The sequence below is a fragment of the Nannobrachium achirus genome (genome assembly GCF_963921795.1).
Source record: "Nannobrachium achirus genome assembly, chromosome: 15".
In the NCBI taxonomy this organism is placed as follows: Eukaryota; Metazoa; Chordata; class Actinopteri; order Myctophiformes; family Myctophidae; genus Nannobrachium; species Nannobrachium achirus.
This window is the reverse complement of record NC_137822.1, coordinates 35,072,788-35,192,822: the sequence shown is the minus strand read 5'-3', so window position 1 is coordinate 35,192,822 and position 120,035 is coordinate 35,072,788. Positions and strand designations below refer to the sequence as shown.

The following is a 120,035-nucleotide window of genomic DNA, read 5'->3' as shown; positions in this document are numbered from 1 at the left end:
ATCTTGGCCGTCCTTGACATGAAAACAATTTTTCAAAAATAGCAGATCTACAAGCTCGCCGCGCTGTGAGCTTGTATATCTGCTATTTTTCAATAGTTAACATTCATGGGGGTGTGGCGGGGGGTGTGACGCTCCTGGTTATACGTAGGCCCTATATTCACTGTCAGCCAGCCTAGTGTCATGACATGAGCAACATACCATCTATCAGCAACAGTAAAATATGTACAGCAATTAACCTAAGCATGCAGACAACTGTCCTGCTGCTTTAAGTGTACATCCCAGAAGTCCATGTGAAAATGTTCCAGAGCACCGCAAGACTCATTAATCTTGAGCCATTAATCGCGTCATTAATCCAAGAACAGAGCAGCGTGTATGGGGACTTGGGTTATGTAGTCTGAAGGTCAGCGGTATAAAGGACTGTTGCAAGTCACTCCTTGTGCCAGGGGGTGAAGAGCAGGCACGTGCACACATAGACATCAAAGGGGGCTTGAGCCCAGGGCTGCCCTTTAATATGTCTGTAAGTAAGTAGGCCTAGTCTCTCAAGAACAGCCTAACTGAGCTCAAGTTACAACTGAGCTCCAGTGAAAAGGATCAACGATGGCTAACCAGATTGGTAAACAAGTGCCCTCTCCAGACCATGAATGCAGTTTTCACTATGGTGAGAAAAAAAAATGCAAATGCCCTCTTTCCATGCCATACCTGAAGGCAGCATTCAAGAAAATTGCCTCGTCCAAACTCTCCTGAACTTGAATGCAGCATCTCATGTTGAAAGAATTGCCCTCTCTGTGTAGAAATCCAATGCCACTACGCCACATCTCCAGTATTCACTTTTATGTTTTTATTATGCTTAGTTTAGTGTGGTATCAAGTACCGAAAATTGCCGACCTCCAAGCTCACAGTGAGCTTGGAGGTCTGCTATTTTCAATATTTTCACCAAAAGGCCCTTTTAGAAATGTCAGCCCCTGCCTCTCTAACATACTCTGCACGTCCCTGGTGAGAGTCTGTGGCCGAAGGTTACCCTCCTCATCTCTGCTAGCTCATCATAGAGGCGGTGGAAGGGGTTGATAAAGATAGCTCCCATCCTCCCTTCCGCATCCACCTCCAGACAGACAGTCCAGAATGACCCGTTCAGCTCCAACTACAGAGCTATAACCATCCTCTCTAGTTTGTTCAGCTCATTTGTTTTTGTTTTTAATTTTCAACCTGCTTATATACCCCCTCCTCTTTCTTCTTTCTTGAAAACTTGGCAAAAACTAATTTCACTCACTTCTTTACGCCTGTAAACCGGTGATGTGACAACTAGTAAGACGAAGAGAAGTGTTGTGCTGAAACAACAGAGACTGACACAATATGTCCATATATGGGCATTCCCAAGAAATGGGCTTAATATTGATGACATCAGGTATCTTCATATATGGGCACAAAAGGGACAGGGACAGAATTAATTTGCAAGTGTGGTTGCTGTGACGCGAGTCACAATTGCAAATGATGGCCATATGAGCATGACATGAGGCGTGACAGACTTGAAGTGGAAGTCAAGGGTGGATGAACAGGAAAGGTGACAGTGTGGTTGTAACACCAGTACATCGGACAGACTGCCCTGCAGTCTGACGTGTGCATGGATGAGGTCCATATCCAGGCCACCTGGCCACTTAGGATGGCCAGGTGCACTGGTGATGATGCAGGTCCACCTTCATCACTAAGAGCTTAGTCTGCAAGATATGTGATGAAATTAATGCACATCTTGAATCTCAACATTAAATCTATATTCTTTCCGTGATAACAGAAAATAATTACTTTAATCATTCGGAACATGGAACATTTAATCAACCTTGAAAGGATGCATCAACACAGGCAGTGTGTCTAATTTTTTAAATGTCTGAACATCAGAACACATTTCATATGTAGCGGTACATTAATGACCTGTGTGTGTGTGTGTGTGTGTGTGTGTGTGTGTGTGTGTGTGTGTGTGTGTGTGTGTGTGTGTGTGTGTGTGTGTGTGTGTGTGTGTGTGTGTGTGTGTGTGTGTGTGTGTGTGAAATAGTCACAACGGATCCCTCCAGGATATTAACAACCCTCAACTAGGGATGGGACGATAAGCGGTATTATCTTTTATTGTGATAAAAAAACACTCACGATAATCGTTTCGTGGAGATTAAATTTATCGTGATATTGTCCTCCGTCATGCACTGGGATCAAGTCACCTTTTATTTGCCGAGCTGCATATCCAGTACCACTTAAACCCTTTGGTAAAAGGTACTTAATTTCACTCTCTATCAAATGTCTTTGCCCAAAAAAGCAGATCTACAAGCTCACAACCAGTTGTGTTGCGACGCATTGTGAGCTTGTAGATCTGCTATTTTTTGGCAAATGTTCCGCCACAGGATAATGCATTTAGATTATTGCGATAATATCGTAAATCGCGATTTCTTTTGTCACAATAATCGTGATATGAATTTTTCAAATCGGCCCATCCCTACCTTCAACATACATTAGTACTAATCCCCGGTTGTTACCAATTGGGCCATGGCTGAGTGGTTAATGAGCCTGCCTGGGGAGCCAGAGCCCCTGGCTGAGTGCTTGTCTCAGGTAGGATTTCCAGGCCAGCAAAGTCGATGTGTGTCCCTGAGCAAGACTCTTAACCCCTAATTGCTCCGCGGCCCTTGAGGGCTGAGATCTGCTGGTTGAGCTGGTCACTGAATTCCCCCCGTGGGACTGGGAGTCATTATTAGAGGGTATTGCTTTTGCACCCTGTCTGTCTGTCTGTCTGTCTGTCTGTCTGTCTGTCCTTCCGTCCGTCCGTCCGTCCTTCCGTCTGTGAACATAATATCTGGCACAATGGCAGCAAACCTGTGCACACAGTCACATCACTCCCTGGGTGCCAGAGCAGAACCTCTGCCCCGAATCTTTCACATGGGCCTGTTGATTGAGGCTGATTTGCGCAAAACACATTTTTAGACAGTAGATCTACTCCTACAGATTGTGTACATAGTATCTCTATAGGCTAGTCATTAAACAAAACCTGTCTTTCTGATTTTTGGAGGATGCCTCCTGATTGGCTAAGATTAGCTTCCAAAGTATGCAGGCATGCTCTGTTTTCTTTTCTTTTAAGATTTGTTTTTGTGGCTTTTATGCCTTTATTGTTAGGACAGTAGACTGACAGGAAATGGGGGGAGAGACGGGGAGTGACATGTGGCAAAGGTCGTCCAGATCGCGAATCGAACCGGCGACGCCGCCAGGCATTGCCACGCATAAGTGGTATGCGCCCGGACCAGTAGGCCAGCAAGCGCCCAGGTGTACTCCATTTCGAACAAAATGCCTCAAATCATGAACACAGCGTGCGATTTCCATTACATTTTGCACGGCTGAAGAAGAAATGCCTCTTGAAAATGTACAAATCATCCTCATGGTGGCGCAATAACAGGCTGAGTCGGGTCTTGACCTATAATAACTGCACCAATCTGCATAAAACATATATGCACACACCCTATAGAGGCCAAGAGGTAAAACGTCATGGTCTGAATTTTTCTAATCTGCCTTTTATAGCGCCACCAGGATGTCGACTTATGTTAAACATTTGTTTTGGATGATCATACCACAAAATGTACACCCACAACCAACATTCCTCACCTGGCGGAGACCTGTGCTTGGAGGAGCACTGCTTCTAGTTAAGCATTGGATTCGTTCCAACACACACCTTCTGTGAACAATATATCGCAGAGTCCACTGTGTAGGCCTACTTCTTTGGTCTACACACCAGGGGTAGGCAACCTTAGGCACGGGTGCCAACATTGGCACAGGGGAGGGTGATCACTGGCAGAAGTGTGAGAGAGGATTTTTATTTAGAAAAATAAAATATATTCTTTAAACGTGCATGGTCAATTAAATGAAGTTAGTTACCTAATTTACAGCAAAGTATATCGCGCATGTACTTCTACATTCATTGAAACTCTGAACTCTGAGTCAGGGAGATGTCTAATGACAGTTATAACAATGTCCTGCCAATCAAAATATGTCAGAATTGTCAATAAAACTTACAGTGACTTGATGGCACACTGACTATAGAAAATAAGAACATGGCACTTCATTTCAAAAAGGTTGCTGACCCCTGGTCTAAACTCACCAGTAACCTTGTGCAACACTTAAATTAATACATTACCAGGTATAGGAGAACAAAGTAAACTAGATGCATTTGTAGACTACTGAAATCCTGGTTGACATCAACTGTAAATGTACTGTACTGAATGTTAACTGAGTAGGCCAGCCTAGTTCACCTCCAAAATGACCTTTTTTCCCCTATTGATTACTCACACCATGGAGACTTTAGTTATAGTAATAATAATTTAGTTTTTGTCGCATTCCTAAGACAATAATTTGATTAGAACAGATCACCCCCATTGATTCCGGATGGAGACCCAAATGCATTTTAGCCTCGTAAACCAACCTCCTCCGGAAAGCTACATTTAATTTTTTGCAAATGAAATAGTAGCTTTCCGGAGGAGGCTGGTTTATGAGGCTGAATGCAATTGGGTCTCCATCCGGAATCAATTGGGGGTACATTTATTATAAACAAATTATTGTCTTAGGGATGCAACACAAATTACAAAATATTACTGAACTCAAGTCTCCATGGGGTGAGTAATCAATAGGGGGAAAAGGTCACTTTGGGGGTGAACTTACTCCTTTAAGGGATTCCACTCACATCACATTAACACATTAACCACTTAAAGGGATAGTTCACCCCCAAGGTAGCCTCGGAAACCCAGGCTTTTATTTTGGTCGATAGGAAGAAAAATAAAAGCCTGGGGTAACCTGCTGCAATTCTGGCATAGGAAGTGGGAGGCGGGCCATGGCACAGATCGTGAACCAATAGGATCCAGCGGCTGTTTTCAGCCGGTGAATCCACCCCCTCTAGACCGAAATCAGCCTGTGTTAGGGAAGGCTACCCCCAAGGTAAATGTTTTTGTTTTTGTCACATTCTTATAAGCCAAGACTCTTTGTGTCTCCATAGGGAACAAAGCAGGCTCTTTGTGCCCCCATGAACATGCACTGCTGGTCATCAAATTATTGTCTTATAGTGGAATGCTAAAGACATAAAAATAACCATGAATTCAAGGCTCCATAGTGAGTGATCGATAGGAAAAAAAAGGTAATTTTTGGGGTGTGTGAACTATCCATTTTTAAGCATCATCTTATGCTTCATTGTATGAGTGTGCAAAAATCACATTCCTTTTTATTTCAAAATTAAACCAAAATTAATTGGAGAAAGAAAATCCATTTGGTGGAAATATTTGTTTTAACCTTAATTAATGATTTGGCGTCTGTCAAATTACATGACACTACTGTATAACAAACAATAAAGTAGTCTTTCATACCCTGAGGAAGGCTCAAAGAGCCGAAACGCGTGGGTGATCCCATTTTTTTCAATTATGATTTAGCCAATACTTATTAAAGGCTTTTTAATATTTAGAAGAGTGCCTTGGTTTTCCTTTTTCATTTAATAAAGAAGTCTATATTTGCTTTGTGTTAACTTTGACAACACCAGTAGACTGTGAATGTGACTGTGAGGGAAAATTGCTGTCCTTTTATGCCACTTTTCAGTTTTGAAGGGAGGAGAGCATTTTTGGAGTTGGACAAAACTATTTCATGAGACGTGTTGCAGGTGTAGACTAGGCTAGGAAAGGTTGCAGTGACCTTGCCTTTTGGCTGACTATCGAGCATCTTTAAGTCGCCGAGGCGAGGCGCGCGCCCCTGGCTCTGTGGCTGCATCATCAGCATCAGCACCACTCCTGTCACTTCGTTGCGAATTTCGGTCACGCGCGCGCCACAACCAATGCCTCTCGACTTGAAATGAAAGGATACTCATTCCTGTGGCAAATTAGCCCTCATCAGTCAAAAGGAAACCGCGCGCAGCCTGCCTAAGATTTAGATCATCTCTTGAAACCCTGACTTAATTAGGCTATAACCAATTTTAGGTTATGTGCGTTACGCTTATAAAAAACAGCATTCTGGATAGCATCTGCATTGCCTGCTTTCGATCGAGCCACTGCACCTATTCGTCGTCGAGACGAATAGCGCAGAATCTCCGATTGATGTCAAGACCTTCGTAGCCTGGACCTTTTAGGCTATATCGCATATAGGCCATCAAACTGCAAAATATATAAAAACGATTGATAGGCTATTAGCAGCTAAAGAAAGAAGGCCAAGCGGTGATCGAGACCACACTATCGGTTGATGATAAATGCAATGCACCCCATGCAGACCATAGCTCCATGTTGTGGCGCCAGAGCCTAAAACGCGCTGCATGAAAATGTCCTCTCTCTCTCGGATGATTCCATCGCATCTCTGTGATTGATCCTGGATGCGGCGGCGACGACAGATTCCTGACTCGGGGTTTCAGGGACCCGTGGCTGCTGATGCGCCGAAGGATGGGATACACCGACCCGTCGTCGGGTAAAGATTTACTCGGCAATCGGTCCCTTTGTTTCATATTTATTTGCGCATTCGGACTCGTCACCTTATTGCAACAGATTCTCTATGGCAAAAACTATGTCAAAAGGTAAGTGTGTTTTTTTGTTTAATTAGGTCTATTTGTTTTTTAAATTAACGAATTAATTAATGAATTGTTAATCAATTAATCAATTCGTTTATTTTTGCGCGTTTGGCTAGACCCTGTAGCCTATAATAGCAGCAATCGATTTCAGGCTTTTTCTCAATCACCTTCGTTTACAGTGATAGCCTATATAGGCCTATAGCCTATGCAATAGATGAATCAGAAACAAGTAGCTTATAAAAGCCATGTTAGTGGAATAATTATGACAGTAGGCTTATGTTTATTCACGTTAATATGGGGTGTAATATGGGGGCAGTCTGGATGATCTTATGGTTGGGTGATGATGAGAGGAGCTTTAAAACGGATACTAGCAAATTAGCCATCCATTTTCCAGTGTGGCATATACTATTTTCATAAGATTTATTTTGGCTATTTTCTGAAAGTGAAGCATCACATTCATGCCATACACTGTACACCCAAGCTGTGTATGGCATTGTTTCCCTTTGATTTTTTGTTTTTGTTTATGTTTTTATTTTGTGAGTGAGTGAGTGAGTGGCGAGAGATGAAATGGTGAAAAGAGGATAAATGGATGCGAGTCAGCAATGAAGAGTAGGTAGCCTACTACATGTGTGCATGTACACATATATGTGTGTGTGTGTGTGTGTGTGTGTGTGTGTGTGTGTGTGTGTGTGTGTGTGTGTGTGTGTGTGTGTGTGTGTGTGTGTGTGTGTGAGAGAGAGAGAGAGAGAGAGAGAGAGAGCTAGTTACCAATTATTATAAATTAAATGCTGTCATGTTATATTATGATGTGTCTCCATGCTCAAACCATCACACAAGAGAGACTATATATATACAGCCCCTCCCATGTCCACAACACACTCCTTCACAATCACACTATCAACACAACGGGATCTATCACTTCCTGTACGCACAACCAGCTCAGTCTGTGACAGGAAAACACTGTGTAAGAGATGCAGCTATGGACACGGGTTCTCAACGCTTGGCCTGGGGACCCCCAGGGGGTCCAAATGGACTCTCTCAGAGTTAAGCGAACGCTAAGAAGTTTACAGTGATCGGGGTCCCAAAGATGAAGATGAAGAAGGAAGAAAATGGTTCCATTTTGTTCACTCTCAGAGTTACAGAACCGTATAAGGGTCCATTTGGACCCTTGGTGGGCCCCCGGACCAGACGTTGAGAAACAGTGAGCTATAGGATACAATGTGATCATGCAAGCATTTATCTTCAGAGTTGGATATACAGATAAGATGTTTCTTAAATCCAACATAAATCCAACATAAAGGGATCCAAGAGATACATGCTTGTATAGTCAATTGTAGCAATGTCATACCTACGTGTCTTAGCCCCTGATTTTCCTATATGTATAGTGACATATAGCGTCTGCTCATGGCCTGCCTTGATATTAGCAAATAATCTACAGTTTTGGCGGTGGTGGCTGTCGTGGGACTGTGAAATGACAAGGCAGAAAGGAGTTCCACTTTCAACCTGCCATCACTATTTTGGGTTTGTCATTATGGCCTCAAATGTTCAAACAAGATAGCACAAACAGCAGATCTACAAGATTATGACGAGGGGCTATTTCTGCAATTCTCCTTAAAGGACCACTTCACCTCTGGGACAACAAGATCTTATTGTTGTTTGGGACACGATCAACACAATCCTGAGTTATGTTTTGTGTTCAATCTGTGTTTTTAGATATTTTAATATTTCAGCATGCTACAACTGCAGGTCATATGATGCAGAATACACAAAAAATAACTCAGGTTTGTGTTGATCATGTCCCAAACAACAATAAAATAAGATCTGGTTGTCCCAGAGGTGAAGTGGTCCTTTAAGACAAAGTATAGAGTGAAAATAGGAGATAACAACGTTATGAAGCTTGTAGATCTGCTGTTTTCTCTGCTTATATAAAATATAGGAAAGCTGTTTTGAACATCTTTGCCAATAATGACATGCTAAAAATAGGTACGCCAGGTTGAAAGTGGTTATTGAATAATACACAGTGGGTGACCCACTTGGTAGACCAAGGCATATTAACTTCCTTCATCCCTGCTTGACTTGAACAGGGTTACGGCTAAAAATAGTCCTCCTCCGCAGCAGCACCAAGGTCTTCTGGGAAGAGTAGAAAGTATAAAGCAACACTTCAGTTCCAACTCACGGTCACACAGCAAATCCTCTAGTGTTAGTTCAACCCTGTAGAGAGTGAGACTAGTGTACCATTTTTGTAAGAGTGATTCCCTGCTGATAAACATTAACAGAAGCCCTACTCATCCATTCAAAAGATGAACCTTAATAGTTACATGCCCGTTCTGCACTCAAAACCAGAAGACTACTTTCAAATAGTAAAGGAACAAAAACAAGCATTGCACATTAAATACTGTAGAGCAGCTTAATGTCTGCTGTTTGTCCGATCTGATAGATCACGCCTGAGTGATAGTTGTAGCCTAATGGAACCATGAATGGATTTTAAAGCTGCAATCCGTTATACTTGTGTTTTCTGGCATCGAACCCAGGTCTTCCATACGGGAAACACAATTTAGATCTCAAGGAAATAGGGAGACAGATAACCACTGTGCTATAGTTATATTGTAGTAACATTCTCTGAAAAGGCAGATTGTACGGAATAAAGTTCCATTCTCTAAAGCAGCTCCAGATTGCAGCTTTAAACATTATCATTTAAGATGCTGTTTTGATCTAAATAGCAGGGCCCATCTCATCAGCCTCCAAATAGATGAAAATGTCCATGTACATGTTGAAGCTATTATTAACTAAGCCTGGGTTTTGATCAGCTATTTCACTTATAGGTAGACATTTCCTCACAGAATAGATCCCATGTAATGCTGATCAGGATCATTGCAGTTTGTCTGAATTAAATTAGGCAAATCAGATAGATTCATATATTGACCTGCTCTTTCTAAATCAGTCAGGCGTCTGGAATCAGAATGCCGGAAATGCATTTTACATTCCTTAATGTATGTTTTATGTGTGCACACACACGTGAGTTTTATGAGGGTTTGGTTTTATATATTTGACGTTTGCTAAAAAAAAGAAAAAGGACAATAAATCCCCAATAAACTGACTCATTTTCTTATTAGTGCGCAACAGTTTAGCCGACTCAAAGGGGACGAGACAGGAAATTGGACGGGTCCTGTTAATTTCTCGGATGATGGATCTCTGAAGCCGGCCAGAACCGCCGGGAGGAAAAGGTACCTTTCTATGGTGATTTACGGCACAACACCTCTAAGAAAGAGAGAGAGAGAGAGAGAGAGAGAGAGGGGGAGAAAGAGAGAGAGAGAGTGTGAGAGAATGAGAGTGTGAGAGAGTGACAGTGACAGTGAGAGTGAAAGAGAGCGAGAGAGAGAGATTAAAATTCATCACAAGTGATGCTGACCCAGGCCTGCATGTGTGGACTGGTTGACTGATGCGTCCACCTGTGACCTTATAGACAACCTCATCTCTAACTCAACGTGTCTGCATGTTGACAGATGTTTCCGTCAGAATTTTCAGCCAGATTCACAGAGCTCCGTAATAGTCACACCCTGCATATCCGATATTAAGAAGAAAAAAAAACGCTCTCAAAGGTAGGCCGGTTTGAAGGCATTTACATACATTCACAGAAACCCAAAGAATGCCTCTTTGTTTTCCATTAGTCCGAAAGGAATAAACTCATACATATATATCTATATATATCTATACTTTTCCGTGGTGGTTGCACTTTCCGATCTTGCTCTTTGCATGTTGTCTGATCCCTCTCACCGTGAACCCTGAACCCCTCTAACCCTCCTGAGAAGCTGGTTGAACCTCGGTCTCCTCGTATCTCTGTGTCCCCCCCAACCCATCCAGCACCTCGTCCTCCTCAACCCGTGTGTCATGTGTCCTGCACAGCCCTGTGTCTATGTCATAACACATATAGTGTGGACACTTGTCTGCTGTCCCTATATACGTCCCCTGCTCACATCTGCATTGTCTTCTCCTTCCGACAACCATGGATCTCCTTATTTCCACGTTAAGCCTGATGATGACGATTTAAGTCCAGATTCAAGCCAGATTCATGCTTAGTTGCATGCCGGTGTTGCGCAACCCCGAAAACAGACAACGTATACGAGCTGACGAGGCTTTGCGAAGTGTCACAAAGCGACACGTTGTCAGCGACACCACCACCCAACTAAGTGTAAATCAGGCGTTACACTTTGTCGCACAATGGTTTTGAGCGATGAGAATAGCAGATCTACAAGCTTACAAACATTTCATGCACTACTATTTTCATTCTGTTACTCTGTCATACGACGTGAATTAATTAATGATGAAGCTGAGTTGCACCTTGACTTTGTCTGTTAAAAGACAACAGTAACTTACTGTAGGTCAAGCTTCAGTGCCGTGAAAATGAGATCTATAGTAGATTAGGCCCATTAAAAATACTGCATTTATTTCAGTGAATTACTGGGTTTCTCTAGTATAGTAAATAACCACAATCAAAAAGTGTCATCTTTCTGGATCTTGGTCAGAATATAAAATGTTACTCATTAATTAATTGAAGCTGCAATGCCTACATTTTATGTCTGATGGCGGTGCATCTATTGTCCATTCTGGTGTGCCGTCTGCTTCAAATAACTTTATTGACATTGTCAACCAGTAGGTTTCCAAGCGACACCAGGCTGGGGTCCAAATGTCTCAATAGAAGAGTAGAGAGGCCGCCTCCAACCAGTGCAGATGTGTTAGTTATACTGTATTAAAGGACAACGCTGCCCTAAATAACATCTAGGCTCATTTTCCAACGTATACTGTATTGATCTCAAAAGACTGTCCATGGGCTCTAATAGGCAGAAAGGCCCCTGTTGTCCAGTTTCCCCAGCAGAACCCAGCAGCTCTCATAGTATAGAGTGGAGCCCAGGGGCGTCACACCAAATTCTGGGCCCCCCATGAATGTTAACTATTGAAAAATAGCAGATATACAAGCTGCGAGCTTGTAGATCTGCTATTTTTGGAAAAACCGTGAAAATGTGTGCCAAGAAACCTATGTTTCCATGTCAGTGATGCTCAAACTTTTTCACGTGAAGGACCCCCCCCATCTCAAAATATTTAGTTCCAGAGAACCCCCAGAAGCAAAATTTGAGTTACAAATGTTCACTTAAAAAATACATATATTCAAAGATTTGCGCACATTTTCATGACTTTTCAAAAATAGCAGATCTACAAGCTCGCGCTGTGAGCTTGTATATCTGCTATTTTTCAATAGCTAAAGTTACTAGGGCCCCTCCACCTTGGGCCCTGGTAACTCAGTCCCACTTTCCTACCCCTTGTGACGCCCCTGGTGGATCCCATAAGCCTATATCGCTTTTACACTATTTGTTGCGGTCAAAAGTGATTATGTTTTCAATCACTTTTGACCGCAACAAATAGGCTCACTCTGCTACGAGGGCTGCTGGTGCTGGGTTCTGCTGAGGAAACTTTTGAGATCAATATAAGTAGGAAAATGATGATATTTGGGGGTGGAGTTGTCCTTTAACATACTCTACCATGCAGATTGGTCAACATCAGGTTTTATTCATTAAAACAAGTCCTGGATTGTAATCTTTAATACAGGACACATGCCACTTCAATATTTATAGCCAATTGTCCAACCTCACAGAAATACATGGATCATCTGGTGGATGTAGACAGTCAATGTCATTGTTCCTTTCAAGTTTCATTTCATTCCATTTAGCATTTTTCAGTTTTCTTATTTATTTATTTATGTCTTTCTTTCTTTGCTCATTTTTAACTCCACAGCCACAGGCAGGGGTTTTGTGTGCAAAATTATAACATTGTTACAAAATTAGAGTTGAAATGAAAAGAATATATCTAATGCTTTTTGAAAGTTGCTTTAGCTACCGTTAGAAACAGATTACGTATATATAGGAAACAATATAGGACAACTCTAATTATAATTCTATAATTATATCATTTCTATGCGTTAGAGATTCCATTCCATGGTTTAATTTTGTTCTATTCTTTTGAATAGCACCCAATAAATAGAAAACAAATGTTGGCGCCATCCCAAGCTCCTGTTGACTCGACATATCTAGGTCAACTCCCAATAATAAGTGACTGTATGGCTCGATATCCTCACGCACAAGCCTATTTAACCACACCTCTTTTATACTTTCAATTTGTTTAAAAAATAGGGACAGTAGCCAATCTATGCACTGCACCGTGACACGTTGCGAGCTTGTAGGATGGCTATTGTCGCTATTTTTGAAGATTTATTGTAAATCTTTGAAGGTTTTTGCCAACGACATGCCCAAATTAGGGATGTCGGATTGAAAGTGGTTAAATGTGCACAAATGGAGGGAGACTTTCACTGCTCACAAGTCTCTGAGAACACCATACGATAAATAAGGGTATTAGATTTAGTGTAACTTTCATTGGTAAAGCCTTTTTATTGGAAGGCACCATAACTTGCAATATTGTAATTATTAAGGATGTGAATACTTCTCATAGCTTGTTTGACTATGTCTTTAAAGTTTTCTCCACAGACGCCATTCAGAACAGTCACACCACCACCATGCCAAACATCTGATTATTTGTGTGCTTTTTTGTTAATGTCGTCATTCCGTCATGATGATTTATAAGGTGATTTTCTGTGTCACAAATGTCTTTAAGATTTTCCAAATCCTCTTTGCATGCAAATTGCTGAATGAAACCATTCAGACTCTTTATAGCTCTATATTCAAGATAAGTTCAATTAAATCAGGGTAAATGGGTTGATTTCAAGAGGGAGAATGACGATTGCTTGTACTTTATGATTACATGTGCATGAGCATGTGTCTGTGTGAGTGTGCATGTCCTGCAGGCTAGATGCCAACTAACAAAACAAAGTGTTTGTGTGTTCATGAATTACATTGAAAGATTTTCATGTCATCTTTGACAGTCAAGTGTTTTAGACCATTGAAAATCTGTTCCAAACACATCAATTTCATCACCATATAGAACCACACAGATGTACTGTACTAAGCTGTATCCACCAAACAGTAAGTTACCTGTAATATGCCACAATATATCGCATTTCAGATATCTTTCATACTGTTTCTGTTATGTAGATTGTTATATTCCCGCCACATCAACTGAGTACTCAGTGTATTCAGATTGTTTGGGGGGATTACATAATTAATATATTTGAGTTTTATTGTAGTCTAAAATATACTAACAGGCATACAGTAAATGTACAGCCTAAACTATAGACTGTGTCACGGTCATTTGTGACCTACACTTTCCTCACTTAAGTTGTACCATTGTCATCTCATGTCTTTGACCCAAATGCCAGATTTGATTTCATTATGTCTTTAACTGAGGCCAAATACTTGACTAATGCCTCATTCACACTACAGATATATAGTTGAACGTTTTGCTTGGTAATTCAATGTAATCTCAATGGAAACCAGCTTTAAAGGCTGGATTCCAAGGACAGCCGACACACCCAGCCTTTAAAGCTGGTTCCCATTGAGATTACATTGAATTACCAAGCAAAACGTTCAACTATATATCTGTAGTGTGAATGAGGCATTAGGATACATTTAGGATATTGGGCTGTATGTTGATAGTCTTAAGTACCCGCTCTTATAACTTAACTTAAAGGCCTGTCCATACTGTCTCCGACCACCAAACTTTTTGTCAGAGAGTTTCCGACTTTCCGACGTACAGCTTTCCGGACTCTAATTCGGGGTAATGCTTTTCAGAAGATGCGAGTGACGTCATTTTGAACGGGTACACATTATTCTGTATCACTATTTTATGCTTTAACTATTGAAAAATACCAGATATACAAGCTCACAGCGCGGCACCGAGTGCCGCGCTGCGAGCTTGTAGATCTGCTATTTTTGAAAAATCTTGAAAATTTGAATTTTGACACGATTGTGTCTTTTGAATCCTTCTAAGATTTTTTGAAAAAACCCTATGTTTCAATGTCAGCAATCTGGCTGGCCATCGTCAAAGATGGAGCTCAGTTAGTCTGTTCTTGAGAGACTACTATGTCAGTGGTGCTCAAACCTTTTCATGTCAAGGAACCCCAAAATGATATTTATTTGGCCACGGACCCCCATCTCAAAATATTTAGTTTCAGGGACCGCCCAGAAGCAAAATTTGAGTTACAAACGTTCGCTTTGAAAATACATATTAAAAGATTTGCACAAATTTTCGCGACTTTTTCAAAAATATGAGATCTACAAGCTCGCAGCGCGGCACTCGGTGCCATGCTGTGAGCTTGTATATCTGCTATTTTTCACTGGTTAAAGCATTCAATAATTCTAGGCCTGAATGGGTTAACTGGACCTTTCCAACAAAAAGTTTGGTGGTCGATGACAGTATGGACAGGCCTACAGTAAGACAGTACGGACAGGCAAAAGAGCTGGTACTACAATCAAAATAGAGCCCACTGTCTCGTATTGTCTGTCCCCATGGCACACAGTTCCATAATAACACACGTACAGTAATCGGGTCTTGCCCAGTGTGAGGTCTAGTGTGGTTGCAGGCTAACTGTCTCTATCCCTCTAGATATCTGGACACGTATGAAGGCACCTACGACTTCAACTCCACTGCTTGCAAGGAGCTCAGGCAGGAGATGATCGATGTCAAAGTGCTGACCATGTGAGTGCTTGCTTGTCAATGGACATGTTGTCATTTTATATTCTACTCTACGCCTTCTTGTCTGGTTTCCTCATGCTGTCCAACAGGGGCGTCACACCAAATTCTGGGCCCTGGGTACAAGGATTCACTGCGGGCCCCCCAAGAATGTTAACTATTGAAAAATAGCAGATATACAAGCTCACAGCGTGGCACCGAGTGCCGCGCTGTGAGCTTGTAGATCTGCTATTTTTGAAAAATCGTGAAAATGTGTGCAAGAAACCTATGTCAAGGACCCCCAAGATGATATGTATTTGGCCACGGACCCCCATCTCAAAATATTTAGTTCCAGGGACCCCCAGAAGCAAAATTTCAGTTAGAAATGTTTGCTTAAGAAATACACATATTCAAAGATTTTCACACATTTTCACAACTTTTCAAAAATAGCAGATCTACAAGCTCGCAGCGCGGCACTCGGTGCCGCGCTGTGAGCTAGTAACTCAGTCCCACTTTCCTACCCCTTGTGACGCCCCTGCTGTCCAAGAAGCCTCAGAGCAGGAGTAGTCACCATAAGTCACGCCCACACCACGTCCATGCGCCATGACACTTTCGGTGGCGGAACTTGCACCGGAAGCTCGATGAATAACATTGACGTCTATGAGCTTCGGCTGGGACAGCTCATGAACAAAAGATAATTCTGAACGATAGAGACCGTATAATCGCTCCAGGAATATAAAAGAAGACATATCACAGGTATTTTTACAATCACTTGCTTTTCGATGTGCACGGTACATAATGTAATTGAGGCAGCTAAACAGCGGCGGCGGCGGCTGTTCCTGTCTCGGAGATATCGCGAGATTTGGATTCCAGACAGGGAATGGTGGAGAGTCTCGCGATACTAGCTAGTTCAGAAACGTAAATTGTGCTCTTTAGATGCCTCTATAATGTTATACAGTGTACTCACCGAAAAGCAACACAGCAGAAAACAATGTGTGACATGTCTTCTTTTATATTCCTGAGCCGAGTATTTTATAAAGGTCTTTATCGTTCAGAATATTTTTTTTGTTCATGAGCTGCCCCAGCCGGCGCTCGTAGGCTTCAATGTTATTCACCGAACTTCTGACCGTGATGCGAGTGACGTCATTTTGAACGGGTACACATTATTCTGTATCACTATTTTATGCTTTAACTATTGAAAAATACCAGATATACAAGCTCACAGCGCGGCACCGAGTGCCGCGCTGCGAGCTTGTAGATCTGCTATTTTTGAAAAATCTTGAAAATTTGAATTTTGACCCGATTCTATAAGTGTCTTTTGAATCCTTCTAAGATTTTTTGAAAAACCTATGTTTCAATGTCAGCAATCTGGCTGGCCATCGTCAAAGATGGAGCTCAGTTAGTCTGTTCTTGAGAGACTACTATGTCAGTGGTGCTCAAACCTTTTCATGTCAAGGACCCCCAAAATGATATTTATTTGGCCACGGACCCCCATCTCAAAATATTTAGTTTCAGGGACCGCCCAGAAGCAAAATTTGAGTTACAAACGTTCGCTTTGAAAATACATATTCAAAGATTTGCACAAATCTTCGCGACTTTTTCAAAAATATGAGATCTACAAGCCACCGAGAGTGTCATGGTGTATGGACGTGGAGACAAAAAACACGTCGGTGTCCTTTCTTGATGAGACATTCTTTGATGCTGTCGGTGTGAATGTGTGTACTGTATGTATGGGTAGCCTCGGGTGGCCAGACTGTTGACTCCCACAATTTGCAAAGCTCGTCATACAGTCTGGAGCAACGGAAGTCTTATCATGAGTGCGAGATAAAGTGGATGTGACGCAGGCACCCGCTCCCTTGGTGCAGTAGAGATAACAAGTCCTACTGGAAGCGTTATGTCTTCTTTCAACATTTTTGGGGGTGTTCCTTTGTCTTTCTCTGGTGTTGTTGGTGTTACTTCCATGATGTTTTCAAATGTTTTCTTAAACTATACACGCATAACAACAATATGCCGCTCGAATGACTCTGTCTGTGCTAGGGTGCTTCTGTTATGTTTCCAATGGAACTACAGTTCATTATAATGACTCTGTCTGTGCTAGTGTGCTTCTGTTATGTGTCCAATGGGACTACAGTTCTGTGCAGCAGTACCTCCGTACTTGCCGTTCGGGAGCTGTAGTTCCAGACTCTATATAGCATTCGGAGATTGCGGAATAGTTGTCTGGCTACGCGAGACTAATGTATGGGGAAATTGTAAACCGCTCTGTAAAGAGCTTTTAAATATATTTGTAAATGATATCATATAATGCAGCCATTGAAATTCCAATCATGTCATCTCAAATCAATTGAATCCCCACATTACTGTATGTCACATCCTAAATACTGTATATTGGAAGCCCAATTTTGTTGTTAGAAATAGGTCCCACTCAAAAATGTGACGGAAGCCAAATTACTTTTTGCACGGTTGTGGTCCCGGGTTTCCAGAAGGTGGTATGTACGTAGTACCCGTTTCAAGTTAATTTTCCCATATGGCTTCATCTGAATGGCTGATTTGATTGTAATGTTTAATTGACATGCTCAGAGACTATTATGGGCATGGAATATCAAAACCCTGTCTGATGATCAATGACACACGACTCACAAGAACATTTTGTAACTAAATTTGAATTTGAAAATAAACAAATGTTTCTGCAACAAAGTGTGACATTTGTAGCAGTTGTGGCACCCTGGCTGGGTTCTAAGTGAAATTGCTTTTGGCTCTGTTGTTTAGAGCATTGGTTCTCAAAGTGGGACCACCCAGGGATCCTTGAGGGAGTTCCAGGGGGTCCCCAGCTAAATGATAGATAGGAATCAAATGGACCCTTATAGGTCTGTAACGCGTGTGTGTGTGTGTGTGTGTGTGTGTGTGTGTGTGTGTGTGTGTGTGTGTGTGTGTGTGTGTGCGTGTGTGTGTGCGCGTGCGTGCGTGCGTGCGCGCGTGCGTGCGCGCGTACATATGCTGCTTGGTTTTTTAAAGGAACTGCTCCAAATATATATATATATTCTGTGTTGCTTTTCGTCTCATATGCACTTAATTGAAACTCAGGTGACAGTTTGGTCTGCTGGATTTACTCATTCAAGGTGTCTCGATTCACCAGCAACTGGTGGTACTGTACCGGTATGTAACAAAAGGTGCTCACGTTGGCAAAAATCGTCAACTCGCTGAGTACTTCATTCAGGAATAGTCCAATTTCCATTGAATCACTTCAACCCTATACTTCATCATACAATAGCCATATAGCCGATCTACACGCTCACAACCAATCACATTGTAATGTGACCGTTTTATGAAAATCATTGAACTTTTTATTTATTTTTTGAACGTTTTCGCCCTATAATGACATCTGCAAAATAGGCACACCAGGTTGAAAGTGGTTAAGATTTACACGCAGCTTTGTCAGCAGCATGGCATTGGGGTAGATATAACTGGGCATGAATATTCTGATGTTTTTCAGAGTTTTCTTTTGTACAATTCTTGTCTTCATTTTCTTGTACTCTTTATTCCCGCCCAGAATTTGGAACCCTCTTGTAGTAACCTCGCCTCACCAGGCTTTCCTGAGAGAAAGCCTGGTATTCGTTTACTAAACAGGTCGTCTGATCCGGTCTAGACCGGATGATATCTTACATCATTTTGTATTCAAAACGGACTACACTTTGGCCGGAACTACCGACCGGAATCAGTTTTATCACAGTTGGCGCATGCGCAAAACCAGGTTGAAACTGATTCCGGTCGGTAGTTCCGGCCAAATTGTAGTCCGTTTTGACTACAAAATAACGTAGGACGTCATCCGCTCCCGACCGGATCAAAAGCCCGAAATTGGAAGCGATCCCAGGCTACTCTTGTAGTAGTAGTAGTAGTATCTGGACACTCCTGCAGGTAGATTAGCTAAAGTGATTACCCTCCACGGAGATGGCATTTTTCTCTGCCTCATTGAAGGTCCTGGCACAAAGCTTGATGTGCACCTGGCAGTTACTGAGAACAGCTGACTGAGAGCCGGCCAAAGCAATCATTCATTCCAGAGCAAATCACACCCCAGCTCGCTAATCTAAACCAAATTTCAGTACAAAAGAATCTATTTAAAGATTTTTTCAGGTTTTGAAAGACTTCTTCCTTCTTCTTTCTTCGCTCGATCTTCTCTAAGATTTTTCTCTTCTTCTCTATCTTCACAATAACTCTAGACTCGACGTTGTGTTAAGCAATTATTTAACTGTATGAGATGAGTAAGGATTGGAACTGCAATGCAATATTACCACTATAGAGACGTTGTTTAGCTCTCTGACAATATTCCTTTAAAGGGCAGCGTTGTTGATATTTAATGTACATTAAATCCTATTGTGAGGAGGACATGAATAGAAAACACTTCCCAGTCGTTCGCTGTCAGCACTGAGTATTTGGCAGCATTGGAATGAATCTAAAGCCCCTTTTCGACTGCAGCTTTAGCACCACACTACACCACACCTCACTGCACCACATAAATATCGTCATTTTCCATTACACAAAAGTACCCATAATATAAATTCCTAATTATAACTGTGATAATAATATACTATGAAGTATTAATGTATTATTACTATGATAACTACTAGTAAGACGCCTAATGGCGACACGCAACATTTAGGGCGAGGTCGCGCCATGTCTTGCCAATGATGTATGTCGGACCAGTTACCCATATATGGAGACCCCTGGTACCCATATATGGAGATATGCTGTGAGACCCCAAACATGCTTACTCAGTTATTCGTTATGTCAAAGTCCTATGACATCTGACATCATACATACAATCCCTATGCCCATATATGGAGATCCCTGACTGTAGAACTAGCCACACAGATATGGGCATTCCCATGAAGTCCTGTTAGATATGGGCTTAATATTGATGACATCAGGGATCTCCATATATGGGCATAAAAGGGATTCCGTTTGTGTGGTTCCCCTGACATCACAGTGATGTCAGAGCGTGATGTCAGAGCGGCAAACCCATAGACGTAAAAAAGTGTACACAGACAGACGTACGTCCGTCCGGACGGACAGAGACATGATAATAATTTGATGACCAGCAGTGGTTCCTTATCCATGGAGAACAAATTATTGGCTTAGGAATGCAGGGGAAAAGAAAAAGAAAAACATTGGCAGTACATTCTCATAGGATTCATTTTGTATCCTCTGTGTCTCCCTCTCTGTCTGCCAGGGTGAAAACCTCAGATCTGTTTGAGAGATGGAGGAACATGCAAGTGTGCAAATGGGAGCAGAACAAAATGGAGACCGACAACTTCAAGTAAGCAGCAAATTGCACACTTTAGCCACAAAAACAAAGTTGTTCACGTGGTCTTCCTCCTGCACGGTTATGACTCCTGCAGTTTATCCCCATTTAGGCCTGAACACATTATGACGCAATATTTTATGCTTTAAATATTACAAAAATAGCAGATATACAAGCTCACAGCGCGGCACCGAGTGCCGCGCTGCGAGCTTGTAGATCTGCTATTTCTGAAAAATCGTGAAAATTTGAATTTTGACCCGATTCTATAAGTGTCTTTTGAATCCTTCTAAGATTTTTGGAAAAAAACCTATGTTTCTATGTCAGCAATCTGGCCAGCCATCGTCAAAGAAAAGGTCCTTTTCACTTAACTGGAGCTCAGTTAGTCTGTTCTTGAGAGACTACTATGTCAGTGGTGCTCAAACCTTTTCATGTGAAGGACCCCCAAAATGATATTTATTTGGCCACGGACCCCCATTTCAAAACATCTAGTTCCAGGGACCACCCAGAAGCAAAATTTGAGTTACAAACGTTCGCTTTGAAAATACATATATTCAAAGATTTGCACACATTTTCACGACTTTTTCAAAAATAGCAGATCTACAAGCTCGCAGCGCGGCACTCGGTGCCGCACTGTGAGCTTGTATATATATTTGTATACATTTGTATATATATACTTGTATTATATATTTTTCACTGGTTAAAGCATTCAATAATTCTAGGCCTAAATGGGTTAAAGTAGGGGTGTGCGATATGACTAAGAAATCGAGAACAATATGGCATCCAGACCTCAGTCTCTTCCTCTGAAGTATATTGTGCATGGGTTTTGTCTTCATAAAGACTCAGGCATCGCATCTCAAAGATCAGGGGTCTTCAACGTTTTCAGTCCAAGGACCCCTTAGTTGAGAGTGAGATGAAGCAGGGACCCCACAACCTGCTAATAGATTCCATATAGTTTCATCTTTTGACAGCACAATCATCAGTGTATTTTGGAATTATGTCAATTTGTGTTTCAGATATTTAACCACTTGAACCGTCAATACTTTAAAAAAGGGACCTTCACTCTGTACATAAATCAGCTACCTTTTATATTACACCAAAGCTCTTTGCCGAAACTAGACAATCTGCTATTTTTGGCTAAAGTTCTCAGAATATGGACACTATAGGGTTCAAGTGGTTAATATAAAAAAGTTTCTATCACACAAAGATTTGGAGGACCCCCTGTAGTAACACTGAGTGAGGACCCCCTAGGGGTCCCGAAGCCCCTGTTGAAGACCCCTGGCATAGATGTATTTTCTATTCTTGCCATGCATTAGCCATACTATTAAAGGTTTTTTCATGGTCTTTCCCCCTTTTTTTTGCCATTTATAGGAATGATGTAAGCGGGTGAAGTGCTAACACAACTGTGTTGTATGACAAAAGCAATGTTTTATTTCAGAAATGCGTTATTTAGCTGCCATACGATTGGTGGTTATTTCCACTGTTGTTGCTTTCTTCACTGCAAAGGCCTTATTCTAACCTTGGTGTCTTTCTTTGGTGTCCACCAAAGGATGTCTCTGTCTCGGTGTTGTAACGCTCCTTCGTTCCTGTTCACCACCAAGAGGAACACGCCTGCAGGTACAAAGCTGCGGTATGAGGTGGACACCAGCGGGATCCTGCCCATCACCACTGAGGTCTTCAAGATGTTCCCTGATGTGGGTGCACACTGCAACAAAGACACGTGTTGAGTCTGTTGACGCGTATGGTTCGGTGTGCTTTTGTGTTAGCCTCATGTAGCCAGACTATATCGCTGCATGATATGAGTCTGGTACTTCTATATGGAAGGTTTTTTCCCCCAAGGGGCCGGTTAAAAAAAGGCTCTGGATACAATTGGTTATAGACCAGACCAATGCTTGGCCCTGATTGGTCACCCAATCATTCGGGGTGAGGCAATGGATTCACAATTGAGCGGGGCCAGAATCCAAATCCACCAAGGGCAAATAGTTTTTGTCTGATTCCAGGCTACCTGTGTGTGTGTGTGTGTGAGCCATGGTGTCGTACTATATCGTCGTTGTCGGGTGGAAACCATGTATGTCCAAAACTGTTCGTTTTGTATTCATCGTTTTAAAAATGATTTAATCGCGTGAAAACAGCCGATCTACAAGCACACAAGTGCTTGTAGATCAGCTGTTTTCACTACTTTTGTGCAAAACTTTTGTATGATGAAGTAGGTCTTTAATTGACCAAAAAAAACATACACGCTTGAAATTCGGAGATACAAGGTTTCTGCCGGACAGTGACGATAGGTTTCCTTCTTTTATTGGAGAACAACAACATCAGAGTTTCAGAAGCAGGACCACACCTCAATCAGTTCCCTTCCATTCTCCTACAAATGCTCTCCTAACCATCTTCCCTGCATTTCACTCTTGCATTCAGTGCCCCTCCCTCCCGCACGCTACTCTCCCAATTTATTCTACTCTACTCTTTACTATCTGCAGGGCCCCCGAGGGAGTTCATCGTGCCCGGGAGCTACAGGGGACTCCCTGCATAGCTTCCCCGCACCATAGATGACAATCGAAGACCTGCAAGCGATCAAGTCTCAGACATCATTAATTTTGTCATGTTTTGTTTTTCATTGTTTCGTTTTAATGAATCTGCTGATTGGCGGTGTGGTTCTCGCTTGTGAAATGTCACTAAATCCTGCAATGAACGTGGTTTGATTGCATATCATGTGTGTCTCATCCAGGACATGCCGTACACCAAATCACAATACAAGAAATGTGCCGTTATTGGAAACGGGGGCATCATCAAGAACAGCAAATGTGGAAAGGAGATTGATTCAGCCGATTTCGTTTTTAGGTATGCAACATGGAACATGAAAGTTTCATATTTTATTTTTGTAAATGTATTTCTCGAAATATTTTGAAAAGAGTAGCCAATGACATTCCCAAAACACCAGGGTTAATGAGGTCAAATAACTTCACATTTATTTAAAATTGAATGTTCTTCTTTTGTTCACAGGTGCAACATTCCACCCGTCAGTGAGAAGTACTCAGCTGACGTTGGCACCAAAACAGATCTGGTGACAATAAACCCAAGCATTATTACTGAAAGGTACCATAATCATCCCCCAGTGTGAAATGTCAGTAACGGGATTGACTTCTGTCTGTCTGTCCGTCCGTCTGTCCGTCGGTCCGTCGGTCCGTCGGTCCGTCTGTCCATCCATCCGTCTGTCTGTCCGTCTGTCCGTCTGTCTGTGGCGCTCATCTCTACCTCTTCATATTTAACTTCCTCTTCCTTCCTTGGCAGGTTCCAGAAGCTGGAGAAGTGGCGGCGGCCGTTCTACGACGTACTGGGCAACTACGACAACTCCTCCGTGGTGCTGCCGGCCTTCTACAACATCCGCAACACCGACGTCTCCTTCCGCGTCAAGTACATGCTGGACGACTTCGAGTCGCAGCGCGGCGTGTTCTTCTTCCACCCGCAGTACCTGCTCAACGTGCAGCGCTTCTGGGCGGTGCAGGGCGTCCGGGCCAAGCGCCTCAGCAGCGGGCTGATGCTGGTGACGGCCGCGCTGGAGATGTGCGAGGAGGTGCACCTCTACGGCTTCTGGGCCTTCCCCATGAACCCCACGGGCCTCTTCATCACCCACCACTACTACGACAACGTCAAGCCGCGCCCCGGCTTCCACGCCATGCCCCACGAGATCTTCAACTTCATGCACATGCACACGCGCGGGATCATCAACGTGCACACCGGCCTGTGCCGGTGACTTGACGCCCGGTCGTCGTCCACCGCTTGTGGAAGTTCACCAGTTTTTTCACCACTTGAAAACCCTAAGCGTCCCTAGAATTCTGGGATGGGGGGAGAGAACGGGGGGTCTACAAGCTCACAATGTGACACGTTGTGAGCTGGTAGACCGGGGGCGACAATATATGAAGACCCCAGTCAAGTATATAGGATTTTAAGAGGTTAACTTTTATTTATTCATTTTTTTGTACATTTTTAAGGTAGCTGTTACCTGTGATGGATATGGCTTAAGAAGATGGTTCAGTATTTATTTACAGCTGAAAAAGAAAGATAGCCTTTGGAAAATGCGTTTGTGTTCCACCGTAACTCTTTTACATAATGGAAGGCTGCCTGCTTCAATGTCGACTACATACAGTATGATTTCTGTACTTTTTCTTACATAACAAATCAATAACTGTGGTTAACTTTTGATTATCTTACGTTGCTTGTTTTTATTTTTATTTTTTATGTGGAAAAGTGGTCTTCCTTGTGATGTCGTATCCGTGAATTTTATTTTTATTTTTTAGCGGAGTTGTTGATTTGTATTCAACGTTGCACAAGTAGTTACGCTGAAACAGGACCATCATCATGTCCCACTCTCTCCCTTCTAGACTCGCATAGCAAAATCCTCAGTGTTAGTTTAACCACTTTAGGGTACGCTCACACCAAACTACCTATGAGAGTGGATTCCCAATTCCGCCAATGCATTTCAATGAGAATGGAGCGTTTTTTTTTGGAAAGAAATCCTTTACTGCAGGGGTCTTCAACAGGGGGTCCGGGACCCCTAGGGGGTCCTCAGAGTTACTCCAAGGGGGCCGCCAAATCTTTGTGTGATAGGATCATGTTTTTTACATTAACCATGTGAACTCTAGCAACCCTATTCTGAGTGGAACATTAGCCAAAAATAGCAGATCTACAAGCTTACAACGCCTCGCGCTGCGAGGTGTTGTAAGCTTGTAGATCGGCTATTTTTGGCAAAGAGGTTTGTAGAGGGAAAAGAAGAGCAGACTAAAGTATTTGACGGTTCAAGTGGTTAAATGTCTGAAAACACGCATTATAGGCTAATGCATGTTTTCTCCTTGAACAGGATGAACAAACTAGTCTATAAGCTGTCTAAGAAATCTATGAACATTTTTAATCTGCAACACAATTTTATACAATATGTTAGTGGGGGTCCCTGATTCATCTCTCTCTCAGCTAAAGGGGTCCTTGGCTTGAAAACGTTGAAGACCCCTGCTCTACTGGTAGGACACCGCTCCATTTCCATTGAAATGCATTGGCAGAATGGGGAATCCTCTCCCATAGGTGGTTTGGTGTGAGCATGCCCTAAGCCCTGTTTTATACTTCGTCGTAGGATGGTGTTGTGGCCAGTGGTGGAAAATGGACTCACGTTTTTTACTTATAAGTAAAAGTATCAGTACTGCAATGTAAAAATACTTTTGTACTTGAGTGAAAGTACATAAGTATTGAGGCGCTTAGCCCGGACGACTTGCACCGCCGCAACGCATTGTGAGCTTGTAGATCTGCTATATTTCAAATGGCCAAAAATAAATATAAGGCTGAAGTGGTTGTGTGTTTTGTAATAATAATAATAATAATAAGTGGAGTAAAAGTACAATATTTTCCTCTGAGATGTAGGCCTTGCGGAGTAGAGGTAAAAGTACTGAAAATTGGAAATACTCCAGTAAAGAAAAAGTACCTAAAAATTGTAAATGTGCTTGGTTACTTTACACCACTGGGTGTAGCTGATCTACAAGCTCACATGTTGCAATGCAACTTGTAGATCCGCCATGAAGGTAAATGAGCGGCTATAATGACACAGTATAAGGATAGGATGGAATAGAACAGAATAGGACAGGACCAGATAACACTTTATTAATCCCCCTGGGGGATTCAGGGTGTTACTGCAGCACAGAGTATAAGAAGAGTAAAAGTACAACGTGCACAATAATAGACCATAGTGTAAATACAGCAATAAATACAGCAGTAAACATCAACAGCAACAACACATAGACACATTAAAGGAGTAGTTCACCTCCAAAATGACTTGAGTTATATTCCATCCGGGAAATCAATGGGGGTACATTTATTGTAATCAAATTATTGTCTTAGGAATGCGACAAAAAACGATTGAGTAATCAATAGAAAAAAAATCCTTTTGGGGGTGAACTACTCCTTTAATAGACTATACTCACTCACAAGCACACCAAGAATAACCATGTGTGTACACACACACACACACACACACACACACGCACACGCACACGCACACGCACACGCACACGCACACGCACACACACACACACACACACACACACACACACACACACACACACACACACACACACACACACACACACACACACACACACGGGCTCTATGGGAGGGGTTGTCCCTCCACCACAGCTCATGGAGAGGACAGGAAGGGCTGTCCAGGATGGTTCTTCTCGGTCGGTGTTGTCCCTCGTTTGCTCCTCTTCTCTGCCACTGCCTGAAGAGACTGAACCAGCTGCTGTAGGGCCAAGGACAGCACTGGCCCCCTTCCTCACCAGCGTGTTGGAGCTCACGTGTGATGCTCCGCCGCAGCGTTGATGTTCGCCAGCAACGCCACAGCAAAGAACAAAGTGCTGGCTATATATGTACCACCACAGCCTGGTAGAACATCTTCAGTGCTCCACACACACACACACACACACACACACACACACACACACACACACACACACACACACACACACACACACACCCATAGGGACCTCACAGCCTGCTCCGTCCTTTCCTGGGCATAGACTAGTCTCGCGTGGCCAGACTGTTGACTACCATAAGGTCGTTGTCGGGTGGAAACTATCCAATAATACCAACAGTGCAGAGCAGAGTCGAGTAGAATATCGTGGTTGTCGTGTGGAAACCTTGTATGTCCAAGACCGTTCGTTTTGTATTTATCATTTAAAAAAATGAACTAAACTAGTGAAAATAGCAGATCTACTAGCACACAATGCTTGTGGATCGGCTGTTTTCACTACATTTGTGCAACAGCCTTGTATGATGAAGCAGGGCTTTGCTTGGTGAAAAAAGTACAAATTTGAAACTTGGAGATACAAGGTTTCTGCCCGACAGTGACGACAATTTGCAAATGCTCCCGTCATACAGTCTGGAGCAACGGAAGTCTTGTCATGAGTGCGAGATAAAGTGGATGTGACGCAGGCACCCGCTCCCTTGGTGCAGTAGCGATAACAAGTCCTACTGGAAGCGTTATGTCTTCTTTCAAAAAAATTTGGGGCCATTATTTCTCTGGGGTTGTTGGAGTTACTTCCATGATGTTTTCAAATACACACAAGAATATTCCGCTCAAATGACTCTGTCTGTGCTAGTGTGCTTCTGTTGTGTTTCCAATGGGACTACAGTTCCGTGCAGCAGTGACTTCCGTTACTCGCCATTCGGGAGCTGTCATTCCAGACTCTATATAGCATTCGGAGATTGTGGAATAGTTGTCTGGCAACGCAAGACTATCCTATCCCGGGCATAGACAGACTCACTGTTGTCCTTCCGGTCCAGTTGTTATATGTGCACACGTCCATTAGGCAGGCTTGTCAACTCTCCTGGATCTCCCAGGAGTCTCCTGGATTTTGACCCCATCTCCTGGCATGCTCCTGGATTGGCAAATCTCCTGGATTTCTCCTGGATTTGGTATCAAACTCCCAAAATTCACCAGAACACAGGAAATTACATCTACTATGTTATTTTTTTTCTGGGGGAGGACCCCCAGACCCCCCGCTTTAGAGGTGGGGCAATGAATGCAAGAAAGATCAGACACATATTCACTTAAGTAATGACTTAAAAATTTGAAGTCAACATTAAATCCTTTGGTTCAGTCATCAAATCTGTACACCTACATTTGGCATTTTAAGGCTGAAATTGTACCCATGCTAGTAAAGCAAGCCTGATAAACGTATAAAACATGCACAAAATTCACCAGAACACAGGAAATTACTTCTACTATGTTATATTCTTTCTGGGGGTGGACCCCCAGACCCCCCGCTTTAGGCTTGGGGCAATGCATGCAAGAAAGATCATATAAATGTAATGACTTAAAGAGGAGAAGTCATTATTATTCACCTACATTTGGCATTTAAGGCTGAAATTGTACCAGTGCTAGTAAAGCAAGCCTGATAAAAGTATCAAACATGCACAAAATTCAACAGAACACAGGAAAGTATATATCTGTTAAGAGGTTTTGGGGAGAGGACCCCCAGACCCCGGTAGGAGAGTTCCGCGCACCCCCCAAAAAATATATCTCCTGGATTCTGACCGTCCAATGTTGACAACCCTGCCATTAGGACTTGTGTAAAAATGGATCTGTTAAGGGTAAGTTCTTAGGGTCTCCTTTTGAGTGTCAAATTTAAATTAATGCTGAGGATTTCGCCGTGCCCCTCACCTCCCTTTCCCAAACAGTTCTCTCTTTCACTCAGACACTCTGTGGATGTGGCAGCTTTTATTGTTTGTGTAAAAAAAAAAGAAAGGAAAAACACAATAAAAAAATACATAAACATGGATATTGAATTAAAAAAGGAAAAAAAAGGAGAGAAAAAAAGATTTCAGACATCAAATCTGTAACTTTTAAGTTGTCTAGCATTGTTAATATATTTCCTATTCACCAAATGAACTCTAGATGAACACTAGATGAAAATTTTAAAACACTGGCCTTTTTTCTCAGTGGTCTATTTTATTCCATTAAATTAAAACTCTGTAAAGATTTCTTTTGGAAAACTGTGTGTTTTTAAGGCTTGTCATAGTGGTTAAAGACCAGAGATATTTTATAATGACACCACCATAGCAACTTTACAACCACTTAATAGGTCATCTTATATCACCCCTAATTTATACTTAGTTGCGCTGCGGCGTCTCACACAGACAGTGGCTATTTTGGCTGTGAGAAAACGATGCGCGACAAAGGATAAATCAGGCTCAGAGCACTGTTGAGCAACCCAGCCTCTTGTCATTGTTGTCTTAAACCATGCTGCCTTATGATATCAAACACCTCACTGATATGCACTTCACCCACATATGGACTGCTTATCTTGAGTATGTAAATGTCAAACTCTCTCATTCTTATATTGTTTTTAATCAACAGACTTCAAACAAACTCTCAGATAAAGGAACCGTGCAGTTCTCTTCTTCAATTCCATTTGAAACTGAAAATGTCCTCCCCCCTTGTAAGATAGAACTCCTTTCATGATCATGTAATGCCGACCCGTGCATGACTTTCTATACTTGGCTTTGTGTGTGCCTGCTTCGATGATCACTGAAATATGTTTACACTTTAAACCTCTGCTAAAACTCACCGTCCATTTGGAGATATACACACAAAAAAAAAATCTATGGATTTATGAAGATGTAATATTGGATGCATTTTTTTATTGATGTTAAACGAAAGACTGAAAATGGTTGTTATGCCTTTGTGAAGTGATTTGCTTTACCGCTGCTGCATTGTCATATTCCTTCTTTTAAATATGAATTTGTAGGTCCGTAGAAAAGCCAAGACCTACAAAACCTATATTATTTAGCTTGTTTAAAAAATAATCTCTGTCATGAGTGACACCGAACAGTCATCACATCTGCGATGCATTTGCCCTTTCCACTCGAATAAATAATCTACAGTGTGTGTGCATGGAAGATGTGACTTTCATATGCACGAGCACACCAAAAATACAATATTTATTGGTCTGAATTTTGGAATGGAGATAACATCTATACAATATTGTCCTCTCTACTTGATCTCATAAGCGACGTGCTGACTCGGCTCACACTCTCTCAATAAATATACAGCAGAGGCCCTCAACCTGAATATCGTCGTTCGTTTTGTATTTATCATTTTAAAAATGATTTAATCTAGTGAAAATATCCGATCTACAGCTGTGTTGTGTGCTTGTAGACCTGCTATTTTCACTAGTTTTGTGCGACAACAGCCTTGTACGACGAAGCAGGGCTTTACTTTACGAAAAGAAAAACGTACACGTTTGAAACCTGGAGATACAAGGTTTCTGCCCGACAGTGATGATATGCATCCTATATTCACTCCTCTTATGTTTCCTGAGTGTAGGCCTCTCTACTGTATTTTTATTCTTGTCTTTTAGAATCATTTTATATAGACTGCCCACCTGTATCAATAGAATAGGAAAGGGACTTTGTATGTATACGGAATGGAATGTCTGTATGTGGAATGGGCGGAAGCATGGAACAACTTCAACAGTGCTTCTTGATTGGATTCTGTGTCATTCTTTATACCAGTATTGTGTTTGTAAATAAAACCTGTTTGGATTTTAAGACATATTCATAGATCTTATGTTTGTGTGTGCGTGCATGTGTGTGCATGTGTGTGCATGTGTGTGTGTGTGTGTGTGTGTGTGTGGGTGCGTACATGTGTGCGTGCGTGGGGGTGACGAGCTTGGTCAGCAGAATAAAAATAAATCGTCAGTTTAAATCTGGCAATGTACACAGGACCCAGGCAGGGGTCGTAGCTAAGTGCAATCAGTGTAGAGCAGGGCAAACAAGACAGATTGTGTGTGTGTGTGTGTGTGTGTGTGTGTGTGTGTGTGTGTGTGTGTGTGTGTGTGTGTGTGTGTGTGTGTGTGTGTGTGTGTGTGTGTGTGTGTGTCTGCATATGGGTGTGCGCGTGCGTGGCGTTACAGGCAAGCATTACAGGCAGTGTGACATGCAAGAGTAACAGACAGTGTGACAGCGGGACACAATTTCTGCATGTTTTCACAATAACTGCTCCCTGCGGTCACAACAACTTCAAAGCTTGATGGCCCTATTTTGGGCATGTTATTATCATAAAGAATTGTAAATAATGTCCCAATTCTCAAGCATAAAAAGAAAGGGTGGTCTACTTTTTTGTGGTAGTTAAAACATGTTTTATTTTTCTTGATCATGGTGGCTTATGACCACAGCATGACACATACTACAGTCATGTCCTTTCAGGTCAAATGAGGTTTGTCTAAGTGGGCTGTCATTCATGGACTGTGCTATCAAATGCAGATAGATATGTTACCATTAATATGCCCTTCTCCTGCACCCCTTCCCCTAGACAGCTTTAGAAGCCATAGGTATCAGGTGACAGCAATAAAGCTAATGGAATGATTTGGCTCATACACAGGTGCAGATTTGTATTTCAAGGTTATTATGGGACTGCAGCAGATCTTCCCATATCAACATCTGGACCCGTTTTCAAATATTTCACGTAAATGTCACGCATAGCTTTTATTTTCCAGTGTTTCAGTTTAATTTGATAAAATTAGCAATGAAATGTCTCCTACACACCTGAATAAAATCTTTTTGACAGGTGTGTTGGATCATACATGTACAGATGAAAGAATACAAAACTGCCACTGCCACACACTTCACTTGCTCAATAAAGAAATACAAATAATTGCGTCTTTGACCGAAACATTGTGATTTCATTAAACATAATTTCTTCATTGAGCAATGCAGTATGTGAGTGTTTTTTTTTTTATTCTCGTGTACAATTGTCAAAAAAGATGTCAGCCCAGTCAATTGAACACTCAACACGTTTAATTTTGTTCCATCAAAAAACAATACATTTCATTTTGTTCCATCAAAAAGTGTCATTGTGCAGGAAAAAGTACACTTTGAAAGAGAACTTCATCAGCCAACAGACCACTTCATGCTTTACAGGAGCAGTGACAGAGAATATTTAAACTTTATGGATTGGACAGCTGATTGTTGCCACTCATCTCGGGTTCACGAGGCCTATTCTGTGGTCTAGTAAAGTTAAATCGTTTTACACTTAAGGACAACACTCTGGAGGTGGAGTTCAGCTCAGTGTATGTATGAACCTGTATGCACCTGAACCCTCACATGCACGCACCTAAAACACATACACGTGCATACCAGCGACGTGCGTGTGCATACCAGCGTGCATGCATGCATGCATGTGCGTGCGTGCGTGCGTGCGAGTAAAAGCGAGCCGCGGCCCCCGGCCCGTAAAGCGATCCTGACACCATGAATAATGGAGAGTGCCGTAGCAGAGAGGATAAGTTCTCTCTGCAAGGCTCCTTTTTCACAGGGCTTTCTCCCCTGGGTCACGTGAGTGCTGAGGTGGCAGTAATTTTTCATGAGCGTGAGTGAGCGCGTGCGGCCGTGTGCATGGGCCGCACTGCTCAGGCTGGGGCCCAGACTCCTCCACCCCACCACACACCACCTCCACCCACACACGGCCGTCTCTGAACCCCGGGGCAGGGCCCCGCTGTGCCACCCAGCAGCCACAGGTCAAATGAATTGTCTTACAGCGTTAGAAACTCAAGGCAGCTCTTACGAAACGAAAGGTCAGGGAAGTGGATGAATAAAAGATGTCCTCGAAGAAGAACAAATCCACGCGTTCAGAAGAAACCCAAGCGTTGGATGACGGAGCGGGGGAAGCGAAGCCAAAAGCGAAAGAGGGGAGCAAGACCGCAGAGCCGGAGAAGAGCGGGAGGAAACACAAGACCGCAGAGGGCTCCGGGGGCCAGGAGTCCCCAGGGAAGGAGAAGAAGGGGAAAAGCGGCGACAAAACCAAAGAGAAAAAAAAGAAAAACAAATCTGATGATGACACCAGAGGAGATGGTTTGATTGACGATGACAAGGAAGGGAATGAGCAGAACAACAATGACATCAAGTCCAAGAGGAAGACCTCAGAGAAGCTCACAGAGAAAGTGACCGACGGAGGTCAGGAGGACAAAAAGCAGAAAAACAAGAAGAAATCGCCTTCTGAGGAACCAAAGGCGGAGGCAGAGATGGGCGAGAAGAAGAAGAAGAAGAAGAAGAAGTCTCACGACGACGAGGAACCCATAATGGATGAGGAGGAGGAAGATGAGGACGAAGAGGAGGATTCCAAGAAGAAGAAGAAGAAAAAGAAAAAGCCAAAAGGAGACAGCGACGAAGACGAGGACGAAGAGGAGGATTCCAAGAAGAAGAAGAAGAAGAAAAAGCCAAAAAAGGGATCAGGAGACAGTGACGAAGACGACAACGAAGAGGATTCCAAGAAGAAAAAGAAGAAGAAGAAGGGATCAGGAGACAGTGACGACGACAAGAAGAAAAAGGGTAAAAAATCCAAGAGCAAGCAGGTGGACTATGCTGAGATCTACCAGAACCAGCTTCTGAACTACGCGTCTGACTCCGATGACGATTACGACGACGAGTACCACAAGAAGAAAGGTAGGAACGTGTGTCACACACAACAACACCAGAGTCAAACCTACCAGTAAGACGCCTAAGCGACAAGCAGGCAAGGTCGTGCCATCTGTCTTGGCCATCTGGCCAGTGATGTATATCGGAACAGTTATCCATATATGGAGACCCCTGGTAACCATATATGGAGATCCATGTACCGAATAAGGAGATATGCTGTGAGACCCCAAACATGCTTACTCAGTAATTCGTTATGTGGAAGTACTATGACCTCTATGACATCTGACATCATGCATACAATCCCTTTTATGCCCGTATATGGAGATCCTTGTCTGTAGAACCAGCCCCTCGGATAGGGGCTGTCTTGGCCATCTGTCTTGGCCATATATGGATTTTGTTAGTGTGGTATGTGGCCATTATGGTCTCCATATATGGGCATTCCCATATGAAGTCCTGTTAGATATTAGCCTCGCGTAGCCAGGCTTTACTCATCTGCGAAGAGAAAAGCCTGGTGACAATATGAGGCAGAAAGCATTCAACTTCCGCCTTGTAAGCTTCCCCGGAAGTGAGCTTCCCAGGTTTTCCCCTAATGTAACTTCTGTTAAACGCAACACTTCCGCTAGAAATCTTGGAACCAACCGGAAGGCATATTGTCCACAGGGTGGTTAGATATGGGCTTAATATGGATGACATCATGGATCTCCATATATGGGCATACAAATGGGCTTAATATTGATGACATCAGGGATCTCCATTATGGGCATAAAGGGGATCACTGTGATGTCAGAGCGTGACATCACAGCGATGTCAGAGCGTGATGTCAGAGCGGCAAACCCATATAGACCGTAAAAAGCGTACACGGACACATGATGTGACAGACACGGACACATGATGTGCTGTTTCTCATACTAAACTGTGACCTTCGGTCGCAAAAATGTTCAAATTGTCATCCGTGAGCATGGCATGATGGGGACACCCTGCCAATGCTGGGGGATCCTCTGTGATTGTTCTTGGGTGAAAGCTCAGGTATGTTCCACATGAATGAAGCTCAACAGAGACTGGGAGCACAGACAGGTGCTGGGTGCAGGGCCCATGGGCTGGGAACAAGGCCGAGGCCAGAGACATATGGCTGAGAGCCAGAAACACATCCCTTTAAACTTTAAGTAATAGTAACAGAACCCTGCACATCCCTATAGTCCGGCCATGCAATTATGGGAGGGAAACCTTCGAAATGTGTATACAGCTCATTGAAGTGAGCTGGATCGCTGTGATCCGTTCCTTTCAAAGAGCCGTTCAAACCTACATACTTTTCCACCATTTGAAAAATAGCCGATCTACAAGCTCACAATGCGTCGCGTTTGAGCTTGTAGATCTGCTATTTTCAAATGATTTTTCTACATTTTATTCATTGGAAAACTTGGGAAATGGGACATTCTGCTTAATAAGCAATTTCTACGATTGGTACATTTTGATACCAATACTTTTGTACTTTTACTCAAGTACATTTTAATTTCTGAACTTCGACTTGTGGAAGAGTATTCTACATTGCAGTATTGATATTTTTACTTAAGTAAAGAATTGACTCTCCCTCGTCAAAAAAAGGAACGGCTCCCTACTGCGAACCAGATCCCATCGTTTATTTCAAAGAGCCGTTCAAAAGACTCTATTCGTTCCCTAACGTCCCACCTCTAATATTCAAAGTATAAAATAGGCAGGGCTCAAGTCCTTCAGGGCGGTTAAAGTAATTATTTCTCCTCGAATTACTGAATTCGACCTTCTACCATTGCCCAAAATCTGTATTTACAGAGGTGAAGTGAATTGACAAGTTACTTGAAAACAAACAAACAAACAAAAATCATTTATAATGTATGTATTACGGTAGAAAATGTTATTCTATTTATAAGCCTACTGTATCATGACGTGTTGGCATGTCCTGCCTGTATTTCAGCCTTCCTTTTTGCCATTTGTTCATTCAACTTAATGAGTTCATTGAGTTCAGAGTACAGTACTCCAGCCAGTAATGGCCGTACAGATCGGTTAAGTGATTGTGGTTAAACAACATTTAGAGGGAGAGGATAGATGTCTCTGGTCACTTTTCCTAGGCCACCGTCCACCTGATTTCATCGGGTGTCTTTTTTCTCTTAATCAGCTTTAGGTCTCTCCCCATTTAATTGGATCTCTATGCCGTGTCTGATCAAGTATTCTCAAATTGCTAGATATCAGGTGTCAGTATGTGCTTTCCTACACCTCAGTAATTAGCTGGACTGTGGTCTGCCATGTCTTACGCTACTGACCTTTCTTTTGGCAGCCCAGGGCACACTTTTCATAGCCAAAAGATCCCAGGGAACATCTAGATATACGATGTATGTGGCCATTTTCAATTATTTGACAATTTGGCCAATGTTTTACAAGTTTTTATATAGTTTGTTGATTACTTTTGATGTCGTTCTTTTCTTCTTCTTTTCTATATATATATATATATATATATATATAGATATTAAAAAGGTTTTAAAAGTTCAACTTAAGTTTTTTACAACAAGGGTTCATATTTTAGATTGTAATTAAAGAATATAAAAGATGATTGTTAAAATGATTTAATTTACTTCAGTGGCTAAATATGTAATTTTACACAGAATTAAGCCAATTCCCAAGATACAACGCAACCTTTCATGGTTGGATGTGACTTATGGGGGCTAGAAGTGTTACTGTAAATAAATAGCAATAAAGAAACTGCTGGCTTATTGTGTCTAAAAAGACATATTTAGCCACTTGTACGCATGCCCCCATGCGTACGCATGCCCCACATTTTAGCACGGTAAACGCGATAAAACAATAGAACGAAGCAAAACATTTTAACACTCACTTTTTCTTTTCTCTAATTACAAATCTAAAATATGAACCCTTGTTGTAAAAAAACAAAGTTGTCCTTTAAATTGTGACTTCAATGTCAAATTTCAAAGGGCACACCAAAGCATCTCAAAGGGCCCACCAAAGGTCCGCGGCACAGTGGTTGGGAAACACTGCTGTACAGTATGCACGTGTGTACTCTGTTAACTAAACTTTCCCCATGTGTTCAGCCACAGCACGTATGCTCATACATTAACTACTATCTGAATGCCCTCTGAATCATGTATAACAATGAAACCATAGCCATTAGAAGTTGTCTACCAGTGGTTCTCAACCTTTTCAGGCCACGACCCCCAAAATAATCATATTTGAATTGGGGACCCCCCACCCTGACGAGCACTAAGAGTTGAGGAGTTACATTATGTATAACACGGTTCTATTGTGTTGCGAGGAGTTGTGAGCATGTGTAGATCGGCTATTTTCACAGTTTCTGCCTCTAATATTTGACAATTCGTAATTTTAGAGGTACCTTAAATTGTCACTTAAATTGTCACTTTAACTTGGTTTGTTTACTGGTGAGTGAGAAAGGTGGCCTTATTTACATCCATGGCGGCCATTTTGCTCTTATACTGTCCCACAAAAGGGTTAATTGGGAAACCCCATCCAGTCAGGGTGCCCCCCGCTGCCCCCCAGTCAGTTGTAGATGGCGAGGACTGCCCATAGTGTCTTGACACGAGTCAGATATACCATTGTTTCCCCTCCTGCACATGCAATATTGAACACTTTTCAGTGACATAACCCCACAGGTTAGGGATTTAACATATAGCTTACATTGTTGCTGTGTAACACAACCCCACTATACTGTTACCAATGTGTCCTTTCTTATAGACAATAGATAATAGCAGGGTAGCTACTGCTGATCGGTCTGCTGTAGCAGATCAGACCTCTGGACCTCTAGTTACACGCATGCACGCACTATTGAGTGTTGATATACAATACGGGGATATATAGCGCTGACAACTCATGTTGTAGGCAGTGGCTCAGGGGTAGTGGCTCAGGGGTAGAGTTGCCGTCTTAGAACTCAGAGGGTTCCCGAAAGGTTCCCAGTTCAATCCCGGGCTCCCCCAGAGTTAGTCTCTAAGAGTCCTTGAGCAAGACTCTGAACCCCTAGTTGCTCCCGGTGAGCAGTTTGGTGCCTTGCATGGTTTCCTTCGCCATGTGTGTGTGAATGGGTGAATGTGATCTCTGTAAAGGCGCTATATAAATCCACCATTTATCATTTTTGTATAGTCGATCCTGCTACTTTAAATAATAATACAGTTTAGATACAAAAGAGTGAATTAAATATTGTAATATTTGCTTGCTATGAACATTTATGGGACACCTCATCCATCCCTGTTTCCCCTAAAGGGGTATTAATATTCATAGAAAGAGGAGGAAGTCCACACACTGAATCGTTGCTCCCAGGAGTAGTGTTCACCAATTTCAATGAAAGTGTTAACAGAAATGACACCTTTTCAGAATACTGTATGGCGTCCCAGACAGAGGAGAGCCTTCTCAGCATGCTTAGGGGCACAACTATAGTTGTTATTGCTCTATTATTGGGTTATTGTATTGTTATTGGATAAGGGGAACGGGTTAGAGGAATTTATGGGTTAGTTTTAACTGCAATTAATGTAGTTGTTAGTTCATGTAATTTTGATCCATTTAGCCACATCTTGTATCTACGTAATTTGAGTTGCTTTGGTGTTTGCTTGCTTGACAGCCATAAACAAAAGTGTATTCCTATTGATAGAAGTGTCACTGTCAGTATAATATATGTCTTCTGTCAAAGAAATCACTGCTTCCCTCCAGTGTCTTCTTGGACAGCATCCTGTGGAAGAGGCTGCGAGAGAACAAGAGCGACTCTGCCTCTTGAAAGATTCGGCCCACTCCCAAGCTCTATATGGTAGCCACAGTCCAAGCCTCTCCACTGGGAGAACGCCAAAGGAGTATTCCTCAACCTCAGCCGTTATTACTGGCCATGCCTGGGCCTTATCGCCCAGTCTCACTGGCAATGTATCATTGCTGCTGGGTCCCTGACATCAACCACTCCCTGTTGCTCCGTCTCATCAGGAGCATGGCACCTAGATGAGGTTACCTTGGTACAACGGAGATGGGCCTATTGGCATCAACCTGGTGCAGGTTGACATAACTAATTCAAATTAAATTCAATGACTGGTTGGACTGCATAATAAAAGGCTGTGTGTAAAGTGTCTGTATGCCAGAGTGTTCCTATAGAAAGAAGTTGCTAGTGTGCTTGATTTCCAATACATTGAACTAAGTGCAGCGGCAACACATTGGATAACATTGAAAAAGATTGGAAGATGAGTGCAGAGTGCAGACCCATTACAAAGCTCTAAGCTATGTAAGTAGAGCAATCCTGACATAGGGTTTTTATTTTGGGATTGAGGTTATGGGAAAGTTGTGCAATGTCATGCTTAACTGCTTACTTAAATCTTTTCAAAAAGCTGTGAGCGTGAGCTTGCAGATCTGCTATTTTGTTAAATATTTGCCAATTATAATGGCATGTCCAAAAGAATAATGGGTTAATGGCAGGATGAAAGCGGTTAATTGTTCATTCTTAGTATGAAAACCTCCAGCTCATGTCTGTCTGTCTGTCTGTCTGTCTGTCTCTGTCCATCCGTCACTCTTCTGACATCACAATGACACCTCATCCCAGCTCAGCAGAAGGATATAGCTGACCTGTTCTGACAGCAATGTTGAGAAGACATGGGGAGAACATTGCAAATGATGTACAAGGAAACAGCAGAGAGTGTCATAGGCTTTAGAAAGAAAGGATACAAGCAATGGACAACACCTCAGACATGGACAAAAACTGAGGAGAGGATGAAAGCCAAAGACAAATGAGTGCAATAAAGTCGCCCAGGCTAACTGAACGTGCAAAGAAAGAGTACAAAGTGAAAGACTTAGAGGTCAAGAAGAAGGGTGCCCAAAGGGATAAGAGAGCCTTTGTGGAGAACCTGGCAAGCGAAGCGGAGATGGCTGCACCTAAAGGTCAACTCAGTATAGTGTATAGGATCACCAAACAGCTAAGCGGTCCAAGGAACACCTACACTAAACTGGGGCGTCAATTGGATATGGCAGGGGTATGCAGCTGCCATAGCTAGCTGGGTCCAGGGGGAAAATAAAAGTTCCTTTTAAATATAAATCTATGAATGTCTCTTTGTCTATCTGTGCTGGTTATTATGTTGTTAAATTACATTAAAATAACTACAAATGCAAAATTCTCCCAAACTTGACAAAATGGTATATTCCTAAGTTCCGCAGGTCAGCTGCACAGTTGCAATTCATTATTGTTAATTGTGGCACATTTACTAACATGACTGGTGTCTTGCACGTGTGCGAAGGCGCGCGTGCAAGACACCAGTCATGTTGCCATACCTTAGCTTTTTCTGAACTCACGCCACTGACACTAATTAAGGATAAACAAGGCAAATTGTGATCAGCTATTGCCAAATGGCCGGAATGTACAGTATTTCGGGCTGAAGTGGTTAATGCAAGTTTTGTAATAAATGTACTACTTTACAAGACTACCTGTCTGTCTGTCTGTCTGTCTGTCTGTCTGTCCGTCTGTCTGTCTGGTAGCTGTCAAATGAGCGTGTGTGGAACATGAGCAAGGTGTGGCTGCCACGTTACCATGACTACGAGGCAGACACTACAGGTAGCCACGTTGCATGGAAGGAGGTGTTACACTGCTCAAATACAGTGGCGTCAGTTCAGCACGCCTTCGTGTGTGCAAGTCACCAGTCATGTTGCCATATGGACCTTAGCAACAGGCACGATGAGTTTATTTTAAGTACATTTTATTTTGTTCTCCTGTAGCCAAGGTGGTAGCTGGATATACCTTGCCATACACAATTGTCACCTCTGCTCAAACGCAGCGCTGCAAAAACAGACAACAATGTCGTTATTTACATCATTTAATGTACCATGTCTGAGAATGTCTTTCTGTTAACTGATACTGTATTGTGTGGTCCCATGCAGTGGTGGGAAAAGTACAAAGTTTTACTTGAGTAAAAGTATTAGTACTGCGATGTAGAAGTAGTTAGAAGTAAAGGTCTGGAATTCAAAATGTACTTGAGCAAAAGTACAAAAGTGTTGGCATCACAATGTACTTAAAGTACCAAGTAAAAGTACTCATTATGCGGAATGTCCCATTTCAAGTTTTCAAATGTATGAAAATCTTTTGAAAATAGCCAAAATGTATGGGTTGAAGTGGTTAAAGTATGCTTTGTAATAATAATCAATATACAGTAATAAACAATATAGAAATTAACTAGTAATTATACAGTTTTCAAATAAATGTAGTGGAGTAAAAGTACAACATTTGGATCCGAGATGTAGTAGAGTAGAAGTAAAAGTATTGGAAATTGGAAAGACTCAAGTAAAGTACAACCTCCAAATTGTCGTTAAGTAAACATACTTAGTTACTTTCCACCACTGCTTGGTACCTTCACCCTTAATTTAGATGTTGTATAACACTCTCCTCTCTCTCTCTCTCGCTCTCTCCCTCTATCTCTCTGTCTCTCTCTCTCTGTCTGTCTCTCTCTCCATATCTCCATTTTTATCTTTCAGTATACGAGGTGGTAACTGTCACTGGTGATGTTAAAGGAGCAGGCACTGATGCCAATGTGTTTGTTAGTTTATTCGGAGAGTATGGCGTGACTCCAAAAACGCACCTGGCCAGCAAGTGAGTTCAAGGGAGCCTTTTTTATTTCTTCCCACACTTCAACTCCGATAAACACATTCTTTAAACCAGTGATTCTCAGCCTTTTTTTCATGTCAGGGTTCCCCAGTTTGATTAATTAGGCGATGGACCCCCATTTGAGACCCCAATCTACACTGGGTTAGGGTGTAGATTGGAATGGAACCAAACAGACCTGTCTATCTGGTTCTGGTAAGCTTTCGGAGTTACAACAAACCCACAAGGGTCCATTTGGTTACATTACAAACATTTAGCTGGAGCCCCCTCGACATCCCTTGGGGGTCCCTGGACCCCACTTTGAGAACCACTGCTTTAATCGACAAAGTCATGGCCTTTACTCACTGTAATACTGTCGGGAAAGGAGTTGGGATTCAATGAGTCACTTTCATGATAGCTTTTAATAACTGGTACTGCATAAATCAATCATATATTATTTTGTATGTGTTGTGTGGCGAGGTGGACATAGCAGATGGTTGGTAATAACAATTCATGTCAACGTTTAACTGTTTAACCTTTTGTGTTCCTCTAATCCCTCAGCACAGAAAAGAGGTATTTTCTTATGAGTCTACTAAAAGATGTTGTTTTACACCTATGCACTTGGCACTGTATAAGAGAGTATTCCTGTTATGTGGACAACATTATAAAGTGTTGTTTAACATGCTGTGACCTCCGATTTACGGCTATGAAACCAAAGAGAGAACAAACTGCCAGCCCTACTGCTAAACTGTTATTGCTTCGCTGTACTTATCACGATTGGTACCTGCCCTTGTAAGCAATTTACTCTGACCCTGATGTGTCACACCTCTGAAGCAAGGGGGCAGCAATATTACAGAGGTACAATTGAGGTGCAGGAATCTCTTCTCTATACAGTGAGTAGACTAAAGTATGGGACACTCAGAATATCTGGAGTAAGGATGAACTACGTGACATGGCAGGTCTTCTGTTCCATTTCGAACGTAAATGAAAGAAGACCACGATGTCATCACTGTTTATTGATTGATGAATTCATAGACAAGAATGCATATAGTCTCTGTCGGGCAGAAACCTTTGCATCTCCAAGTTTCAAATGTGTATGTTTTTTGGTAAATTAAAGCCCTACCCAGCAAGCACAGTCATTGACCTGGACCAATCAGTGACGTCTCGATTGGGGCCAGATCAAGTCAATCCTGCCCACGAAAACGGACGCCCTGGATTAGTCAGAGAGGGTCCGATCGAGGCCAGATAAATATCATAACTAGTCAGATATGTCCCAGAATATAACCTTATTATGCTCATATTTCAACTAACATTACAAACAATAACAATAATCCTATAGTCCATGTGACATCCTGGTAATGACGTCAAGATCATCACCATATGGGCTGTGATCTGGCCTAGTTCTGAACGTCACCGGAGTCACCGGAGGACCTTATAGCGTCATTTGGCTTGCAGGGCTACTTCAAAATGCAAAAGTGTCGCACAAAAGTATAGTGAAAATAGCCGATCTACAAGCACACAACGCCTCAGGGCTACTTCAACATGCAAAAGTGTCGCACAAAAGTAGTGAAAATAGCCGACAAGCACAAGCACAAATAGCCTACAAGCACACAATGCCTCGCATCGCGAGGCGTTGTGTGCTTGTAGATCGACTATTTTCACAAGTTTAAATCATTTTTTAAATGACAAAACAAAACAGTTTCGGACATACAAGGTTTCCACCCGACAACAACGATATACATGAAGGAACATCTACAGTAGATCAAAAGGATCTTGAGAGCTTATTTCCATTGTGATCCAGGAGATGTCACCAGGGGCAGCATAGCAAGGCTGCTCTTATCTGATCTCTGCATACATGGACAGGTAGATTAGGTTGCATGTAACAGTCGATAGGATATACCAACACAGGTGTTAGGCCTGCTACTGTACTCCTATCCTACTCGCTGTCATTCACACCGTGGCCCAGCATTGTTCTGCCCCATAGACAATGCCAGCTCAGTGGCCTTGTGGTTAGAGTGCTCGCCCTGAGACCGGGTCATACCAAAGCAGGGTTCCCCAATTAGTTTTCCCCAAGGGCCGAATCATGTCTAGGGTACCAAGCCGAGGGCCACAGCATTGCAGGGGACAACGGTGGCGTTCCCGCTACTCCAGCGACAGTTCAGATATCGTCGTTGTCGGGTGAAAATCTTCTATGTCCGAAACCGTTCGTTTTGCATTTATCATTTTAAAAATGATTTAAACTAGTGAAAACAGCCGATCTACAAGCACACAATGCCTCGTGACGCGAGGCGTTGTGTGCTGGGGTTGGTGGGGGCCTGACAGTAGCCCCCCGTGGGCCGCAAATGGCCCGCGGGCCGCCTATTGGGGAACCCTGTACTATAAGACTCAGAATAATGGGACCCGCAGTGCCTCCCTGCTTGGCACTCAGCATCAAGGGTTGGATTGGGGGCAACATACTAGCGTCATCACGTTGCCTCACCCTCACACTAGGAAACAAGAGATAGGCTGCTGCCCTATGTGTCGTTCATGACTCGGCAATGCTTACTTACAGATAAAACAGCAACATGCCATGTACAATGCTATGTCATGAACAGTGCACTTTTTGGAATAGAATGAATGTTTTCAGTTCTACATACTGCACACTGTCATACTGCAAATAGAGAAAACAGCTGATCTAAAAGTTCATAGCATGTCGTTACACGATGCATTGCGAGCTTGCAGATCTGTTTCTCTATTTCTGAACATTTTGAAATCCTTAGAAATGTCTAGATTTCTTTATACATTTTCTAGAAACTTTTAGGAATTTGTTTGCCTATAAATTACGACTTTCCCCAAATAGTGCCACCAGTTTCAAAGTTGTTCCATTGCATAGCAACGACATCAATGAAGAGGAGTTTCACCTTACTCCGATAGATATTAGGTCCTACCTGTATTATGTTTAATGAGAACTCTTTTCAGCATGATACTGGTAAGTGATGGATGCTCTATGGATCTCAGCACATCTGTCTGATTGACCAATCAAGACGGAGACAAAAAAAACACAAAATATTTGGAATTCCAATGTAATTGACACACGTTCATATTGCATGAATTCCAAAGTTTGTGTGAGGGTTTGCTTGTTCTCCGCGATGTCTTCTTAAAAACCCTCCCTTTACAGGACAGGCTGTGTTCATGTGTGCTGCTGTCTACAACTGCTTCCCGCCTGTGATTCTTCTTGTTTATCATGCTCTTTGAGCCATAATTAGTGCATGCTACCATGTCCTTGTCAGCAGATTCAATATTGGCCATTATCGCAGGCAGGGGAGCGTAGGAGGAGATCTGGGTCACAGACAATAGCAGGTACCCTCTATTGTTGAGAGGAAGGGTGTCTGATTCAGCAGAGTTGGCAGAGGAGCTCAGTCAAACACGCAGACACAGCTCATCACTCTGACGGCTGAAAGGGACATGAAACCCTAGGCCAATGATTACACTTTTTCATTTCAAGGATCTTTTTATCTTTGGGACCTCAATCTACTACATACTCTAATAATTTGGTGGTCCCTGGCACCGACTTTGAGGAGCAGTGCCCCAGCTAGGGCTGGTTTTGAAGTTCGTTTTCCAGTTCAGGGTAAAAACTACAGCGGGTTAAAAACATGGCAAGCCAAGAGTCAGTCTAGTAAGCATTAAGCAACACAACTGCGTCTACTCAAATTAACAAGGGGTGTGTGCCAGGATTCATGTTGCCTAGGCTACAAGTATAACAACAGCAATGGTTCTCAAACTTTTGACATTTGAAGGTCTCTGCTTAACTTTGACAGTGTAGCCTACAAATGGAACCAAATTGACCTGTTAGGGTTAATTCGGTTCCATTTGTACACTGTCAAAGTTACAAACTTGTAGGGTCAGTTTAGACCTCCATAAAGGAGTCCCTGAAATCCACTTTTGAGAACCACTGTACTACACCCATCATTCATTTAATTAGCCACAGCTGTGTTGCCTGGTGTACTATGAGGCCAGTATGCAGCCTGCATATGTTTTATTCTTCTGTAGTTTTTAAACTGTACTTGAAAACAAACTACAAAATGGTTCCATCACATTTTTAGGAGCAGAGGGACATCATCACTGTGAGGAGCTGGAGATGAAGGACTAGCCTACTGTAGGTTGACATATCAAAGTGACAAAACCCAGAAAGGATATGGTGTTAATTTCAAGCCCATGCTCTCTTATCTTTGTATGGTCTACTCTGTATCTATTTACCCAACATTCTTAATACCTCCCACCCTCTCAAATATGAATTCACGCGCGCGCACGCACGCACACACACACACACACACACACACACACACACACACACACACACACACACACACACACACACACACACACACACACACACACACACACACACACACACACACACACACACACACACACACACACACACACACACACACACACACACACACACACTTTCATGTCTCACATTGTGCCTTTCCAAAATTACAGAAGTCGAACAGCATTTGAGAAGAATAAGACGGATGTGTTCCGCATCAAAACACACAACGTGGGGCCAATCAAGAAGCTCAGGTAGGTCTACTGTATAGTGATATACAATTATTATAATAAACTTGAATGATAATGTCATAATAATGATATTGTAAAAACAGATCTAGAAGCTCACAACACACCACAACATTTTCTGAGCTTGTAGATCAGGCATTTTCCCAGATGTTCATCCCAGAATAGTGGGATTCAAGTGGCTAATGTTACATTCAAAATAAGCATCGAATAAACATTCACATGAATGGTTATGCTGGTTATGGTTATGGTTTAGCTGGATAGTAGCTACGACGGTGCCATGTCATAGTTCCGACCTCCCATTTTTCTGTCCTCCCATTATTCCGACCCGACCACCCTGCAGACCATAGGCATGGGGAGACTATGTTTTGCACCTTGTCCGTCCGTCCACGTGTCTGTTTGTCCTTCCGTCTATGGACAGCTAATCTCTGGCACTGTTGGCATGATGGCAGCGAAACTGTACTGTACTGTACACAACATCATCACACATTTTTGGAACAAAATGCCTCAAATCATGAATGCAGCAGTGAAAAGCCGAAGAAGACATGGTACCCTTTTCACATTGGACTATTATAGCATCACCAGGAGGCCACAATAACATACCTGACCTGGTGGAGACATGTGCTCGGAAGAGCACAGCTTCTAGTTTTTCCTGTGTCTACTATCTAAATGAAATAAACAAAACTGCTTAAAAGTCCATATCATTTTCTATATGTTGCAGCTATACAGGACAATAATAACATCAGCTTACAAATTGAGTCAGAACCCTTTTATTTTCCGGCAAGGCTGCTTTGGGGATTTCATTAAGTGATGTTATTGAGTTAAGCCCCGTCTGTTGTTGGTGGTTTATGTCTTACTGCTGGGGCTACTCAAGCTTAACGTACGTCACAGACAAAAGTGAAAGCGGGCAACCAGATTACAACAGAGATGGTAGAAACATGGATTGCTGTGACACTGTGGGCTTTAAAGCTTTAACGCAGGGGCTGTAGCAATGTTGCATAAATAATCATGGTCTCGTGGTTTGCAGTGATATTCTCCACAGCACACTGTAGAGCAGGGTTCCCCAAATAGTTTTCCCCAAGGTCCGAATTATGTCTAGGGTACCAAGCCGATCGAGGGCCACAACATTGCAGGGGGCGACGGTGGCGTTTCCACTACTCCAGCGACAGTTCAGATATTGTCACTGTCAGGCAGAAACCTCGTATCTCCAATTTTCAAATGTGTACGTTTTTTGGTAAAGCAAAGCCCTGCTTCATCATACAAGATCGTCGCACAAAACTAGTGAAAACAGCCGATCTACAAGCACACAACGAGGCGTTGTGTGCTTGTAGATCGGCTGTTTTCACTAGTTTAGTACATTTTTTAGATGATAATTACAAAATGAAAGGTTTTGGACATACAAGGTTTCCACCCGATAACGACGATATACTAGTGTTGTTGCTGCTCTTATACCACCATTATTACTGGGGTTGGTGGGGGCCAGACAGTAGCCCGCCGCGGGCCGCAAATGGCCCGCGGGCCGCCTATTGGGGAACCCTGCTGTAGAGAATGAATCACTACTTTTCTTTCTTAAAAAAACTAAACAAAAAAGCATTTACAGTAGCCCATGTACCCCCTTTTCGTTATGCCAACTAATTCCTCCTCACATATTTCTGTGTTGTCACTAGGGATGGAGCTTGTTCATTTTTATTGATAATGAGCAACTTATCAATCCTGTTAATTGAGCTGGGCTTTTATCGAGCCCACTATTGAGCATTTTCTAATATTTTGCGGAAAGATGTGAGATGACAAATTCTGAACAGAACTGTTATCTTTTATTATTGGCCAGTTGTCGTGACTGTGAGTTTGTGGCTGACCACCATCTATGAATACAATTAACAAAAGTATAACATACTGTATTTTGCCTATCATTAAAACAACCATTCATTAATCTGCAATAAGTGTTAAATGCCTTTATATTAGGAATAGTACTGTAATAATTTCTTGATCGCCTCTTGTCTTGATTGTTTAAACATGATGTCAAGGTACGCTAAATGCTCGATAACAGGCTTGATAAGCCCAAAGCTTATTGATACCGGGTACTCAATGAATGTGTTATTGAGTATGTAACAGGCTTGTGTTTCGAGCTCCATCCCTAGTTGTCACTGCTGTTGTATCCTACTAACTCACCTGCTAGTGAGGAGCCCCCACCAGGAGGACGTAGGGCCTTCGTCTTACTCCTCCCAACCAACACTCCCATCTGACAGGTGCTGCCCCAACCTGTAGGAGTAAATACAATGACCAAAATCACTCAAAAAATCTCAGAACCCATGAAATACGTTACACATCACAGTTCATTTAGTTCCTGTAGTCAAAAAGAGCCATTATAGGCCAGTGGCCAATTCTGATATCTTCACAAATTGGTACCACCCAAGGTGACTGTAAGTTTTTTACATTTTTGACCTTGTACATGTCTCTAGTAGTTTACATTTTGGTATGATAACCCCTTCTGAGACCCAGCTTAATTGTTGTTATCAGCCGCTAGAGTCGTGTCCCATTAACTTTACATTACAGGGGGAAAAAAGCAAAAATTAATCTGCTTTAAGTAGCATATGAGGGGTCAAACTAGGGGGTTTTCATGATTCTGAATCTATTGCAAGCATTTGTTTTGCACAAAAAACAGATATCAGAATTGGCCCCTGGCCTATTATAATAACAGACCTCTCAATACAAACTTATCAGGTTACTACTTAAACTCATCCCTGCTCATTATGCAAGGAAGGGTGGGATGACTCAGGGTAGAGGAGTACAGCAACTTGCAATGGGCCTGGTCTTCAAGATACTCAAGGTATCAGTGACTATGGGCTGTAGTCTACCTGTCAAACTACTGAAATAACGTGAGGCACACACAGGCACAACATCAGATGGAGCTCCACTGATCTCGTTCAACCCAGATTCGGCACAAACATGGGGTTAAATTCATTCTGCTGTTATGTTGTTATGCCACAAAAGTATGGAATGCCCTAACAACAAACCTCAAAAAGTGTGATTCCTTAGCCTCCTTCAAAACTGCCATAAAAGAGCACCTTCTTCATGCAATTTGCACCCACACCCTAACCATAGCCCTACCACCGACCCCCAAATTGTTTTCTGTACACTTTTGTTGCTACTATTGTTGATGATTTAGTCTTTAATGTCATGTCTTTGTCTTTGACATGTTATGTCTTAAATGTCTTGATGAATTGAATATAGGACCACGATCGACCACAGTTCCTTTTAGCATCATTGTACTGTATACTATTTTTGCAAACTGTAACTGTTAACACTCGCATGACTAACAGGTCATTTTGACCTGTTTTTGAGATTTAGAAATGGAATTAGATCGCTCAGGAAACACTCAAAACATTTCATTTCATATTTACAAAACGTCTCAAATGGTAGAAAAAAAACAAGACTTTGCTTGTATGATAAGGAAAAATCATGAAAGGGAAAATTTCTCAGAGTTTCCCGAGCAAACCCAAATCACCTCAAAATCTCAAAATCAGGTTCAGTCATGCGAGTGTTAAAGGAGAGTTTCGGCCCAGAAGGCAATCTTACCTCTAAAAGTACTTATTTGGTCCACCAAAAGATGGTCCAGGATGCAATAATATATTTACTTGTGCCAGCAGAGCACAAGTACTGCAAGCCCTGGTCGCTTAGGACCGGTAAATGCAAAATAGAATATAGCCTATTGCATCTTTTGAAAAAAGAACACTTGGACCATCTTTTGGGGGACCAAATAAGTACTTTTAGAGGTAAGATTGCCTTTTGGGCTTAAACTTTCCTTTAAAGTATTCAGTCAGTCAATAAATCAATCAAAACAGTTCATCATTACTAGCTGACCGCAGCGCTTTGGGTCCTCAGGATCGAGCATGACAACACAGGGCTGGGGACCAGCTGGTTCCTGGACCGGGTGGTGGTGACGGACATGCAGCGGCCGCACCTCCGCTTCTACTTCTCCTGCAACAACTGGCTGAGCAAGGAGGAGGGAGACGGCCTGTTTGTCAGGGACCTGCTAGGCAGCCAAAACCCCATGGATCTCCCTAAATGTACGTCCACCCTGCACACAGCCTTGTAAACCAGCCTCCTCCTGCATTCGAGGCTACCCTGCACACACCTTTTCATCACTTGTCCTGTGGTGGGAAGTTATAGTCGGGGGATATCTTAAAAGATCCTGGAATAAATTCCTTACCAAAAAATGTCTTCACCAATGTGTTTGTAAAGGTCTCTAGTAACACATCCCACAAAGACTGAAATTCAGTTTCCCTAGGAGAATCTGTGACAGCTGCTGAAAGTTGGGGTCCCATTAACTTGAAAAAAACACACCAAAATAAATATGCTTTAAGTAGCATGTGAGGGGTAAACTAGGGGTTTTTCATGATTCTGAATCCATTGCAAGCATTTGTTTTGCAAGAAAAAAACATTCCTTGGGGTAAAGGTGGCTCCCACAAAACTGTGAAAAGTGATGACTCATCACTAAACCATAGTTTTGTGGGGCAATGTTTTTTGCCCAAGGAATGTTATTTGTGCAAAACAAATGCTTCAATGGATTCAGAATCATGAAAAACCCCTAGTTTGACCCCTCACATGCTACTTAAAGCATATTTATTTTTGGTTTTATCCTGTATAGTTAATTTCCCAACTTTAAGCAGCTGTCATGGATTTTCCTAGGGAAACTGAATTTCAGTCTTTGTGAGATGTGTTACTAGACACCTTTACGAACACATTGGTGAAGAAGTTTTTCGGTAAGGATTTATTCCAGGATATGACACTATTTCTGAAGATATCCCCCGACTAGGTAGGGTAGGTGATAAAAAAAAAAAAAAAAAAAAAAAAAAAGTACAGTTTTCGTGTAGGTGACAGGCGGCGGGCCTTCCTCCAATCATGATCAAGTGGAGGCAGGCCTTGGTATGCGTAAGGCCCGCCCCAGCTCGACCATGATTGGAGGAAGGCCCCACTCTATCCTGATTTGGAGGAAAGAAAACCTGTCACCCAACAGTTTTGGTGAAGCAATTGAAACTGCTATTTTCTCCTCACAGGGGATATTTCTAATTGTTTCTAATTTTACATACTTTTACTCAAGTCAAAAAATGTAGTACTTTTTCCACCACTGAATTTGTCCTCTGCATTTACCCATCCTAACTATTAGGAGCAGTGGGGAAGTGTCATCAAAGCAAAATTACACAGTATAGGGTTTTGGGTTGTGTACTGTAGTTGCCTAACCTCGCCTCACCAGGCTTTAGTAGTTGCCTAGCCATGATGCATCTCCAAATATTAGCGATTAGAAATGGATCTTCCAAAATTGACTCCTCTTTTGGTTACATTGCACAGTGATATACAGCTCTCCAAGTAAGTATTTTAGCACACAAACGATAGAAAAGAAAATGCAGTGTCAGGTTTTGTAATGTTATGTTATATATTGGCACAGTCAGCTTTTAGCACACAAACCGGGGGGGATGTTTCTGGGTGCAAACCAGGACATGACAGTGAGGTGGTAGTCAAGGTAACACAGGAGAAGCAGATTGCATAAAGATACATGAGGCAACTTGGCAAGTCATACAAGTCATATGCCTAATGATACAAGCATGCATGCATGCACACACTCGCGCGCACACCTGCATGCACACCTGCACGCACACCCGCACACACACACACACACACACACACACACACACACACACACACACACACACACACACACACACACACACACACACACACACACACACACACACACACACACACACACACACACACACACACACACACACACACACACACACACACACACACACACACACATCTATACTTGGAAGGACTTCAACATTTCAGAACAATAATTTTATGCCATTTTTAAAATGTCTTGGCAATTGTAACCGCAAGCCTAAAACTGAAAAATAGCAGATACTCTAGCTCTCAAGCTTGTGAGCACACACACACTAACACGCGCGCACCCCGAGTGATGAATATTTAAACTGGAAACAGGCTTATTGTGATGACTCCAGAAAGCATCCTCCGCTAGCGAGGGTGGTTAGAGTGTCTTGTCCGCCCTGAGACAGGGAGTGGAGGTTCACTCCCCGGTCATACCAAAGACTGTAAACATGGAACCTGATGCCTCCCTGCTTGGCACTTAGGATCCAGGGTTGGGGTAAATGCTACTACGCTGCTGAAGGCAGCAATCTGGCTCTACTCAGGAGCTTTTTCACTCAACAAAATAAACAAAAGACAAAATAACAAATACTGGTCTAAACAGAAGTAACAGAACGAAAAATAGGCTATAAAGGTAAGGGAAGGTTTAACTATATAGGCTACTCAAGTAACAAAGTAAATGTAAATACCGTAGTAGTTACTTAGGCTACTTACGTATTTACGTAGGCCTATATAGGCCTACTGTATGTAGCCTATACTGTATTTACACAAAATGTGTCATCTTAGCCGGGGACCCAGTCACCAAAATGGGAGAGGACCTGTGATGTTCTGCCATACTTTTTATTTCTATTTTATCTATTAGTTTGGTCATTAAGGTCCACAGAATGAGAGGCCTGCTCTGCCGGAAACATTGCAAAAAAAAGTTATGGCCATTAATTTTGTATATTTCCTGTCCCATCGACAAGACTAAAAACAGAAAAAGAAATCTGCTTTAAGTAGCATGTGAGGGGTCAAATTAGGGGATCTTCATGATTCTGAATCCATTGCAAGCATTTTTTTTTGTATTTCTAGTGGGACAGTGAATATACAAATGGCCATAACTTTTTTTCGCGATGTTTCCAGCAGAGCAGCCCTCTCATTCTGTGGACCTTAATTACCAAACTAATAGATAAAACAGAAATAAAAAGTACCCTATTCCTTGAGCTTTTGGGCTTGTGGGTCCCCGACTATCTGCATTTACCCATCCTATAACAACTAGGAGCAGCCATTGGGTTCTACGGCGCTCAGGGAGCAATTAGGAGTCTTGCTCAGGGACACACCTTGACAAAATTTGACTTAAGTACAGTACTTCAGTAAAATGTACTTAGTTTACTATCCACAACTGCTTATTTGCATGCCAGTCTTGCATTACACCTCAGGGACAATCTGTGATCAAAAACAAAGAAATCTGTGCCCATGTCTTAACCTCCTGCCGTATGTTTGTGTTTGCTTTGTTTTGTCTTTTCGCAGCAAATAAATACATTGTGAGTGTGTTCACTTCCGACCAGAAGGGCAGCGGTACGGATGCCAACGTTTACCTGAACATCTTTGGAGAGAATGGAGACACAGGTGAATTAGAGTAGTGGTGTTGAAAGAATGAACGCGAGCAAAAACGCAATATAAAAGCCAGGTGCAGCACGGCTCCAAAAGTGAATAATGTGAAGAATGATAGCCAGCACTCACGTTCTGTCCATTCAGGCACTTTTCATTTATTTATTGAAGCAGGCAACATGACCAAGATCGATGCGTTTCGCAGGGCTGGATTAACCATTGGGTCGGTGGGGCCGTTGCCAACATGACCAAGATGGATGCGTTCCGCCGTTTCGGCTACAAGCCTTCTACACTGAGGAAGGCTTTGTAGTAAACTCATCCGTCTTGGTCCTGTTGCCTAAATAAATGAAAAGTGCCTGAATGGACAGATTATTGAGTCCTGGCTATCATTCTTCACATGAATTAGTGTTTAAAGATTTATTCTTCATCGTACGACGACATTGTGCTCCGAAAATAGCATATCTACAAGCTGATGGCCAGTTGTGAGCTTATAGTTTGCCTTCAGATAAGCTACATCGAAACAGCTTAATTTTCTTTTACTCAGGTAGGTCTTTAGTGTTTTGACTGAATTTACGAATACTGTTGGTGATTCATAACATAAAAATAGTGTAACTTCATTGCACACTCAAGGAGAGAGACGGCTGGCCAGTGACAAGGACAACTTTGAACGCGCAACGGAGGACAAGTTTACGATAGAAGCACCAAATCTTGGGGGGCTCCGGAAAATAACCGTTGGCCACGACAATAAAGGCTCATCAGCTGGCTGGTGTCTGGATAAGGTACTACTGCTGCATGTTACGACCAGGTCTATCGGTCACCAGGTGCAACACCAGTTTAAAATCCAAAAGAGACATTCATTAGTGAAGAGGAAAACATGGGTGAATTACCTCAGGATGGGCAATCCTATGCTTCCCATTAACACAAATACAAGTACATGGATCTAACCTACTCTTGACTAAAGAAAAAACACGAACGAACAAATAAGAAGGAAAGAATAGACCACCCACCCCTATCCATGTTAACACTGGCCCATCTGATTGCCCGAAGAAGGTCTATGTAACAGAAACACGTTACGTGTGTTGCTTAAATCATTGGTTCTCAAAGTGGGGTCCGGGGATCCCCAGGGGTCCTTGAGGGAGTTCCAGGGGGTCCCCAGCTAAATGTTAGATAGTCAGATACCAATGCACCCTACGGGTCTGTAACTAACTCAGAGAGTTCAAATGGAACCAAATGGACACTAACGGGTCCATTTGGTTCCATTTGTAGACTCTCAGAGTTAAATTAACATTGATTTTACAATATAAATTGGGGTACCAGAGATAGAATTGACGTTAATTGGGGGTACATATAAATAAATGTCAAACTGGGGGTCCTTGAAATTAAAATGGTTGATAATCACTGCTAGAGCCCCAAAGATCTTCTCTTATGGGGGTCCCTGGCGTATCTTTTAAAATGGGGGTCCGCAGGCTTATAAGGGTCAATTTGAGGGTCCTTGACGTGAAAAGGTTTGAGAACCACTGGCTTAAATAAAAGTGTTCAGTGTTCAGTGCAAGTGCAGACGGTGTGAGGGTAATTTTATTTCATTCTCTACGCCTGATCCCATGCCTACGCACCTGTCTCTGAGCCGATCAGGTGTGCATAAGACGTTGTTTCCTCCAACACTGGCCAATGTAAACCACTGAATAAGCACAGACTGGTGTGGTCGGCGGCTACTCTGGGGAAAGACATCTAAAGAATGGCGACAGCCAGCTTTATAGTCCACAGCCTGGTTACAGGAGCCAATCACTAGCAGAGGCCAGCTAGTAGCCAACCACTCACATTCAGACACCACTCAGTCACCACTCACACCAGCTGGTAGTCAATCACTCTCTCACTCACTCACCTTATGACTGTCTATGAGTATGTTAATTCTCTGAGCATTGTACAGTGTAGATTGGGGTCCCAAAAAGATAAAACAAACAAACAAAAGACCTATCAAATGGATGATCGTGACTGAATGCAATGCATATCAAATTGGGGGTCCTTGTAATTAAAATGGTTAAGGATGACTGGTCTCATCATGTGTCTGTGTGACGCCCCACAAGCCCTGAAAACTAAACTCCAAACAGCCCAAAATAAACTAATTAGGGTCCTGCTTAAACTTCCCTATCAGACTCACCTCACCGCTACTCACCAGTTAAGAGTGGGGTGGCTCAGAGTAGATGACAGAGTACAGCAACTTGCAATGGGCCTGGTGTACAAGATACACTACACCACTATGATACCCAAGTACCTGTCAAAATACTTTATAAACATTAAGGATGTCCATAATTACAACACCAGAGGCAGCGCCACAGATCACTTTCAACCCAGAGTCAAAACCAACAAAGGGTCAAACTCTTTTTTCTGCTATACCACCAAAATGTGGAAAGCCTTACCGAAGGCCATAAAGGAGTGTGGATCACTAGCATCCTTTAAAATTGCCCTGAAAAACCACTTACAGGCAGCAGCCGTTCGCAACTGGTAAAAAATGAACCTAGCCCAACCCTACCCTCCCCTGCCCCTTCTTTGTATATACTGTTTGTTTAGACTTACTGTCTTCTTTTTTGTTTTTCTTTACATATCTACTGCATAGTACTGTGTTCTATTTGTCTGTCATTCAATGTTATATGAGATACTTCAATGGTTTCCAGTGGAAATAACCTTAGTCTTTTCATGGATCTCCTTTTAGTAGACCTTGTACCAGTGAACTGTACCGTCATGAAACTGTACCTTTTCCTATGCAAACTTCTAATAAAGTCTTCAATCAAATGTCCAGGTGATAATTGATGACATGGGGAACAAGGAGATCTATGAGTTCCCCGTTAACCGCTGGTTTGCCCTGGATGAGGGTGATGGGAAAATACAGAGAGACGTATTGGTGGGGACAGGATCACCCATGGGTAAGAACAACTCACATCACTGAGTAATATGTTAAAGTATTGTAATTGCGACCGTGTGACGTGTGTGACGTGTGTGACACACGTCACACACGTCACACACGTCACACTTTTGCCCTGCTCATATCTCCACAACCGTTGCCCCCATCCATGCCAAATTTTGCACACACACACACACACTTTACCTGCCAAACTACAACCTCCAAGGACCCCCGGAGCTTCAGGGACCCCCAGGTCCCTGGGGGACCCCCAGGTGTAAAAGATTACCAAATGTGCAAAAATGACCAAATGACCACCCCAACGGGGCTGCTCACGGGGAATTCCCGGGGACCACCCACTCCTGGTGCTCCAGAACGGATGCAAAAGTGGTGGCGCCCCCAGTGGAGGACCCCCTCCACTGCAGCTCACATAAAATGCTGTAACTCGGGCTGGGAGAGCCGGGGCCAGTACCTATTCGTCCGCCAAGGCAACGCGGAGACCCCACCCCTCATTTCTCACATGGCCATCTTCTAGCGCCACCTACGGTTGCTTATCTCCCGATTAGGGAGTCTTACTGGTGTTTAGCAGACTACAGTAAGTGGGGAAGTTCGCCCCCAACGGGAGACAAACCTCTGCCCCCCAACTCAGCAGACAAGGCAAGCAACTCGCAATGCCAAGAGAGAGCTCTTGCAGGGTTGTTACAGTATAAGAGCTTGTGATATATTGGATCTATTAGAACACTGGCTTGTATTTCCATTACCTGAAAAGGAACAGTTTTGGACATGCAAGGTTTCCTTCTGACTCCGGTGATAGGCCTACCCACACACAGGTAAGATTATCAATAACTCACTGTTGCATTGATAATGATGATGAATGTCTGTTTGTTCCTATAGGGATAGTTTACTATATCTCGGTGATGACGGGTGACGTGCGAGGTGCAGGCACCAACTCCAAGATCCACATGGTGATGCACGGCACCAAGGGCCAGCAGAACAGCGGCAAGATCTTCCTGGAGGGAGGAATGTTTGGCTTTGAGCGCTCCCTGATCGACATCTTCAACGTGGAGATCTGCGAGCTCATCAGCCCTCTCAGCAGGGTGACCATCGGACACGACAACGCTGCCATTGGCGCCGGGTGGTACTGTGAAATGGTACTGCATGTCCCACACGCTTATTGAATGCTTTGACCAGTGAAAAATAGCACATATACAAGCTCACAGCGCGGCACCGAGTGCCGCGCTGCGAGCTTGTAGATCTGCTATTTTTGAAAAAGTCGTGAAAATGTGCGCAAATCTTTGAATGTATGTATTTTCAAAGCGAACGTTTGTAACTCAAATTTTGCTTCTGGGGGGTCCCTGGAACTAGATATTTTGAGATGGGGGTCCGTGGCCAAATAAATATCATTTTGGGGGTCCTTCACATGAAAAGGTTTGAGAACCACTGACATAGTAGTCTCTCAAGAGCAGACTAACTGAGCTCCAGTTAAGTGAAAATTTTAAGGACCTTTTCTTTGACGATGGCTAGCCAGATTGCTGACATAGAAACATAGGTTTTTTAAAAAAAACCTTAAAAGGATTCAAAAGACACTTATAGAATCAGGTCAAAATTCTAATTTTCATGATTTTTCAAAAATAGCAGATCTACAAGCTCGCAGCCGCGCTGTGAGCTTGTATATCTGCTATTTTTCAATAGTTAAAGCATAAAATAATGATACACAATAATGTGTACCCGTTCTAAATGGGTTTTAATTTCACAAACATGAGTTCATATAAATCGGAGATATTGTTGCGACCGGAGGTCGCATTTACTACCAAAACCTCCACCGGCTGTCTGTCTGTCACACGTCACACGTCACACTTTTTCCCTGCTCATATCTCCGCAACCGTTGCCCCGATCCATGCCAAATTTTGCACACACACTCCTTACCTGCCAAACTACAACCTCCGGAGCTCCAGGGACCCCCAGGTGTAAAAAATGACCAAATGTGCAAAAATGACCAAATGACCATCCCAACGGGGCTGCTCACTGGGAATTCCCGGGGACCACCCACTCCTGCTGCTCCAGAACGGATGCAAAAGTGGTGACGCCCCCAGTGGAGGACCCCCTCCACTGCAGCTCACATAAAATGCCGTAACTCGGGCTAGGAGCGTCCGGGACAGCCGGGGCCGGTACCTATTCGTCCGCCAAGGCAACGCGGAGACCCCACCCCTCATTTCTCACATGGCCCTCTTCTAGCACCACCATGAGGCCCATTCTTGCAAAACAATTTTTTGGACACTGCTCCTCCAATTTTTGCCCTAAAATCACGCAAATTGGTACACAGTATGTCTACACTCATTTCATCAACTTGGATCTGTCCCATATTGCGCCACCTTCAGGCCGATTTTTAAAACAAATTTTTTGGCCACTGTTCCTACAATTTTTGCCCTAAAATCACGCAAATCGCTACACAGTATGTCTACACTCATCCCATCAACATGAATCTGTCCCATATAAAACACATTTTTGCACACTGCTCCTACAGATTTTGCCCTAAAATCACGAAAATCACTACATAGTATGTCTACACTCATGTCATCAACATGGATCAGGAAGATTTTGGAAAAACAATTTTTTGCCCTATTTGTGGAGATAAGCGACCAACGGTCGCTTATCTCCCGATTAGGGAGTCTTACTGGTTATTAAGATTATCATATTAAATCAAGCATATCACTCACAGAAAATAGCAGATCTACAGCCTTTTTGCCAAGCGACACGATTGATGAAGTACTGTATGTATACCAGGGGTCAGCAACCTTTTTTGAAAACAAAGTGCCTTGTTTTTATTTTCTAGATCGTCCGTGTGCCATGTCAACATAAATTTGAATGACACGCCATCAAACATTCTGACATATTTTGATTGGCAGGACATTGTTATATAGACTTATATAGACTTAATTTAATTGACCAATTGTTTTTTTTTAAAGATTTGATTTTAAAATGTATAAAAATCCTCTCTCTCACACACTTCTGCCAGTGTGCCAGTGATCACCCTCCCCTGTGCCAATGTTGGCACCTGTGCCTACGGTTGCCCTGATGTATACAGTATAAATTAGGCTTTATAGGTTAGCCAATATAATGTGAATTTGTTACAGTATAGATCAGAAGCCCAGGGGTAAACATTATAATTTACTGTAACTATAGTCCATATTCTGGGATACGTGCCACACCATGCATCTACACGATGCTAAGAGCCACTATAAGTGTATAAAAGTCCCAGTCTGCCAATATTGGTTGTTATCACTGTAGCACGCTGAGCGCTATTGTGGGTGGTTGTTGCTGACACAATTCATGAGGCAGTTTTGTGGTCTTAATTGACCACACGCAGTCAAGCTGGGTGCTGCTTGCTGCTTTATTGCACCATTGAGCCATCTCTCTCTCTCTCTCTCTGAGTGACACTGCACACATGTTTTAATAAACAGCTTAAATTTGGGAAAAGCGTACATTTAGCTTCCTCGCTATTCATATGCCTATATGCACATGTGCAAGTTCAGAGCCATTGTTCAACCCACTGAGGACAACAATGGACCCAGTGGTGACCTCATGTCGTCACCCAGGTTGTAGGCCTACACTAGCTCTCCCAATCTGCTTCTGAGATGACAAATCAATAATCAACCTGAACTGGAAACAAATGCTTAAGACGATTGAATATCGTCAATGTCGGGTGGAAACCCTGTATGTCCAAAACCGTTCGTTTTGTGTTTATCATATTAAAAATGATTTAAAATAGTGAAAATACTGCAGCCGATGCAGGCGTTGTGTGCTTGTAGATCTGCTATTTTTGACAGTCTTTTACGATGAGGAAGGGCTTTACTTAACGTAACAAATTTGAAACTTACATGGTTTCTGCCCGACATTGACGATATGGTTACGACTCCGAGCCAGAACCTATACCGATTAGAACTGAACACTATTTGAACGTGTCATTGTTCCCATCACGCCAGGTGACCGTATACTGTCCGTTCACGGGCATCGAGCAGACGTTTCCCTGTGGAATGTGGCTGGACGAGGACGAAGGCGACGGACTCATTGAGAGGGAGCTCTACGAGATGGTTTCTCTCAGACAGAAGAAACTCAAGCGTGAGTGATCTACTCCTTCTCCTTTTGCACCAGCAGTTCAAGTGTTGGGAACCACTGCGGGCCTAAGGCAGTCTCAACATTGGGTCTGGGAATTTCAAGGAGTACAACTGGACCGCACTGAGGATTTGACAGTGTAGTTTGGGCTCCCAAAGTTAAAACATATAAAATGATGGGGCCGTGGTCTAATGCATAACAAACTGGGGCTTTTTGAAATTAAAATGTTTGACAATCACAGCCAGTGAGCAAGAGGTCTGCTTTGTTATCAACCGTGGGTCTTCTAAGCCTATACCTACACCAACACTCGGGTGTAGGTGCTATAGGCAGTGGCTTTACGGTAAAGATCATTTCTGAAAGCTCAGATGTACAGTGGCGGCATAGCTCAGGGGTAGAGAAACGGTTACTAGAGCACGAAGGGTTCCCGAAGCGTTCCCAGTTCGAATCTGGGCAAGACTCTGAACCCCTAGTTGCTCCCGATGAGCTGCATGGTTTCCTCCGCCACCGGTGTATGAATGTGTGCGTGAACGGGTGAATGGTAATGCACAATCTATGTAAAGCGCCTTGGATAAAAGCGCTATATAAATGCACCATTTACCATTTACAGTGCTGTGCCTCCTCCTTCCCCCCAGAGTTCCCCTGGTCTCTGTGGATCTGGACCACAGACGAGAAGGGGGCAGGAACCGACGCCATCGTGTTCGTTCAGATCTACGGGGAGCAGGGCAAGTCTGACGAGATCAAACTGGACAGCAAATCGGACAGCTTTGAACAGGGTCAGTTGGACAAGTTCATGGTAAGAAGGAAGTCACCTTCCACACGTAATAACCATGGTGCAGGTGTCGTTTTCAGTCCAAGGTCCCCTTAGTTGAGAGTGAGATGAAGCAAGGACCCCCACAACCTGTTAATAGATTCCATATAGTTTCATCCTTTGACAGCACAATCATCAGTGTATTTTGGAATCATGTCAATTTGTTTTTAACCACTTGAACCATCAATACTTAAAAAACGTCTTAGTCTGCTCTTTTCCCCGGTCTACAAGCTCACAACGTCTCGCTGCGAGGCGTTGAACGCTTGTAGATCTGCTATTTTTGGCTAAAGTTCTCCTCTAGGGGTCCCTAGTGCATATTACTTTAATATTTCCTAAAATAATATACAACTATATCATCATAAATCTGTTTCACAATATTTACTTTCATCCTGTTATTCTAAATAGATTGAAATGCCAGACGTAGGAAGGCTGACAAAACTAAGAATCTGGCATGAGAAGAGGAGTCCATTTGCTGGCTGGCATTTTGCAAGGGTGAGATCCAGTGCTTGGTTATATCTGTCAATATACAGTACAGCAAGGCTTTAAATGGGATGTTAAAGGGAAACTAGGTAAAAGCTTTTATTTTAGCAGTCATTTCCCTATATCAGCCACTATATTACTGTGCTGAGCTTGTAGATCTGCTATTTTTGAAAAAACGATAAAATGTGTGACCCTTTTCTATAAATGCCGTCTAAAACCTTCTTCTAAAATTCTTTGGTTCTCAAACTTTTGGACCCCCCAAAATCACATATATTTGGCCGCGGACCCCCATCTCAAAATGTGTTGTTCCAGGGACCCCCCAGAAGCGGAGATTTGAGTCACAAAAGTTTGCTTTGAAAAATATATATTAAAACTAAAGATTTGAAAGATTTTTCAAAAATAGCAGATCTACAAGCTCGCAGGGTGGCACTCGGTGCCGTCCTGCGAGCTTGTATTTCTGCTATTTTTCAATAGCTAAAGTGTGAGACGAAAGACTCTTGCACACCTAAAAAAAGCGACAGGTGCGTCGAGGAGAGACCAAACAATGGTCCGGTAAACTGAATAAGAAAAAAGTCCACGCACACCGTCTTCAAATGCAAAAAAGATTTGATTGGGAATCACAACATTTCGGTCTTATTTTGATAGACTGATGAAGGTCTAAAAACGACCGAAACCTTGTGATTCCCAATTAAATATTTTTTTCTTATTCAATAGCTAAAGTATAAAATAATTCCGGGTCTTATCTTACTCTGTGTTGCTCTTCCTCAGGCCACGCTGGTGAAGACGCTGACCAGGGAGAAGTACGACTTCCAGTGTGGACGCTGGCTGGACGTCAACGAGGACGACAACGAGATCATCAGAGAGCTGCCGGCCACCGGGGACCTCATCCCCGAGCCTCTGCCTTGTGAGACGCACGCACGCACGCACGCACGCACGCACGCACGCACGCACGCACGCACGCACGCACACACGCACACACACACACACACACACACACACACACACACACACACCCCAAAATGACTTTTTTTCTTTTGATTACTCACCCCATGGAGACTATGAGTTCAATAATATTTTTTTGTTTTAGTCGCATTCCTAAGACAACAATTTGATTACAATAAATGTACCCCCATTGATTCCGGATGGAAACCCAAATGCATTTGGGTCCCCATAATTCTTTTGTCTTAGGAATGCGACGTGATACATTTTGGCGTGGCAAATTACTTTTACAGACCCGTTATGGTCATTCAGGGCCAGCTCTTTATGTGTTTCTGGTCATTATTGTCTACTCATTTTGTATGTCCTGTGGCAAAAATGGATTCTTTACAAAAAGGTCCACCACAAGCCAACATGGCGATGACCACGCGATGGCGACCACACGATGACCCCTGATTCATACACGCGTGCACGCACACGTGCGCACACATATTGACACAGTCAACTTTGTTTGTGTGCCAAAAAAAAAGAGGGGGGATGTTTGTGGGTGCAAACAAGGATATGACAGTGAGGTGGTTGTCATAGTAACACAGGCATAGAAGCAGATTGCATAAAGATACGTGAGCCAAGTCATACAAGTCATGATACCCAAGCACACCCTCACACACACACTCACACACATACATGCACACACGCGGACACGCACGCACACACACACACACACACACACACACACACACACACACACACACACACACACACACACACACACACACACACACACACACACACACACACACACACACACACACACACACACACACACACACACACACACACACACACACACACACACACACACACACACACACACACAGAGTGATGAATATTTAAACTGGAAACAGGCTTATTGTGTCTAATGACTCCAGAAAGCATCCTCTGCTAATGATGATCCAGTTCAGTGGTCTTGTGGTTAGAGTGTCCGTCCTGAGACTAGGGAGGTTGAGGTTCACTCCCTGTTCAAGTCATACCCAAGGGTCCCCAAATTATTTTGGGGGGTCCCCAGATGACTAACTCAATGAGAAACATTGTTTTCTCACTCAACAGTAAACAAACCAATAATACAGTTTAAGTGTATGGAGGGTATCTGCACATTTCTAAAGTGACAATTTAAGGACTTTTTAATACCTATAAAATTACTAATTAAACATTGGCCAAATTGTCAGATATCAGAGGCAGCAATTGTGAAAATAGACGATCTGCGAGGCGTTGTGAGCATGTAGATCTGCTATTTTCACAATAGAACCGTGTTATACAAAATGTATATGCCTCGTCAGGGTGGTGGGGTGTGTGTGTGTGTGTGTGTGTGTGTGTGTGTGTGTGTGTGTGTGTGTGTGTGTGTGAGAGTGTGTGTGTGTGTGTGTGTGTGTGTGTGTGTGTGTGTGTGTGTTAATACATACAATTCCAAGTGCTTGTCCGGGTGGGGGTCCCCAGTTCAAATATGTTTATTTTGGGGGTCACGGCCTAAAAAGGTTTGAGAAGCCCTGGTATAGAGCATTAACAAATTAATTCACCAGGGGCATTGACAACTCATTCTTATGACTTCCTATCTAGCCAAGCTTTATAAACTATAGAGAATACAATAAAAAAAATCAAAATATGCGAATATTCGACTTCGGTGAAAAACATCGAATAGTGACTTTGATATTCGAATATTCGAATAGTTGATGAATGCCCTAGTCACTACTAGAAAATGTTAGATTTACGGTCCATAGATTTTGGCTCCAGTTGCAACCTTGGGACGGGAAATGGCGCTTCATGTGATACACAGTAGCATGTGTCATGACATTTTATGCCATACAGAATGTTCAGAAGAGTTCTTCTCTGCTTCCATCCGTCTCAGTGATAAAGTATCGCGTCACCATCTGCACCGGCACCATCAGTGGGAGTGGCACCGACGCCAGCGTCTTCCTCAATGTCATCGGTGACCTGGGTGACACGGGGGACCGACTCATGTTCATGAGCAAAAACAACGCCAACAAGTTTGAAAAGGGCAATGTGAGTACCTGACTTATGAGAGAAATACAGGGTTCCCACAGTCATGAAATTCCTGGAAATAGTTTGAAATTAGAAAAATATTATTCCAGTACTGGAAACGTTTTGGAATTCATCAAGGGTCCTGGAAGGTCTTTTGTTATTGATTTTGTTAATACCTCTGAAATTACAAATTAAACATGGGCCAAATTGTCAAATATTAGAGGCAGAAATTGTGAAAATAGCAGATCTATATGCTCACAACGCCACGGAACACAATAGAACAGTGTTATACAAAATTCCTCAACTCTTAGTGCTCGTCAGGGTGCCGGGTCCCCAGTTAAAACATGATTATTTCGGGGGTCACGTCCTGAAAAGGTTGAGAACCACTGGCATACACTAATGGATGGAGCCTTAAAGCCTGCTCAGTTGTCTCTTCCTCCTGCCTTGCTGATTGGCTGCTGGCTTGCTTGCCCCCACCGCCTCCCCAGCACCACCAGTAGGCTCTGCTGCTAATTCTGTTCCCCATGGGGGGTGTTTATATATATTTATATCTCCCTGCTCCTAATGGTTATTGATGTTCTTCTGTGCTGCGCTGAGCAGGGAGAGCAGAGCCTGACGCCAAAATAAATGTGACATATACACACTTGCATTACTCATTCATAATAATAATAAACATTGTATCAATCCTTATCGTGAGTTATCTGACTGAACCTGTCTTTGGGCATTGAGCATTGGAGTATGCAACCTGTTATTGAGCTGAATTATTGTTATATAGTCCTGGAAATTGGGTTAAATATTCTGGAAAAGTTTTGAAAAAGTTTTGGGAATTAATTGGTAAAAATGTGTGGGAACCCTGGAAATAAATACAATAATTTTCATTACTTTGATGATGAATATAATTTTATAATGTCTGAGAAGGTGGACCTGACTTTCCCAGAACAGGGATGCCAGGTTGAAATTGGAACCTGCATCTGAACTTAACCCATTCAGAACGGGTACACATTATTGTGTATCATTATTTTATGCTTTAACTATTGAAAAATAGCAGATATACAAGCTCACAGCGCGGCACCGAGTGCCGCGTTGCGAGCTTGTATAGATCTGCTATTTTTTTTAAATCGTGAAAATTTTAATTTTGACCCAATTCTATAAGTGTCTTTTGAATCCTTCTAAGATTTATTGAAAAACCTATGTTTCTATGTCAGCAATCTGGCCAGCCATCGTCAAAGAAAAGGTCCTTTTCACTTAACTGGAGCTCAGTTAGTCTGTTCATGAGAGACTATTATGTCAGTGGTTCTCAAACCTTTTCATGTGAAGGACCCCCAAAATGATATTTATTTGGCCACGTGAGCTTGTACGTATATCTGCTATTTTTCACTGGTTAAAGCGTTCAATAATTCTAGGCCTAAATTTTAAAGGACAACTCCGCCCTAAACAACATCTAGGCTCATTTTCCTAATTATATTGATCCCAAATTACTGTCCATGGGAAATTCCTGTTTCCCCAGCATAACCTAGCAGCCCTCATAGGCATAGCTTAAATGAGCCTTTAAGCCCATCATTTTTATGCTATTTGTCAAAAGTGTTACTTTTGACAAATAGTCAAAGTAGTTACTAGTTGTCATTACAAACAAATCCATGTCTTGGTTGTCCCACACAAGCCGCCAAGAGCCTCATAATCATGTTTTGGGGTGAGCATGTGGCACAACTGCCAATCAAAGTGACTGTACTGGCCAATCACAGCTAGTCTTTTCCGGGACTTGGCAAAACACATAACAGCATAACATCTAATTAGCAGAATGTGGCAGCTCGTGTGGGACAGTGTAATGACAACTAATAAGAGATTGATAAAAGAAAAAAACACACTTTTGACCGCAACAAATAGAGTAAAAGCAATAGTCTTATAGGCTCAACTCTATGCTATGAGGGCTGCTGGGTTCTGCTGGGGAAACTGGACAACAGGGGCATTCCTGCCTAATAGACCCCATGGACAGTCATTTGGGATCAATATAAGTAGGAACATGAACCTAGATGTTATTTAGGGCGGAGTTGTCCTTTAACATGACTTCATTGTGTTTTCTTGCAGCATGATGAGTTCCTGATCGAGGCGGTGATTCTGGGCCAGGTGCGCAGGGTTCGCGTGGGCCACGACGGTCGCGGGGGAGGCTGTGGTTGGTACCTGGACAAGGTGATGGTCAGGGAAGAGGGCCAGCCAGAGTCTGCAGCCATTGTGTTCCCTTGCGACAGGAAAGGCAATATTTCATAACATGTGAAGACGAAACAATTAGTGGCATGCTCGTTGTATTGCTTTATAAGAGGAATATGAATCATCATCAGCTATCATAATCTGCTGTGCAATGCAATACTGTTAAAATATCATGTACAGTAATAGGTCAAAGTCACCCCTGCAGTTATATACAGTGGGCCTATTGTATTCTATTTTGTTTTCTGTACTGTACACCAAGGTTATTATATTAAATAAAAACATAAAAACTAACTATAAAACATACATAAAAGTACAATAGTAATGACAACATTTTACTTTATAAGCTTGGACTTGGTCAATTCATTTCATACATAAATCTAGTATTGTGGGTGGATATGAAGCCTACCAATGATCTGATGTTTTGTTAGGTTTTTATTACACAATACCTTTTTATGACATGACAAGTACATACACCCTATTATAAAAAACGGGGCGCTCGGGTGGCACAGTGGTAAAGTACCCACCTGCCCACCAGTGCAGATTGTGGGTTCGAATCCACCGCGGCGCATCCGGCTTTGTCGGGCGTCTATACGCAAACTCAATTGGCCTGTGTTTCGGGGGAAGGGAAGCCGGACCGGGAGGGTGATAATATGTCACTGCACGTAGTCCTACAGGCTGGGGCGGCACCTGTCAGCGGGGAGTGTTGGGCGGGAGGAGTGTAGGACGAAGGCTCCACGTCCTTACGGTGGGGGCTCCTCACTGGCAGTTGAGTCAGTAGGATACAACAGCAGTGACAACACAGAAATATGTGTGGGGAGGAATCAGTTAGCATAATGACTAAATTGGGGAGAAAAAGGCGCTTAAATAAAGCTAAAAAGTTGGGGAATAAAAATAAACAGCTAAAACTTGATTTACTTGTTTTAAGCCTTTTAGAAAATAGACAAATAGCAAATCCACTTGAAAACTATTTAAAACTAAACTGAAATTGAGAACAAAAAGTCAAAACTAAATTAGATAAAAACATTCTAAGTTTAAAGTTTAAAAGTTCTAATAACCTTGCTGTACACACTGACAGTGTTTCTCAAAGTGGATTCCAAGGACTCTGTGGGTTTAGGGGGGTCTAAATTGACCCATACAAGTCTGTAACTCTGACAGTGTACAAATGGAACCATTAGGGTCCATTTGGTTCCATTTGTACACTGTCAGATTTAAGGGGAGACCTTGACATTTTTAAAGGTTTAAGAAACACTGCACTATGAGAATGAATTTCACTAGCAGCTCTAGAGTGTTGACCCGTGGTTGTTCTCCAGTGGCCGGGGTGCTTAAGCAGTTAGGGAGTTGACTGAGCAGAGTCTGGTTACAAATAGGGACTAAATACACTGTCTGTGGTCAGCCAGCTCCCTGTCTGTCTGTCTGTCTGGTCTCCAGTAAGTGGAGCTAAAGCGCTCGCTGGGCGGCGTGGTGCGTGGTGCCAGGTTACATCTGGAAGGAACCACTGCTTGTCACCAGAGACCAGGTTCTCTTTTTTCAGTCATCACAATTTGAATGAAAGAAGAAGGTTATACATGACCTTTCTCACATTTTCTATAAGATGGACTATGCAATCTCACAATACAATGCAATTCCGTTTAGCTTAGAAATAGTGCCCATTAACAAGTTGTCTCAGGACACTTTACATGTAGAGCAGAGACTGCATTGTCCCATCCTTTAATCAACGGAAACCCCTCTGTACACCTTCAGAGAGTCTAACTGAACCCTCTGGATTTTACGGTGTATAGTTTCATGCATTTAATGGACCTGTTACCATGTCTCTGCAGGTGGTTGGACCGCAATGAAGACGATGGTCAGATTGTCCGTGAGTTAGTTCCAGATGGACCCGGTCTTCGCCTCTTTAGTGAGTAAAGGAATTGAATTAGCCTTTATTGTTTCCGAAGAGAAATTTGTCTTGGGCAATGGAGGTACAGCGTACAAAAGACACAAAAGGTACAGAAAACAAACCACAGACCTATACATACATACATACATATATACATATATACATACACCTAAAATTCATCCCACACCCATCATGACACCCCAGTGTGCGATATATCATCAGCCTGTGGTCCAGCTCACAGATTCCCCACCCCCCCCCCCCCAGCAATTCATCGTCTTTTTTTTTATGTGCTTATTGAGTGCTTCGATTGACAGCGGAAACAAATGAAAACTTATATCTATTTCGCTTTGCATCTGCTGATCTATACCGTCTGCCGGATGGCAGCAGCTCATATTCTTTATACAAGATGTGACTTGGGTCACGGATTATTTTAAGGGTCTGTTTTAACGCTGTCCTATCGAATATTTCTTTGAGAGAACAGGGTGGCTGCATGCCAATGATTTTACTTCCTTCCTTCATGACATTCATGTCATTGAATCTCTCTTCAGATATCAACTATTGGATTGCGATCAAGACGGGCGACGTCCCCGGGGCCAGCTCTGACTCCAGGGTGTTCGTCAAGCTGTACGGAGACAAGGGGGACTCCTGCAGGATGATGCTGGTGGTCTCACACAACGACCTGGGAAACTACTACGAGGACGGACAGACGGACACTTTCATAGCGGAGACTGCTGACATTGGACAAGTATGTTCCCTTCTCCCCACAACAGTATAAACATGCCAGGAGGCATGCCCTATATTTCTCTCTCTCTCTCTCTCTCTCTCTCTCTCTCTCTCTCTCTGTCTGTCTGTCTGTCTGGATCATGTGACGATGGTGACAATGTTTTTGGGGTTTCATGCTTGAATGGAAAGGCTTAGTGCAGTGGACTGTCATTACATTATTAGGCTACATTATGTTTGGACAGTGAACACATCAAAGTAGCGTGGCATGTCACTAGGAGATGACATTACAATGGTATAGCCTTAAATCTAATTCATAGCCAATACTTTGTAAAGGCCCATTCCCACTGGGCCAGATAACAGATAAAAAAATCTCTTTCTCCAGATATTTTTCCATTCAAAGTGGATGGTAGATACAGAAAAAAAAGATCTGCCACAGATAAAAGAAATGTCTGTGATAGATTGTTTTTGTATCTGTATCTACCATCCACTTTGAATGGAAAAATATCTGGAGAAAGAGATTTTTTTATCTGTTATCTGGCCCAGTGGGAATGGGCCTTTAGACAAATAACAAAAATAACACAGCTACAAGCTCATAACAACAGAGGTGTAGAAGCGTTGTAATTGGCTAGTTGTGTGATTGGCTAGTTGGTAGTGTAGATCAGGAGTTTTCAAACTTTTTTGCCTCAGGTCACCCCTGTAAATAACTTTTTCATCCACGGCACCCCTGAATTACACTGTACATTTTTAGAATCTTACAATATATTACACAACGTATATACCATCTGAGATACGGTAGGCTATGTCACAGAGAAATATCCGCTTCCATCAGATCTGACTGAAAATAACTTTATACTTGACGTTTTAACCACCTCAGCATCCCTAATCTCTGGGGAAGGTTCACCAAAAATAGCAGATCTACAAGCTCTACAAGTTGGTAGATATAATGAATATATGATGTTTATGCGTAACCATGTGATATTTGTAGATAGATAGATAGATAGATAGATAGATACCTTTATTATCCCAAGGGGGAAATTCAGTTGTCCAGTAGTAGCACAGCAGAATACAGTTATTTACAAAGTTACAGAGACGTAAGAAAAAATAGATAAGAGGGAAAGAAACAAAAGAACAAAAAAAGAGCAGTACAGTACCAATAAAGAGAAGGTGCATCAATAGAGGGGGCGAATAATATATAAGTATATATACATAAAGTGTCTTGCAAAAGAGACCATAGCAGTCAATGCTAGTTAGTGCAAACAAGTATCTCACTGCCATTGTTAAACAAAGCAAAAATACTCAGAAACTACCAACACAAACTATAGTGCAATGTCAAAAAATCAGTGCGAAAAAAAAGAAGAAACTAGGAAGCGTGTCACCGCAAGACGCACATGAGCACTCTTCCTGGACGGTCCTTTTGGGTCAAAGTCAATACAGCAATAGTTCCTTAGAGGTCAATGTCAATACAGCAATGGTTCCGTCAGTCTAAGTTTGTCTCATGGTTTACAAAAACATGACACGTCACAATGGCTAATTGTACTGCATTCACTTCACCTGTGATCACAGATCAATCGCATGCTTATTGGCCACACCAACGAGGGTCTGAGTGCTGGCTGGTTCCTGGACAACGTGCAGATCACCGTGCCGTTCCACGGGAAACGCTACATGTTCCCCAGCCACCGCTGGCTCTGTAAGGACGAGGCGGACGGGAAGGTGGAGATTGAGATTTATCCCAGCGAGGTCGTGGAGGTTGAGCAATGTAAATGACCTTATATAGCATTATGTAAATGAAATAACCCTCTGTTAGGGCTGCAACTATCGATTATTTGTCTTTTATTGACTGACTGAAAATCAAGAAGGGTGTTAATTTTTCATATTCTGTTTTTTTTTTTTTATGAATCGAAGTGAAACAAATTCATGTGGGTTTTTACCTTGTTATAGTCAAGGAGATTGATTCACAAGGTGCTGCACTGCGTTCTCCCCAAATAAAATCGGTGAAAAGGCCTAAACCTAACCCTAACCCTAATCTCAGTAAAACTATGCCTAAACCTAACCCTAACTAAATTCGGACTAATGAGATGTAGGACTAATGAGATTTCTGACTTATGGGCAGTCCCCTGAAATCTATTATTTTCAATATAGATTTTTGATAAGTTCGATGTACCAGCTCCCTGTCTGAATGAACACTAAACTCAGTGTTCATTCTAATGCAACACAAGACCCTGTGAACCAAGACAGTGACATCCTTGTCATTCTGTGACTCTTCCCCAGTGATAAACTATGAAGTGACAGTGGTCACAGGGAACCGCCACTGTGCTGGCACCAATGCCAACGTCTACTGTCAGATCTATGGAGAGCATGGTAAAAGTGAAGTCATCGGCCTCTATAACCGCTCCAACAACTATGAACGTGGAACCACTGAGATTTTCAAGGTCTGTCTCATAAGTCATGTATATTATTTGTCAATTTGCTTTGTTAGGTTCTCAATGCGCGGCCAGGGGATCCCCTAGCCTAGGTGATCCTTATGCAGTAGGTCTGTAACTCTGACAGTGTACAGTTGGAACCAAATGGACCAGGCACGTGCAGACCTCTAAGCTTGCGCGTTGTGAGCTTGCATGGAGGTCGGCTATTTTCTGTGCTTGATACCACATTGAAGCACTAAGCATAATCAAGTGAATACTGGAGATTTCCACACAGAGAGGGCAATTCTTTCAACATAAATGCTGCATTTTTACAGATGGGGCGGGGGCTCAAGCCCCCTTTGATGTCTGTGTGTGCACATGCCTGAAATGGACCCTTACAGATGCATTTGGTTCCATTTGTACACTCCCAGATCAACGCTGAAGATTTTACTGTATACATTGGGGTCCCAGAGATAAAAAATAATCTTATGTGGATCTGCTAAAGCCTATCAAATTGGGGGTCCTTGAATTTAGATCTATAGTCTACATCTGTGGTTCTCAACCTGTGGGTCGGGACCCCCAGTGGGGGTCCCCAAATTGTTTTGGGAGGTCCCAGATGATTAAGTTAACGTGCAACATTGTTTTCTCACTCAACTGTAAACAAACCAACAAAGTTTAAGTGGGTATATGCACATTTCTAATGTGACAATTTAAGGATTTTTTAATACCTCTAAAATGACAAGTTAAACATTGGCCAAATTGTCAAATATTAGAGGCTGAAATTATGAAAATAGCCGATCTACATGCTCACAACGCCTCGCGTTTGCGAGGGGTTGTGAGCATCTATCTGCTATTTTCACAATAGAAACGTGTTATACAAAATGTAATTCCTCAATTTTTCAGGTTGGGGGGCGGTCCCCAGTTAAAAGATTATTATTTTGGGGGTCATAAGCCTGAAAAGGTTGAGAACCACTGGTCTACATGAGAGGAATAAATCTGATGACTAAATGTAACGCTGTTCTCTTCCTAACCCAGGTCGAGGCCCTCGATGTCGGGAAAATCTACAAGATGCGTATCGGCCACGACGGAAGCGGCATCGGCGACGGCTGGTTCCTGGAGTCGGTGGAGCTGAAGTGGCTGACCATGGGCATGGTGCAGGTCAAGGTGAAGAAGGACACCAAGAAGGACAAGAAGAAGGACAAGGACAAGAAGAAGAAGAAGAAGGACGAGGAGGAGGAGTACGTCATCGTGGAGGAACTGCAGGAGGTGGATTGATTGAATGCTTTATTAGAAGTTTGCATAGTAATAGTACAGAACAGTACAGTTATGACTACCAGTAAGACGCCTAAGTCGACAAGCGACCTCGCCCTAAAGGCCTCCATACCAGTATATGGGCATTATATGAAGTCCTGTTAGATATGGGCTTAATATTGAAGACATCAGGGATCTCAATATCTGGGAGTTAGTGTGGTTCCCCTGACATCACAGTGATGTCAGAGCATGATGTCAGAGCGGCAAATCCATAGACCACATCATCACAGTGATGTCAGAGCGTGAGTCAGAGTATCAGTGTATTTTGGATTCATGTCAATTTGTGTTTTCAGATACGTATTTAACCACTTGAATCGTCAATACATAACTTGACATTTCACTCTGTACTTAGTCTGCTCTTTTTCCCCTCTACATCAAATGTCTTTGCCGAAAATAGCAGATCTACGAGCTCACAATGCCTCGTAGTGCGAGGCGTTGTGAGCTTCTCGATCTGCTATTTTTGGCCAAAGTTCTCAGAATATGGACACTACTAGGGTTCAAGTGGTTAATATAAAAAAAAGTTTCTATCACCCAAAGATTTGGAGGACCCCCTGTAGTAACTCTGATGACCCCCTAGGGGCCCTGGACCCCCTGTTGAAGACCCTTGCTGTACAGCAGGGGTGCCCACACATTTTTGACGTGAGATCTACATTTAAAATGACTAGCTCAACATGATCTACCCATCCCAAATGTTTTGGCTGAGGGCCTGAGGGGGGCTTGAATAGCAGCACTGCATGGAAATAAATGGGAAATACTGGGGGAAATGTCTTCATCCCATTCTGTATGGAAGTGGTAGATTTTGGGGTTCTTTGTAATGCTACTGACTCTTGAACAAAGTATTGCATTGGAGGTTTGCCTACTTTAGAAGCCATGAAGGGAGCTGACAGGCCCTTCTTGATGTCATATTGACATGTTCTTTTTATATTTTAATTATATATTTTTAGAGGCATGTCATGTGGTCTACCTGCACACCCTTGGTGATCTACTGGTAGATCACGATCTACCTTTTGGGCACCCCTGCTATACAGTATACAGTAAGCAAATATACAGTAAAAGGGTCAGGGGGAGTTAAGGATATAGGCTTAGTTTTTTTATTACCAGTTTTGAGTTGCAGCCGCCTGTAAGTGACTTTTCAGAGGAGAGTATAGGGATTTACACTCCTTTAAAGGCTGTGTCGGTAGGGCATCTCCGCATTTTAGCAGCATAATAGCTGGAGAACGGATCTAACCCTTTGTTTGTGCCAAACCTGGGCTGGACGAGGTGGTGGAGACGCTGGCGTTCCCCTGCGGCCGCTGGCTGGCCCGGGACGAGGAGGACGGGGACCTGTGGGTGGAGCTGCTGCCTGAGAACTCTGAGGACCTGGAAGGTGAGCAGAGCATTGTGTGACGTGTCAGTGTTTCTCAAACCTTCACATCAGGGGTCTTCAGCAGGGGGTCCGGGACCCCTAGGGGGTCCTCAGAGTTACTACAGGGGGCCCTCCAAATCCTTTTTATATCAACCACTTGAATCCTTGAAGGGGCGGCATAGCTCAGGGGTAGAGAAACTGGTATTAGAGCACGAAGGGTATAAATCCCGAAGGGTTCCCAGTTCGAATCCGGGCTCCCCCTGAGTTAATGTCGAAGGGTCCTTGGGCAAGACTCTGAACCCCTAATTGCTCCCGGTGAGTAGGTTGGTGCCTTGCATGGCTACCTCCGCCACCGGTGTATGAATGTGTGTGTGAATGGGTGAATGTAATGCACAATCTATGTAAAGCGCTTTGGATTAAAAGCGCTATATAAATGCACCATTTACCATTTAACCCTAGTGTCCATATTCTGAGAACTGTAGCCAAAAATAGCAGCTCGCAACGCCTCGCAGATCGGCTATTTTCTGGAAAAGAGGTTTGGTGTAGAGGGGAAAAAGAGCAGACCGAGTACAGAGTGAATGGTCAAGTTTATTAGGTAATGACGGCTCAAGTGGTTAAATATCTGAAAATACAAATTGACACGAATCCAAAATACACTGATGATTGTGCTGTCAAACGATGAAACTATATGGTATATATGAAAAGGTTGTGGGGGACCCTGCTTCATCTCTCTCTCAATTAAGGGGTCCTTGGCCTGAAAACGTTGAAGACCCCCTGCTTTACATTTCAAGGTCTCCTCTTAACTCTATCTGACAGTGTACAAATGGAACCAAATGGACCCAACCATCAAAAGATTTGTATACATTAGAAAACTTGAAATGTGACACTCTGCCTAATGAGTACTTTTACTTAACCCCATTGATTCCGGATGGGGACCCACATGCTTTTGGGAATCAATGGGGGTTATTGTAATACATTTTTTATCTTAGAAATGGGACAAAAAACTAAAAATATTATTGAACTCAAGTCTCCATGGCATGAGAACTACTTACTCTTCTAAGCTGACTCTTACTCAAGTACATTTTGAATTCTGGACGTTTACTTACGGAGTGTTTCCGCAATGCGGTTTTGACACTTTTACTTTTACCTTTTTCCACCACTGCTCCCAGCGATCGTGTACGAGGTCCACGTGTTCACTGGCACCATGTGGCTGGCGGGCACCGATGCCAACGTCTACATCAACATCTACGGCGAGACGGGCGACACGGGAGAGCGACACCTCAGGAGGGCAAACAACCTTAACAAGTTTGAGAGGGGCCAGGTCAGCAGGACATTTTGATTTAGTCATGGGTTTTTGAATGAAATTAGTTTTAGTCTCATATTGGTCATCCGAAATGTTTTAGTTGACTAAATATCATATCATTTTGGTCGACCAAATCTACAGTTAATTTAGTCGACTAAGAATGTATCTTTGCAGGACGCGATGGCGTCACAATGCCTGATTTATGCTCGGCTGCATGCCGGAAATAGCCTGTTCTACAAGCTCACAACACGTCGTGCTAGCTATTTTCGTAATGTGACACCTGCGTTCTACTGGATCTCTTCTCCACTAGTAAGACGCCTCTTGTCGCTTGTCGCCATGTCTTGTCCGTCTGGCCAGTGATGCATATCAGACCAGTTATCCATATATTATGGAGACCCCTGGTACCCATATATGGAGATCCATGTACTGTATATGGAGATACGGTATGCAGCCTGTGAGACCCCAAACATGCTTACTCAGTTATTCGTTATGTGAAAATCCTTTGACGTCTATCACATCTGACATCATACTGTACATACAATCCCTTTTATGCCCATACATGGAGAATCCCAGTCTGAACCAGCCACACAGATATCCTTATATGGGCATTCCCATATTGAGTATAAAGGGCTTAATATTGATGACATCAGGGATCTCGCAATTGCGTCATCAAGCAATGACATCAACATTGTCATCACGACCAATGTAATTGGCCTTTAAAAGTAAATGTCCAATTAACAAAGTGTCATTCAACAAATTGTCCCAACTACGTAAACTTATGTTTAATAATCTGTCCTGCAAATTAGTTGCACCCATTCAAGGTGGTTCTGGTTTGTGAAATGATTCACTGGACGACACATCTGAAAGGAGGACCTAAGAATGACTATGCTGCTGTGGTAGTCGGACACAAGCTGTACTCATTTGGAGGATACAACTTCGAACAACATCTGTACTACCGGTACTCATTTGGAGGATACAACAGCTACCTGAACCAGATTGAAGTCCACATCTTCAACACACTGTCTTTGCGTTGGAAGAAGTTGCCTCCAGGGACTAATGGAAGAGGACAACATCCCATTGAGGTTCCCACAGCGCGCTATGGCCACACAGCTGCGCTGGTAGAAGATACTGTCTACATCTGGGGGGGGATTCCTTACTGCAATGTGCTTTATGCCTTTGATGTCGACACCCACAGCTGGTTCAAACCCAATGTTTCTGGGACTATTCCAGGATCAAGGAGCAACCACTCAGCCTGTGTCCTGAAGGAGGTCATGTATGTGTATGGAGGATACACCCCCCAGCTGACTGATGACATGTACAAGTTGGACACCAGCATAATGGTCTGGTCTTTAATTAACACCAGAGGAGCTCCTCCACCTGCTTCAAAAGGTCACTCCGCCACCATCATGGGGACAAAGATGTTTGTATTTGGGGGAAGTGGGGGACGTAACAGCATCAGAGTGTTTGACACAGAGACCAACTGCTGGTTGAGCACGCCTTCTGGACACCTTATCCCAGCTGTACAGGGGGCTTTCCCCATGTATCATTCAGCCTTTGTCTACAATGGAGAGCTGTGCATATTTGGTGCCAGGAGCGGGAACCTGTACTTCAATTATCTGTGGAAATTCAATCCAGAGACCTTCTCCTGGAAGCGGGTTAAGCCCAAGGGGAAAGCCCCCTGTAGGATGTCTGAGATGTGCTGTTGCATGGTGGGAGATCGTATCTTCATCCATGTAGGATACGAAAGAAGATTTGAAGGAAACAACCCCACTTCTAGTGACCTGTACATCCTAGACTTTAATCCCAGCCTGAAGACGTTATGCAAGCTAGCAGTCACTCAGCATGGTCTGGAGCTGTCTGAACTCCCACATGACATCAGGTGGGAAATGGATAAATACATTAATACCAGTAAGACTCCCTAAATAGGGGGCATGGTGGTGCAGTGGTTAGCACTTCGCCTCACAGTTAGAAGGTCCTGGGTTCGATTCCCGCTGGGGGAAGCTGTGGGCACTGGGGGCGTGTTCCTCCACCCGCGTCATCAGCACCCACACCCTATAGGTGGGGTTGGCGATAGGGCCTCTCTGTGGTGAGTTTGCATGTTCTCCCCGTGTCTCCTTGGGCATAGGCCCCCACACAAAAACATGCAGTAGTCCTGGTTTCTATACTACCTCCCCCTAGCCAGCCGGGTGCTCCCCAATGTCCCCTGGCGCGGCAGGGGGAGAGCGGAAACCAGGACTACAGGTTAGGTAGTCACCGGGTGAGAAAAATGGGTTGCAAAAATCGTGGGATAAAAAAAAAATATATATAAAAAAAAATGACTCCCTAAATCGAGAGATAAACGACCGTTAGGTCGCATATAGCCAATCAGGAGGGAATATGGGAAATGGGACAGATCCATGTTGATGACATGACTTTAGAGATACTGTGTACCGCTAGGTACGTGTACGTGTACCCTAGGGGTGCGAAGGGCTACTGCAAAACTAGAAAATGGGAATATGTATTTTAGTCAATGGTCAATGATAAAACATTGACAGACATTTTGTGAACCTGCTCATCTGTAAATTGTTTAACCAAATTACATCAATAACTTTGACTAGTACAAGTGTTATTGAATAGAAAGCCCTGTTTTTTGCCATTATGCTGTTTTATTTTGAACATATTGTAGCGTCACGGCCGGGAGGCGAACCCGGGACCCCGATTTGCCAGGTATGCGCGCTGACCAGTCAGCCAAAGTGCCAGGCACGTTGGCAAGAGCCAACACACATACCGTATAGCCTACAGTCGTCCCCTCTACCTGGAAGCGCGACCATGCGCGCCGGCCAGGATCTAAGATCGACTTTGAAACCGGGGGGTTCAAACGCAACTCAGGGGGGAACAGTCGTCGACTACTAGCCGGACAGGTCTACACCGCCGCCGGGGATGAATACTTCCCCTCTGTACCGCTGCCACCAATGTAGCGTCACGGCTGGGAGGCGAACCCAGGACCCCGATTTGCCAGGTATGCGCACTGACCAGTCAGCCAAAGTGCCAGGCACGTTGGCGAGAGCCAACGCACATACCGTATAGCCTACAATATTGGCATGGGAACTGGACTTTTGATGTCATTTTTTCTAAGCAAAATGCTGTAGTCAGAGGAAGGGGGTACTTGGCTTCAGAAATCGGTATAAGGGGTACTGCAGCCCAAAAAGTTTGAGAACCACTGTCCTAGAAAGCAAATGTAAAGTAGATTTCCGTCTTCACTCTGTGCTTGGCTTGTCCTGTCCTGTGCTGTACAGGAGGACGTGTTTGAGGTGACGGCAGTAGAACTCGGGGTCCTGCAGAAGTTGAGGATCCGTCATGACAACGGCGGGGCCAACGCTGGCTGGTTCCTGGACAGAGTGGAGATAGTAGACGGCAAAGATGACACCACGTACGTTGAATGACGGTACAGACACAATGCACCAACTGTTTTGGATTATATCCAGGCCTGGAAAAGGCCACTTGGCCTTTAGTGTTGTCCATTTTTTGAAGACAAAGGCCAATTGCCAGGGCAGGAAGGCCATGAAAAAAAAAAAAAGGTTTTGTCCATTGAAATAATTAATTGAATTTGAGTGTAGACTATGCAGTCAAATAAATTATGGTATTCAAATTGATCCATGCTCAGCCCTGCACCAATCAAAGTCACTTGATGGAGAAGGTGGTACAGTTGGGGCACTGTGGTAAATCAATCAATCAATCAATCAATCAATCAATCAATCAATCAACCAATCGATCAATCACCTTCTATTTTATTCATTATACTGCAAGGTTGACTGATACCACAAATTACGGTTGTCTGTGAGTGAGTGAGTGAGTCAGTCAGTCACACTTTTGCCCTGCTCATATCTCCACAACCGTTGCCCCCATCCATGCCAAATTTTGCACACACACTCCTTACCTGCCAAACTACAACCTCCAAGGACCCCCGGAGCTCCGGGGACCCCCAGGTGTAAAAAAATGTCCCTCCGTGAGTCAGACGTCACACGTCACACTTTTGCCCTGCTCATATCTCCACAACCGTTGCACCCATCCATGCCACATTTTGCACACACACTCCTTACCTGGCAAACTACAACCCCCAAGGACCCCCGGAGCTCCAGGGACCCCCAGGTCCCTCGGGGACCCCCAGGTGTAAAAAATGACCAAATGTGCAAAAATGACCAAATGACCACCCCAACGGGGCTGCTCACGGGGAATTCCTGGGGACCACCCACTCCTGGTGCTCCAGAACGGATGCAAAAGTGGTGGCGCCCCCAGTGGAGGACCCCCTCCACTGCAGCTCACATAAAATGCCGTAACTCGGGCTAGGAGCGTCCGGGAGAGCCGGGGCCGGTACCTATTCGTCCGCCAAGGCAACGCAGAGACCCCACCCCTCATTTCTCACATGCCCCTCTTCTAGCGCCACCTTCAGGCCGATTTTTAAAACACATTTTTGGACACTGCTCCTACAGTTTTTGCCCTAAAATCACGCAAATCGCTACACAGTATGTCTACACTCATCCCATCAACATGAATCTGTCCCATATAGCGCCACCTTCAGGCCGATTTTTAAAAACACATTTTTGGACACTGCTCCTACAGATTTCGCCCTAAAATCACGAAAACCACTACACAGCATGTCTACACTCATCTCATCAACATGGATCAGGAAGATTTTGGAAAAACACATTTTTGCCCTATTTGTGGAGATAAGCGACCTACGGTCGCTTATCTCCCGATTAGGGAGTCTTACTGGTTATTAGACATGAGGAGACGTTACATTTGACATATAAAGGCAGGGCTAAGTAGAAATTGTGTATCTTCTACATATTACAGTTAAAGAACATTATGAAAATGCTGTTTTAGATACTACTTCCCATGTAAACGCTGGCTGGCTGTGGACGAGGACGATGGGCAGCTGGCCAGGGAGCTGGTTCCCGTGGACGAGGCCTTCATGAAGAAGGGTGGTGGTGATGATGAGGACGATGAAGACTCTGAAGCTACTCTGGGTCTGGAGCAGAAAGGTGAGAGACAAGTAGGCGCGGGTGGGTGGGCAATATGGAAAAATACAATATCACAATATTTTTCCAAGCGGTATTGCGATACACAATCTGATCATGATTCTTTTCATGTTCATTTTAATGGTTATTTTTCAAGTTACTTAACAGTACAACTACTTAAGGTAACAAAAACTAAAAGAAAAAGTTCCTTTTGGGAGGTCTAAATTGACCCTTACAATATGTAACTCTGACAGTATACAAATGAAACCAAATGGACCTGTTAGGGTCCATTTTGTTTCATTTGTATACTGTCAAGAGTTAAGGGGAGACCTTTGACATGGTAAAGTTTGATAATTACTGATTAAGACCAAAAGGCTGCAATGAATCTCTGTATTAACAATTCAACAGGATGTTTTTATAAGGCTCCCTCATTGTATCACGATATATATGATATCTCTGAAAAGGCATATCGTGGAGACATTGTATCGTATCAACGATATTTATGACCATATCACCCACCCCTAGAAACAAGCGTCCTGCAGGTACTGGTTAGGGATAGGGTTGGGGAAGAGGAGCGCTTGTTTTTTACTTTTGTATAAATCACTGGACAATAAGGCAGCAGTGTTGACAGCGATGCCTCGAGGCTCGCAAGCCGCGCCTCAAAGGGGAATACCACTCATTTTCAAAGCTGAACTATGTCATTAATATACCTTAGAGTTGTTGCGATGAAATAAGAAAAAAAAGTCCCCCCATTCTGTGTTGCCTAGAACTGGAGTATTGATTGTGGGGTCATGTGATCTGTGACATCATGACGATGTACTCTTTGGCTTGCAGAGTATGACACATAATTATGACACAAATTAATGACATATCGTCGTTGTCGGGCGGAAACCTCATATCTCCAAGTTTCAAATGTGTACGTTCTTTCGCAAAGTAAAGCCCTGCTTCATCATACAAGGCCGTCGCACAAAAGTAGTGAAAACAGCTGATCTACAAGCATACAGTACAACGCCTCGCGGTGCGGGGCGTTGTGTGCTTGTAGATCAGCTGTTTTCACTATTCTAAATCCTATAAATGATATACAAAACGAACGGTTTTGGACATACAAGGTTTTCACCCGACGATATACAGTAGTTCAAAGTTGAAAATGAGCCGTCTGTATTGGCCAGCCGTGGGACCTGAAATCATCAGGGGTCTTCAACATGTCCTTAGACGGACAAATGTGTCTGTGGCAAAGACTTGGTCTCGTCTGTGGAAAATGTTAGATTTTCTGTTTTACAAAATATTACAATGTTCTTATTTTTTTTTATCAGAAAGGCCCAATTACTGAACGTGTCCAGGCTTTCTTCAGAATATGTATGACACTGATTTAGCTACGACACTATGGCACATGGTTCTCAAACATTTTATTTGCAAAGATCACCATAACTGAGTACACTGGTGGTTCCATTATGTACACTCTCAGAGTTGGTCATTCAGGGCTACAGCTCTTTATGTGTTTCTGGTAAAGATTTAATTTTTATAAAAATGTCTACCACAAGCCAACATGACGATGACCCCTAGTATCATCACGTGACGCCAAAGACGCTCCCTTTCTCCTAAATTGTGATTTATCTTATTTTGTCATACATTTCTGTTTCTTTTTGTCACTACAACGCATGAAACAGCCTCTAATGTTCAAATAACCCAAAGAAATATATCAAGCAATCACAGTTAGTTTACTTGGTGATTGTCACTGCTGGTGGAGTTTCATTTGCTCAATCTTCTCCTCTTGTTGACAGCTATGTCCACAACGTACACAGTCAGGATAATAACGGGTGATAAGAAGTATGCTGGTACAGATGCCAACGTTTTCATGATCCTGTACGGCACAAAGGATGACACAGGTAACAAATTACACAGTTGCATTAATGTACAACTACAGTATGTACAGTATTATATAATGTCTTAGCATCGTTAGTAGTGGCTCCCAACCTTCTTACATTGAAGCCCCCAACCCCTTCTTACATCTTAAAGCTGAGACCCCCCTCACACACATGCACGTACGCACAAATACGCATACACTTTTTAAAAATTGGAGACTATTTTGTGGGAAACACAGCCATATTATATCTCTGCTGTTGGGCCGAAACCTCCCAACTCCAAAATTTTCATTTTCGAGAAAATTTGCTCAAGTGGAGTTCGGAGGTTTTGACCGAAGGGCTTTTTACTACTTTTCATTGGTTCAATATTATTTTAACCAACACACAGACGTAAAGGGTGTTCAATAGCACATCATTTATTTATGAAAAAAAGAGAGGGCCAATTGGGTGGAGTTAGCTCGTTTGGCAGCGTGGAGTTTGGAGGTTTTCGTCCCAAGCTGTTTTTACTACTTTCCATTGGTTCAATATTATTTTAACCAACACTCAGATGTAAAGGATGTTCAATAGCCCGGATTTATGCCAAAAAAAATCAAAAACCTCAAAAATGGAGTTAAGAGGTTTTGGCCAGACAGTGAAGTATATCTAATGCATCAACATGTCTGTCAGAGCAGCCCCTAATCAACCCCTAATCAACAGGCATAATAAACATGAAGGCTTCCAAGACTCACAGGAACAAGTTTGAGCGGGGGTTTATGGATGAGTTCGTCGTGGAAGCTGTGGATCTGGGACCGCTCAAAAAGATACGCGTTGGGCACGACAACCGTGGTAAGGACAAACATTGTTGTATCTTTTATCCATTTGTAACTCCAGCCATCTGCAGCAGTGGTTCCCAAACCTTTCAGGTCGACACCCAAAAGAGAGATTAGACTTTTGCCCAAACTAGTGAAAACAGCAGATAGATCGGTTGTTTTCGCTACTTGTTAAACATTTGTTTTCTAATTCATGTCATTTTTTTAATTATTTTATTTCTTCATGAAATTATAAAATATATATACCGGTATATATTGAGTTTTTTGGGAATGTTTTTTGAAAATGTCTGCTGTTTTCACTAGTATGAGTCCCGGGCAAACATCTAATTTCTCTTTTGGGTGTTGTTGAGCTAGAAGGTTTGGGGACCACTAGTGCTGCCACGATTATGACATTTTACATGACGATTAATTGTCACTCAAATAATTGCGATTAACGATTTAATTGTGTTTTTGTCGTTGACAATTACGTTTCTGTTTGGTTTGTAGGCTTTGAAGTTGCACATGGCAGATAGGATACATAACCTAAATATAGAAAGAAATGACTGACATATTTGACAACTTTATTCTTAAAAAATAACATTGATAGTGGAAATAACCGATCTGCAAGCTCACAAGATCGGCTATTTCCACAATTTTTGAAAATGTTTGAAAATATATTAATTTTTCAACATGGAAAGTGGAAACGATTGATGATTATGACAAAATAATTGCTATTATGTCAAATAATTGCTATTATGTCAAATAATTGCGATTAGACGATTATGAGTACGGTAGCCTAATAATTATGACAGACCAAGGAACCACTGCAGTACAGCACTACACACACACAGAGATCTAAATGTGCGTTAATGTCTCATGCAGGAGGAGGATCAGCAGGCTGGTTCCTCGACACGGTAGAGATCGATGCTCCATCTCTCGGCCAAAAGTTGTGTTTCCCGTGCGGCCGGTGGTTGGACACAGGGGAAGATGACGGGGCCATCGCCAGGGACCTGTTCCCTAACACTCTACAGACAGTGTATTATACACCATGTATGTATAGGGCATGTTCAACCAGCACTTACATTACCATCTCCATATACAGTGTATTATAGGCTACACCATGTATGTATATGGCATATTCAACCAGCACTTACATTACCATTAGCCTGGGATCCCTTCACTTTTCTGGGTTTGATCCGGTCGGGAGCGGAAACCACTCTACATACTTTTAGGGCCTACCTATTAAACCCCTTTGCTTTTGGAAAATGTGTTTGGTATATGCATCTTTTAGTACAATTTGTTGCGACTGGCAAGACTACACTAGGTAACTCGAGCATTTAAGCATTGGGGAAACAAATGGGGGGAACCAAAACAAAGTGATCCCGCTCCTTCTGTTTGGGGTTTCCGCCTAGGCCCGTTGTAAACGAATACCAAGCTTTCCCCCGAGAAAGCCTGGTGAGGCAAGGCTACATTACCATCACCGTCGGGCAGAGAGCTTGTACAGTAGGCTATGTTTAAATCTGTTACTTTTCACGAGGGACACAAGCTCTTGTTTATACTTTTCAATTTTCATTGGTTAAGGACACGGTGCTGTGATTTGTTCCCCCCCCCCCCCCCCCCCCCTACAACATAATCATCAGAATTATGTTTTTATGTGGCCACACCCACCTGTTCATTAACTATATCTGGTTGTCAGGTTGGGTGGTGACCCAGCTGAAGATAGCCACACCCACACAGTGTTGTTGAATGGTAAAAAGGGGAGGGGGTGATATTATGATGTCATTATATCAGTCTATTTCAATTGGCTTTCACAGCTTTCAGTAGTTAACCAAAAATACATAGGGAAGACATGTTTGCATATTACAACCACACCTGGGGGTCTATTAGAGTAATATTGACTCCATAGACACAACATGCAAAACAGAAAAAGTACAAAACTATGGCAACAACCTCTTTAAATATGCCTATTTATAAAGACCCACAGACAGACGTAACCACTTTCAACCTGGTCTCCCTATATTCATGTCATTATAGGCGAATGTCTTTTTTCATTCATCTACAAGCTCACAATGTGTCCCAATGCACGTGTCGTGAGCTTGTAGATCGTTCAAATATGTAAATACAAGGTTTCTGCCCGACAGCGTCAATATTCATCATGCTATATGCTGAACACTGGGAGATAAGGGGCCCTATTTTCGTCCATGCTAAACTCTAAACCCCTAAACTAAAACCCCTAACAAATGTTGAAAAATATTTTAAAATACTTAGTCTCTAGTCTCTACATCGACATGTTGTTAATTGTAGATCAGCTATTTGAACTACCGTATTTAAAAAATGTTTTTCAAAATAGTAAGAAAAGGCAAAGAAGTTTAGGGGTTTAGGGTTTAGCTTGGCGAAAATAGGGCCCCTAGTGTCTAATGTGCATAATATAACACTGGTTGTCTTGTGGTCTCCTCATGTTTTTTAGTCGTGCCTTACGAGATTAAAATCTTCACCAGTGATGAGTTTGCAGCGGGGACGGACGCAGACGTCTCCATAGTGCTCTATGGACGGAACGCGGTCTGCAGCCAGCAGAAGTCTCTGTGTGTGAACAAGAGAGAGAGGAGGCTTTACTTTGAGAGAGGAGCTGAGGACATGTTCATCGTCGAGGTACAAAAACACCATCTCATCTTATTTCTTAAATACTCTATATACTATTTGAGCAGGTGTTGGCCAACTTTAAGCACTTGAAATCATGTCCCTCTTCTGCAGACAAAGATTTCGTGAAAATAACACCTTAAAGGTGATACACCATGAATTTTCACTTTTCCTATTTTAAAACCTTTTTTTGGGGTCCCACTAGCACTTTCTATCCTCAGAAAGTCCCATTTCTGACCATTGTGTCTTTCTGTTTTTGGGAAGGCTGAGGTTACAAGCTTTCCACGGGCATTGACCACGATTATGTGGTCAATGCATGAATCACTTGGCCCAGCCCACACGTGCCCTGTCTTAAGCTAAGCTTTTCATACTGAATATGTTGTGTGCAGCTGGAGGATATCGGCGATGTGTTTGAGAAGATTCGAATTGAACACGACAACCGAGGAATCAACCCAGGATGGCATCTGGACCGAGTGGAGATCAGACGGCTTCTCAGGAAGGGAAAGGTACGAACAACAGTAGTTCTACAGCAGTGGTTCTCAACCTTTTCAGGCCACGACCCCCAAAATAATCATATTTTAACGGGGGACCGCCCGCCCCACCCGGACGAGCACTAAGAGTTGAGGCATTACATTTTGTATAACACGGTTCTATTGTGAAAATAGCCAATCTACATGCTCACAACGCCTCGCAACGCGAGGTGTTGTGAGCATGTAGATCGGCTATTTTCACAATTTCTGTCTCTAATATTTGACAATTTGACCAATGTTTAATTTGTCATGGTCAGATTGGTCACTTTAGAAATGTGCAGAGATACCCTCATCTATACACTTAAACTTTATGTTGGTTTGTTTACTGTTGAGTGAGAAAACAATGTCGCACATTAAGTTAATCGTCTGAGGACCCCCCACAATAATTTGGGGACCCACAGGTTGAAAACCACTGGTCTACAGCCCCAGTATACATCAAAGTAATTGATTATTTAAAATAAAATAAAAACTATTTAAATAAAATAATTGATCATCATTGATCATTTGATTATTTTTGTTATTCAAAAATAGTATAATATATGATTATTTGATTAATCAAATAAAGTTATCAATAGAATACAGACTTGACTGCTGTGAAATATGTTTGGACAAAGAGAGAACCATTAGACAAAGAGAAAACAATACTGTCTTTGGTCAGCAGGTGGGGGTGTTCTCTTCACCAAAAGGTTGTATTACTTTATTTCACCTACACACGCAGAGTGTGGTACTTTAACCCAGTGGTTCTCAAAGTGGATTTCAGGGACTCTCTAGGTTCCTTTATGGAGGTCTAAATTGACCCTTACAAGTCTGTACAAATGGAACCCAACGCAAGCCTTAAAGGAGAGCAAATCCCTTGCCTCCTTCAAAATTGGTATGAAAAATCACCTTCAGTTTTTTCACCTTCAGGCGGCTGCTACTCGAGAGTTGTAAATAGACTAAGCCCCCATGCTTCCATCCCCCCCCCCTTTCTGCTTTTGTAATTGATGTTATCCTTTTTCTGCTTTTGAAATTGATGTTATCCTAGGTAAAATACTATGTTCTATCTGTCTGTCTTTCAATGTTATATGAGATACATAAAGTGGTTCCTGTGTAAATAAGCCGTAAGGCTTTCTAGGATCTCTTTTTAGTTGACCTTGTACCAGTGATTTGTGCTGTCATGAAACTGTACCTTTTTCTATTGCAAACTGCTAATAAACACTTCAATCAATCAATCAATCAATCAAACCCATTTGGTTCCATTTGTACAGGGTTAAGGGGAGACCTTCAAATTTCAAAGTTTGAGAACCACCAGGCACATGCACACATAGACATCAAAGTGGGCTTGAGCCTATCTGCCCTTTTATCCGTCTGTAAAAAGTGCCCTCTCCAGACCATGAATGCCGTTTTTAACTATGGCTCACAATGCGTCGCAATTGCGTTGTGAGCTTGGAGGTCTGCTATTTTCAATATTTCCTCAAAAGGCCCTGTTAGAAATGTCAGCCCCTGCCTCTCTAACATTCTCTGCACGCCCCTGAGGACCCCTGATTTAACCTGTGTCTTTCTCCAGGGTTCAGAAACCACCATCTTCCCGTATGAAGACTGGCTGGCCAGGTCAGAGGAGGACGGGGAGATAGTGAGAGAGCTGGTCCCCTCTGACATCATCACCGAGAAACTGTCCCGGGATGGAAGCCTGAAGGTCACCGAGGTCGAAGTGGAAGACGCCCTGGAGAGTATGTCCATATGCGCGCACGCGCACACGCACACGCACACACACACACACACACACACACACACACACACACACACACACACACACACACACACACACACACACACACACACACACACACACACACACACACACTTCCTGTGGGCAGAGAGAGAGAGAGAGAGAGAGAGAGAGAGAGAGAGAGAGAGAGAGAGAGAGAGAGAGAGAGAGAGAGAGAGAAAGAAGTAGGAATAAGAGATGGAGAGAGAGAAAAGATAAGTGGGGAAAATAAACTGTGGAGGTGAAAGGGGGTGGTGGAGGGATGCGAATGACAGGAATGTCGGGAATGCGAGTACGTGTACAGATTGAAGCAAGGGGTTTCAGGGGGTTTTGGGCAGGTATAAATGGAGCCAGGTAGAGTGGCGTAAGGGGCGGAGTTAAGGTGAGTTGTTGGATCCAGGTAGTTTGCAGTAGGGGGGAGGAGTTAAGATGAGTGTATCCGCTTCCTGAACATCTGTACTGTCATATGTAGTGTAAGTTTTACCTTGTTGTCTGTTCCCTCTCTTCTCCAGCTCACACATACAACGTGACAATCATAACGGGGGACGTCTACGGTGCCGGCACCGACGCCAACGTCTTCATCACCATATATGGAAACCAGGGGGACACCGGAGAACGGAAACTCAGCAAGTCAGAGACCAACAGCAACAAGTTTGAGCGAGGATCTGTAAGAGACCACACACTGTTTGTTTTTACACAATTATACTCTATTATTTACACTCTGAGTTACAATTAGGCTAGATCAATTTAAGGTGGTAAATGAAATATTTACAATAAGTGTTAAATGGGGGGGGGGGGGGGGGGGGGGGTCCCCAGATGATAAGCTTAATGTGCAACATTGTTTTTTTTCCCTCACTCAACAGTAAACAAACCAACATACATTATAACAGTATAGGGCATCTGCACATTTCTAAATGTCCAGAATGACCTTTAAAACCTTTTTAATACCAAATCATCAGGCCAAATTGTCAAATATTACGTAATATTGCCAATGCCAAAGATTCATACTAAATGTAATGCCTACAATTCCAAGTGCTTGTCAGTCTGAGCCCAGTTAAAATTTTGGTTATTTTGGGGGTTGTGGAATAACTTTATACTTTAGCTATTGAAAAATAGCAGATATAAAAGCTCACAGCGTGGCACCAAGTGCCGTGTAGGTCTCCTATGTTTGAGAAATCATGAAAATGTGTTCAAATCTTTAAGTATATATTTTCAAAGCAAACATTTGTAACTCAAATCTCTGCTTCTGGAGGTCCCTGGAACAATTCTTTTTGAGATGGGGGTCCGCGGCCAGATATATGTCTTTTTGGGGGTCCTTCTAATGAAAAAGTTTGAGAAACTGTTTAGAAGAAGGATTTTTAGAAGACATCCATAGAATCGTTCAACATATTCAAACCTGACCGTTTTGCAGGTGGATAAGTTCACGATGGAGGCGGTGGACCTCGGGGAGGTGTTCAAGGTGAAGATCCGTCATGACAACAGCATGCTGAGTCCTGACTGGTACCTGGACCAGGTGGAGGTGTACGACTCCGACACGGAGGAGGTGTTCCTGTTCCTGTGTGAGCGCTGGCTGTCCACCAAGAGGGAGGACCGCCGCATCCAGAGGGTCTTCTATGTCAAGGTAGTGTGTGTGTGTGTCTGCAGGGGTGTCACACCAAATTCTGGGCCCTGGGTACAAGGATTCACTACGGGGCGGGCCCCCCATGAATGTTAACTATTGAAAAATAGCAGATATACAACTCACAGCGCGGCACCGAGTGCCGCGCTGCGAGCTTGTAGATCTGCTATTTATTTTGAAAATTTTTGTAAATGTGTGCAAGAGACCTATGTTTCCATGTCAGTGGTGCTCAAACTTTTGGTAACGCTTTACTTTACAGTACTATTAGGTAATACCCAGTATTTACTGGGTATTTACCAGGTAATTACATGGTAACTATTACCTTTACTATTACTTACGGTATTTTACCTAGTAATTACCTTGTAAAAACCTGCTATGTTCCTGAAAACTACCAGGTAATTACCAGGTAATATTAAGTATTTGCCTGATAATTACATGTTAAGTACCTGGTAATACACTTATTAATTACTAGGTGTATTACCTGGTAGTTACCAAGTATTTTCCTGGATACTACAATAGGTACAAAAGGTACAAAAGGTAATTACCAGGTAATTATGAGTATGTAACTACCCAGTAGCAAAGGTTGAACTGTACTGTAAAGTAAAGCGTGGGTCAATTGGATGACCTTACCTGGTAATTACTCAGTATTAACCCAGTAACTACCCAGTAGTTACAGTTGAACTGTACTGTAAAAGAAAGCATAGTAAGTACCTGGTAATTACGTAAAGCGTTGCCAAACTTTTTTATGTCAAGGACCCCCAAGATGATATGTGTTTGGCCACGGACCTCCATCTCAAAATATTTAATTCCAGGGACCCCCCAGAAGCAAAATTTGAGTTACAAAGTTAAAAAATACATATATTCAACGATTTGCACACATTTTCATGATTTTTCAAAAATAGTAGATCTACAAGCTCGCAGCGCGGCACTCGGTGCCGCACTGTGAGCTTGTAGATCTGCTATTTTTCAATAGCTAAAGTTACTAGGGTTACTACTCCACCTTGGGCCCAAGTAACTCAGTCCCACTTGCCTCCCCCTTGTGACGCCCCTGTGTGTCTGCGTGCGTGTTTGAGTGTGATCTGAAAAATAGGACTTGCACTTATAAATAGATGAGATTATTGATTGATGGATTGATGGATTGGATTGATGAATTGATGGATTGATTACTTTATTAGTCATAAAAGTAAAACAGCACATGGTACACTAAAGCTAAAAGGATAACACAAAAGGGACTTGTTTCCATTGTGGTCAGTGTTGCCATGTCTGCTTATTATAAGAGACTTTGGGCTTGTTTTTCTGTTAAATTGCTTATTCGTAGTTGTGTTTTCTTTTGGGCTTGTTTCCATATATATATTTTTTTATTATTGTTGTAATTGTAATTTGTGCCTGGCTGGGACCCCTGTAGATTTATGTTGTTAAAATGTTTCAGAAAAATGTTTCAGAAATATTCAGAAGGAATAATTATGGTATACGTCTGCAAAAAACCTAGATTACAACACTGTAGGTTTGAATTGGCTAATTGCTTCTTTTGGGCTTGTTTTCACCCTGGTCCCATTGTGTTGATACAGGATTATGAGGGGGAGAGAGACAGCAGCAAAAAGAGCAGCTCGGCCCTGGCAGAGAAAAGCCTTGACAGCAATATGAACAAGAAGAGCAAGAAGAAGAAGGAAGTGGAGGAAGAAGAGGAAGAACTACCCAGTAAGTAAACAATATATCGTCGTTGTCGGGTGGAAACCTTGTAGGTCCAAAAAACGTTTGTCCCCCTACCTGGCTAGCTGCTTTGCATAAAAATACTCGGGTAGGCAGTTCTCACCTACATCCTCATTTACACTTGTACACGGCCAGCAGCACGTTCGCGTTGCATTCTTTGCAGACATTTAGCTCCTTTTGGAACCTCTCCCTCTGCTATGCAGCTCCGAGATAAGCTTCCCCACTCTTGTGATCCAAAATCGTTTGCGTCGCGGGGAAGCTCAGCCGTTCGCGAAAACTTCTACCTTTTGTGAACATCTCATCTGTTTACTTCACAAGAGTGGAAGAAAAACAAAGCAGTGTGTTGTTTTGTCAGAGCTGCATGCATAGCGGAGGGAGAGTTCCGAAAGTGTCTATGATTGTAAAGTAAAGTCTATGTAATATGTAAAGTTATTTTATATTAAAAAAATACATTAATTGAAACACATTAATTGAAACTAATTAACAATGTAACTAAATAATAAGAAATATAATTAGGCTATACATTAAAAATGTTGTGATGTTGAATACAGTATTTCAACTAGCACCGCGCGGCAGGCATGCGTGCACACATGCGCGTGCACGCTCGCGCGTACGTGACATGCACTTGACGTCATGAATTTAGAGGGGCACCACTTCTAAAATCCATATCACACCACTGTCTAGGCCTATAAATGGGTTAAGGTCCACTGTTACAGATCAGTATTATGTGTGTTCTCTCCCGTGCAGTCGTTCCCTACCACATCTCCATCGCCACGGGCTGTGATAAGGACGCCAGCACCATGAGCAGAGCGTTCGTGATCATCACCGGAGGAGCCAATCACAACCGGACGCAGAGGCTGTGGCTGGACCACGAGGACGGGTGCTTCGAGGTGGGGAACCTGGAGAGCTTCCAGGTTGAAGGAGCAGACGTAGGAGAGATCAAGAAGGTGGAGGTGAGGGGAAAGAGATGTATATGTCACAGTTTTTTGAGTTTCAGTGAAATTGAGAACAGGATCGCTCGTCTTGCGGCGCGGGGCGGAACAAGCAGTCGCTTTGATCCACAACAACAACGTAGCGTCGGGAAGGACTGATAACGCCTCACCCCACGGAGGTTAGGGTTAGGCATAGTTTTACAGAGGTTAAGGTTAGGGTTAGAGTTAGGCATAGTAAGCTAAACACAGCTGAGCTAGGCTAGTAGATAAACAAAGAAAGAGTGGTCGCAAACGAGTGACGTCAGCGACTACACAAGTGAATGGCTGTTGTCGCCATCTCATGGTGAATAGGCAGAATTACACAGGTGTGCTGATAAGAGACTATCAAGGTGAATTGATCCAGGTGGTGTTAGGGGTGTGTGGCGAACGACAAAACGAGCGCTCTTACCCCAATCTCACTGAGTTACCCAAACTGACTGTAACACACACACACACACACACACGCACACGCACACGCACACGCACACACACACACACACACAGTAGTAATGATTGCGTGTCTCTTCATGAAGCTGGGTCATGATGGAGCCACTCCTGAGAGCTGCTGGCTGGTGGATGAGCTGACCGTTGCCGTGCCAACCAGAGGGCTCAAATACGTCTTTGCTTGCAAGTGCTGGCTGGCCAAAGACCGCGGGGACGGCCTGACTGCCAGGGTGTTCAACGTGCTGGATGCCGACTGCATCGCCATCACCCAGCAGGTATACTGTAGATATGTGCCCACTGTCAGGTGGGAACCGTTGCTGCGGCATTATTCATTCTTTAGGAGCAAATATGTGTCATCTCTGTTGTCAGGCAGTGATGTAAAGTAACTAAGTACATTTAGTTAAGTACTGTACAGGAGGAATTTGTACTTTACTTGACTATTTCCAATTTCCAATTCTTTTACTTCTACTCCGCCACATCCCCGATCCAAATATTATATATAGTTACTAGTTACTGGATTTGGATTATTATTAAAAACTAAAATTAACAACTTCTGCTCTATATACAGTACGGTACATTTCAGCCATTTGAAAATAGTCATGAAGCGACGCATTGTGAGCTTAGATCGGCAATTTTCATTTTGAATTCCGGACTTTTACTTGTAACAGAGTATTTCTACATTGCCATATTGATGCTTTTACCCAGGTATAAAATGTGAATACTGTTGTCAGGTGATCTATGAGCTGAGCGTGGTGACAGGTGACGTGCAGAATGCAGGGACGGACACCAATATCTACATGTCAGTGTTTGGAGCCAATGGGAGCAGCGAGGAGATGCCACTGCCCAAGAATGAAGACAGGTGACTAAATGCAGACCATAGGGCCCTATTGTCACCCATGCCTTACCCCTTACATTGGCTCTCAGTCTCCCAGAGAATTGATCGTAAAATATCGTTACTTGTCTATAAATGTCTCTGTGGCTCTGGGCCCAGCTACATAGACATGCTGAAGCCATATGAACCCACTAGAACCCTTAGGTCATCTGGGGCTGGCCTGCTAACTACCAGAAAGACTGTACCAGTAATACTCCCTAATCGGGAGATAAGCGACCGTCAGGTCGCAGCGTGATTTTAGGGCAAAATGTGTAGAAGTAGTGTCCAAAAATGTCTTTTAAAAAATCGGTCTGAAGGTGGCGCTATATGGGACAGATCCATATTGATGAGATGAGTGTAGACATACTGTGTACTGATTTGCGATTTGCGTGATTTTAGGGCAAAATGTCTAGGAGCAGTGTCCAAAAATACGTTTAAAAAAATCGGCCTGAAGGTGGCACTATATGGGACAGATACTGTACCACATTTTATTTATGTCTGACCCCTGGAAGAATAGTCTCCGCTACGGTGTAGAGTAGACTAATGGGGATCCTTAATAAACTAAACTAAACTAAACATGCATTCATTTGTGTGTGTGTGTGTGTGTGTGTGTGTGTGTGTGTGTGTGTGTGTGTGTGTGTGTGTGTGTGTGTGTGTGTGTGTGTGTGTGTGTGTGTGTGTGTGTGTGTGTGTGTGTGTGCGTGCGTACGTACACGCAGCATTCGTGTGCGTTGCCTTGTGCACATTGCATACTGGGATGTGCTCCCCACACATTTGACTCTAGCAAGAAATACTGTACATTTGGTTTCAAAAGGAAGCTTAAGGCAGCAATAATCAAAAAAGAAATATTAGATTAAGCTCTTATTTTTGGCATTTTTGGACAGACAAACCTGTTTTATTTTCCAATTTTTATTCTTCTGTTAATGTACATTTTATTTTCTAAGTTTATGGGAAGAGAACGCCCTTGCCATGGGCACCAGGGAGGTGCAATAGGCCCAAGTCCAAGCCTAGCAGAAAGACTGTACAAATTAATACTGTACCACATTTTATTTATGTCTGACCCCAGGAAGAATAGTCTCCACTACGGTGTAGAATAATGGGGATCCTTAATAAACTGAACTAAACTAAACATACATTCATTTGTGTGTGTGTGTGTGTGTGTGCGTGCGTGCGTGCGTGTGTGCGTGCGTGCGTGCGCCTAATCTTAAACCTTCAATGAATGCATTTTCCCCTTGCCACATACATCTTATCTAGCAGTTGTGCCACATTGTGATTCATTTTGACAATTCAATTCATTTTAAATAAAGTCCATTTATTGCCGTTACTGTTATTCGTTACTGTATCCGTCTCTATGTGGTGTCTGTCAGGTTTGAGCGAGGTCAGGTGGACACGTTCAGCATACTGATTGATGACATCGCCCCCCTGAAGAAGATGAGACTGCGTATCGATGGATCCGGCAGCCGGCCCGACTGGTTCCTCGATCAGGTCTGCTCACATTCACAACAGGAACTGTAATAGGTTACTACGGTTTAGCTTATGAGGGACTGGACACAGGTGTTCGGGTAGACATGACACTAGTACAGTATGTCACATGATGTACGAGCAATTTAATTAATATGGAAGGTGGGGAACTAGCCTAATATTGCTATGACTGTCTGAGCCAAAGTTTGACTTTCATAATAATGACTTAAAGTACTGTACAATGCCTCTATATACCCTGCCTTGGGAGGGCAGGGACTATAGTGTAAACAATAACAAAACCACCCTTATTAATTATTCCTTTACAATTTCCAGAAGTGACTGCTTAATTATTTTGCGCATAACATGAAAAGGCATGGACGAAAATATAGCTCATAGTATCATGGTCCGTACCATGTCAGTATGCAATATCATGTCAGTATCATGGTCAGAATCATGGTCATTACTTAGCCAAAGTTAAAGTTTAAAGTGTGTTTCAAATAGTAGTATTGGTGTGCTTTACTTTTCTACTACTGACATGATACTGACCATACTGACCATAATACTGATCATGATACTGACATGATACTGACCATGATACTGACATGATACTGATCATGATACTGTCATGATACTAAGCATGATACTGATCATGATACTGACATGATACTAATCACAATACTAATCATGATACTGACATGATACTGACATGATACTAACCATGATACTGACATGATACTAATCACGATACTAATCATGATACTGACATGACACTGACATGATACTGACCATAATACTGATCATGATACTGACATGATACTGACATGATACTGACCATGGTACTAACCATGACACTGACATGATACTAATCACGATACTAATCATGATACTGACATGATACTGACATGATACTGACCATGATACTGACATGATACTAATCACGATACTAATCATGATACTGACATGACACTGACATGATACTGACCATACTGACCATGATACCAACCATGATACTACCATGATACTGACATGATACTAACCATGATACTGATCATCATACTGACCATGCTACTGACCATGATTTTTTTGTGGTTATCGTCAAATCATCCAAGTTGATGCTGCGCAACACGATCACAGAGGAGATCTCCGTCTTCACGTATGAGAACTGGCTGTCCACAACCAAAGGCCCAAAGAGGACCATGATCTGCGAGATGGCTGCCGTGGTGGACGATGAGCCCCAGGTGGAGGTCACCACCTACACCGTCTCAGTCAAGACCAGTGATGTGGCAGGTCAGCCCCCAGACACATTCAAGCTGATACACTGCTACTCAATGCAGGGGCGTCACAAGGGGGGGGGGGGGGGGGGAGTGGGACTGAGTTACTAGGGCACAAGGTGGAGAGGCCTTTAATTATTTTATACTTTAGCTGTTGAAAAATAGCAGATATACAAGCTCACAGCGCGGCACCGAGTGCCGCGCTGCAAGCTTGTAGATCTGCTATTTATGAAAAGTCGTGAAAATGTGTGCAAATCTTTGAATATAAAATATGTATTTTTTAAGCAAACATTTGTAACTCAAATGTTGCTTTTGGGGGGTCCCTGGAACTAAATATTTTGAGATGGGGGTCTGTGGCCAAATTCATATTATTTTGGGGGTCCGTCACATGAAAAGGTTTGAGCACCACTACATAAAAACATAGGATTTTTAAAAAAAAACCTTAGGATTTGAAATATTCAAAGGCTTGCACAAACTTTCAAGATTTTTCAAAAATAGCAGATCTACAAGCTCATAGCGCGACACTCGGTGCCGCGCTGTGAGCTTGTATATCTGCTATTTTTCAATAGTTAAAGTACCCAGGGCCCAGAATTTGGTGCGACACCCCTGACTCAACGTTAGGTCTCGGGACCACCAGAGGGGCCAAAATGGACCCTCACGGGTCTGCAGGGGCGTCCTCTTCCCTGAGCCTGGTCTAAACTCTGATCACATACCAAAAAATAGTTAAATGAACACTGATCATTTTACAGTGTGGATTGGGGTCCCAAAGATAGTTACAGTCCATTTGGACCCCTGGTGGGCCCTGGATCAGATGTTGAGACAGTGGGCCGATACAGTGGTTGTCAACCTGTGGGTCGGGTCCCCAAATTATTTTGGGGGGTCCACAGATGATTAACTTAATTTGCAACATAGTTTTCTCACTCAACAGTAAACAAACCAAGATAAAGATTATGTGTATAGAGGGTATCTGCACATTTCTAAAGTGACAATTTAAGGACCTTTTAATACCTCTAAAATGACAAATTAAACCTTGGTCATATTGTCTAATATTAGAGGAAGAAATTGTGAAAATAGCAGTTCTACATGCTCACAACGCCTCGCATTGCGAATTTGCGAGGGGTTTTGAGCATGTAGATCTGCTATTTTCACAATAGAGCAGTGTTATACAAAATGTAATTCCTCAACTCTTATATCTACATTTTCCATTACAAAAAAGTACCCCTATCGGTAAGAAACAAATTGACCCTTTTAACTGTGATTATAAATCAATATAAATTTGTATTACAACTATCCTAATTATAATGCACTGTAATGGATTATAACTGTGATTATAATACATTATAAAGTATTAATGTATTACTATGATAATTAAAATACACTATAATAGATTATAATAGTGGTTATAACACAATAGAATCTATTATCATGTATTACAACTATATCCTGGTGGTCTAAATGAAAAGTCAGCGAGTGATCAGTCATTATGAAGTGTTTGGCCCTATTTGGCCTAGCTCAGACCTACTCTAGAGTGGATACTTTTTAGTACCCTGTTTAGTACCACTTTCACACCACTCTACCCAGGTCCTTGTAGTGGAAAACCTGGCACAAGTGGGCGGTGTGGTGTGGAGTGGTGTGGTCGAGTTGGGCCAGTGGAAAATGGGCTTTAGTGCTCGTCAGGGTGGGGGGGGGGGGGGGGGTCCCCAGTTAAAATATGATTTTGGGGGACACCTGGGCTAATAAATGCTATAGTGTGAATCAGAGTACTGTAGGAACTGTGATTATGGTCTACAGGCAAAAGGTCAAAACACTGTCACATGACAACGTAGAACATTCATTTACAAAACAACAAACAAACAAAATAAGAAGTGTAACTTCTGCCTAACTGTGATGATATTCTTTATAAAGAATCTTTACTCGCTTTCATATGATTAGGCATAACTAGTACAGTACAGTAAGTAACATGTTATTGTAACTTATGCAATCATTCCACTGAATTACGCAACCGAACCAAGATTATTCTGTCCTCTGTGGAATAAAGAGTGTCCATTCTTAATGCTAATTAATTTCACAACACTAATTAGTGCATCTCTCTGTGGGAGCATTATAGCATATATAGGCCTATTGTAACGTTGCAGATTCCAGCTTTGTTTTCCCCCGGTGTTTAAGTTCATGCAGAAACAAGAGGTGGTTTGACTGGAACAATGTAATGACTAATTAGAAATCTCTTCAGATACCATAAACACATGCAGCTTTACCCCTTCAGCTACAGTATGTCCTCCTATGTGACAAGAGTTAGGTGTTGCAGCAGTAGGCGATAGCGGGAAGTAGCTAGGTAGGCTAGAGATAGGATTTAGATGCGATTTGTTTGTTTTAAAATGTATACAATTATTTAAAAAAATATATTATTCATCATGGCCCACAAATGGGTCCCGACCCACTGTTTGGGAAACAGTGAACTACAGTAGCTGGGCACTATAGGGGATAGGGATGATAGGCAGGGGCGTCACACCAAATTCTGGGCCCTGGGTACAAGGATTCACTGCGGGCCCCCCATGAATGTTAACTATTGAAAAATAGCAGATATACAAGCTCACAGCGCGGCACCGAGTGCCGCGCTGCAAGCTTGTAGATCTGCTATTTTTGAAAAATCGTGAAAATGTGTGCAAGAAACTTGTGTTTCTATGTCAGTGGTGCTCAAACGTTTTCATGTGAAGGACCCCCAAGATGATATGTATTTGGCCACAGCTAGACCCCCATCTCAAAATATTTAGTTCCAGGGACCCCTCCCCGGAAGCAAAATTTGAGTTACAAATGTTCGCATAAAAAATACATATTCAAAGATTTGCGCACATTTTTAATGACTTTTCAAAAATAGCAGATCTACAAGCTCGCAGCGCGGCACTCGGTGCCGCGCTGTGAGCTTGTATATCTGTTATTTTTCAATAGCTAAAGTTACTATAGGGCCCCTCCACCTTGGGCCCTGGTAACTCAGTCCCACTTTCTTACCCCTTGTGACGCCCCTGATGATAGGAGCTAGCTCCAGTAGGCCTACTACTACTAGGTGATAGGATAGGTAGGATAGGATTAAACCAAATTACAAAACAGCAAAAACAAAGCTACCTGACACAGTGGAGAGAAGCAACCCAAAAACAGAGCAAACTAGAATGCTATTTGGCCCTAAACAGAGAATACACAGTGGCAGAATACAAAACAAAGAAATATCTTGACTAGGTACAGACTCAGTGAGCACAGTCTTGCGATCGAGAAAAGCCGCCGTAGGCATACCTGGCTCCCTAGAGAAAACAGACTTTGCACACACTGCACACAAAATGAAGTGGAAACTGAACTACACAAGTACCGCCTGCCCACTGTGCCAAGACATCAGAGACACATACTTCCCACAGATCATAACCACACAAAGAGAGTTTGAAAACATGACCAATGTTGAAAAACTCCCATATCTGCTGGGTGAAGTATGACAATGTGCAAGCACAGCAGCAAGATTCGTGAGCTGCTGTGATAGGAGTTATAGGATATCAAATGGAACACAACCATCTTAAAGACTACCTATCATGGTGTACACATCTTTGCACTGTCTGCATAGCGTAATCTCCATACATGAAAACGGTTCCACCACTTCAAATTGTACATATTTTATTTTGATTGTATTATATTGATTTATTGTGTTGTCCTGTGTACACTTCTGCTTTGGCAATGTAAACGTATGTTTTCTCATGCCAATAAAGCCCTTTGAATTGAATTGAAAGGAGCTACTGTAGGTGATAGGAACTACAGTATGACAGTAGCTAGGTGAGAGGAACTATCATGCCTGAGCTGACTTCAAAGGCCTTGTCTCTCTCTGCCCTTGGCAGATACTGTAAGTTAAGACATAGTCATATACTGTACTGTACCACCCCGGATACTCTGGGGGGAATAATAAGCCTGAGCTGTCATCACACATGCACGCACGTGCAGGCATACATGCGCACGCACACACACACACACACACACACACACGCATGCATTCACAGAGTTACCGCAGTGCTGAATATGCATGGAGGGATTTTAGGAGTGAGAGAAATGTAGTCTTCCTCTCTGCGGTCATCAGTCTTGGGTGAGTTACTGTAGGCACTGACTGGTTTTCCAAAGCATAACATGTTGCGATTGATCTTTGGGGAGGTCGTTAGTTTCCATTAATTTCATTAGGCTATAGTGTAAAAATAACTTTGCAGAGACTACATTAATTGTTTGTCATTTAATGCATTTTAAAGCACAGATTGTTTTGAAAAGTCTAGCCGCAAATAATCAATAAATCTGCAATGTAGGTTAAACTTTAGCCAATGTTAACTCAATTATGCAGGCCAGTTCGGTCAAATCTAGATAAAGCTAGTAATACATTAAAGTAAGTAATATTTACAGTTTATGTACTCATTATATATATTAAGGGTGCAACGGTTTACAAAATTCACAGTTCGGTTCGATATTTTGGTGTCACAGTTCGAAATGTCCTTGATTTATAAATGTATTTTTATAACTACGTATGTTTAAGTTTTAACTTTGAACAATACGGTACCCAACCTCCAGGGTAGTGGTTCTCTAAGTGGGCTCTGCGGACCCCTAGGGGTCCTTGAGGGGGTTCCAGGGGAATGTGGATGTGGAGTGGTATTGTATTGTATTGTTCGGTACAGGGTCATTTTCGGTACACCCTCGTATTGAACGGTCCAATACGAATACATGTATTGTTGCACCCTCTGATATTTTAGGCGAACGCCTCCCCCCCACCCCCCAGAATAGGGATGCTGGGAGTTCAAGTGGTTGACAAAAGTGGCATTTTAAGTTTTAAGCATATTTCGATTGACCGAATTCACGTTACGCAACTTCCTGGTGCTGACGTCACGGTTGAAGGGGAGAAACTACTAATATCCCATAGAGTTAACACAGAAATCACAAATTTAATGCAATTTCTGAATAGTAATGTATAATATACGGCTAGCATGATCAAGAAAACAAGATAGTAAGAAGCACAAAGCATTATAATTTACTTTACCCTTTTCGAAATAATGATTTGTTGGCTTTAAGTCCAGCAATTTCTATGTTATTTTACCCTCCAAAGCTGACGTCAGCACCAGGAAGTTGCTGAGAAATTCACTGAGTGCGCATGCATGGGCGGGCCGTGAATAGGGTCTATTATCGAGATAATATCGTTAATCGCAACTATCTTTGCCACTATAATCGCAACGTATCATTTTCTCATCCCTACTCCCATGTTGTCCTCAGGGGCCGGCACTGATGCAAACGTCTGGATCAACATCTTTGGAGAGAACGGAGACTCAGGAACTCTGGCTCTTAAAGAGTGCAACAAGTCCAACAAGTTTGAGCGCAAGCAGACGGACACGTTCCGCTTCCCGGACATCTTCAGCCTGGGAGACCTCTGCAAAGTACGCGTCTGGCACGACAACTCAGGTTAGCCAATCAGCAGGCAGATGTGCTGTGACATTTATGGTGCTGCTAATTGTCTGAACAACTTAAAGGACAACTCTGCACTAAATACTGTAACATCTAGGCTAATCTTTCTACTTATAATGATCTCAAATGACTGTCCATTGGGTCTATTAGGCAGAAAAGCCCCTGTCGTCTAGTTTCCCTGGTAGACACCAGCAGCCCTTATAGCATAGAGTGGAGACCATATAGCGAGGCAGATAAAGTGCATATTACAGGTGAATCGTTCACTTGCGGATACAAGCACCAAAATTGGCACACATACTCCTTAGGCATTGCTCTTTTCAGAAAACCATCTGGCCAAAAAAAAAATCAAGATGGCGGCCAATTTTCATGATGGCCGCCATTGAATATACAGTAATCTTGCATTCCGCAATAAAATCCCATAGACTTGTCCTATTTGAATAATTTTGGTGTCAAATCATACATTTATCACTATGTAGAATCCAAATTTGGACCCATGGACTTACTCAATGGCTTCCTTGTACCATATATCAGTCCCGGAATCTTAATATTCTGCTAATAGTGTGGTGCGATGCGTCCAAAAAACAGCTCCCGTAGGATCTTTGTGCTAAAATTGATCTTTTTGCAGATCCTGGTTCTATAGAGTCCAAACTATGAGAAAATGATGGGTGTCAACTTTTCCGGACCCCCACCCCCTTTCTGGGGGTCATCTAGTTTGGGACCTGCATGCCAGCTCAGTACGCCAGCCAGTTAATGTCCAATTTTCTTAATATTATGGTTGTTTTGTAGGTTTTAAAACATTCTGAGTTCATTTATTACACTTTTGAAGCAGCCAGAATAAGCTTTCTGACTTTTGGTTGGGGTCTTTCCTCACCTGGGACCCCCCAGATGGACCCCTGAGCCTTTCTCAGTACTCGCTCTGCACCTGCTCCAGAACAATGTCATATTAGATCATAATTGAAGCATAAACTTTTTTTCTTAAAACAAAAAAAAAGTAGTAACAAATACCAGGGGTCTTCCACAGGGGCTTCGGGACCCCTGGGGGTCCTCGGAGTTACTACCTAGTGTGATAAGAAGTGTACTTCTAAGGATTTCTTTGCTAAAATGTATTTTTTTACTGCTTTGGCTTTTATAGGGACCAAACTGTCAGAAAATGATGGGTGTCAGATTTTCCTGACCCCAGCCCCCTTTCTGGGGGGTCATCTATGTTAGGACCTCGCAGAACAGTATGTCAACCAGTTAATGTCCAATTCTCATAATATTAGAGTTGTTTTGAAGGTTTTAAAACATTCTAAGTTCATATATTGCACTTTTGAAGCAGCCAGAATAACCTTTATGACTTTTGGTGGGGGTCTCTCCTCACCTGGGACCCCCGGAATGACCCCTGAGCCTATCTCAGTACAGTCCTTGCTCTGCTCCTGCTCCAGAACAATTAGATCATACTTGAAGCATAAAAGCTTTTGTACCTGTACCTGGGCTCTGTAGGTAATACCAGGGGTCTTCCACAGGGTCCGGGACCCCCAGGTGTCCTCAGCGTTACTACAGGGGGCCATCCAAACGGCTGTTTACCCATATATGGAGACCCCCTGGTACCCATATATGGAGGTCCATGTACTGTATATGGAGATATGCTGTGAGAGCCCAAACATGCTTACTCAGTTATTTGTTATGTGAAAGTACTATGATGTCCATGACAACTGACAACATACACTTTTATGCCCATACATGGAGATCCCTGTCTGTAGAACCAGTCACACAGATATGGGCTGTCTTGGCCATATATGGATTCTGTTAGTGTGGTATGTGGCCAATGTGGCCTCCATATATGGGCATTCCCAAGTCCTGTTAGATATGGGCTTAATATTGAAGACATCAGGGAACTCCATATATGGACCTTGTCATACATCTTGAATCTATGACCTCAGCATCAAAGGCTGGATTGGGGTATGTCCCTGTGACAAACTATTATCATGTCCACTAGGGGTACTTAATGTACATCAAGCAGCCTCACAGAAACAGGACATAGACTCCTGCCCTATGAGCATCAGGGCTGGGCAGTGGGTTGCCTTTGGCCAAAGACAGAACTTAAAGTGGATTCTGTTCATGACCTGTGTTGCACTCCTGCAGAAAAGAGCAAAGGGATGCTCTTCTTCCATGCCTTCACTGGCTGCGATGTTGTTTCAGCATTCCGCGTTAAGGGGAAGAAGTCTGCGTGGCAAACCTGGAATGTTTGCGATGAGGCTTCTGGTGTCTTCAGCAAACTCAGCCATTACCCACCTGTAGTGGATGATGAAGACCTGAAAACCTTGGAGAAGTTTGTGGTCATGATGTACGACCGATCCAGCACAGCTGAAGGTGTCAATGATGCGAGGTTGGACTTGTTTGCTCGGAAGCAGAGGCCATACGAAGCCATTCCTCCAACGCAAGCAGCACTGAAGCAACATGTGAAGCGCGCTTCCTATCAAGCGGCCTGCATCTGGAGTCAGTCAACAGTATGTCAACCAGAAATGCAGACTCCTGACAACTGGGGCTGGACCAAGAAAGGAGATCTGTGGCAGATTGATTGGACTGAGCTCCCACCCATTGCAGAGAGTTGCCAGCAGCTGACCAAGTGTGGATGCAAGTTGGAATGCTGCAGTCGATGCAAATGCTACCACTTTGGTCTGACCTGCACGGCACTGTGCAGCTGCAGGTGCGAGGTTTAGAAGCGTTGTAGTCTAGGCCTACTATACTATTGTACTATACTGCCTAGGCCCAAAAAAAAAAAAAAAGAAAAGACAAAAAAAAACTACCTCCTGCCTCGACGGGATCATCACCTTATCGTGGTGAGGCAGTTTGCGTGTCTCCATGACCCCCAGAGCTATGTCGGCAGGAGTCTTGTACTCCTGTATTCCTGGCAGGGTTACCCAAGTCGAAAAGGTCGAAGAATAGAGACTAGACAAAGAGTGATCCCACGGCGCTATTATATCTACCATGCATTTTAGCCGCGTCAGCCGCTGTGCATTGAAATCCGCTCTGTTGAGTTACTACATTACTACATTACCCCCCCCCCCCCCCTCCCACACACACACACACACACACACACACACACACACACACATACACACTATAAACCTCTAACAATACTAAGATATACACTACCACCCATTTTATCCGAGTCAGACATAACACAAACCTCTAATTTAGCAGAATATTAGGATTCCGGGACTGATATATGGTACAAGGAAGCCAGTGAGTAAGTCCATGGGTCCAAATTTGGATTCTACATAGTGAAAAATGTATGATTTGACACCAAGATCATTCAAATAGGACAGGTCTATGGTATTTTATGGCGGCCATCTTGAAAAATGGCCGCCATCTTGAAATTTGATTTGGCCAGATGGTTTTATGAAAAGAGCAATCCCTAAGGAGTATGTGTGCCAATTTTGGTGCTTGTATCCGCAAGTGAACGATTATTTCTGTTATCTGCCCGGCTAATAAGCCTATCGCTTTTACGCTATACAGGTATATACAATCGTGGTAAAGAAAATACTTATTTCTTTCAAAAATAGCAGATCTACAAAATCGCAGCGTGGCACAGAGTGCGGTGCGAGGCGTTGTGTGCTTGTATATCTGCTGTTTTCACCATTTTAAACGGTTTTGGACGTACAAGGTTTCCACCCGACAACAACGATATATATTTATTCCTCCCAGAAAGTATATGAGTGATATGTTTTTAACGTGACATGTTGTCCTTTTCATGTTGCCAAGTTTCAAATTTGTATGTTTTAAAGTAAAAGTAAAGCCCTGCTTCATCACACAAATAGCAGATCTACAAGCACACAATGCCTCGCACAACAACAATATACATTTATTTTCTCCCAGAAAGTAGGAGTGATGTGTTTTAAAGGGATATTCCACTTTCAAAAAAACTTTTGGTCACTTTATCATCTAATCAGGCTTTTATGAACACCCTGAACAGTTTTTAATTTGCTTCATTCAATATTTAAATATTTGATGTAAATGTTATCTGTCCCCCCAGGCTCAGGGCCACTCCACATACACACCCATTGTAACTTCAAACTCCATTTTAACCATGATAAATTCATTAAAAACACCCCTTATTTTTTCTGGTTACTCATACTACCCTCCTAATACGTGAGCAGGCCGTGTTTCTTCCATAACCCTTTTCATTTATTTGTAATAATTCTTTGGGGAAATGAGAAAAATTAAATACAAAGCAAAATTATTAAAAATAAATGCAAAAGGTTATGGAAATAACACAGCCTGCTCACGTATTAGGAGGGTATTATGAGTCACCAGAAACATTAATGGGTGTTTTTAATGAATCTATCATGGTTAAAGGCAGGCAGAGTTTTTTTGAAAGTGGAATATCCCTTTAACGTGACATGTTGTCGTAAACGGTGTGTGATGAGCAGGCAGCGCTCCAGGCTGGCACCTGGAGTACATCGACGTGAAGGACGAGATCCTGGACAAGAACTTCCGCTTCCCCAACGACCGCTGGCTGGCCAAGAACGACGACGACGGGCAGATCATGAGGGACCTGCCCTGCGCCAACAACGACATCCTGGACCTCAACGAGAAGACCAGTAAGTCAGGGCTCACCAATAGACATGTCCCTACTAGGGATGGGACGATATGAAAATGCCATACAATATCACAATTATTGTGACATAAGAAATCCAAAGGCTACAAGCTTACAACGCGTCACGTTGCAGTTTACTATAAGAACCGTCACAGCCTGAAAAACTACTAATATCCCATAGAGTTAACACAGAAATTGCAAATTTAATGCAATTTCTGAATAGTAATGTATAAAATACGGCTAGCATGATCAAGAAAACAAGATAGTAAAAGGCACAAAGCATTATAATTTACTTTACCGTTCGAAATAATGATTTGTTGGCTTTAAGTCCAGCAATTTCTATGTTATTTTACCCTCCAAAGCTGACGTCAGCACCAGGAAGTTGCTGAGAAATTAACTGAGTGCGCATGCATGGGCAGGCCGTGAAGAACCGTCACAGCCTGATGGGTAACACCTTTACAATATCATCGCGATAATCAAAAAATGTGATCCCGGGGTGGAACATTTGCCAAAAAATTGCCGATCCACAAGCTCACAACGAGCGATGAGGTCGCTTTTCGCCCTTAGGCGTCGTATACCTTTTACCAATTATTGAGTACCAGACATGCAGCTCAGCAAATAAAAGGTGAATTGATCCCAGTGCATGACGGAGGACGATATCGCTATACATTTAATCTCCACGATACGATTATCGTGAGTGTTTTTTAACTCGATAAACGATAATATCGCTTATGGTCCCATCCCTCGCCCGCACATGGACAAATGTGTCCGTGGCAAGACCTGGTCTTGTCTGAAGGAAAGAATCTTCAGAATATGAATGACACTGATTTTCCTACGGCACTATGGCACATTAGGAGTCCACTAGTATTAGTGGTTCACGAATGCGAATGATTTTCTCAACTCTGAGAGTATACAAATGGAACCAAATGGATGGTTCCATTTGCACACTCTCAGAGTTACAGACCTGTTATGATCATTCAGGGCCATCTCTTTATGTGTTTCTGGTAATTATTGTCTCCACCAGCCGAAGGCATGGGGGAGAGTATGTTTTCCCCTCCGTCCGTGCGTGCGTGCGTGCGTCCGTCCGTCCGTGCGTCCTCGCAGTTTGTGAGCACCTAATCTCAGTCGCCGTTGGCCCGGTCGCTGCCAAAGTGAGCACACACATTCCCTGGATGCCAATCTAGAACCTCTGCCCTAAATTTTTCAAATGGGCCTTTTCTAGCGCCACCTAGTGGCCGATGTTCGCAAAACCCATTTCTGTGCACTACTCTTACAGATTTTGTCCAAAAATCCTACAAATCGGTAGGCAGTATCTCGACAGTCATGTGATCGACACAGATCTATCCGAATTTGCATATTCCATCCTGATTGGCTAAAATTGGCTTCCAAAGTTTGTAGGATTGAGCCGTTTTGAACAAAATGCCTCAAATCACAAACGCAAAGTGCAATTATCATGAAATCGCACACACACATTCCCACTAGGCCGAGGAAGAAATGCCACTTAATTTTTTTTAAATCAGCCTCATGGTGGCGCTATAACAGGCCGATTTGTGGTTTTACCTATAACTCCACCGATCAGTTTCAAACTTTGTAAGCGCACTCCCTAGAGGCTAAGGATAAACCTTTGCCCTGCATTTTTCACATCAGCCTTTTATAGCGCCACCTTTGGGCCGACTTATGTAAAACGCATTTTTGGATATTACTCCTTGAGATTTTATCCAAAAATCACGCAAATCGGTACACAGTATCTCTATAGTCATGTGATCAAGTACGATCCGTCTGATATCTCATATTCCATCCTGATTGGCTAATATTAGCTTCCAAAGTTTGCAGGATTGCTCCGTTTTTGAACAAAATGCCTCAAATCATCAACCATGCTTGTACCGTGAAATTTGCCACACATATTCCCACTAGGTCAAGGAACAAATTCTACCTTTTTCACATTGGCTTGTTATAGCGCCACCAGTAGGTAGACTTTAGCAAAATATATTTTTGGAACAATGCTTCAAATCATGCATGCAGCGTCCGATTGCCATGAAAGATCTAAGGTGAAGAACACATGCCACCCTTTTTACATTGGCCTATAATACAGTAGCACCACCAGGACGCACGGCCTGGTGGAGACCTGTGCTCGGAAGAGCACTGCTTCTAGTTGTCCACTCGTTTTGTATGTCCGTGGCCAAGAAATCATTTTAACAAAAATGTCCACCACAAGACAGCATGGCGATGACCCCTGCTGCAGTAAGTCCACCCACTGCATCAAAAAGCAGACATTTTGCTGACTGTCGTATTAATTCACACAGGAGTACATTCTTCGAAGGAGCGTGTGCTACCTATATAAAAATGGCGTTAGGACTTGGTTGGATGACGGGGAATATAGGAGCTAGATGATAGGAAGTGCCTGAGCCGACTTCAAAGGCCTTCGTTTCTCTGCCCTTGGCAGATACTGTCCTGTACCAACCCTGAGACTGGGAAGGAATAATAAGCCTGGGCTGTCATCTCACTCTAACACGCACGCACGCACACAGTACATGCATATGACAGAGGTTCTGCCGTTTTTAGTTATGTGCTACCATGTATGAAAATGAAAAATTCTGTGTGATTTATATAACGGCATATCAATATTTCAAGACTCCTCTACTGTAGGTATTGTTACATCTTGTGTACGGGTACATAAGAGAGCAATTGTTTGGTTCTGGTTCCTCTGACATTGTCGCACCATTAATAATATTAATGAAAAGAATAGCAAGGGGGGCAGGGACACTCTCAAAGAACAGCACCGATATTAAGACAGTTTGCACAGTGGTTCCCAAACCTTTTAGCTTGAGACCCAAAAGAGAGTTTGCCCGGAACATAAACTAGTGAAAAGAGCAGATTTTATGCTATTTTCACTAGCTTTTCCTGGAATTTCTTAGATATGTTTGTATGTTGTAAAATCTCTAAAAAATGGATATATATATAGAGAGAGAGAGATTTTTGGGGGAGGGGAACATTTTTACTCAAGTCATGACCCATAAAAATTGGTCCGTAACACACAAATGTGTCCCAACCCGGGAAACAGTATGTAGTGCACTTGATGTGCTTGAAGGTGCTGTGTAAGGTTAGTCCAAGCGTTTCAGGCAAACATTGTGCACTTTATGAAAGAAGCATGAAATTTGGCACACGTACAGTTAGAACATGCCATATGGAAAAAATGTGGCTATAGGGGCATCGCAGATTTGTCTTGGGAAACTTGTGGGAGCCAATCAAAGTTGCTCTCATAGACTTTAAAGTCAAATAATACAAAAAATAAATATGCTTTAAGTAGCATGTGAGTGGTCAAACTAGGTGTTATTCGGGATTCTGAATCCAATGCAAGCATTTGTTTTGCACGAAAAACATTCCTTTCCGAGAAACGGCCGCCACAAAACTTTGAAAAGTGATGACTCATCACTAAACCATAGTTTTATGGGGTCCGTTTTTAGCCCAAGGAATGTTTTTCCTGCAAAACAAATGTTTGCATTGGATTCAGAATCCCAAAAAACACCTAGTTTGAACCCTTACATGCTACTTAAAGTATATGTATTTTTTGTATTATTTTACAATAATAGACTTTACTATAGTAAAGTCTATGAAAGCCCAACTTTAATTGGCTCCCACAAGTTTCCCAAGACAAATCTGCGATGCCCCTATAGCCAAAAATGTTCCATAGGGCATGTTCTAAACTGTGTGCCAAATTTCATGCTTCTTTCATAAAGTGCACGATTACATCAAAATACTGCCCGAAACGCCTAGACTATACTCCTAAAGTTCTAAACATCTATTTACACATATCTCAAAGTTGTTTATGTCGGATGAAGATCTTGTATATCGTCACTATCGTCAACCTCGTATCTCCAAGTTTCAAATTTGTATGTTTTTTCGGAAAGTAAAGCCCTGCTTCATCATACAAGGCCGTCACACAAAAGTAGTGAAAACAGCAGATCTACAAGCACACAACGCCTCGCGGTTGTAGATCGGCTGTTTTCACTAGTTTAGTTCATTTTTAAAATGATAAATACAAAATGAACGGTTTTGGACATACAAGGTTTCCACCCGACAACGACGATATCTAAATACACGTATCTCTATGTTGTCCCTGTCGGGTGAAAACCTTGTATGTCTAAATCCATTTCCTTTTCAGGAAACAGACGTGTTTATGAACCTGTGTTCATGAAAATATGAAACATGGAGATACAAGGTTTCTGCCCGACATCAATGATAATACTGTTTATGTATATATTAAAGCTGCAATATTGTAATCATAACAGTGCAGTTATTTTTACTATCGAACTGATGAACATGAGATGAGACACCCATTTGTTAACTCAGGGTTTCGATGTTTTCTCTTTGAAAGAATATGATATCATTGTCACGACGGCAGACACAGATGACGCCGGCACCAAAGAGAATGCGTGGATCGTACTTGAAGGCAGGAAGGGGCGATCAAAAGAACTGCTGCTGGAGAATGCATCAAAGAAGAAGAGGTTCTCACGGTAGGATGCTCTTGAGTTTATGCTTTAACTATAAAAAAATGCAGATATATAAGCTCACAGCGTGGCACAGAGTGCCGCGCTGCAAGCTTGTAAAATGTGTGCTAGTCTTTGAATATGTTCGTTCGTTCGTCGTTCTCAAACCTTTTCATGTCAAGGACCCCCAAAATGATATGCATTTGCCGCTGACCCCCCATCTAAAAATATGTTGTTCCAGGGACCCCCCAGAAGCAAATATTTTACAGCAAACATTTACAAATGTTCACTTTAAAAATATATACCGGTACATATTCAAAGATTTTCAGAAATATTGATTTTTCAAAAATAGTAGATGTACAAGCTCACAGCGCGGCAGATCTATTTGCCAACGTATAAATGGATGCTGTGTCAAGTACTTTTGCTGGGGACCCCATGGAATCCCCCAATGACCCCACATCATGACACGTTGTGAACTTGTAGATCTGCCATTTTCGCTATTTGTCATGATGAAGTAGCTTATATATACATGGCTTAACGAATTGTCCTCCATCCATATCCTTATTTGGACACAAAGACAAAGAGGTAGCTCACAGTGCCATCCAGCTTTTGTTGCTTTTGTAGCTACTGCAGAATTCAGCCATAGAGCTGGTATCAGTCATCTCTCCCTTCACCCAGGGAAAATAAATATAAAATATAGATCATGACGCAGGCCTTCATTGTTGACAGAGGTTGGATGACGAGGGCAACAACAAATGCAAGGTGATAATTTGACACACATTAAAAAAAAAGAAAAATCACATGAATTTCGGGACAATGGCTGGAAAGTCAGTCATCTGTGACAAACCTATCTAACTACAGTATCTATGACATGTGCCTCCAAATTGGGCAGAGGGAGTTTTGACCATGTTAGATATAATAGGTTCCTTAGTTAAAACAAACGCTGGCGCCCTGATTTTGGGCGTGTCATTATGGTCAGTTATCATGGTCAGCATAGCAGAAACGTTTGTCCTTCAGTATAAAGATAAAAAGTTAACTCAATCTTGTCATTCTGAGTGCGACCCATTACTTTTCTAAGTATCATGTTCTGGCAGTATTGTCAGTATCATGGTCAGTATCATAACAGTATTGTCACGTTCTAGGGTACAATCTCTCAAGAACAGATTCTGTGCTGCGCCCTTTGCTGAGTCCACACACGATTCAAACATTTTAACGTATATCTATTTGACCAAAACTCAAGACATTAGGCAATAAACGAAAGGAATGGAATGAGGTTTGAGTGAATAAGTACGTAGTCAGTTGTGTAGGCGCGAAATGTGCTGTGTGAGTTGTTTGAAAAAGGTGCAGAACTAAACAAACGGGTTACTCACTCAGGCCAGGTGTCAGTCTTCAACAGCGGGTCCGGGACCTAGGGGGTCCTCAGAGTTACTACAGGGGGTCCTCCAAATCTTTGAGTGATAGAAACCTTTTTTTCTCCTTTTTTATATTAACCACTTGAACCCTAGCGTCCATATTCTGAGGACTTTAGCTTGTAGATCGGCTATTTTTGGCAAAGAGATTTCTTTGGTGTAGAGGGGAAAACAAGCAGACTAAGTACAGTGAAAGGTCAAGTTTATTAAGTATTGACGGTTCAAGTGGTTAAATATCTGAAAAAAAAATAGACATGAATCCAAAATACACTAATGATTGTGCTGTCAAACAATGAAACTATATGGAATTTATGAACAGGTTGTGGGGGTCCCTGCTTCATCTCTCTCTCAGCTAAGGGGTCCTTGGCCTGAAAACGTTGAAGACCACTGCTCTAGATAGAAAATAGACAGAGTATCCTTATGCTTCTAACCTCCCCCAAAGCCCATAACCCCAGCCCCAGGTGTACTCAGTTGGTCTGACGGCCTGCTCAATCGCAGTTTAGCCAACAGTGAGGCAGAGGGGCAGGGCCGCCACAGTATCATGTGGCTATGTAGTCAACAAAGAGCCTGGAAAACAGCCAAAAAGGCACGCACATCTAAAGCCAAGCTGGACTAATAAACTGTGTACAAATACGAAAATAAGAGTCCGCACACCAATTATCGGATTATTATTATTACTAAACTTACATTACCCACTTATATAGGGAGGTGTGGTGATGTCAGAGAGACTTAAATTCCGAAAGGCTGTTCAACTATGAGAGCGGAGAGACGCACGCACACGCACACGCACACACACACACACACACACACACACACACACACACACACACACAGCCCTAAAAGTAGGTAAAACCAATGGGAGGCTCTCTCCATTCCGACATGTCGCCACTCCGAAATTGACTTCTTATTGTCGGAGTGGCGACACTCCCATGAGCCTAAGGTTTAGGGTTAGGGTTAGAGATAGGGTTAGTGTCGGAATGGAGACATGTCGGAAAGGAGACATGTCGGAGTGGAGAGATGCACTCAAAACCAATTAGTGCAAGAGCCACAGCTGGTCTGACTCTGGACTTGCTAGTTAGCCTAATAACTGACCAGCTCTGCTCTCCTCCAACTCCATGTAACACTAGAAATACTGTTCCTACGAAACAGTGTGGGCTCGCTCGTAAAAAAAAAAGAGAAAAAAATACAATTAACAACATTGTATAGGCACAAAGATCTACCCTTTGGCTCATTGGCACCTCAATTGCAAGTGTGGTTGCCAACGTGACTATATTCTGCAGCGTGCTAACTGTCATGTGAAGCTCAACCAATACTACTAACACTAGCCTGATTTCAGACTCTATGCTGGAGCTTGAGTCTGAAGTTGTCCCCATTCTATTTGATTGAAAAGGGGAGGGGATTTAAAATTAGAAATTCCCAATCACAAGAGATCTGGTGGGAGGGGTTGTTTGACTTTTGCACACAAAACATTCCCTCCTCCCCCTCCCCTCAATGACATGCACCAAACAGGTCATTGTCTTTGATGTTTCATTGATTAGAGAGAATCACTAACGAGCTATTCGACACTTGTATGGCTCAATCAATGACTGCAGTTCATAGCCCTTTTGAAGTTCAAAGGGAGCAAATAAGAACTCTGGTGAGCCACGCAGCCACCCCTCCCTCCACTGTTTCTGTTGATTTTCAAAAGTTAGACGCACCCCTCCTCCGTATTGCATTGATTTCATTGGTCGGTTTCGGTCGGTTTCGGTAGAAAGAGACGCGTCATATGACAAAACCAGACCAAGAGAAGCAGTTCACTCAGAGAGTGGGCGGGTCTATTGGCTGGAGCCAGGCAAAGCTAACACCACTCCCAGCCGCCGGTTGTTGGAATATCGAGATTTATCCCTTATGGTCATGGCTGCCAGTTCCCACCTGATATCATGTGGGAGTTCAGACAGTTCCAGACCATGCTGAGTGACTGCTAGCTTGCATAACGTCTTCAGGCTGGGATTTAAGTCTAGGATGTACAGGTCACCAGAAGCGGGGTTGTTTCCTTTGTATCCTCCATGGATGATAATACAATCCCCCACCATGGAACAGGCATACATCCTACAGGGGCCTTTCCCCTTGGGCTCAACCTGCTTCCAGGAGAAGGTCTCTGGACTGAATTTCCACAGATCATTGAGGTACTGGCTCGTCTTGTTTCTGCCACCAAATATGTACAGCTCTCCATTGCAGGCAAAGGCTGAATGCGTTCTGCGTTCCTCTGGAATACGGTGTCCAGAAGGAATGTTCTGCCAGCAGTTGGTCTCTGTGTCAAACACTCTGATGCTGTTGTTGTAGTAGCTGTCACCCCGGCCCCCATATACAAACATCTTTGTCCCAATGATGGTGGCAGAGTGAAATGCTGAAGGAGGGGGCGGAGTGCCTCTGGTGTTAATTAAAGACCAGACCATTGTGATAGGCTCCAACTTGTAAATATCATTAATATATCCAGTCAGCCGGTTGCGTCCTCCATGCATATAAATGACCTTCTCCAGGGCACAGGCTGAGTGGCACCTCCTTGCTTCTGGAATTATCCCAGAAATATTGGGTTTGAACCAGCTGCCGGTGTCAACATCGAAGGCATAAAGCACATTGCAGTAAGGATGCCCTCCCCAGATGTAGACAATTTCATCTACCAGCACAGCTGTGTGGCCATAGCGCCCGGAGGGAACCTCAATGGGTCGTCGTCGTTGTCCTCTTCCACTTCCATTTGTCACTGGGGGCAACTTCCTCCAACGCAAGGACAATGTGTTGAAGATGTACACTTCAATCTGATCCCTGTCGGCGCATTTCTGTCCAAATGAGTACAGCTTGTGTCCGACTACCACAGCAGCATGCCCGTAATCAGCCAGATTGTAATAAGCCGGCTTAGGTCCTCCTTTCAGCTCTGTTGTCCAGTGAAACATTTCACACAGCAGTACCACCTTTAAACAGTGCAACAAGTGTACAGGATAAGTCTGTAAACAACAGTTTAAGCACAGTAGACAGAACAAGTTGTTGAATGACACTTTGTTAATTGGACGATTACCTTTAAAAGGACAGTTACATTGGTTGTGATGACAAGGTTGTGGTGTCATTTCGTGATGACGTAATTGTGTAGAATATCTAATGGAATATTCATCCATCCATCCATCAAGGATCAATTCCAGTTTTCTATTCATATGCTTGCCTTTGGTAATACCATTGGAAAATCACAACATCCACTGTTTCACAAAGTTGTAGATACCACTAAAACCTGCTGCCGCGGCAATGTGTCTTGTTTACTGTCATGTCTGTGTGACATAAGTACATTGCGGCCATTTGAAAATAGCTGATCTACAAGCTGACATTGCAACGCAGCTTGTAGATCTGATAAAAGGTTTTTATGCATTTGAAAACTTGTGAAACGGGTCATTCTGCATAGAGTACTTTCTACTTTTAAGTACATTGTGATACTCATACTTTTGTACTTTCACTGAAGTACATTTTGAATTCCAGACTTTTACTTGTAACAGAGTATTTCTATTGCAGAATTTATATTTTTACTTCAGTAAAGAATTTGAGTACTTTTCCACCACCACTGACAATGTGTTTAACCTGACTTTCGCCAGATCGTGGCAGCATTGCGTATATAACGCTCTGCTTTACCATCTGGGCTTGCTCGGCCAGCGTTGATAACACTCGTAAAGTCCCGGGCCGGACCAATCAGCGGCAGCTATGGGCGGGCTCTGAGCGGCTCTGAGCCAATAGAGTCTGATTGCAGACCACGTGGAAACCCAGGAGGCGGATTCTGGGTGCAACGTCATGCAGACAGGCCAATATGAGTGGTTGGAGTTGGCACTCCCAGACTGTGATAGAAACGGCCACATCCAATCACCAGCTACAGAAATTCAAAAAATGGCCCGCCCCTTACATCGAGTGTGCCCGAGAGAGCCCAGATGTAAGGCAGAGCGTTACGCACTGCTGCAACTATCTGGCGAAAGTCAGGTTACAATGTGTTATCTTGGCATTAGATTAAAGTTCCAGTGGTTCTCAAACTTATGGGGTCGGGACCTCAAGTGGGGTCCCCAAATTATTTTGTGGGGTCCCCCTGCACATTATTTTATAATAAAGAGACAATTTCAGGACTTTCAAGACCATTTTAATACCAAACTGGCCACACTGTCAAATATGAAGTAAGCAAGAGGCGAACATTGTGAAAATAGTAAATCTACATGCTCACAACGCCTCGGCGTTGTGAGCATGTAGATCTGCTATTTTCACAATATTTATCTGTGAAACTGAGTCACATTAAATGTAATACCTACAACTGCTTGTCCGGGTGGGGATCACCAGTTCATATTATGTTTATTATGTTTATTTTGGGGGTCACGGCCTAACAAAAAATTTGAGAACCCCTGGATTAAACCGTAGGATTGTTTCATATTGTTGTGATCATGACCGAGCGGTGTGCTTAATTCTTCTTCTCTCATTTCAGGGGAAGTGTCGACAAGTTTGACTTTTCCTCCAAGAATGTTGGTGATATCGCCGGTATCTGTCTGGGTCACATCACCAAGGATGGGAAAAAGGTCAAAGGGGAAATATTTTGGCACGTGGAGGAAGTCATGGTTATAGAAAGGGAATTGGGCAACAGGTGAGTGAGATTCTTTCATTGATCAACAGGTGAGATTTTAAAATGATCAAGTGGCAATAGGTATAGATTTTAAACTATGCCCATTGCCTATTGCAGGGGTCTTCAACAGGGGGTCCGCGACCCCTAGGGGGTCCGCGGAGGTACTGCAGGGGGTCCGCGAAATTATTGCTTAAAAAAAAAAAAAAAAAAAAAAAAAAAAAATTCCAAAAATGTTTTTTTTTCTTTCTTTTTTGCCATTTTCCACATTTATGAAAAAAAAAATCATGATTCTATCCATTTTGAATAGCTTGAATACGATTACTATGCAATTGACAGATTTTTGATATTATTGACATTTGTTCTCAGTTAATAAGTAGTATGTTTAGAAATGGTAGTGGTGCGGCCCACCCTGCTCGCTGTAACTTGTACTTGTTTAAAATAAAAAAGTATGTCGTAGCCCCGACCCCCCCACCCTACGATGTGGTAGGGGGTCCCTGCTCCATCTCCCCATCAGTTTGGGGGTCCCTGGCCTGAAAACGTTGAAGACCCCTGGCCTATTGTCCATAGTCAGAGAATATTATCAGTAATACCTGTCAAAGCTGGGAATAAATTCATTACCAAACGTTTTCTTCACCAATGTGTTCGTAAAGGTGTCTAGTAACATATCTAACAAAGGTTTAAATTCAAAATCCCCAGGAGAATCTTTGACAGCTAGGGTAAAGCCCTGCACACAGGCGCGTTTAACCGCACGGATAAAACGGACAATATAATTTTTTTAAAAGAAAACAATGATTCTCTATGACCTCATGCACACCGGCTCCGAATTAGCCGTGCGACGAGTGGCTGCCGCTGTGCGTTTTTTTCTCGATCGAACCCAGTTCGATTTGTGCGTCTTGTCGCATGCGGTAAAAAACTCATCACTCCTTTTATGACTCCTTTTTGGATCCGCAGCGCCGATTCCACACAGCCTTGCACACCAAATCCAATGCGTTTTAATCATGCCGCAAACAGAACAAACGCAACGGATAAAAAACGCGCCTGTGTGCAAAGGGCTTAATTCTGTGTCTCATACTCATTCACTTACTATACACTACTATATGGGAAAACATGACTCCCAAACAATATGCTTTAAGTGGGATGTGAGGGGTCTAACTAGGTGTTTTTAATTATTCTGAATCCATTGCAAGCATTTTTTTTTTGCACGAAAAACATTCCCTAAGTTGGGGCCAAAAATGGACCCGATACAACTGTGAAAAGTGATGACTAATCCATCGTTTTTTGGGGCTGTTTTTAGCCCAATGAATGTTTTTAGTGCACCTAGTTAGACCCCTCACATGCTACTTAAAGCATATTTTTGGGTGTAATTGTTTCCCCTATAGTATAGTGTATACCGTAGAATGTATTCCCAAGTTTTATTAATATCCCCTGACCACCAGAGCCATGTAAATATTAAAGGTAGGGTAAGTGAATTTAATTCAAATAATAACAAAATTGATCTATGTTCTGATAGTACTAGTTACTAGAGAAAAAAATCTGTTTAAAAAACTGTTGGGTGACAAGTCTTCCTCCAATCATGGTCATGTGGGGGCGGGCCTTACGTGCACCAAGGCCTGCTCCACTTGATCATGATTGGATGAAGGCCCCCGCCTGTCACCTTCATGAAAACTGAAACTTACGTGAACTTACCCTACCTTTAACTATTACAAATGTGTTTTTAGTTTTCTTGTCGAACACATTTACCTCAATATCATTACATGACACCTGTTGGCATGTTTAATACCTTTTTTCTTCTTTTTTCCCCCCTCCATCAATGCCAGGTATATAATGACCTGCAACGCCCTCATCCCTCTCTGTTCAAAGAAGGACGAATTCCAGACCTTCGAGTGCTCCAAGACCATCGAGAGCTTTGCCAGCAAGGCTCGCAGCCTGGTGCCTGTCAAATACGAGATCATCGTCATCACCGGCGACGAGAAGGGCGCGGGCACCGACGCCAACGTTTTCATCACGATCTACGGGACCAACGGGGAGTCGGGACGTCGTCCGCTGCGGCAGAAGTTCCGTAACCTGTTCGAGCGCGGGCAGACGGACCGCTTCGTGGTGGAGATGCTGGAGATGGGAGACCTGCTGAAGGTGCGGATGGAGCACGACGACACCGGCCTCAGCCCCGGCTGGCTGCTGGATCGCGTGGAGGTCACCAACACAGCCAACGGCGTCACCACCATCTTCCTCTGTGGGAAGCTGTTGGACAGCAAGAGAGCCGACGGGGAGATCTTCCGGATCCTCTTCCCCAAATGGTGACTCACAGAAACACTCATGTGCCGGGACATGCCCAGAATGTTAGAGAGGCAGGGACGGAAATTTCAAAAAGGGCCTTTTGGTGAAAATATTGAAAATAGCAGACCTCGAATGAGCTTGGAGGTCGGCTATTTTCGGTACTCTCAGGGGCGTCACAAAGGGTAGGAAAGTGGGACTGAGTTACCAGGGCCCAAGGTGGAGGGGCCCTATAGTAGCTTTAGCTATTGAAAAAATAGCAGATATACAAGCTCACAGCGCGGCACCGAGTGCCGCGCTGCGAGCTTAAGTAGATCTGCTATTTTTGAAAAGTCGTAAAAATGTGCGCAAATCTTTGAATATGTATTTTTTAAGCGAACATTTGTAACTAAAATTTTGCTTCCGGGGAGGGGTCCCTGGAACGAAATATTTTGAGATTGGGGGTCTAGCTGTGGCCAAATACATATCATCTTGGGGGTCCTTCACATGAAAAGGTTTTTCCTCCACTGACATAGAAACATAGGTTTTTCAACAACAAAAAACTCAGAAGGATTTGAAATATTCAAAGATTTTCATGATTTAAAAAAATAGCAGATCTACAAGCTCGCAGCGCGGCACTCGGTGCCGCGCTGTGAGCTTGTATATCTGCTATTTTTCAATAGTTAAAGCACAGGGGCCCGCAGTGAATCCTTGTACCCAGGGCCCCGAATTTGGTGTGACGCCCCTGGGTACTCTATCCACAACTTTCCAACATCCCATCGTGCATTGCGCAGAAGTTGCACGGAGCTTCCGGCGCCCTAGCCGAGTGTGATCTACAAGCTCACAACGGTTGCATCTGCGACGCGACGTGAGCTTGTATGTCTGCACTAACTGGAAGTGTGGTGAAAACAATTCTCCAGTAAAATTCCCGCGGAAAGAGGTGGATAGAACACTAAAATAAGCAGTAAAAAGGCAATACTGCAGATGTGGCGTACAGCATGGATTTCTACACAGAGAGGGCAATTCTTTCAACATAAGATGCTGCATTCAAGTTCAGGAGAGTTCGGAC

At 42.8% G+C, this 120,035-nt stretch overlaps 2 protein-coding genes across 7 annotated transcripts; both read left to right on the top strand.

Moving 5' to 3' along the window:
• Window positions 1-6,416: 6,416 nt before the first annotated feature.
• st8sia5 (ST8 alpha-N-acetyl-neuraminide alpha-2,8-sialyltransferase 5) lies at window positions 6,417-24,210 on the top strand (the record flags this gene model as incomplete). Of its 6 annotated transcripts, none has more annotated exons than XM_080742618.1 (9): window positions 6,426-6,559; window positions 9,667-9,777; window positions 10,057-10,152; window positions 15,101-15,193; window positions 20,322-20,477; window positions 22,009-22,153; window positions 23,185-23,297; window positions 23,460-23,552; window positions 23,748-24,210. In XM_080742618.1, 9 exons carry the CDS (start codon window positions 6,429-6,431, stop codon window positions 24,208-24,210), a joined length of 1,401 nt encoding a protein of 466 aa, XP_080598744.1. The 6 variants fall into 6 exon arrangements, with proteins under 6 accessions (XP_080598742.1, XP_080598744.1, XP_080598743.1 ...); XM_080742617.1 differs by having other exon boundaries at window positions 20,316-20,477; XM_080742614.1 differs by having other exon boundaries at window positions 6,429-6,559; window positions 20,391-20,477.
• Window positions 24,211-32,596: 8,386 nt separating this feature from the next.
• loxhd1a (lipoxygenase homology PLAT domains 1a) lies at window positions 32,597-119,014 on the top strand (the record flags this gene model as incomplete). Its single annotated transcript, XM_080743585.1, has 43 exons — window positions 32,597-33,440; window positions 40,899-41,013; window positions 41,566-41,577; window positions 45,490-45,570; window positions 49,444-49,628; window positions 52,738-52,836; window positions 53,449-53,597; window positions 55,616-55,739; window positions 56,609-56,865; window positions 59,698-59,833; window positions 60,460-60,620; window positions 61,041-61,127; window positions 61,884-62,019; window positions 63,955-64,109; window positions 66,174-66,334; window positions 68,111-68,187; window positions 68,718-68,914; window positions 70,456-70,648; window positions 71,161-71,321; window positions 72,327-72,557; window positions 73,863-73,968; window positions 75,117-75,268; window positions 78,526-78,659; window positions 80,114-80,271; window positions 82,029-82,133; window positions 82,806-82,934; window positions 83,780-83,947; window positions 85,365-85,546; window positions 85,924-86,040; window positions 87,611-87,773; window positions 88,324-88,478; window positions 89,223-89,432; window positions 90,998-91,127; window positions 91,887-92,092; window positions 92,644-92,829; window positions 93,286-93,413; window positions 94,793-94,910; window positions 95,996-96,173; window positions 101,435-101,620; window positions 106,039-106,209; window positions 110,581-110,719; window positions 116,582-116,737; window positions 118,534-119,014. The coding sequence occupies 43 exons, from the start codon at window positions 32,597-32,599 to the stop codon at window positions 119,012-119,014; spliced, it is 7,419 nt and encodes a 2,472-aa protein (XP_080599711.1).
• Window positions 119,015-120,035: the final 1,021 nt, after the last annotated feature.